Here is a 142,664-nt window from a genome sequence, read left to right as displayed (position 1 = left end):
CACACACACACACACACACACACACACACACACACACACACACACACACACACACACACACACACACACGGAGTAAGAAGCTGAACGAGCATGTTGGGATTTTAAGCGAGGTCAGTCAGGTTTGTCTTTGGGTGAAATTGACCAATCTGGAGGCACACGAGCTTGAAATGTGTGAAACTCTGAGGGCAGGTTTCCCAACCGGCTGAAATAAGACACAGTCCAGTGGTTTGACTGCGCGCACACACACTCCCTCACACACACACTCCCTCACACACACACACACACACACACACACACTCATACACTCACACTGGCTCCAAAATATCCCAGAGGCGCTCCACAAAGAAACCAAACAAGCAGCCAACAGAGCAAACTGCCTTATTAGCCTTCCTGCTCCTGGCAGCTCGAGCGCCTTTAAAGGAGCAGCGGGGACTCGGAGTGACGAGGCCGGCTGGATGTGACACACACACACACATACACACACACACACACACACACACACACATGCACACACACACACACACATGCACATGCACACACAAGGAAACCTTCAGCTCCAATCGGAATCGGAGAGACAAGAAGGAATTACAAGTGCAGGACCTCGCTCAAACTAAACGAGCTGAAACACTAAAGAGAGAGAGAGAGAGAGAGAGAGAGAGAGAGAGAGAGAGAGAGAGAGAGAGAGCTGCTGCGTGTTCGTGCGTCCGCAGCGACGGTTACTTTACAATCTATTGTCGGATTTGCTCTCGAGCTCATTTTGGAAAAAGCTTTTTACTGCCTGAAATCCAAGGCTCAGTATTTCATTCGACAGACGGCACCGCTGTCAGAAAGCATCTTAAATAACTTGATGCTCTAATGCGAGCTTTATGCGACGCCGGCAGTGATTTTGTCAGATTAGTTTCTCCTTTTTACCCAAACGCTGGATATTTCATTTCACTTCAGAGTTGAAGTTTCTGAAGGATTCACTGACATCAGGGGATTTGGAGCAATTAGTAAACATCATATGAGGACAGGATTCAGCCCAAGTCACCCGTCTCTGCTGGAGCACTGGGCTGAAGCTGTGCTACCTGTTTCCTAATCCTGGAAACACAAATCCTGGAAACACTCGGCACCTCATGATATTTTATCAATCTTAATCACCATTAATAAAAACTCCTTCTGCTTTAGAAAGTGTCCCCTCCTTTTGGGGGGGGGGGGGGGGGGGGGGGGGGGCGTGTCCAGAGAGACCTGACATGTGACACATTTAAATCTCTTTATGGCACTCATTTATGGACCTTTCCCATGTAAACTGACAGCCAATCAGAAGCCTGCATTTTTTTCCATCTCTAAGCGTACAAAACAAGATGTTTTAACCGCAACCAATTACAAGAACATTTACAAATTGTAGTTTTTTGCAGACGCGTGTGCACATTTTCACGATCTTTTGCTGTGATGAAATCGCCACACGACACAGTTTGACTGTTAGATATGTACTAATGTACTCATTGTTACGACTGGCTCAGTGCTGAAGAACACAAACTGAACTCTGAGCATGAGAGCAGAAGAAGAACCTTCGAACACACTGCGAGCAGATTCAAAGTGTGTGTGGTGTAAACACAGTAGCTGCAGGCTCACGGCCCTGGACTCCGGGTCTCTGCAGGTCTGCTCGCTCTCCGCTGCTCTTCACAACAGATGGAGCTCGCTGCTGAGTCACACCGAGTATGAGAAGTCAAAATCGAGTCACGGAGAGTTTCACACTCTCTGTGTGCCGTTACTCACGGCGGCTCAAAGATGGGTTTTTTCTGCAGGATGAATTATTTAAATACGTTGTTTTTTTGTTCACACACTGAAAGTTTGTTTTCTGTGGTGTGTGTGTGTGAGTTAAAGCCACTGTGTGTTACTACTGCTCCCCCCCCCCCCCTTATTCCTCCTGTGTCACTTTTACAAGAGGTCACGACCCCATGAGTCCTGGAACAGAGGTGAGAGTTTACATTGGGAGGCCAGACAGGATTCCCAGGCCGGCGAAACATGCCTGAAGCAGGGAGACGAAGGTCCTCTTTAAGACAACAATGGCTCTGCCTTGTGTGTGTGTGTGTGTGTGTGTGTGTGTGTGTGTGTGTGTGTGTGTGTGTGTGTGTGTGTGTGTGTGTGTGTGTGTGTGTGCGATTGCTCAAAAGGGAGATAGGGGCTTATGAAGAAAGTGCTGACGTCATTTCATTTCAAAAGAAGGTAAACAGATTGAGAAGCAGATAGGAAAACGGCTTTCAGAGGAAATCACACACACACACACACACACACACACACACACACACACACACTTCTTATGAACATACATCTCAGCCATGTTATCCTGCATGAACACACTCAGCTCCTGCACAAACACGCAGCTTCAGATATCGGTTCAATCAGAGACTCCTGTTGCACCCTGTCATCTCCTCGACTAAATAAAACATGCACTGTGTGTGTGTGTGTGTGTGTGTGTGTGTGGGTGAGTGTGTGTGTGTGTGTGTGTGTGTGTGTGTGTGTGTGTGTGTGTGTGTGGGTGAGTGTGTGGGTGTCGAGCAGCAGAAGTTGATGCATCGCCTGCAGGGATGGACAGGACTGTGAGATCAGGATCCAGGGGTCCTTCGGAGGGATTTCAAGCTTCAGTTTCTCACAAGCGATCCCTCGTACAAAGCTGGTTTAACGATGACGAGGAGAGAGGAGGTCTCACTCTGAGTCTGAACGTCTCTCATAGACATTTTGTAATGTTGAATTTTAATATATCCAACCCTCTCCTCCTTGTTTGTAAAGGATTATAAGATATCGAGCGTGTTTAAATGAAGCTGTCGCGAGTTCAGCTCGCTTTAACACTGAAGACATTTAAATCTGCTGCAGTCTCTCCGGTGACCAGCAGAGGGAGGATGCATTTGATTTATTCCCTCAGTAAACGTCGTCTTTATTGTCTTAATCTCAGCTTCAGGTCTTCTTCACTACAGCCTGATGTTCATTTATTACATGACGCTCACATTCAGGGTCAAACACATGAAGCAGAGTGTGATTCAAGCTACAATCAAACTTCCAGAGTCCATGTGCGGTCGACTTTAGAACCAGTCTCTCTCAACAAAAACCAACCACACTGAGATCAAGACCAAGACAGGGTAAGATAGGACCAAGACTAAGACCAAGACCAAGACCAAGACAGGGTAAGATAGGACCAAGACTAAGACCAAGACCAAGACCAAGACAGGGTAAGATAGGACCAAGACTAAGACTAAGACCAAGACCAAGACGTACCACAGACCTGAGTGATCCAAGACCAAGACCTGGACATTTAGGGATCGAGGCAGAGTCAAGACTAGGACCGAGGCAGGGTGAGACAGAGACCACAAATATCTCTGAGAAATCATCAGAGATATACATGTTCAGCACATCGCAGTGACCCACTCCACTTTCTTATAAACACAGAGAATTTTAAACTACTCTTTAACAAATCTCCGAGCTACACACACACACACACACTCTCTCTCTCTCTCTCTCTCTCTCTCTCTCTCTCTCTCTCTCTCTCTCTCTCTCTCTCTCTCTCTGATTTAACTGGGTTACAATCTGAGATCTCTCACACTGATATATTTTATCTCCACACTCAGCAGATGGCTGAGGATAAATGGGATGTTTGGTCTCTTAGTGTCTCTGCTGCTCGGTCCACATGGGGGTCTGATATTAAACGGACACATGTATATGTAAAGTTTAGTTTAGTCAGGGAAGACATGACGCATTTCTTTCATCATGTCTAACAGTGTCTGTTTGCTCATGCTTGGATTTGTTAAATGAATTTTAAGAGTTACACCTTCTCTGTTTGTCCACATGCCTGTGATTCTAATAACGTTTAATTCCAAACACAAACACAAACAGGTGGAGTCTGCAGCAAAGCCAATGTCGACCAGTACAGACGGGCTGAGCGTGCTCCGGAGCAGCTGCTCAAAGAGCTCTGAAACCTCTTCCAAATATTAATGAGTGATCAGAACGGAGGAGCAGAAAACAAAGTTTCCGCGTGGTGTGAATTAACTCATCAGTTGGTGCAGCATCACATTGGATTGCGTTAAGAACATCTGTGTGTTCATGGAGGCCATGCAGAAACAGTGTTGACTCACGGAGAGAAATGTCTCCTGATCTGAGAGGTGACAGAATGAGTGCTGAGATGTCATAGTGGCGCACACAGCTCCAGTATCTCATGTTTCATCTCTGTTGTCCCTGCAGCCGCATCAATCACTCTGTTTTATCTTTAAGGCTTCTGTGTCTATACATGTGTCTAACAGCCCCGGATGTCCTCTGTTAAAACATCTATGCAAGCTGCGAGATATCAAATGACTGGAACCTGCTGTATCATAAACCCATTAAAGATGTTACATGTCTATAGGATCCTCCTCTGAGCCGTCAGACTCTCTGTCTCCAGCTGCAGCATTATGGGATTATCATCTCTGCTCGGGAATGATTCAGTTTCTGTTCATGGAAAGCAAACACCCAGAGACATTTTTTCCCCTTTTTGCACCGTACAGTAAACCTGTTGTACTGTAGTTCAGCAGCACTGAGTCAACACCGCTGCGCTCCTCCTCTGCGCGTCCGAACGCACAGAAACGCTGCTGTACGCCGCGCGGCTCTCACGTCCAGGGGGGCGGTGATTCATTTAAACCAGGGGAGGGGGTTTGGCAAAGCAACATATCAGATCTACTTCTTCAACATAATGTGATGCAAATTCTCCCCCGGGACCCCCTGCTGGCATGAAGAGGATTTTCTTTATTGTGTGATGAATTATTTAACGCGTCTCTTAACGCGCGCGGATAAGAGAGGACATCGATCCTAAACGCTCCCTAAAGAGGATTTATTTTTAGATAAGGACTACAAATTGATTTCCCCATTACAGCTCTGTCTTTGTCTCGGAACCTCTGTGTGGATCGCTTCAGCCTGCGAGTGCCCACGTTGCCAAACCCCACTCTCCACCCGATCCCATCGCCAGAAAGCTACGAGACACAAAAAAGCCTCCCTCGCCTTCTCCATGCCACTTGTCAGCTGAGAGTAAGACGCGAGCGAGCGCGTGGAGCTGGCTTGCTCACATCCAAACACACCCAAATGCTCAAGAAACACTCTTCTATACAGACACAGGACCACGCGACAAAGACCGGACAAAAGCGCAACAAGACAATCAACCCAAAGACGCGTGAACGCGCCTCCGAACAGATCGATTAAAGACCGTGTACTCCTTCACAGCACCACTATTCATTATTCATCAGCTGCGATACTGTACAGAGAGGAGATCGATGTGTCCACATGCCAGGAGGCAAGATGCCACACACACACACACACACACACACACACACACACACACCCGAGTGAAAAGAAAGGAGCGGATCCTACCTGGTTGGAACATACTTTGGAAATAAAAGATGACCAGAATAAAGGATCCCAAACAGGTGGCAAAAACCATCCGGCATATCCTGCTCATCCTCATGAGTTCGCTCAGAGTCTGTTTCATGTCGGGGAGGACGGACAGGCTGCAGGCTGCAGGGCGCTCGCGCTGTGGGGGGAACGAAGGGCCGGTTTGTTGGAGGGTCCGTGCGCTCTGCTGGTACTGATGAGGATTGTCTGCCCGGTCAATGAGCTGAACGCATCCAACACGGAGCGTACCACTGCTGGGAAGCAGGAGGGGGGGAGGAGAGAGACGGCGTGTTGGCACCCGCGTTTGGAGGAAATGAGCGCGTCCAGATGTGCGCTTCTGCTCAAGCTTTGCGAACAGCTGCAAATGAAAGTTTCAGTTGCTTTAATAGCTGCTTTATCACTTTAGGTTGATGCACGTAGCTTCCGGTTTTCTGTGCTTTTGCTTCAGCTTCAAGTTTAACATCCTGTAGAACTCCAAATATGAACAAAAAATGCTAATCTGAATTCAGACAGTGAACTGAAAACGTCCCGAGTTTAAAAATGCATACAGCCAATAAGAGGAGAGGTTTGACTCGTGGACAATCATTTAGAAGCAAACAACTCCAAGCACCGAAAATCAAAAACAGACTCTCATATTCGAGCTTCAGAAGCCTCACAAGTCTTCATATCAGGAGCCAGCTCCAGCCTGTCCAGATCAGCAGAGGGGGTCACTGTCACAGGTGTGGCTGAGAGGGTGGGCGTGTCCATCATCAGGTGAATGACATCAAGCGATCCGTGCACGTGGTCAGGATAAACACAATCAAAGACAGCCTGAATTCAAACGCATGTCCTACTATTCAATGACATTTTACTTCAATTACAGATCGGAGTGTTTTTTCATGTATCACTTCTTTTTAAAAAATCAAAACAGATTTTCACACCTCTTGAATCAGCAGATTGGAGATTTATTTCTTCAAATTAAAAAAAACCAAACGACGGCATCAAGTACAAAACACATTAGAAGAACAAGTCAACATGAACAGCTGTTTTATTTAAATGTTCACAAATTAGCATAAAAAAAGTGGGAATAATTCTGAAAGCTTTTAAATGACTGGGGTTACTTTTTACATGAACATTTATTCAAACACTGAGATTTTGTTTATTTGGAGCAGACAGGTAGATACATCAACAACACAGCAATATTAGTCAGATTAAAAAATAAATGTCCTTCCAGTTCTGTTTGTTTTGAGTCTGGAACAAACATCCAGAAATAAGAGTTAGTTAGTTTATTAGTTGTCTCCTTAGAGAAACTGGTGTATCTCCACTTTGAGTCACAAACATTATCTGGGACACTGATGATAGAAGGAACAGTGGCAGCGACGGTGGTAAATAAATACATCTGTATAAGCTGCTCTCTCTCTCTCTCTCTCTCTCTCTCTCTGAGCACCAACACTCTCAGCTGATGTCTCATCAGCAGCAGTCTGGTTTTGCATGAACTTTCTGTCTTTTAAAAATGAAGATTTTTTGCAGAGTGCTGTGCCCTTGTTTGGCTCTCTGAAGATGATGAAACACAGAGGAGAGTGTCGAGCTGCTCGTGTTTCTAACCTGATGTAAATCGTTCACTTGTCGCCATTATGGTAGCAGAAGAAAAGAGCCAACACATCTTTGTTTCTTTTGCAATACGAAGTGCATTCCCCTCCTCCACGTACAGCTGCAGTGCCATCTAGTGGTAGCCGCTCGTACTGCACAGAGGTCAGCTGAGATCAGCAGGAAGTGACAGATGGACCTCTCTGCAGCATCTTAACCTCTCTGTGAAACTTGCGCAAAGTCACAGAAGCTCGTCTGCTTTGATCGAATGATGCTCTCATGGCGTTCCCAGGCACACGCCAGAGGAGACACGGTCCTGTGCACTTGTTCTAATCAAGGGATGTGTCTTCCTTACACACGCCGCTCTGCGGGGGGAGCCAATCAGAAGGCGGTCTGGAGGCTACATTTGCATGTGGTAGCTGCAGTGTCCGTCGGGAAGCGACACAGAAAGCACAACATTAACATGGAACGGATGGAGGCGTGCGCACTCGTGAAAAAGCTCGAAGTCACCCAGAGAATGAGAATGATGCCCTTTGTGTGTGTGTGTGTGTGTGTGTGTGTGTGGGGGGGGGGGGGGGGGGGGGGGGGGGGCGGGGGCACCCATGTCACTCTCTCGCAGATGAACATTTTCTGATTTAAATGCAGGATGCAGAGCGGAGGGTCAGCTGCATGCTATTTTAAATACCCGCACTCCTGTCCTTGCATTCATTTGTACGAGACACTTCACTTAATGACTCCGCATGAATATTCAACAGTTGTTTGAAGGGCGCTGCTTCGCTTGGCGGCGCCGAATCAGAGAGAGAATATAAAAGAGAGAAAGCAAACAAGAGGCGGCGTCAGGAACTCTGGCCTAATGTCGCAACACGCGCACCATGTGCATCATTAAAGCCAGAATTCACAGATAAACACTATTAATTTGGGTAATTCCATAATCCCCGTCGAGTTCATTACATGAAATTAAAGCTGTAAAACCCCCCGAGGCTCAACCGGAGCAATAAAAACACAGCGTAGAAGTCTGAGCTTCCACTGCATGCAAATGCATCAAACCCCAGAGTCTTATCGTTCTCCTGCAGCCTTTAAAAACTCAGCCAGAGCTTACCGGGCCAGAACCTCAGGGAGCCTCTTCTCTGCTTTATAGTTAAGAACCATTAAAATGCATTAAAAGTACTGTATATTTCAAAGTAATCCTCCAAGCACACCATTCATACAAAATGCACACAAAGCTGAAAAAGCAGCACGCACACACGGCAGCAGATCATCGGTCCTCGCCCGCCTGTGGCTCAGGCTTCAGACGAGGACGTCATCAGACGGTCCGGGTGTCCATCCTGCTGCCGTCGCGCTGCAGGCTGAGGGGGGGGCGGGGGGGGCCTAACCTCAGCAGTTGCCCCTGATCAACAAGGCCTCAGACATGCGCTGGGTTTGGCTCAGCGAGGTCAGCACCTGAGCAGAGAGGAGGAGGACGGACACGTGAGGAGACTCTCCTGCTAACGTTGAGAAGGTTAGGAACATGTGTACAGGTTGAACAAAGTTCTGAAAGTGGGGGCGCCGTCTAAGCCTCGGGGTTTGAGCGTTGACCCCCCCACGTACAGAGACTGAAGTCCTGGAAAGTGGGCGGCACGGCTTTGAATCCGGTGCTATCTAACTTGGTAATCATTCAGTCGACAGACGGTTTCATAATCACAGGATCGTTTCCCTGCAGGACGATCAATCCGTCCGACAGGCAGCCACTGATCAATATCTCCAGCCCCGCCCCCTCTCATCGCCGGGACCAGCGACCTTTACTTAACACATCATTGAATGCTGGATTGATTAAGTTAGAAGATGTGGAGCATTAACCTGCTCGTGTTCTGCGAGGTCAGACTCCACACATGAGCGTTGTTATGAATTATTCAGACGGAGGAAACTCATTTGAATGTGCTGCTCCTGCGTTGACCTCAGACTGCTGAGCTCTTTCAACGACCATCGCTCAAAACTGAGCTCTCAGCGCGGAGACTGAAAACAGCCCGGGACAGCAAATCAAGCCGGCGAGCACCAACTGATATCATTAGTGAGAAGGGGGAATCAATAAGTGTCCGAAGCAGCATTAATAGCCCTTAAATGAAACACCAACCTGCGCCGACCCGGGCTGGATGCCCACTGTGGCGTCCAGCTGCTCCTTAGTGAGACCACATTTCATCGCAGCAGCGAAGCCTTGGAGGATGTCGCCAGCGTTCGGGCCCAAGACGTGGAGACCGACCACTCGCTCCTGTGGACACCGAGCACTACAATCAGAATCAGGCTGTTTTTAAGGACATTTACACAGACGAGGAAACTGCATGGAGCTACATCATGTTATTGAATGTTTGATTGACCTGCAGCAGGATCAGAAGGATTTCTCCCTCTGGATGGGGAGGGAGTCTTTGCCTCCAGTGAAGGAGTCGAATAATCAGTGTTTTATTTTTTCTTCGAGACGAGAGAGTGACAAACGGATGATATCGATAATCAAGTCCTGTCGGTCCCACTCACCTGTAGGACCTTCGGCTCTTTCTAAACCTCTAATCTGTCCAGGACACTCGTGAAAAAGACGTTTTTTTAAATCTCAATGAGTTTTTCTTTCCTGGTTAAATAAAAAAATAAATAATCAGCTACAAAAAAAAATGTTTCACAGAAACCTTTCACACTACGTCATGAGTAGCTCTGTAGTCTGAAACTACCATGGACAAATTACTTGTATTTGTTTGTTATTTTATTTCTTTCTATTTTAATTGTTTTATCCTTTCAAAACACACACACACACACACACACACACACACACACACTCACACACACACACACACACACACAGGGCAGAATGCAAAGTTCTAGACTCAGCGAGCAAACGATGAGCGAGTTTGAATCCGACCTTCCAGACTGACTTTTAGCCTCCACACTAAAACAAAGAGGTATTAAAAGTCTGCCTTCATGTTCCCGCCGTGCATCTCGATCAGGACGGTGAGTAAAGAGCCCATAAAACATCTGAGGGTTCACGTTAACGCTCATTTACACACTGACCCTTAGTGCTGATGAGCTGAGAACGCTGAACACGCTCATCAGCAGCTCGGCAGGGACGGAGCTAAAAATGAACTCAGAGGTCGGAGGATGAATACTCTGCCGCATTATGACTAAATATGTCCAGGTAGTAAACCTGCAGGTTTCAGCTGAGGTCTGCATGTCTGTGTGAGATTCAGTGAGATCGAATCATCAGCTCTGCAGCAATGTGCAATAAACAGTTGATCCAGATTAAATAAAATCCCTGTCCTTCATCGATTCTCACGCTGGAAACGTGAAGGCCAAATATGCACGATATCGGCATTTATCGTAAAGTTTGAGACTGCGTTTGGAGGAGACATATTTGACTCTTCACATTTGTGATGTCAGTCTGGGACACCAACAGTGTTGAGTTACTTTGTGAGATCTGCAGCTCAAAAACCTGATTATTGATCGGATTCTGGCGTCACTAAAATCCCTCCTTTCATCCTCCGCCTGGAACGCTTCGTTTCTTTAAAGCCCCGCCTCCCCACAAGCCCGACTTCCTCTGATTGGCCAGCTCTGTTTGCACTCGCACGGGAAATTTGAGCAAGCTTCTGAGTGGGCGTGTCCTTGAAAGAGCTGCCCCTGGTGGGCGTGTCCTACAACTGTGCTCCATGCTTTGCTCCGATACGTCTCGCCCTCCCGCTCAGAACAGCAGGAAACCACATCCGGGGCATTATGCCGACAACTGTGTGTGTTGTGTCATCAACAGATGTACAAAAGTCCATTACAGTCAATCAACACAAGAGACACGTGTCACATCATCCGACATTTAAAAACATGAAGAAGAGAAGTGGAGAAAGACGGGCCTTGTCAGGGATGTGGCAGACGACCTTGACGTAGCAGGAGTTTTTATTCCGGGCAGGAAGCTCCCACTCCAGAGGCCAGTAGTAGCTGTGATACACCTGCAAACAGGGCAGACATGTTGGACCATGAATCCTCTTTAAGTAACACACATGGTCATGGAGGTGAGAGCGCGGCTGAGTGGCGATACTCGATATATATCGATGTCTTATATCAACAGTCAGTTGCACACGTTAAACGTTTATGAACATGAAAATAAACTACGTGTTTGTGAAATTAATTATTTCTCTGCAACACAAACACAGCTGTGTGTTTTGTTAGAGAGAGAGAGAGAGAGAGAGAGAGAGAGAGAGAGACAGAGAGAGAGAGAGAGAGAGAGAGAGAGAGGGGGGGGGGAGCAGGGTGAAGAGAGAGAGAGAGAGGGGGGGAGCAGGGTGAAGAGAGAGAGAGAGGGGGGGGAGCAGGGTGAAGAGAGAGAGAGGGGGGGGCAGGGTGAAGAGAGAGAGAGAGGGGGGGGAGCAGGGTGAAGAGAGAGAGAGAGGGGGGGAGCAGGGTGAAGAGAGAGAGAGAGGGGGGAGCAGGGTGAAGAGAGAGAGAGAGTGAGAGAGAGAGGGGTGAGCAGGGTGAAGAGAGAGAGAGAGAGGGAGTGAGCAGGGTGAAGAGAGAGAGAGAGAGGGGGGGGAGCAGGGTGAAGAGAGAGAGAGAGGGGGTGAGCAGGGTGAAGAGAGAGAGAGAGTGAGAGGGGTGAGCAGGGTGAAGAGAGAGAGAGAGTGAGAGAGAGAGGGGTGAGCAGGGTGAAGAGAGAGAGAGAGGGGGGGAGCAGGGTGAAGAGAGAGAGAGGGGGGGGGAGCAGGGTGAAGAGAGAGAGAGAGTGGGGGGGGAGCAGGGTGAAGAGAGAGAGAGAGGGGGGGAGCAGGGTGAAGAGAGAGAGAGAGAGGGGGTGAGCAGGGTGAAGAGAGAGAGAGAGGGGGGAGCAGGGTGAAGAGAGAGAGAGAGTGAGAGAGAGAGGGGTGAGCAGGGTGAAGAGAGAGAGAGAGAGGGGGTGAGCAGGGTGAAGAGAGAGAGAGAGAGAGGGGGGGAGCAGGGTGAAGAGAGAGAGAGAGGGGGTGAGCAGGGTGAAGAGAGAGAGAGGGGGGGGGAGCAGGGTGAAGAGAGAGAGAGAGTGGGGGGGGAGCAGGGTGAAGAGAGAGAGAGAGAGAGGGGTGAGCAGGGTGAAGAGAGAGAGAGAGTGAGAGAGAGAGGGGTGAGCAGAGTGAAGAGAGAGAGAGAGGGGGGGAGCAGGGTGAAGAGAGAGAGAGGGGGGGGGAGCAGGGTGAAGAGAGAGAGAGAGTGGGGGGGGAGCAGGGTGAAGAGAGAGAGAGGGGGGGGGAGCAGGGTGAAGAGAGAGAGAGAGAGGGGGTGAGCAGGGTGAAGAGAGAGAGAGAGGGGGGGAGCAGGGTGAAGAGAGAGAGAGGGGGGGGAGGAGCAGACAGCTCCACAGAGGACGTGTATAATGTTAGCTTCATACAACATAAACTATATCCATGTTAATGATATTTTAGTTTGAAAACATGGATATGTCGCCCAGGTGAGCGTTTGTGTGCTGCGAGTTTACCTCGACGCTGTCTGCTCCAAACGTCAGATTGGCGCTCTCCTCTGAGAGACCACATGCGGCGAACTCCAGAGGAGTGAGCACAGCCGTGGGCACGTTGGTGTAATCACACTGTGCGAAAAAAGAGAAATCACACAAAGCTGAATGCTTTTCATAACTTCAAACCTGGGCTCTCTTTAGTTTGGACTCTGAAGCTGTTTTCACATCTTCACTCCAGAGAGGAAGGAGGACGACTCTGACCTGGATGTTCACGTGTGCAGCTCACAGCCGGAGACATCCAGTTCGACTTTGCACATATATTGTGTCAGATCTAAACTAACAATAAGAAACACAACTGTTAATAAACGGTGTACCAGGATGTTGTCTCCTCTGTAGAGTCGACGGGCCAGCAGCGTCCCAGCATGCACCGAGAGGCCTGTGGTGGAGGGGCGTCCATGCTGCACCGATCCGATGGCATAAATATGATCAACACTGGTCTGATCCCTCTCATTCACCAGGATCCGACCAGTGCTATACACACACACACACACACACACACACCTTTAATCAAAACCTGCCCAGGATAAGATGAAGACAAAATCAAAGTGGACACATGAAACTCACTCCTGTCTGCACTGAACCCCGACTCTCTCCAGCCCGACGTCGCTGGTCGAGGCGCTCTTTCCCACAGCGAGCAGCACCTGCAGGCACACAGACGTGTGAGCAGAGTTCACTCTCAGAGTGCAGGCTGCTCTCATTCAGAGCACAGAGGACCTACTGTATCAAAGTCTTCTTGTTCCCTTTGACCGTCCTTAGTGATGAAGGTCACTCGGAGTGTCTTCCTGGAAACCGGCTGCAGAGTTTCTGAGGAATCGGAAAAGAAAGGGACGAGATATTTCAGCTTTGAAACAGCAGCATGTCATCGAAGGGATGCTGGTTTAAATCACAGACAAGGACCTGGGTCCTCTAAGCTGAAGAAGTTTAACATTTAATATCAACTATAAACACAAAGAAAGGTAAGGGGGGGGGGGGGGGACGTAAAAGAAGAAGGACTGAGTGAATGTTCTTATCTGGGAGGACGTACCTGACGAGGAGTCATCACTGCTGCCTTCAGTCTGCTCCACCTGAGACCAACACAAAGCCGTGTGACTTCAAAACACGCCAGCACGTCGTTTTCATAAAGTCTAAATCTCCCTCGGTACCTTGAGGAGCGAGCGGTGAGACAGGAAGTGCACTCCGCTCACGAGCATGTGGTTTTCTATCTTCTGAGCCGTTTTCTGATCGAAGCCCTGCAGCAGGTCGGGCCGCAGCAAGACGCTGACCGGCACGCCGAGGCCGAGCAGGAAGCCGGCGCACTCCAGCCCCTCTGCTGAACGGCCCACCACCAGGGTCCGACCTGGGGGGCGGGGCATGGAGAGCAGGTCGTCACTGGGATGCGAGAGGAGAGAGGGATTGTAACTCAGACTTCTGCTGCTGCTGCTGCTGCAGAGGAGGAGGAGGAGGAGGAGGAGGAGGCGCAGCTGGACTCAGACTCACCTGGTGATGCAGAACTCTGCAGCTCCAGGAACATCCGGGTACTGAGGTCTGTCTCCGGTAGAGACCACCAGCGTCTCTGCGGTCAGACGCCTCGTCCTCCCGCTCACCTCTGTGGCCTGATCGAACAAAGACAATAACGCTTACAAACCTGCCGTCCTTTGGTCCGTGAACAACAGACATCAGAGAAACCCGAGACATGCACTTATTTATGAAAAGGAAAGGCACAGATGCTGTGGGGTCTGAAGACTTCCGGGTGCTCCTGTTCCAGGCCGATGAGGACTGAGCCTGGAAGTCGTGCGGGGTGTGAAACGGTTTATTTACCTGCACTGTGTGAGGAGCTACGATCTCTCCTCGAGCATTCAGGTAGAAGACTCCACACATCTTCAGCTCCCTCCTCAGCTCCTCGCTGCTCCTCCTCCTCTGCTCCTCCACCGCCTCCACCAGCGCCGTCCAGCTGTGAGACCCTGCAGGACGTCCATCCTTTAGACATTAATATTTCTACAGCTGCAATGACTCAAGCTGTCCCTCTTGGTACCTTTTGTTTTCATTTGATCATTAATCAGGGAGGTTATTCGTCTTCATGACTTTATTTATTTACCATGCTCTTCACACTTCCAGCCAAACTTCTCAGAGTCTTGGACGGCTTTTCCCAGAAGAGACGAATGCTGCAGAAACTTCCTGACACTGTCGACATTGAGACTGGAACCTCCGAGTACTGAAGGATGGAAAAGGGAAATAATGGTTAGGTAGGTTATGTAAGGTAAAAAAAAAAAAGGAAGGGGAATTATTGAAGGAGAGGGAAAGGAAAGGAATAAAAAATGGTAAGGAAAGAGAACGAGAGGGAAAGTCCAGTGAGAAAAGGAAAGAAAGGAAATGAGTTTAAGAAAAGGAAAGGTAAGATGTGGTAAGAAAAGGGAAGAAGAGGGGAGGAGAGAAAGAATCAGAAAGGGAAGGATTAGGTTAGGAGAGGAGGGTCAAGGAAAGGTCTTAAGAATGAAGATGTTTAAAGTGAATTGCAAACGACAGGAAAGGCAAAATAAGAAAGTGGAAGATAAGAGAGCCCAGGATTTAAATCAGTCAATTTATTCTTTTTTATTTTAGGAACACAGAGTTTAAAGCCCGACACGTCTATAAAGCTGCAGAAGAAGAAGACGACTCCGAGTATTAAACTCTCACCTCTCTCGGTGCCTCTCTGAGAGGGAGCGGCGAGGTCAAGGATCAGCACCTTCCTCCTCAAGCCTGCAGCTTCCTGACAGAGACAGAATAAATGAGAGCCACGAGTCAGACAGCACGCCAGCAGGAGACAGATTAAATATTGAAACAGGTTGAGTGTCTCTCCTCCTCAACAATCGCAGCTCCTGCCCCCCTTCAGCTCACTCTAAAGCTGCTCACAGATCAGCCTATCAGCATTCAGCTCATTAATATGGTAATGACCTCATTTATTAGTGAGCAGATAAATAAGTGGTCTCGGAGCAGCAGCAGCAGCAGTCACAGCTGGACGCCTCGAGGAACACCTTATGATTGTTTGATTCCCTCCTTCTCCTCAGATATCAAACACTTTACAGCACTTTACACTTTACATGCATTTCACAACTTGGAGAGTCGTTTTTCCGATGTGTCTGTCAGCACATGAATGCACCATTAGACTTAACAAAGGAAGCTAAGAACGCTGAAACAGCCGCACAATCAGGAGTCAAATCCACAGACTGTGAGGTAAGAACTGAACTGACCTTGGCTGCAGCCAGGCCTCCGGACCCCCCGCCAATGACCAGCAGGTCGTAGTCATAAGGCCCCAGTGAGGGCCCCGCAGGTGGCTCCATGTTTCACTGCTGCAGGTCCAGACGTGGGGTGAATTCTCCAGGCCTGAAAACGAGAGACATAAACACCCTGGGTGAGGAGGGACTTTGGACCTGAGCGGCTGACTGCAGGCTGAATGACGTCAGCTCGGCCAGTGTTTACTGACAACATGCAATCTAAAGAATGATTATAACAGGACTTCATTTATGTGCGAGCAGCAATGGGATGTGTTCAGACGTAAGGACACAGATTGTATATTAAAAAAAGAGAGGAATGCAATAAAATAAGTGAAAGAACTCTGAGTGCTTTAGTGAAAAACTAATGCTGTATTAATAATCTTGTGATCTTCTGCTCGTCCAGCTGTTGAAGAAAAGTAACATCACACTGGAGGTTGGAGGTGTTGTGCTGAATATCAGCACAATTACCTTCAGACACTCGCGAGATTTTACTTAATTAAAGAAACGTTTCCATCGTGCTTGCAGGTAAAACAGCGACATCTTGTGGTGACACCCTAAAACTACCGTGTTTATTTCAATCAGCTGCTGCATTCTTACCATGTGAGGAAAGTAAAATAAACCTTATAAAAGCATTCACACCTACAAAGTGGACACAGTTATCAATGAGTGTTTGCCTGTGCGAACAGGAGAGTGTGTGCATGTCTTTAGAATAACACGGCTTACCTTATTTTGGTCAAAAAAAATAAATATATATATTTTGCAGCTGCACGAATATTTTTTTTAAAAACACGACTCGCCTCGGTTAGTTAAAACAGCTCGATGTAGCACTTCGCGTGACTTCAGGAGTCACAATATGAAGAAACAAGTTGACAGATAAGTTTTCTGTAAAATAGCAAAATGTAGGCTAGAAGAGATGCGTTCAGGAGCTACGGTCAACATAGGAATTCGCAATTATTCGTAACGATTTTAATCAGAGACTCCAACATTTGATTTTTTTAGCAACTAATAACACATAATTACACTTAACTGAACACACACAATCCGTGTTATTCATTCATCAGTGGATGGAAACGTTGCTTTTTTCGGTGTTTTTACACTGAAGTTGTGATGTCGGAGCTCGAAAGGGGCACCTGAACGCGGCATCTCACTCCTAGCGGTCGTTGGGGGTACTGCAGTCGTGGCTTCGCGCTGGGACTGGTCCTTTCGCAGCCATTTTCTGTCCAACCAAACAGCCGTCTGAGGAAGGTAACCAACCAGGGCTTCATTGCAGGTTTGTGCCGGGCTCCGGCCAATGATTGCTAACCGATTCGTCGTTAGCTCGAATGGAAATGTCCGTCTCCGTCTGATTGTTTTTATTTGTTGTCTGGGTGAATGAGGGCTGCTCATCAGGAAGTATCCGGCGGGTGAAACTTTACAGATCTTTATTTCACATTTCGGCCCCGCGTCTCTCTCTCTCTTTCTCTATCTCTTCCCCTCTCTCTCTCTCTCTCTCTGTGGACAAAGACCGGGCCTCCGCGGGCTCCACACACTTTGGATTCACAATGAAAAGGTGTTCAGGGGTCACTAAGGGGTCTGAGTAGTTTATCTCCAGGAGGTAGACCCCGCTGACCCGCTTCAGTCCAGTTCGGCACCCTGAACCAGTCACCCAGCATGCTAGCTCCCTTTGTGGCGTTAGCCTCCGTTAGCATGTTTAGCTCGGGTAAACGGAGCTCACCGCGGCTAACTCGCACGGGTGTATATATCATGTGTTATTGTTGTCGTCGACCTCTCATAATAAACATTAAGTTAATATTTTAATATGGCGCGTTCACGTGAAAAGACACGTCGGGGGGCGCGTGGGTAAAGAGGTCAACTGTGGTTGCCAGTTTGGTACCAGAAAAAAGCAAAACACTTATTTTTTTAATTTATTTTCTATTTCTGAGCAGATTAAACTCTTTATCAGTGTAAACAATATATATGTAACTATCCAGCTTCAACATGATATACTCCTTTATTCATCTCACAGACATCTACAGAAAAATAACAGTTCAAAATTAAATTAGATAAAAATATAAACAAAAATATGCATTAAAAAAAGCCAGTAACTACAAGATGTAAGTCTGTTTAGACTGTATGAACATGTTATTGCACAATTAGCTTCTCTTGCAATGTTTCCTCTATTTTCTACATGTTTTTTGTACAGCTTTTAAAACCTTAAATGCATTTTAACTTCTCTTTGTCTTTACATAAATCCATGTCTCACTTCTCATTTAAGCTGTATTAATTCTTCATGCTTTATTTGAGCTCTTATTTTAAAGGCCAAACTAATGTAATCTTTCTTACTTACAATCCTTCACCAACCAAGATAATACCATAATCATCTCAGTTTACACAGTTTGAGCGTGAAATCAGGATTATATAACATGTACACATTTATATCCCAAGACACAACTATTATTTATATATATATATGTATATGCATAAATGCAATGACATACTTTTAAGTTCTTTAAAATATGCGTTTCTCATCAAATTGTTTCACCTTCCAGATTTTAATATTTCAACATTTGCCGCCGTGCGCGTCGGCCGTCTCCTACGTTTTCACCACAGCCGTTTAATGTGTTGTGTTTACATTTCAGGATTGAAAGCGTTGACCTGCGTGACCTGCGTTGGTCAGTAGCTAACTTCACCTGCGTCACTTTTACTCTTCTGCAGCAGCATCACACACACACACACACACACACACACACACACACACACACACACTCACTCTCACACACACACACACACACACACACACACTCACACACACACGGGACCCCACGTGACAAGTGGGGACATTTCATTGGCGCACAAACCTTAAAGTCTAAAGTACATTCTTGTTTTTATTGCTCAGTGCTACCGATTTCTCTGACACACACACGCACACACACACACACACACACACACACACACACACTCTGACTCACTGTCACAGTCCCTCTCCTCACTTGCTCGACCGCCCACTTAATTTCACCCCTGTATAAGAACAGGATGGCCTGCGGTATGTACAGAGCAAGCCTCGCTTGTAATCAGAGCTCGTCTGTTATGTGAGCATTGGAAACGTCGACGTCTCTCCTTTAGAAAAAAATCACACCTGACATCTTCACAATCCAAACAATCGACTCATCGACCAATCAGAGTAGTCGTTAGTTGCAGGTCGAGTGACTGTCGGCTAATTTTATCTCTAAAATGCGCCAACGATTGTTACCTTAAGTTGTAGTTCATCGTGTTTAAATATCGTGCGCTGCGTTTGAAGTTCAGTGAAAGCGTTTGTCTCGTTCCTCGGCGAGCTGAGTTTGGCGTGCGTCCATTTCCTGTCTGTAAAATAATCGTTCAGGCTCGGCAGGCTCGCTGCTCGAGCTTCAAGTAAATAAAGCGCTGGTTTGTGTTACAGATGGACGGAGACAACTCAACCACCGACCCCTCCCAGCTGGGCATCGCTGGAGAGTACATGGCCTCGGGTCATTACGTCCTTCAGTCTCAAGACGGTGGGGAGCAGCTCCAGTGTTGATCGTGGTCACACGCTCGCCATCAGAGCGGCGTTGGACTGAATCTGTGTGTTTGTTTGTTCTGTGTAGATGACGCAGACGAGAGTCTGAACGACCCCGACGATGGAGGAATAAAGGAGAACTTCAGGGAGCAGGACATCTACCTTCCTATCGCCAACGTGGCTCGCATCATGAAGAACGCCGTCCCGCAGACCGGAAAGGTTGGCGAGCATTGTTTTAAAAAAGGGCCGCTCAGTCGTTCAGAATCTGAAGTCATTTTTTTCCCCCGCTCCGTCGTTTGCGTCCCTCAGATCGCCAAAGACGCCAAGGAGTGCGTGCAGGAGTGCGTGAGCGAGTTCATCAGCTTCATCACGTCGGAGGCGAGCGAGCGCTGCCACCAGGAGAAGAGGAAGACCATCAACGGCGAGGACATCCTGTTCGCCATGTCCACGCTGGGCTTCGACATGTACGTGGAGCCGCTGAAGCTTTACCTGCAGAAGTTCAGAGAGGTGAGTCGGACGCTTCTACCAGCCTGCGGTCTCGTTGTGTTCGTTGTGCTTAAACGTGCCCCCCCCCTCTCCCCCCCCCCCCTCTCCGTGTGGTGTTTCTTTCTTCAGGCCATGAAGGGGGAGAAGGGGATCCCGGGGGTTTCCGTGGGAGACGGTCTCGGGGAGGATCTGACCGAGGACAGCTTCAGTAAGTAGAACGGGCTGAATGTGTTTGTCGTCGACGTGCAGGTTCTGATCTGGTTTCTGTTGTTTGCTCAGCGACTCCTCTGCCCGCCGGGATCATCACGGCGGACGGTCAGCAGCAGAACGTCATGGTGTACACCACGTCATATCAACAGGTAAAACGCACGCCGTGTTCCCCGTTTAAATCTCCTTTTTACTTTGACTTTGAACAACCTGAGACTTTCTTCTTTCTACAACTCAAAGCCGAGACCTCCATCTTTGTAGTCTTTACACTGCTGATGAACACAGATTAGGATGGGAGGCATTTAAAGGTTCTCAGAAAAGACATCACGGTAAACAGAAACGTGGAGCTCGGGTTATTTAAAGTTGACCTTTGACCCCCCCCCCTTTTTTTTAAAGCTCTCAGATAGTGTTACAGGGCTGCATGCACAAACTAAACGTGGGTTGGTGTTGTCACAAGATGAGTCTGCAGAGGGCGCTAAACGTCTGCTGCTGCTCACCCGACGTGAAACCAAGAAGTTCACGAGTCGCCCCCCCCCCGAAGGCCTCCAGAGAGCCGACCAATCAGCTTCAGGCAGACTGACACCGCTCTGACAGAAGAATGTAACCATGATAAACGCTGTGATATCCAACCTGTGTGTGTGTGTGTGTGTGTGTGTGTGTGTGTGTGTGTGTGTGTGTGTGTGTGTGTGTGTGTGTGTGTGTGTGTGTGTGTGTGTGTGTGTGTGTGTGTGTGTGTGTGTGTGTGTGTTTCAGATTCCCACCGTACAGCAGATCCAGTTCTCATGACGAGGCCTGAACGCAGCGGCTCCTGGCCCCGCCCATTCTCCGCCGCTCGCCGCGGGGTATCTGTGATCAGACGGAGGGGAGGGACAGGCGTGTACAGAGAAATCACTACCTGTTGAGTAGAAGGTGTAGTTTCTAGCTGTGAGGTACCAAATGTTCTGGAGTGAATCCAAAGCAGCTGGGAAATTGAGGCTTTATTTTAAAGGCTAGTCGTATTATTACATTATTTAGTGGTTGGATCCTTTTTCGTGCGCGCGTGTTAAATGTGTTTGCTTTTAAGCATTTTCCTCTTTTCGGGTCGGGACAGGACGGGGTGGGGTGGGGTCCGGGGTGGGCGGGGTTTGAGGATATGTGTTATTGTACGCTTATTTTTGAACGGCTTCTCTGTTTGAACCGAGGGAAGCCATGTTGATATTTCTCATCAGATCATGCAGCTCTTTTTGTAAGTTCTCAACATGTACCATGTGCTTTAATGTTATGTAAATCCTTTGAATAAAAATTCAAAAGTGATCTTCGAGTTTCATGACTTCGTGTTTTTAGCTTTTCTTCACCGGTACGATTTCTCTACCAGCAGGGGGCGACGCAGCTGGTTGGTAAGTCGCTGGTTCAGACCAAGCGGTGAAGCCGATGCTGAAGTGTAACATCCTGCAGTACCTGGAGTGTCCACTAGAGGCTGGCTGCAGCAGCACAGGAAGTCACATACACACCCATTGAAAAAGCAGGTGTGAAGCTCATGTCTCCATCCTCACATGGAGACAGGAAGATCAAACAGCCAGGCTGGATACTCCATACAGAGAAGCACCTTCACTGAGAAACACTGCCCCCTTGTGGTCAAGCATTCACATTCAGCCAAAGAAAAAAAAAAACAGACCTTGAACAAATCAGTGAGGACAAAGAAGCTTTAGAGATCAAACAGAACAGATACAGAACAATGTGAGCTGTGATTTTAGATTAAAGAGGTTCTTATGTTTTTACCCCTGAATTTAAATTAGTCTGCACAGTGCAGTGGTTTAGCCCTCACAGCGAGGAGGTTGCTGGTTTGAATCCCTGTCTGACCGGTGGATGGATGATGTGTCTGTTTGGGCCCTCTGCAAAAATCCCCATCATGTCCGCCAGTGACCCGATTCCCCTTTGTTCCTGTTCTTTTTTTTTTTTTCTCCCACAGAGAGCTCATCCCTCGCTTTACGCCTTAAAATCAGAACGTTTGGGTAAACCCAAAAATGTCTTCTAAAAGGTGGTAAATGTTTGTAATCCTGCGGTAAATTTGAAATGATGATATTTGGCCTGATGAGGATCGTCTCACTTTTAGAGCAAGCCTCAAGTGGCCACTCGAGGAGCTGCAGTCTCTTTTTCAGCCCTAGTTTGAAGTGTTCAGTATTTCAGCCTGTTAAGAGAGTCTGCGTCTGGCTCCTCCCTCAGAACATCTGTATCTGTGACATCTGTAAGAAGCCTTTCAGCTCCCGTTAAAACACATTTTTGGCTCACAGGAAAGAAAAAAAACCCAGTTTAATCTGTGGCCCATCCCTTCCCTCCCATTCTTTGTGGTTATCTTGTTCGATCTCTGACTTTATTGTCCCGAGTCCCTCTTGGTAAGCTAAATACCTCAACGTACATGTAATGTAAATGTAAAAATGTCATATTTCCTGTGAGTGGCCCCACCTCTGTGCTGGAAGTGGTCTACGCCCACCTGGCTCATTTCCTCCTATAGAACAGACGGGATCGCCCCTCGCCTTGTTCCCCGGGAAGCTCCTGTTGGCCGTTTCCTGAGCGCCCCCCCCTCCCCCCCCCCCCCACCTCGACTCTGTGAATAATACGCTGCGGTGTCGTACATCCCTTTGACAGACAGACGGATAGACACACAGTCTCGGAAGAAAAGAAAAACACATCGATCTTCTGTTTGAGGAGCAGCTTCCAACAAAGACAGCAGACCTCCACCCTTTTCCTTTTCCTCCCGTCACATCCACCCCGACATCTGCTCCATTTACACCGCTCCATGAATAGCAGCTACACGGCTCAGACTGCAACTTTAACTCTGGTTATTTGAGTCCCAAAATAAAAGTTTAACAAGTCGGTGATAAGCCGAGGAAAAAAACACACATGGAGTTTTTTATGCTTTAAAGGAAAACAGCCATTCACCCTGTAGTACAGGATCAGCACTCATCCCAGTTACCAACCTATGACCAGCTGATACGTCACATTACCCCCCCCCCCCCCCCCCCCCCCCCCCCGTGTGGCCTGAAGCATCGCCACCTTCAACCAACCGAGCGCCAGGCAGAGACAACGCTCACTCTAACTTCCCTTAAACATGGCGCCTTGTCGCTATTTAATACAGTAGACTTATTCATCATGAAGTGGACGAAGCCTTTTAAACACTTCAATCAGTCAAGATGACAAACCGCCATCTTCCATGTTTTATATTGTAAACGAGACTGTTGTTGTTGTTGTCAGCGAGGTCTGTTGTTGGCTTCAAACACAGAGAGAGAAACAACATGCATCTCTGCAGAGATCCTACTGGACGAACTTCGCTCTCCCTTCGACACGGCGGACGACAGTGACGTGTGTCGTGGTTCTGGTGTCGCTCGGAGATGTAGCCGTGTTAGCGGCAGCCTGAGATAAACCGGCGTGCTCTATCTGACAGCGAGATAGACGTGTCCGTCTGGCAGCTCGACCTCCTGCGGTCTCTGATTCCTCCGAGGCTCCTCGGCCCCGATAGCTTCCTCTCAGGCTGCGCATCTGGAGACGGCTCCTCCACCCTTCCATTCCTTATCTTACGTCAGCTCCTTAACCTTTGACCCCTCGTTCTACCCGGTCGACTCTGAGAGGGTAAAGACGATTGCACACACACACACACACACACACACTGTACTTAAAGGCTCCAGAGGCAGCTCCACTTGGTACCAGGCTTCTGATAACAAGGTGTGGAGTGCTCTGCGTCCTCTCATTACTCTCGTGACAGGCCGACTCCCACACACAGGCTCCACGGGGCGAACACCGAAAACACCTGACGCCCATCGTCCCGTCTCTGCAGCTAATAAGAATAAATGTGAGTGTCAGAGAAACGACGGCGTTCTTCGGCACACAACACGCTTGACATATTGTGTTTACGCGTATTTTGACAGATGGGTTTGTTGTTTTCACCAGAGAGTCTCGTAATCAGCTCGAGTCTGATCCCTGATCTGTCCGGAGCACACGGGATGAAAGTGGGAATTTAAGTCTGGAATTTACACAAATAACCGAATCAGGATAAAAACACACGTTTTTAGAGTCAGAGCAACCTTCACTTCAAAGGGTTAGATCTTCCATCAGTGTCCATCCAACAGCCCCCGGTCTGCAGGAAAGCCCACACCACCCTCACAGCTGCAGATTTCCCTGCTGGACTCGGGCAGAGGTTTGGGAAAGGTGACGTCAGGAAAAAGAAATCAAAACCAAGGATGGAAAAAGAAGGTGCTGGCGAGCAGTCGGTGTACAACGCACAGATATTAAATGTGTGCTAACATCAGCTCATCCACACGTTCACCTTCTGACCCAAAACCTGACGTTCAAGTTGTCGTACTTGAAATCTGTGTTTTTGTCCCTTTTTGAAGGACTCGGTGTCGTTTCTCAATCGAAAGCAGAAAAGCACTTTTCCACTTGTTCCTGCCCGCTCTCAGACTGGGTGGACTGGTTTTAAATCAACACCAATCAAAAACACTGATTGGATATTTGTTCCTTCTTTCACTGCGATTAGAAGAACGAATGACTTTAATTCATTTGATGTTCATCCCCTCGATGTTATAATGACAGCAGAGGAGGATTCTTCTGGGATGTTTTTGGTCTTTGGACTCGACATGTCTTGGTCTTGTCATGGTCTCTCGTGGTTTTGACTTCGTTTATCTCGTTGAAATGTTTTCCTTCAAATCCGCCCAGAGCTCTAAAGACGACCGTCTGTGAACTGCATCCTGAACGAGAGATTGAGAGTTCACAACGATCAGTCAAATCGATTGATTCACAGCCGGAGAATAAATCTGCGCTGAGCGGATGGAAAAAATGCAGCGCAGGGCGGGAGGATTACACTCTTATCTTTGTGCGATTGGTACCACGCCACGGGAGAATTTGTGAACGCTATGATGAACGGGAGAAGAAGCAGCGAGGTGGGAGGCGGGTGAGGAGGAGACGTGAGAGTGAAGGAGTCTGTGTGAGGAGAGAGGGGAGGCACGGGGGGGGCAGAGGGGGGGGGGGGGGCAGAGGGGGGGGGAGATGGAGGAGATGCTGAGGAGGTTCCTGGTGGGGAGTTTTCGGGGGTACGAGGAAGAATGCACTCTCACATTCCTGGCATGCCCGCCTCATTGGGGGGGGGGGGGGGGGGGGGGGTACAGTGCATGGCTCGATGCCGGGAGGACACACACTAACACACACGTCTCGTCTCGGATCATTAAAATCTGTGGAAGCTTCTTTGGTTTTGGAGAATTCAAATAAAAGAAAGTCAACAAACACAGTGAGAACAAAAACTTTGGACCAAGACGTCCAAGGGCTCCGAAACATCTTCATGTTAGTTTGATGAATGAAAAAGGTTTTAATACTTGACGTAGGGTTTTTACATTTTCTGGCTCTCTTGAATCCGTATCATCAGGTGTGACATCCAGTATTCTGTGTTAAAGGTCTGCACGCCTCACTTCAGTCATTCAGTTCGCAGCAGGCTGACGGTCCTCAGATTGTGGAAAAGGCCAGAAGGAATCAAATAAATCAACCTTCCTCCTGACGAGGTGCTAAACTGGAAGTATGCATGTCGCTAAAATCATTCAGGGTAAAGTGTATGAGCTGTTATTACTCCGAGTGCAGAACACTTCAAAGCTTTCTTCTCAGTACAAAGATCATCTGCACAACTTGCAGAGGACACAAAGAAGTCTGTGATCAGCAGTCAAAGAGGATGAAGAACATCCTTCCTCCTCGTGAGCCTCGGCTGACAGGCCGACCAGCGACAGCAGAAACACATCCTCCCCCCTCCAGCTGTCATCTTCTCACTGATCTCAGCTCAGTGAAGCGCTGATGTGGCTGCAGTCCGTCTGTGCTGGATCCAGCTGGCTGTGCGAGGAGCGGCGCCCCGGCCACACGGAGCTAATGGAGGGTGAAATGTGTGAGGAGCTCCGGGATCAAACCCGCTCTCCCAACGCTAAAACCAACATGACATTCCTCCAACCAGCTGCAGGAATCAAGACGGCTGCTGGCAGTCGTGCATGCAGGGACACATTAATGGGCTTCTGGACCCTGATACTGCGTCTGGACAACTAACTATTCAGACCAACAACCGGGCCGGTGCTGGTCCAATCAGGCCTCAAGTTTCAGTCTGATATGGACCAGAATTATTCTAAAAGCAGCTGGTCCAATAAGAGGCGACTTTAAGTAACAAGAGGACGTCTTAAAGTCAAGCTTATCACATTTTATTTGGCGATTTCTCTGACTGACTTTATGCAGCCCAGGAAATAAATCAGAACCCCCCCCCCCCAAAAAAAAAAAAAATTAATCAGTTATAGTTGATGCCGGATCACAGACGAGACGAGACGTGTGAGGATGCTTTGACATGTTAAACACACACAGACTGAAGCAGAGCAGGTTAAATAGTGTGTGTTGGGGAGGCTAATCAGACACAGGTGACACCAATCAGGTGAGTACAACAAATAAAGCAGCTGGAGTTAAATGATGCCTTCAGGTGCTCCTCGGAGATCTCAGTTTCTGAGACGTTCACTTGCTTTCACTCTGGGAAGAGCGTGGACGCTACGTCTCTGTTTCAGGTTTTATTTCAGCCAAACATCGATGTTTGATACGTGAATGAATAAAAAGTATCACATGATTTCATGTCTCCGTGAGCGTGACGTCAGGTCGGCCAGTTGGGCATCGAACCTTTCCACAGCGTCTGAGTCGAGCAGGCGCTCGTGCATTTTCCAAATCAGAAACTCTTTTTTTATTCTGGATGCATCCAACACTTGATGAGTGCAGGGTTAGAAGTGCTCTGAACATTCACAATCATTTTCTCCCTCTGAGTTCATCGATACAAAATGGAGTCATGCTGTATTAGAGAAGACTTGAAACTAGAGATTGAGATCATCAGCTGATCAGGAGAATATTAACTGAGGGGAAAAAAATCAATTTACAAGTTGTCTTATTTTTTCCCTTTAAACCTCTGCGTCTTTTTTAAAATCAGTTCGATCGCGCCCTGCTGGCCGTTTGAAGAAATGCAGGTTTATGGCACTTCTTTAAAGATTTATTTTGGGGCTTTTTGTAGAGACAGCACAGAGAGAGAGAGCGTGATGTAATGACATGTGGGAAAGGACTCAAACCCGAGCCGCCCACCCGCAGGACCACAGCCTCCGCACAACATGGCTTCACTCTTACAACTCAGACGCTTTTTAAAATCCAGCCTGTGTTTGAATCCAGACGCTAACAGTGTCTTTAGGTGTCATTTAAAAACTGAACCATTCAACAAGAGTAAATACAGACAGTGTGATCAGACCTTCAGGCCTCAAGGATCCTAATCCTCACGCACACACACACACACACACACACACACACACACAATTACACGACAATCTGCACGCCTGACGTCTCATCTTTGAAGCTGCGTCTCTAAACTTTTTATTAATGACTCCTAACTGTTCCAGTGGAAGGAAACACCCCGGAAAACCTCCACACCCCTGATCTTATCGCGCCTGTTGTGGGTTTTTTTTTTTTTTTTTTACCCAGACTTCCTCACAACAGCCAGTGGAGCTCGCAAACGCACAATAGCGGCATGAGGGTAACAAAGTCTTTGAAAAAAAAAGTGGACGTGCTTCTTGTTGTTGTTTCATTTTGCATTCAGAGAAGAATCTGTCAGTCAGGAGAGATTTGGAGCGCGCTGAATGGAGGCACGGTGAAAAGTGGCCTGAAAGCAATTCCTGGGACGTTTGTGAATATGCGTCGTCATGGCCACAAGTGACTGAGTCAACCTCGGTGGCTCCTGCAGGGCGACAATCCGGCCAAACTCCCCGACTTTAATCCAAAAGCCAAACACGACGCCAGCTGGAGCAGTGTGAGCCTCCATAGAGTAAATTAAAGCGCCATTACAGACGGATGGAGAGAGGAACACATGAATATGCCTCATTTAAAAAAACAAGGAGGAAGGGTTCATTTAAGGTTCTGATTCATCTGTAGGAATGTTGGCTGAGTAAATAAAATAGCTCTGTTTGACTTTTCTCATCTGGTGACTAATTCTTATCAAGAGTTGGACATGAGGTCAATGTTTATGTTATCTGATAAGAACATAAATAAACTGGACTTTAAATGTATTTTCTTTCATGCAGCCTTTGTACATTTTGTGTTTTTATTACATTTTATTTTTTTATTATTCTTTATATTTGACATATTTTAAATTCTATTGTATATATTAGTAATTGCTTCTCTTATTTTATTTTATTTAAGTACTTTTATTTTAGCCTTGTTTTTTGTATGTGTAAACGTACTTAAAAACGATTCTGATTCTGAACCAGGAGGTTGAAATATGTCGTGTTATAAATTTAAAGGAAGAACGTGCTCATTTTTGATCCAGTAGGTGTCGCCCTTGAGCTCCAGTGGAAACCAAAACAAACTGCTGTTTTGGCCACGCCCCCTCCCCCCTCCTCCGGAAACACACCGCCAATCCCGCTATATACACGCGACCTCACGAAGGAGTACGGCGGACAAAATCAACCTTAGCTTACGCATTTCGGCGTACGCCACTTTCAAATAAGCACAAGAAGCTGGAGTCCTGCTGGCTGTGTTGTTGTCAGAGCCGTGTTTACATGGACGGGACGGCCGGCTCCTCCCCTCGTGGACTCGAGAGAAGAAGAAGAACACAGACACAGAACTGCAGCTCGAGCAAAAGACAATTTTGATAATCGATTGCGCGACACTCCTTTGTGCGAAGCGAGTGGCGGGGGGGAGGGACATATTCTTCCTTTCAATAAAAATAAATTTGGTGGTTTTTTTTGAAACCAGTTGAGGTACAGACTCTCGCTCTTAGGTCTTCAGGGTCAAACTGCACGTAATAAAAAAAAGCTTTGGGGGAAAGTTTGGCAGCAGTTAAGTCTTTCTTCGTGTCCCCTGTTAAACATGTCCGATCCGTCAGCTCTGCAGACGTGCTGAACTTCAGCCTGGGTTTAGATGACATGTTGGTGGATGGAGGCGCTGACAGCGTGGATCCAAACAGGCCTTTCCCGACATCAAACAGCATCGGGGTCGATGTGACTTCACCCTGCGGCCTTGAGTCATGGACCAGTTTAGCAAAGAATCCAAACCAGAGGAGGGAACACATTGTCTCACAACTTCCTTTGTTATTCAAAATGTCCCGGCTGCACAGAGTCTGCAGCTCGGGGATTGGACCGGACTGGGTCTGCCCCTGGTTCCTCATGATAAGGGAGGCAGGGACAGACCGGGTGACTGGGCAGAGCTGCTGGTGTGCTGCTTACTTACACACTCACTCTGAGCTGAACACTTAGCAGGAGAGAGAGGACAATACAGAGAGAGAGAGAGAGAGAGAGAGAGAGAGAGAGAGAGAGAGGTGGAGAGACACTGAGTAACAACGGCACACCAAGGAGACCACAGAAACACTCTCTCCCCCCAAATCCCCTACTCCGCTGCACAGAGAGACACACAAAAGCATTCTTGGCTTTCAGTTTAAAAGGAGAAGAAAAAAAAAAGTGAACAATACGTTGGGCGAGATCATTTACTCCTGATACAGATTCAAGCAGAAAGGCGTGACAGGACGGACGGCGTCAAACTTTCCAAACGTCTCCGAGGAGCGAAGGAGTGAAGGAGTGAGGGCTCTGTGCATGCAGGATACTAACATCTGGGAGAAGAAGGAACAGGATGAGCGCGACTCTGAGGATCACATGGCTGCTGCTGCTGCTTTCCACCAGTGAGTACACATTCAATCCAACAAACGTCCTGCACACCTGGGATCGTCCTCGCGCTTCTGCCACGTTTTCTCTGTCAGCTTCTCATCAGAGGCCTTTTAAATATCCGCTTTAATGTTTGTGCAAAGCTGCAGGGCATTCCTGGTGCTTTAAAGACAGAAATAAAAAAACGAGTCTCTGCAGAGCTGCAGCAACAGGTGCGCAGAACAAGACTCGAGATCATCTCAGTGCAGTAAGCTGGTTCCAGGTCTGACTCAGTGCAGCTTCACAAGAGGTTCAAGTTAAGAATTTAAAGTTCACTTCTGCACAACGTTGACAGCAGGATGTTTTAAATATCCATAAAAAGCTGATTAATTATGTTGTGTCGTAAGTTTTATCACTCAGATCATTTTCTTTAGTTCGGGTACTGATGAAATATTAAAAAAAAAAAAAATTAAATAGCTCGTAAATGAGTCAAATAAGTTGTAAAAATTCCAAACGTTTATCAAAGAGAATATTTGCTTGAAGAGTGAGTGTTGCTGTTCTGCCCTGAAAGCTGAAGATGCTGAGGTACGTGAGAGGAATTTAAAAGCAGGTCGACCTTAAAAATACAGAGTTGTACTTTTTAAATAAGAACTGGAATATATGCATTATATTCATTAAGTGATAGCATCAAGTACAATTTGAAGTTTCAGTTCTATTCCATGTAAAAGTCCCATTAAAGTCCTCGTTCATGCGTTTTACTTCTTCAATTCAGAGTTTGATGCACTCAGTTAAAGCTGCTCCCCGCGGCGTCTCGCTCCCTCGCTTCAGGCTGAAAGTCAAACTTCAGCTTTTATGTGGATGAGGAGGAAGGAAACAGTTCATCAGTTTATTTTATGAGTCCAACATCTCAATGTCTTCATGAAACAAGTTAGAAATAAATTTGATTTTATATTCCTGATCGATCCTTGAGGGAAATTCTGCTTTGTTATTTGTTAGAGACACACACACACACACACACACACACACAGGACCTGACATGCATCAGTGGAGAGATGTCAGAGTGAAGCTGCAGTTAGGGGTTCGGTGCCTTGCTTAAGGGCACCTCTGCGGTGCTCGTAATGTACTCTGGCACCTCTCCAGGTACCAGAACCACTTCCATATTTTGGTCTGCACCGGGACTTGAACCCTCCACTTTCCAACCTTAAAGAAGCAGGCTATCGTACTCCGAGCTAGCGGGTAGGCGGGCGGGCAACAAGGGTTCGAGTCCCACCTGTGTATCCACACGTCCTTCCTCCCTCTCTCCTGTGTTTCGTACTCTGGACTGTCGTGCGTCACAACAATGTGAGATGACGTGGAGTCGTGAGATTAAAGAAAATGTGACGCTGTGAGAAAGAAGCTCAGACTCACGTGGAGGTGAAGTAGAAGTGGCTCCCCTCGGCTGTCACGATGTGACTTTGAGAGCTCCGGCTGTGAGGCTTTATTGTGTCAGCGTGCTTCAAAGTGTGAGCAGCAGCTTCACGTCAGCTGAACTTTCATCCAGCACTCTCTGCTCCTGCTCCTCTCCTCGAGGACTGTGGTGAACAGCTGGAGCTTTAAGATGCATACTTTCTCCATGGTGACGAACGAGTGACATGGTGACCCTGAACACTGGCTTCTACTTCATGATATTATATGGTTTTTTTTACAGGCCTGATCTATGGTAACAAACCAGGTCAAACACACTGTCTGCATATTACAGAATTAATGAACTCAAATATGATGCAATTAAAGGAAACAAGCTGCAGAAATGTGGAGGCAGTCTCTCTCATTAAACACACACACACATGGCTTGTTGTTTTAAAGTTGATTACTTTGATTGATTGATTGATTGATTGAGTCGAGCTCGTTGTTGAATTGTGCACAGAAGGGGAGCTGATGTGCATCAACGTGAAGCGGCAGCTCTGAAGGCGAGGATGATTGCGTCATGTGATCAAATCAGAAACGATGCCTGCGTCTGAGTCTGTGGAGTTTTCACTGTGACGCACCGCTGACTGATAAAGCAGGCATTCAGTCGCAGACATAAACTTCATTATAACGCGTGAATTTAAAGTTTACAGTGTTGGACACATGTAGGAGCTGTTTCCATGTCGGCCCTCGACCTTTGTGTCGTCTTTGTGAGATACGTCTTTGTAAGTTCACTGCTGCGCTCTTTTTTCTGAAGCGAATTTTCCCGTCCGTTTCAAAATGTTCCAGACATGTGCAGAAGCAAATGTAAAAAGTAGTCAGAGTTTTCTGTCTCTACGAAGCAAAAACAACGGCAGAGAAAATCTGTGGACGCTTCCTGAAGACGAGAGAGGAACTTGAAAGTGGCAGCTCGTCAGCACTCTCGCCTCTTTGTGTTTGGTTCTTCTTGGAGCTTTAATTTGAGCACTAATGAAGGAGAGTGAAGTCCTCTCTGCCTCTCGTCTTCACTGCTGACAACTCAAGAAATGTTTGGAATAAAATCTGTACTAAAGTGGGGATAAGGAACATCTGCCACCTGAACCCCCCCCCCCCCCCCCCCCCCCCCCCCAAACATCCCACAGTGAAGGGCTGCCCAGTAAACCCCCATCTCTCTCCACACACACACACACACACACACACACACACACACACACACACACACACACACACACACACAGAGGCTGTATAATGAAGTGCACTCTGACCCCCCTCCCTGGCTGAGACGCAGTCTAAGTGTTTTTCTTTAATTATGCACCTGCCGCTCTCTCTCGCTCTGTGGATTCAGACTTTTTCAGGGTTTTTTTTTTATTTTATTTTGTGAGCGTGTGAAAAAACAGAACGTGTCCCAAAAAAAGCGCCTGAGAGTCTGAAGGCTGTCGGCGCTTCGTTCTCTTCGTGCTTGTGAACGTGCATCTGTTTCTGTTTGTTGAACAGTTATCACGAGTCGTCAGCATGTGCCGCCTGATCGGCACGTTTTCAGTCACATGACGCTTCTGATGGATTTTAGTTATAGTTCATGTAACTTTTGAAGACCTTTAAATAACCTATTTTGCAGCCTTTTTTTTTTTTTTTAATTTTTTTATTTAAGTAATAGAATTTTTTTAAGAAGTAGTAAAACATTGCACATAAATACAGGAAGAGTTTGACAGAACTCAGAAAAAAAATGAAAATGTCCTTTTCATGCAAAAGCAGAAATTTGTAATTTGCAAATGTAAATTTAAAAAAAAAAAAAAACGCTTTAAGGTCACATGATGTATAGCTGTTTGTGGATGGTCAAAAAAGCTAGCATCCTGTTGCCATGGTGATTTCCAGGCGCTGTTTGTGCGAGGGAGTCGTCCCGTGGATCTGCTCACTCTGTGCGAACAAAACATCAAACATGTCAGAACATCGTTCATCGTGCTTCAGTGTGAACGAACGCGTCGGACACCCGGCTCACATTGCACACTTTGATCAAATCACAGATTCAAATTTTGAATTTTCTTTTTTGTATCAATGTTCGGTTGATGTTATTGTATCGTGTGTACGGTGACCTGGGCTGCTTTCCGACGACCTCTTCACAGACTCGTTGAACGGCTCGCAGACTTCTCCGTCTCCACGATGTAAAAAAAAAAAAGCATCTGGATTTGAGTGAACAGGCGTCGTGACTGAGTGCAGCCCCTGTCGCCTGAAGGACGAGTGCACAGGTGATGTGTCTGCGTCGCTTTTACTCGAAGGTGATCCGGTCTTAAAGGAATCTGTCGGATCAGGGTGCAGGACTTATCAGCTCCCTGCAGGACTTCCTAACCCCCACGCTGAGCATCTCTGCGCCGCGTACACGGCTTCGTGACTTGTCCGTTTCCTACAAGATAACAGCAAAGAGATCAGCGGTGCGCTCGGCTCATCGGCCCGCCGTCTGCTGAAGAACATGGGAGAGAAGCGAGAACAATAGATGGGAAGAAAAAAAAAAGGTTATCAACAGAGCAGTTGTGAAGTCGGGCGTGGCGGCAGCAGAGGCTCTGAACGAGAAACAGAAAGCAGAGATGTGAGGAAACGGAATATTCCGGGCTTCCTGGAAACGGAGGGTTGTTTTAAGCCGCAGACTTTCAGACGTTATTGTTCTCAGGAACACTCAGGCTACACGATCGTACGGCGACCTGCGACGCCGTCACAGAGATGTGGAGTCTGATGCTGACGTCTCCCCGCACGCCGTGTCCTACACCTCCATCGCGTGCGCTGATACGTCAGCTCTCGTAACCTCGGGGGATCACGCCATCGACTCACCTACGTTTAGTTAAACATGCCAACATGGTAACATGATTTATTTAAATATGGACCAACAGAACCGATCTGAAGACGTTTGGATCCGTCTATTTTCAGGAGATCGTTCCTGAGATTTGGAGACTTTATGACTTTTTCACTGATAATCTTTTTTTAAAGATTTATTTTTGGCCTTTTTGCCTTTATTGATAGGAAAGTGGATAGAGTCGGAAAGGGGGAGAGAGTGGGGAGAGACATGCGGGAAAGTGGCCACAGGCCGGACGCGAACCCGGGCCGCCCGCGCGAGGACCGAATCCTCGCAACATGGTACGCGCGCAGTCGCTGCCGCTGAGCTATCGGCGCCCCCCACTGATAATCTTTTAATGGTCTTTTTCTGATGCCAGTCGAGTTTGAACAGTCCGATCTTTAGCATTCATTTGAAGAGTGGAGGTCGAGAACAGGACGAAGCTTCAAGCACACTTTATAAATATAAGGTTACAGAGTCTTTGTGGACTTTTCTTTTCTGTGTGAAAATCAGACAAACAGTCGAACATGAAGAAACTATGAATCACATGTTCCTGGTGTCCGCTCCGTTAGACAAACAAAACCCTTATCTGTTATTGATCCCGTCAATGATCCTGCTCACGCAGAACCTTTGATTTACAGCTGAATGAAAACAAGAAGACCTAAGACTCCCTAACAGGTCTGGTGCAGACCCCTAACAGGTCTGGTGTAGACCCCTGAAAAGCATGGTGCAGGCCACTAACAGGTCTGGTGTAGACCCCTGAAAAGCATGGTGCAGGCCACTAACAGGTCTGGTGCAGACCCCTGAAAAGTCTGGTGCAGACCCCTGAAAGGACTCGTGCAGACCCCTGAAAGGACTCGTGCAGACCCCTGAAAGGACTCGTGCAGACCCCTGAAAGGACTTGTACAGACCCCTGAAAGGACTTGTACAGACCCTTGAAAGGACTCGTACAGACCCCTGAAAGGACTCGTACAGACCCCTGAAAGGACTCGTGCAGACCCCTGAAAGGACTCGTGCAGACCCCTGAAAGGACTCGTGCAGACCCCTGAAAGGACTCGTACAGACCCCTGAAAGGACTCGTACAGACCCCTGAAGGTCCTTATAAGGTGTGCTGGATGTAGTTGTTTGAGGTCGTGTGGCCTCAGCTCTGCTTCAGGGGAGTAAATCTGTTCCCTGTTTCATCTCTGTCTCACACTCTCCTTCACCTCCACTGTAACCCCACACTCCCCCCCCCCTTTACCCAGCATGCCACACTGCACAGCCAGGTGTCCATTAATCAAAGCGGAGGCTGGTACGGCCGCGGACCTTCTCTCTCCTCCTCCTCATTCCTCTCCTCCCTTCATCTCTCCCTCCTCGCTGTCTCAGCACTTTTTGATGGGCATCATCACTTTGAGTGTAAACTCCCCTCGCTGCTGACACTCAAAGTAAACACTGCGAGGGAGAGTGTGTGAAGTGAAACATGTCTACACATCGCTCCCCACGCTTATCCAAGTGAACAACATGGACATCCAGGGTGCATGAAGGCCGAGTGAAGCCGACTCTGGATCTCTGAGAGTTTCAGCTCGCCAGAGGGGAGAACACGACCCAGACCCAAGAAGGGAAGTGAACCACAAGCAGTGCATTGTGGGTCGACTTGGTCTGTCATAGAGGCGTGCTGAGCGTGGCTAACGCTAGCACCAGCCTTCAGTCCCATCTCCCTTCATCTCCAAATCATCGGTCAGTGACACAGCGTGCCGCCCAACCGGGCGCCATTCAAGAAACAATCCACACGATGGTTTAATAATCACACTAAACTACTTCTATACACGTGTGTGTGTGTGTGTGTGTGTGTGTGTGTGTGTGTGTGTGTGTAAAAAGGGAGCTCACGTCGCCCTAACGTTGAACTTTTATCACACACAACTTTTAAACACACATACCAGTCCGGTTTCCAAGGACAGGGAGTGCGAAGTGAAATTCAGTGTGTGTGTGTGTGTGTGTGTGTGTGTGTGACAGAGCTGTGTGTGTGTGTGTGTGTGTGTGTGTGTGTGTGTGTGTGTGTGTGTGTGTGTGTGTGTGTGTGTGTGTGTGTGTGTGTGTGTGTGTGTGGTCATTTCTCTGTGGCGGTTAGATTTACAGCATCTCTTCACTTTCTCCCCCTCCTCCTCCCTCGCTCCTCCCTTTCACTTGTCGCTCTTTTATTCCTGCAGAGTGTTCTAACATTCACAGCTTCTTACACCCCCCCCCCCCCGCACACACACACACACCACAAAGTTCAGACCCTTCCCTCCCTCCTTTCTTCCCGCCCCTAAAAGCTCCTCTGAGTCCCACGAAGCTTTGAATGATCCCTCTGATTGGGTGGAGGATGGGGGGGCAGCTGGGGGCCTCAGAGGGCCCGGGCTGCAGCAGGGGTCTGCAGTGAGGGAGTGTCCCGGGCTTGCATGGCTGCACGTGGGGGCCGGAGGGGTCTTTGTTTGTCCTGTCAGCAAGCTAACGGTGCCGCTTTGTCCCGTGGGGCCTCTGAGCCGACAGCTACATTTATTTATTTACTCTGTGCAGTGCATGTTCACACATCTCAGCGTGGTTACAGTCACACACACACACACACACACACACGTACACAAGCTGAAGGACTTCACACACACACGTCCCCCACAGCTTAAAGTTTCCCCGTTGAATGAGAGGGGGCGGAGTCTCAGGATGACCCTCCTCTCACATTATTAACAAAAAACAACAACAACTTGTTTGTGAAAAGTAAACATCATTTAAACGCCACCGTACCTCTCCGACACGCTCGCTATGAAAGAATATAATCAGCTGTTTTTTGCAGAAAAATTTCCGCGGGGGTGCTCGCAGGAAAAAGTCTGGAATATTCCGGCAACTTCCAGGAGTCTGACGCATGTGTGGAACGCTTATCTCACTTTCTATTCTGCATCAGATTTGTCTCGTGTTTCTGGCCTTTAAACAGAAACAGCTCTGTGGTTTGGTGTCAAAGAACTTGACCTCATCACACAGTCAGGATTCAGGAGGAAGACAAACATTTCCTCAAATTAGCGTTGGACATCCCTAATGGTCCTGGGACCGAAGGGGAACAAATGATAGTAACAGTCTTTGCTGAGGCAGGGAGCAATAAAGCTGTCTGCTCTGCTTCTCGAGTGTGTGTGTGTGTGTGTGTGTGTTCATTGGGCATTTATTTACAACATTTCAGCCAGGAAGGGAGGACAGTTTAGCACGTCTCCACCCACAGACCACACCGTCAGTCTCCTTTAATGAGAGCGGACGGAGGTTCTCACACTGGACAGGATGGGGGTGACGCCCTCAGAGACCAAACACTTGGACCCCCTGCAGGGAGAGCAGGGAGACAGAGATCGCCCTGTGACCTCCGGACTTCCACTCAGTCGGAGTGAATTCAGGATAAACGGCCGTCGCGCTCTGAAGGAGCCGATCGGCGGCTGCAGCTGCACAAAATGAGCCAAATCAGCCACAAAGAGCCGCAGTTTGATAAACAGGTCACATGTTTTTATGAGATAAAACTACAAATAAAAAGTCGAGATCTGGACGAACAACCGGGATTATAAAAGATCCAAGAGCACATCTTTCACCACTTATCATAGGCTAGCTTACAGCTAGCTTTAGCTTCATCTGACTGCATCCAAACAGAGTCAGACGCAGAGTTAAAGGAAATTAAAGGTCCAGGCAAACGTATGAAAACAGCGTAAGGAGGAAACGTTAATCACAGACGTGATGATAATCAGGCTCAGGTTGGTTTCAGTTCGCAGCGTTGGGGGGGGGGGGGGGGGGCGCGGGGGGGAGCTCGAGAACTGAAGCTGAATCGTCCCACAACGTAAAAACAAATCTGTCATCGTAAAAAAGAAAGACATCTGATGATTGTCACTGAAAAACAAAATAATCAAAAGCTATCAAAATAAAATATATTTTTTAAGCATTTTCTTTGTTCTTCATTGAACCTGTTTTAATGCCAATCTTTCTTTTTGTTAGTTCAGGTGTGTTTTCAATGCCACTGTTCTGGCTCCATAAAAAGGCAGGTAGAAGGTAAATCATGTGCAGTATATATGTGTGTGTGTGTGTGTGTGTGTGTGTGTGTGTGTGTGTGTGTGTATGTTTACGTCGACGTCGGTGGGAACAATAGAAATCGTTGGCACTAAAACAGCTTTCATCATTTGGACGTTTGACAGAATTAGAAGTCAGGATTCAATCAACAGAAGAAGTTTCCTGACTCTGTCCAGAGCCAAGACGGCGAGAGGAGAAGAGCCAGGGAAAGGACAGCAGGTCGGTTCTCACACACAGTCGGCCGGAGAGGACACGCCCCGACACAAACAGAATAACACCAATACAATATCACACCGTCTACACTCTGAAACGAGATCATACGCCGAGGTCAGAGAGGTCGGAGAGCGCTGGAAAAAGTCCCTGCAGGTGTTTATCAAAAAATGAAACTCCTGCAAAACTGTAGTTCCTTGAGTCTCCACTAGAGGCTGGTTCCAAAAGCCAAAGAATCCCCAACAGGTCCCAGAAATGAACGTCCATTTTGACAGCAGGAATCAACAAATGTTCATGTGTGTGTTTGTGCACACAGCACAGTTTCATAACTCTTCCATTTTTATTTTTATCAAGGTCGAGTTTTTTCACACATTTGCATAATTAGGGGTGTGGCTACGTTGATTGACAGGTGGACGTGTTGCCTTGGCTTGAGAGTCGCACAGGAAGCTGCTTTTTAAATCTAGATCAGATGCTTGAGGTCGCACGGAGTTTTGTATTTCTTGATCAGTCAGAACTATTTTGTATGTATTATTCCTGAAGGTGGAGGGGGGGGGGTCTCGATGGAGAAGCCCCCCCCCTCCCCAGGACTGATGGTTGGTCCTGGGAGCAGGAGTGTGCCGGTGGAGGGGGACAGGTAAAGAGGAGCCAGGTTCTGGTTCTGTGGAGTGAAAGTGGACTCTCTGTGTCTCCTGTTTTGCACCGCAGAGGAAGTTTGTCGTCTTTTTGTTTCTCCGCAGAGATTTGTTCTGCTGATGGAAACCGAGAAGTCAGCAGGACGCTGAAACGAGCAGTGAGAGTACCACACGAAAATATATAAGCTGCAGTCAAACCTTGAAGACTGCTGAGGGCCTCTGCAGAGTTAAGATAATATAAATTCTTCAAATACTATTTTGAACTTCAGCAGCAGCTTTAAGAGATTCTACTCGAATAAGTTCAGACTGTATGTTTCTAATGAGAGTGATTTTATACTGAACGTGTTTGAAGCCCTTAGAAATAAATAAAGCAGGAAAAGGGAGTTTGTTGTGTTTAAATGAGAGGATGACAGAGCTGTGTGTGTGTGTGTGTGTGTGTGTGTGTGCTGAGGAATGTGAGGTCGAGGTAAAAACAACCCTCGGCTCTGATAGCAGCGGATCGGTCGGTGCTGTCGAACACTAAGAAACAGACGCGTCAGTGACAGCTGGGATCAGCGGGGGTCACCGAAAACATGATGCTACTCCTGAGAGAGAGGGCGAGAGAGAGAGAGAGAGGGCGAGAGAGAGAGTAGATTTGGTGGAATTTTCTGGCAGTTGAGCACTTTCAACAGGAAAGGTTTGGTCTCTGTGTCCTCTCTGGAAAATGATACTGAACACCAGCTTAAATGTCGTCTCACATGATGTAATGCTGGAAATTCTCACAGTTTTGTGCAAGATGGCCTCCCTGCGGTCCGACTCGTCACCCAGTGAAACCGTTATGAACTATATAAAAACGTAAAATAAGACGAAGGAGACCGACGCTGCACTTTAAAATGACAGAAATTCGTCTTAGTCCCCGAGAGAAGACATGAAGACACTCTGTCCCTCACGATGAGATATGACACGACATAGTTCAGCCTGGCACGATGCAAGGCGACATGGAGCGATACTACACAAAATGATGCAACACAATACAACACACCGTGGCAGGTATGAAAACGAAAGCAATCCTTTTAGCCAATATTTACGTTTCTACCAATAACTTGCACAAACCCAGTAAATGGAGCACGCTGTCACACTCAGTTAAAGGACGAGCACACGCGTGTTTCAGTCCTCCTGTGAGTGTGGACTCTGACAGCGTGTCTCTCTTTGTCCCGTCAGGCTGTCGGCTGATAACTTCAGTCTCCATGTGTCACAGAGAGAGCACAGACTCGGCTCCACATCTCCTTATCTGATGCCTCCTGACGTGAACCTCACGCTGCGTTCAAGTGTTGTGGGAAATACGGATGGAGACAAGTTTATTATGAGACGATTTAGTTCTTTACTCGTTGAACAAATTAACTGAACAAAACAGAAATGTACTTATGGGAGTTTGTAAAAGGAGCCCAGCTTACCTAAAGGTGAAATTAAAAAGTGTGAAAGAGGGACGAACAAAACTACGATCAACAGCTGTCATACGTAGTGAACAAAGACCACAACATACATATTTTAACACCACTGTTATCAGGTGAGCGTGTGCCTCCGTGGAGTGGCGTAATCTATGATGAATTAGCTGAAACATGCTAAAAGTGGCTACATGTTAGTCTGTGTGTGTGGATGCTGTGGAGGTGGGTGGAGGTCAGAAAACATGGGGGAGGGTGGGAGATGCGTGCCATTGTTTTTCAGACTTGGAGTCAGCCGAGGATTGTTGGAGGGGCCGCGGCCGCAGGGTGTGTCGCTTCCAAGTTTATTGTGTGCAGCATCCTGTCCTGGCGGCTAAAAATAAAGAAACAAGAAGAAGATGGAGCGCCGAGGGTGAAGCTCACAGCTGTCCCACCTGCAGGAAGTCTGGGAGTAGAGGTCGCCGGGATCACACTTCAGAGGACCTCCACTTCAAAGAAACTCTTTCACTTAGCGTTAGCGGTGTGCTAGTCAATATTTACAGGTCAACAAAAGAAGGAATCACAACGTGTTGTGTATTAATAAGTGTCTGTTATGGTAGACTGTGTATGAGAAATGGGCATAGCCTCTTGGCTGTAAGAGTGAAGCCAATGAGCAAGTCCTTTCAACCTGCATTCTTCCTAATGTCCAGCGGGGGGCGACTCCCCACTGGTTCCAATCAATACCCACATCGCTCAAGCTGGATGGACGATTTCAGGCTGTTTTTGACCCCATTTTGAGTCACTCTGTAACGTAATGCGTCTTTTTATTTCTTTGGCGGGACACCAACAATAAGCTTTTTGTCTGATTGGACGGTCGTCGTCCTCCGTGTTGTGAGGTTATTATCCACTTTTGGTGCGCAGTCTTAATTTGAAGTTAGCGTGTACAAATGAGTTTGTTGTACAACTTTCCAGTCAGACAGAAAACAGACTGTTGTTCTGGTTGTACTGCTGCCCCCTAGAGGCCAAAAGAGGGTAAGAGTAGGTGAATCTCTCCCTCTTGTTGACGTCTTTTCATTATTAGTTTGCTGTTTGTAATAATTGTGTTTTTTTCCTCCCTCCACAGGCTTCCTGTTTCACATCGTCTCTGCAAACGATCAGAATACAACTTCTGTGACAACCAAAGACAACTCTTTGGTAACTGTGTCTAAGGCTCCTGCAAGCGTAGATGAAACTACACGTGCTGCTCAAACCACTAAACCAACACTGTTGACCCCAAATCCACCTTCTGTGAACTTAACTGCATCCACTGCAAAGCCGACCGATACAACAGCCAAGACCCAATCAGCAGCAGCCCCGACCCAATCAGCAGCAGCCACAATAAAACCATCAGCAACCAGTCAGCAACCATCAGCAACCACAATAAAACCATCAGCAACCAGTCAGCAACCATCAGCAACCACAATAAAACCATCAGCAACCACTCAGCAACCATCAGCAACCACTCAGCAACCATCAGCAACCACTCAGCAACCATCAGCAAACCCCGTCCCAAACAACCAGGCAACAAATTCCATCATCTCTGCTGCTCCTACGACTCAGCCGAATAAAATCACCACTCACAGTGTGACAGGGAGCCCCAGCCTGTCCAAGACCCTGAACCCAGCTGCAACCACCGACAGCAGCAGCGGTGGTTTAGTGGTTTCCTCCGTTGCTCTCACAATACAGACGACAAAACTCCCTGTACCCGGCGTGGTGTTAGCTAGCACTGGATCGCCTGTAACACCGCTAGGAGGTCCAGGTAATGTCGGGACTACAAAGCCCACAAAGACCTCGACAGATGCATCGGACCCAGGGCAGAAGTCCAAGAGTCACACAACCGTCATATCCAAGACAAGCCAGCAGGGGGACCAAGGAGGTGAGACCCCGACACGGAAATAAGACACCTGACACACGGCAACAACGACAAAAAAAAAAAAAAGAAGAAACTTACCGGTTAAAATTAGTTTTGTTATTTCTGTCATCATACTTTGTCCTGATTGGCTCAGAGGAGCGAGCCTCTTATCTGTGATCTTGTCTTGTTGTTGAAGGCTCGGGGAAAACGACCGTGACGATGACAAACCAACAGACGACGGCATCGAAGGCCCCGGGGCCTGCTGGGAACACTGGGACCACCAACTTCCCCTCCACCCTGACCAAATCAGGACCTCCAGCAGGGGGGACGTCTGGGACCCGCACTGGAACCACGGCCCCCCAGATACCAGCCACCTCCGCAACAACCTCAGGAGCCCAGCTAAAGACGTTTGTTGTACGTTTTTAAACTTTTTAAAACACATGAACATATTAAAGAGACTCTGATTTGTTGAACTTGTATCTGTTTATTCTCTGCAGTATTCTCTGAACACGGGACAAGAGGTAAGATTTGACTTCTTTTTAAGTTTTGATTCTTTGAATCTGCATCCGATTCTTTTGATTCCTGAACAGTCCGTCCGATAATAAACACAGTCCCTCCACGGCCTCTCCTCAAACCTCGGCCATTGTCCCGTCCACGGGAGGCAGACCCGCACCCTTCCACCCCTTTCTTCTCTGACATTTACTTCCAAACGTGCGGTCTAATTAATGATGCCGACTTATTGTGAAACATCCTGCAGGGAGGACGAGAACAATAAGTCGTGTTTAATAATCTACCTTCATGTTTTCGTCGCGGCAGCTGCTCGCACATTTAATGATGCACAAAAATCTCGTGATTGTGTTTTCAACTCAGACACAATAATGTGTGTTGTTGTCAGAGCTGCGTTTACATGGACGGGACGGCCGGCTCCGCCCCTTGTGTATAAAAGCTGTTTGAGTCAAGAAGAAGAAGAACATACTCACTGATCAACACAAGGATTCATCTGGAGTGATGTGTATTTATTTTCAACACTCGACCTCATGCATGTGACTCAATCACATCAGTGCCTCCAACTGTAAAAACATCAGTATCCCCCCCCCTCCTCCAGAGGAGTCTCTGGGTGTTTCATCCAGACTCTGAGTCTTCAGCAACCTGACAGGAAGCAGTGAAGCTCACTGTTGGAAAAAGTCTCGGACTTGGAACGCTTCCTGTCTTTCACTTGTTTCCGACATTCCCACAAATCATGTATACATACTCGTACTGTCTGTGTGACGCCGTAGACAGCCGTAATCCTCCACCATCATCACCCACCAGAAATAATCCACCCGTCACCGCACAGGAAGCGCCGATCTCTGACCTTCCTGTGACAAACACTGAGACTCACTCACGGGCGTGGCGACGGTCGAGCTGAAATACGTTATGTGTCACAGTTTGTTTGAAAGTGTCGTTTTTACCTTCAGAAAGATGAAAAGCATGAAATGGTGGAGGTGTGCAAGCGGCTGATGGTGAATCTGCAGGATGGAAACTGCACCCTGACGTGGAGGCATCAAAACGACAAAGTCCACTTTGACTATGTGGCGATCAACGGAAAAGGTAAAGCAGCTTCGTCCCTCTGGAAGTAAACGTTTTTACAAACTCTCTGCTATCAAACTAATTCAAACTGATCTTACAGTAAAAACCAACCTGGCAACGCAGATCTATGAAGAAATCAACAAGGTACGAGTTTTTGACTTCTTTGAACATATTTGGCCTTTAAAGTGACAAATCGGTCCGTAAAGTTTTGGAGTTGCTCACGTGGATCGTATGAAACAGGTCGTAAGGTCAACATATAAACCCCTCTATTTCAGCCCTGCTCAGAACAGGCTGTTTCTGTGTCTGTAGCTTTAAATATGTAAATGAGCTGTGTCTGACCACGCCCCCTCTCTGGAAGGGCTCGGGTGTACTCGCTGCTTTCTGGCTCCATGTCCTATTGTTTACGGTGAGAAGGCAGACTCAGAGGGCAGAACAAACACCTAGCTGTGGGAGTGTCACCCACCTGGGGGAGGGGCTACTGCCCTTTGTGATGTCATGAAGGGAACATCTCCAAACGGCCTGTTTGAGCAGGCAGAAGACGGAGAGGATGGACTTGTCTCCTCATTGGGGGGTTTGGAGACGGACTCGTGACACGTTAGAGGAAGCTGGAGGAGAGTTTGTGACCTTGAACAAGTTCTGATGTAAAACGTCTTTCGTTTGTTGTTTTCTCCACTTGAAGAAACCGATGGATAGTCAGACCCTGATCGCCATCCTGGCGTCGTGCGGCGCTCTGCTCATCATGATCGTCATTCTCGCCGTCTGTGCCTCACACCACCGCAAACCTTACAACGAGAACCAGGTATGATCACACGTCCGTGTCGACTCCTTTATGAGTCGTGGTGTAACATCACAAGTTCTAAATGATTTCATGCAACATTCCTGCAAACTAAAAGATCATTTGAATCGTGCACGCCGCAGAAGTTATCGAGACACCGACTTTAAAAAGGTTGGATCTGCAACGTTGTGATCAAACCGTCTCACGATATCATAAATAAATGACACGTTGACGCAAAGTTTTTAGAGCCTTCTGTCTTTAAATCTCTGCAGCAACACCTGACGGAGGAGCTGCACACGGTGGAGAACGGTTACCACGACAACCCCACGCTGGAGGTGATGGAGGTGCAGCCGGAGATGCAGGAGAAGAAGATGGCGATGAACGGCGAGTTCAACGACAGCTGGATCGTCCCGATCGACAACCTGCTGAAGGACGACGTACCTGACGAGGAGGACACGCACCTGTAGAGACGACCGGAGCGAACGCAGAAGAGGAAGAATTAGACGAAGAAGAAGAGGAGGAGGAGGAGGAGGAGGACCTGGCTCCTGGAGATTCTTCTTCATGAATCAAGAAAATGCTTTTTATTTTACAAACAGAACAAACATGCCCCCCTCACACCCGTCACGTTCTATCACGTTTTAACGATGAAGAACCAAATCAGAGTTGTGCATGCAGTTACTTACAGTTTCTTAAATTCAAACGTAATCTCCGGAAAGTTCCCAAAACACAAAGCGGATTGTGCGTTTCCCCCCCAACTCGTTCTCACACTGTGTCGATTTGAACACAAACATTTGTAAACGCAGGATTTGAATGTTATTCCTGCAAAGAGTCAGGTGGTGATGAAAACGGATCCCTCGGCTCTGAAAACTCGAGACAGAGCGGTCGAACCGACGCCAGCTGCCTCGGCGGTTCTAGCGTTACTAACGTAGATAAGATGACCTCAGGATACGTCCCAGCATCCTGGTGATTTTTCACAAGCGCACGTCGGAGCTGCCAGTGGCTCAAACTGGTGAAACTGAATATTACAACTTTAAACTCAACAGGCGACTTTTCTAAGTTGTTCCTCATTTATTCCACAAATTAAACAAACATTAAACACCAACAAAATTAATAATGAGCGACAGAAACCTTCAAGTCTGAAGAAGCCAAAAGCATATTAAATATTTATACAGAATCGTTTTTCAGGGTTTAAACCTGAGAGACGCACTTCACGTTCATCTCCTTCACTGTAGCTTCAGTGTTTAGCCAGCTCTGCATGTAGAGACACTGTAGCTTCAGTGTTTAGCCAGCTCTGCATGTGGTGGACACTGTAGCTTCAGTGTTTAGCCAGCTCTGCATGTGGTGGACACTGTAGCTTCAGTGTTTAGCCAGCTCTGCATGTGGTGGACACTGTAGCTTCAGTGTTTAGCCAGCTCAGCATGTGGTGGACACTGTAGCTTCAGTGTTTAGCCAGCTCTGCATGTGGTGGACACTGTAGCTTCAGTGTTTAGCCAGCTCTGCATGGGTCTGTAAAGCTTTCTGCGTTCTAACCTCTCTCCATGTTTCATCTCCAACATTGATCCTAGTTTGAGCAGCTTTCTGCTGCTGGAGCTTATTAGAAACATGCAGAGGCTTTTTAGCTCGGGTACAATCACTTCTATCTGAAGCAGTTCCACTGCCCGCTTCCATCGCTGCAACACCTGTTCACCTGATAACTGCTCTCATATCTGGCAAACCCAGGGGCGTCCAAAACGGCCTTCAGAGCCCCGCCTACCTTCTCTGGTCCAATCAGATCCAGAGCATTCAGGAGCAGAATCTAAAGTTAGAAGGAGGACATACTGGCTGCTGCATTGTTGTCAGAGAAGCTTCAACACAGCAGGTTTCCTTCATGATCACAGAGGAAGAGAGCAGCTCTCTGATTGGCTGTCTGATCACACAGGAAGAGAGCGTCATCAGCTCAGCTCTGGGGTCTTTTTACATACAGAGTCAAGAACGTGCAGAGATTTTCACTGTATAGCAATAATCCTCTGAACATGATCATGATTTAATACCAGACTGATGAAGCTCCTTATGTACAAACATGTGACCTAAACACTGTAAATATTTGTATTTTTCACGGTTGCTGAAGCTGGAGGTGACGGAGTGAGCGTTTGTCTTCCCTTTAAGAAGTTAATATATATTTTCTTATGAAACAAGTGAATCCATCAGCTCGAGCCCTCCAGTCACTACTTCACTGTCTATTACATGTGTGTGTTTATATTTTTCTTTTATACACTATAGCTGTGCTGTTCGTCACCAGTATTTGTATGTATTTATGGTCTGCTCGCTGCTGAAGGCGAGCGACAGGGGTCTGACACACTGGAAGCTGTAAATTGTCGATCGCCGCGGCGGTCTTGTTATTCTACATTTTCAGATTTGCAAATAAAGGAAGCTTTTTTTTCCCCCTCGCTTTTGTTCTGTCTTGTTCCGCCTGTGATACCTCAACTTCACCACTAGATGGCAGAATCACCACAGAGACAAAGAATTAGGAAAACCTGAACAAAATACAATCTTTATTCGTTATATACATTACATACAATGCAATACTACAAGGCTTTCTACACATTCACTGTATCCACAGAGTAGTGCTCACTGATCGGAGAGTACCAGCCTTTAGACTCTCCAGGGCCCGCCCGCCCAGGGGCGTCCGGAGAGGGGCGAGATGGGAAAAACAAAACATCACACTAGAACAACATTTCATCCAGCAATCATCGGTTCATGGAGCAAAAACAAGAGTAGTATTTGGCATTGTGTTTGTCTTCTTTACAAAGGTGCTTTCATGTTGTTTTTTTTAAACACATTTTTCATCTGGCACAAGAAAGAGAGCGAGAAAATGAGAAATGCTACGGCAAGCGAGATGCAATGTCAAAGTATAAATAATCCCTCGCTTGGTTATTCCACTTTCGGAGCTTTTTTTTTTTTTTGCCCCCTCCTGGATCAGAGAGGCGTGGAGGAACTCCTCCTCCTGCTCCTCCGACTAAACAAACAAAAACAACAACAACAGGCGGGAGATCCCTTCTCCTTTCATTTTGCAGCTTTACTCGACAGGCTCCTTTTCTGAAACTTTTTTTTTTTTTTTTTTTTTAAACACGATTGAGGTTGAGATTATTAGAAGTGACGATCGGTACAGCAGCCGGTTATTGCACTTCTTGAAAATAAAAAAAAAAAGGACACTGCTGCGGTTGTAGATATGAATGTTTGACGAAGCCAGAGAGGACGAGAGATTATCGATGTCGTGCGTCTGAAGGAGACGAGGCGACGTTTGAAACGTCGCCTCCATCGGTAGAAAACTGATCCTGCACGTCAGCGCGAGGCAAAGACTCCTCCCACCAGCCTGACTTCAGATTATATGACACATCGATTTCTTATAATTAATAATTAAATAATGATCTCCTTCATAAAGCGGCTGGGTGGCGTCCGCCCTCTGACATTAGAGTATTTCCCGGTTTATAAAGAACTCACTGAACCACTCGACACATCCAGATGTTTCACTCTGCGGCGTCGAGGTCGTCGTCCAGAAGGCGGGCGGGTGTAAGTGGCTCCTTTTACCCGTGTCATGTTTCTCCTCTCCTGATTCACTACTCTGTCCTCTGACATAAAAAAAAAAAAAAAAAAAAAAACGTCTGGAGGCTGAAAGCGCTGACACACGGCGGTGCATTTTAAATGTTTCGAGCCCGGCGTGTCTGGACCTGGATCATTTACACCGCTGTCCGTCTTTGTCACGTCTTCATCTTCTTCCATTTTTTTTAATGGCGTGTCGTGGTGACGCTGCCGCGGCGTGAATGAGATGACGACGGCGAGTCTCGACTCGACGCGGGTTTCTACTTCACACGTCCACTCGGGGACACGTGGAGGACGATGAATAATAAAAATAATTTTCACACGTCACGACAAATAGAGCCAAAGAAAAACTTTTCCTCACTCCTCTCTTCAAACCTCACTCACACACGTTTTAATTTATTCCCAATAAGTTATAATAGTTAAGTTATTATATAGAGTTTCTTTATATGGACCCTGATTGCTTTTTTTTTTTTTTTTTTTTTTTTTATGATGAGGGATGAGAATCTGTTCTCTGAATCTGTTCAATCCAGAGAGTTCATATATGTATATTTACATTTTCTGTACACCTGTTACAATCTAATGTTTCTCTGAAATCCAACCGTCAGAGGACATTTAGGCGGGGAAAACCAATAAAGACATATATAACTAAGATATATATTAAACTCTATCTCGTAGAATTATTCCTCCATAATTACATGTTGGACTTTTTTTTTTTTCCAGGAAAAAGCTAAAACTTACCAAATCAAATGTTGCACGACAGACGCTGACAGGTTACCAAATAAACAGATTTGTGTTTTTTTTTTGTTTTTTTTTTTAAGTCGTGCATGACTGAAATGTTCCTGTATGTGGTGATCACACTTTCCTTTCCTCGAATGAATTAACGACTTGATTCTGTAGAAAAAATAAAAAAAAGTTGTGCAACATTTGGCCAGAACAGACGCCATCCGTTTGCCTGATGTGCTCCAGATGCCTGTGGTCGACTCGAGTGGGCGTTTGTGTGGGCACAAAGCACAAATCCCAAAAAAAAAAAAAGGCAGCAAACAAATTCTCTTTTTTTTTTTGGCCTTTTGCTTCTCTAATGCGGGGAAAAAAACAAAGTGAAGATGAGAAACAGAAGCGATGTTTGGCAGAGTTTAGAGCGGCTCGGTGTGCTCCAGGAAAAAAAAAAACCAGGAGGGATGTTACGGGGAAGGTAAAAACACACGTCGGGCTGATTTGGCGCTCGGCTCACATCCAAATAGCGTACGTGTTGTTTGTGTGTGTTTACCTGAGCGCCGGGGAACAGCAGGACGCTCCAGGGTTCAGGATTAGAAAAATAACTGGTCTCTTTCCTCCGTCCAATCAGCTGCAGTGACAGGAAGGTGTTCAGTAATTCCAGCAGGTGAGGAGAGAGGAGGAGGAGGAGGAGGAGGTGGTGGTTGGTGTGTCCGGAGTGGGAGGGGCTAAAGCGTGATGAGGTCGACGAGGTTTCCCTTCGGAGGGGTCATGCTGTCTGGGAAGAAGTTAACGAGCGTGTCGAAGAGCTGCGTCCGCTGAGCGTACGTCTGATCCACGTCGGAGAAACCTGAGAGGATAAGGAGTGAAGGAAAGGGAAGAGGAGAGGAGACGAGGAAACAAGGAGAGGAGAACAGAGGAGAAGAGGAGAGGAGACAAGGAGAGGAGACAAGAGAAGAGAGGAGAAGAGACCAGAGGAAAAGAGGAGAGGAAACAAGGAGAGGAGAACAGAGGAGAAGAGGAGAGGAAACAAGGAGGAGAGGAGACAAGGAGAGGAGACCAGAGGGGACAAGGAGAGGAGAGAAGGGAAGGAAACAAGGAGAGGAGACAAGAGAAGAGAGGAGAAGAGACCAGAGGAGATGAGAGGAGGAAACAAGGAGAGGAGACAAGGAGAGGAGACCAGAGGGGACAAGGAGAGGAGAACAGAGGAGAAGAGGAGAGGAGACAAGGAGAGGAGACAAGAGAAGAGAGGAGAAGAGACCAGAGGAGATGAGAGGAGGAAACAAGGAGAGGAGACAAGGAGAGGAGACCAGAGGGGACAAGGAGAGGAGAAAAGAGGAGAAGAGGAGAGGAGACAAGGAGAGGTCTTTACATTTTTTGCAGACGTTGGAAGGTCTGGATGTAAAAGTGTCGTTCAAACGAACAGAGACTCTTCTTACCCAGAGGGATGAAGTCCGAGCTGGACTTGAACAGAGCCGAGGGCAGAAGCTGAAACTGAAGCAACAACATGAGAAAGGTAAATCAAACTGAACACACACTGAACACACACACACACACACGTCTGACGACAGCAGGTACAACATCTGAATCAAGACAAGTTACACCTCACCGACTTCCAGGACGGCTTTTCTGTGAAGCTAAAAAATCATTGAGCTTCCCTCCGACTCTCATTATTCGTTCCTCACATGCAGCTCTTTTTCTTTCCTCTAGCTTTAAACAGAACCAACTCAGATGCAGTACCTCTTTGGTCTCATCCGGGTCTGTGTGGTCCACCGTGAGCGAGAGGTCGTTCTGCAGATACTTCAGTGCACTCAGTGGCTCAGACTGGGCTTTCTCCTCAAACCTGCAAAATCAAAACACACCCATGCTTTAAGCAGTACACACACACACACATGCATGCATGTGCACACAGCATGGCTGCAGTTACATCTGACAGACACTAGGGGGCAACAGTCGCACAGCAGAGATGATTCCTCTGCTGTGTAGTCAGGTGCTTTGTTAGCACACAGAGTGAAGACTTGATGTTTAATTAAAAGTCTCTCATATCATAAATGTGACTTTTTCATTACACCGAAAGATAAGTCATCGTCTCTATGAGTCAAGTTGAGGATTATAAAACTGACTGGGACGGCTTGGCAACAACTCATCAGCGCCAAGGTCGACGCTGACGCAGGAAACATCACATCTGATTAGACGCATCGATAAAACACGCAGCACAGGAGGAAATGATGCAACACACCTGTACTTCCTGATCAGGTATCTGCAGTGTCGCAGCAGGTACTCTTTGGAGGGCCGGCACAGCTTGAGGGACCAGAAGTCGTCCAGACGCATCTTAGGAGAGCACGACTTCCCGGGGTTTCCACCGAACAGGTAATGCACCTGGAAACACACGACGATGATGATGACGTTTACTGCGTTACTCCGTCTCTTTGTGCAAACACAACAAAAAGCCCAGAAACAATCAAAATGACCCGTGTTCAGTTAAATCGGAGGGCAGAGCGCGGGACGATGTAAAACAGCTCGTTAGGTGAGACGTTAACCACGACAGGTTCACCTCGGCGTCACGCCCCGGCTTTTCTGACCGACCAGACAAAGACCGGTGACCTTTCCTTTTCTATTTTTAAAGCCTTCATATCAGATCGGACAGCTGAGGAGGAGAGAGAGAGGGGGGGGGCTCTACACTGCCCCCTACTGCTCAAGTCAGTACTGCACCTTGCTACCACGTAGCGTTACTGTTTCAGGACGCTCCCAGCTGACACACAGTTGTGATCACTTTTTGGGTCCACCTCTGTAGACTGATCGTTTCAGCGCGGATATTTAAGTCCAACATTGGTTTGGATGCATCCTTTCAGGAAATGCGTAAAACGTCACTTCACCCGTTATCTCTAAATTTTTAAAAAAGGAGGCGGCCGGTTGGCGTATCGCACCTTTTAAATTTTAAGATGTTAAATTCTCTAGGTGCAGTGTGTCATTTAATGGAGAAATACTGCTAAAACTGAAGACAAAAAGTGTCGACTCTACACGTTTATGTGAAGAAGAAGAAGAAGGAGGAGGAGGAGGAGGAGCCAGATGAGTGAGCGCTAACATCATGCAGCATGAATCAAACAGAAGCTGAAAGTCGTTTCTGAAGAGTTGTTGGAGTGTCACTATCTGAGTGTTTGTCAGAAAATCTGTGTGATGGTGTGTCGAGTGTGCGAGATTGTGTGTGTGTGTGTGTGTGTGTGTGTGTGTGTGTGTGTGTGTGTGTGTGTGTGTGTGTGTATTACCTTGTGCATCTCATCGTAGACCAGCTGGTGTGCGAAGCGTGGACACGGCTCCTCCTCCTGCAGAGCTTTACTCGGGTTTTCTTTCACCGCCTGATCGTTCTTGTACACACACGACCTGGAAGAGTAAACAGCAAAAACATCGAGGAAAAGCTGTTCAACTAATTCAAAAAGCCTGGTTTTACAAACACACACACACACTTAAAGGCCTAGCAGAGAGGAACGTCATCATAACGCTGCAAGTGTCTCGCTGACTGATTTCACTGGACAGCGAGTACAAGAACAGCTACTGGAGTCAATGTACCAGAACAGTGAAGGCTGCAGCCTGTTCCCTCACAATCACTCATCTGAACCTGACATGTACACACACACACACACACACACACACACACACACACACACACACACACACACACACACACACACACACACACACACACACACACACACACACACACACACACACACACACACACACACACACACACACACACACACACACACACACACACACACACACACACACACACACACACACACACACACACACACACACACACACACACACACACACACACACACACACACACACACACACACACACACACACACACACACACACACACACACACACACACACACACACAGAGAACATGCTGTTCACTGGTGTGGAGGGCTGAGAGGTCAGGAAATGTGACACATGTTGAGAAGCGTGTGTGTGTTTGTTGTGGTGAAGATGTGTGTTACAGAGAGCGGCTGCAGATGGGGGGGGGGGGGGGGGGGGGTTTCCTGCAGGCGTGTGCGTGCTCTCTTCTTGTCGTCACGTGTGTCGTTTGTCCCCGTTTTTCCTACCAGTTGTTGCGGGCGATGTCGTAGATCCAGAAGGAGTTGCGCACGTTCTCCTCCCGTTTGTCCTTGTCCTTGCTGAGGCCCGACAGGACGTGGATCTCGTTGAGCTCGGGGTCGATGGTGGCTCTCTGTGTGAAGCCCGTCATCGGCACTGCGGAGGGGAAACAGGTGGATGAAGAAATGAAACCATCGACTCCTGCAGCAGCAGCAGCTTCGACTGCGCAGGCGTCGGATCAGTCTGAGCTAAACATGCAGGAAAACAACACTTGTAAAAAAAACAAAAGCAAATACAAATCCTTAATATCACAGCAACTCGCTGCCATGGCAACAAGGCCCTGCAAGGACAGAGTGAGCAGAATGCAAACTCAGCTCGATGTGAGGGAGACGCCGACACACACACTGTTGTTCAGAGGCCTGCTGTGGGCGGGGCACGGCGCCAGAACTTATAACCTGCGTCGGTTATCAATTAGAGCAAGTTGAGGATGAAAAGACAGAGTCGATGTAAAGGGGTGTGTGTGTGTGTGTGTGTGTGTGTGTGTGTGTGTGTTACAGTCCAGCTGGTTCCATGTTAAGCCGTCTAACTGAACAACAACACATGCGTGCTCTGCTGCATGTGTGACGTGCAGCCCGAGGAGTTTCCAGAAAGCCCTGAACTTTAAGTTATTTAGCTACATCTTAAATGTGTGTTGGATTGTGTAAACTCTGAGCAGACTGGTTCTTAGGAACAGAAAAATAAAGTGTGCAAAGGACGGCCACGTCGCATCTGATCGCTTTTAAAAAGAAGAAGATTGTGAAGAAGATTCTCATCAAGACAAAACAAGAACAAGACGCTAACCGACAATCATCACAGAACCACAAACAGACCGTGATTCATTCCCAGGAAATCTGACTTCACTTTAACTGGTTTGAATGTGGAGGCAGAGCAGAGACAACATCTACATCATTCTAGTGATCACCTCAGCGTGACTCAAACGAGCACGGACAGGCCGGCAGCAGCCTGGGCGCCACGTCTGGTGTCAAAGTCAGAGTGTGACGACAAACAGGACGAAGAGGCTTCTGCAGAACTCATCGACATCTGACTCTGATTATGAGAAAAGAAAGAAGAGTTCGGCCTTCCTGCTTCCTTCCTGCCAAAACACTCTGTTCTTTTCTTTCCTGCTCTGATTCACTCAATTTCAATTTTTCACTTTCCGTCTCCCTTCGTCCAGATTCTCTCTCTCTCTCTCTCTCTCTCTCTCTCTTTGCTCGCCCCGGCCATCAGAGGGTTATTTAAACCTGCGTCTGCTGGTCGAGCTTTTAAAGGAAAGGGTCGGTCACATGTCCTCTGAGAGGAGCAGAGGAGAGAACCCGTGTAATGTTCTCAGGGTGTTTCGATCATCACATGGAAAATCAGGTTTGTGTTAAATAATCCCAAAAAAACACAAAAACACTCGAGCTCCAGCGGATGGAAAATAAAGATGGAGAACTTAAAAAGTTTTTAAAAAAACGAGCCTTCAGTCAAGAAGGCCCGAGGGCCACCTCGCATCTCTTTATCCAAGTGTGTGTGTGTGTGAGATGGGATTCCAACCAGCAACCTCCTCGCTTGCGAGGTGACCGCGCTGACAACTGCAGCACCGGTGCAGCATCAAAACAACACACAGCATACAAGCGGAGCCGTTGTCATAGCAACAGGCATCCTCTCTGCACAAACGCTTCACGCAAGCCGAGCGCAGAGCCGGCGCTTTTCTGCCCGAAGAAAAACGCCGACTGGACACCGAGGATGAAGATTTGTGCTAAATTATCCAACCGTTATATTTAAATGTAAAGAAACAATTAAAACGACGCCGCGTTCCCCCGTCCTGACCTCAGAGACCCGTCTTACCCATGCCCGAGTCCTTCTTGGTGCCGTCAGAGATGATCTCGACGTGGTCTCCGTCCACGTCGTAGCTGAAGAAGTCGTTCAGATACGTCTTTGACCTCTGACCCCCGAACACGTAGAGGCAGCGGTTTCTCTGAAAACACACAAAACGCTCGTCAACACTCGGGCTCAAAAATCAAACGACGGGAGAACGGCGCTGAAACGGGACGCGTTCCATACCGTGTGGAAGAGCATGCAGTGTCCGATGCGTGACTGGACGTCCTCCGGCCCGGCGTTACACGAGTCTTCCCGTAAGAGGCTCCAGGTCGCCGCCTGGCAGTGGAAGGCGTACAGGCCGCTGAACTGCGGCTCCGACGTCCGACTCTCCTCCACGCTGCCGTTACACGTCAGGATGCGGCCGCCGAACGTGTAGATCATGTGCTTCTCCGAGTCCATGCACATCTGCAGGAAGGGAGGGGGGGCAGAGGACGAGGAGCGACGGGAAGAGGAGGGGAGGAAGTGTGAGAGGTCAAAAAGGCGGATACAGGAAGTAAAGCAGGATGTGGAAGGATTCAAACGAGGCTGATTTTTTATCCTTATTTCACCTTTTTATTCTCGTTTACTTTTCTCTGTCCTGCCTTTGAACCAAAACAAAAAACAAAAATGAAAGTTCAAGGTTGCAGCTACCTGGTGGTCGAACACGAGCTTCGGCCCCCCGTCGGCCGACGTGTCCTCGCTGAGCAGCGTCCACGTGTTGGCGTCGATGTCGTAGCGGTAGAAGTCGCTCTTCAGAGACTTGCTGTTCCGGACGCTGGAGTCCAGGTATCGACCCAGCGTGTAGATCTGCCGCCGCTGAGAGTCGATGCACATCTTGTGACAGGAGCGAGCGCTCGGGCCGCTCTGGTTAAAACAGGAAGACAGACGCGCACGCCGTCAGCGGCTCAACCTCTTAAAACGAAAACAGCGAGCAGGCGTTTCACGGCAGAGGAGACTTCTCTCACAAGCTTTTTAACATAGGATATATCCCCTTACACCTTAAACTGGTTGCCATGGTTACAAGGTAGCGTCTCATTTTAAGAGACTTTTAACCTCCTTCCTGCGTGATGGCTTCTCTTATGTTCAGCCGGCGTCCACAGCGTGGCGTTTATGCTGCTTATCTGTCGCTCTTTGAGGAGCATCGTCCCCGACCCGCCTCACCTCTTTCTCCGTGTCTCTGGAGAGACACGCCCACTGGTTCTCCTGAACGCTGTAGGCCCAGAAGTCGGCCAGGTCCTGTGTGCCGTCCCAGCCTCCGAACAGGTACACGGTCTCTGCGAGGGAACAAACGCTGAGGATCAACAACGACACAAACACCAAACACCTTCTCTTCACGTGGATTCTGCTCCCGTGAAAAACCGACTAATCACACGATTGAAGCTCCGCTGTTATTAAGAAACTAAAGCTCCACCAACCCGTGTTTTTGTACACAGTGCCAAATAACACAGCCCCCCCCCCCCACAAAAACAGTTTTGAAGCCGTTAAAGAGATCTCCATCGCTGATGGGGAATCACACGTCTTCGGAGATGTGCATTTATGCGTTTGACATTTCTTCCCCTGACCGCAGGACAGCGTCTGCGTCACAAACCAGCCCGTCCACGCCCTCATGTGGTTCAAGGATCCGGACCTGCCAGATCTCTGTCGGGGTCAGACGCAGGCCGCTGCAGCGCGGGCAGATGGGAGTTGTGGGAAGTTGTGATTGTGTCAGAGTGTTTGTGTAGGAGGAACAAAGTTGTGCCATTACTGCTACAATTCCAAAAACAAGAATCGAGGCCAGAGCATGAGCTGTGTGCTGAATGAGTCACTGCTGAAGACCAACGATGGGTTAGTTTGGTGCTGAGGAAAAGCTCTGCTCTGCAGTCACTCTCACACGGGCGCACAACGCAGGCAGCGTTATCTGACTGACATGTTCTGACTCTCCGTGTTCGTCTACGGTGTGCACACGCAGATCCGGCTGTTCATCCACCAGACGGGCTCAGGTTAAAGGTTAAAGACTCTGCTTGATTGTGTAGACGGGTTGTTTAGGTAAACGCCTCATGGTGAGCTGACGCTTGATGCCTCTGGACAGGCTAAAAACGTAACGTGTATACGACCCTCTGCTGTCTGAGGCATGGAGGCAAATAAACCAGGATGATGGACGAGACCACACCAAGTATTTATCAGTCATTTCCACAAGCCTTAATGTTTAGACTTTGAAAGAAATGCCTCTAATATCGACACACACACACACACACACACACACCCGATACCAGTGAAAATGGAAAATAATTAGAGAAAGCAAAATGAGATCAGGATCATGACGGGACGGGACCGGAGACAAAGACATCATTTAGGATCCTCTGTATCAACTTCTACTATCAACTCCTGCTCAGCAAACACAGCAGGCAGTGTGTGTGTGTGTGTGTGTGTGTGTGTGTGTGTGTGTGTGTGTGTGTGTGTGTGGAGACACACAGAGCAGAGGGAGGCAAGGCCATCACTCCTCTCAGCAGACGCAGCATCATGCTCACACACAATCAGGGCTTTTGTGTTTCAGATGGCCATCATGGACGCTGGACACTGAACAAAAAAACAAACAATAGCGGCGTGTCTGCGTCCAAACAAAAGTCGTGATACATGCACGGCTGAGAGGCGAAATACCCTCAGGGCTTTTTATCGACGGAGGAGGTGGAGCAGACGAGCAGGAAGGGGTTAATTTGATTAAACAGTAACGGAGCTTTGAGTCAGTGTAGGAGGCGATGAGTCATTACACCGGCTGCATGGCTCTCACCGGTCTGCACGTCAATGACCATTTGATGTCCACCCCTCATCCCGGGCCTGTTGTCGTCACCGTCACCTGCGAGGAGAGGGAGGGGCCGGGGGGGAGGGAGAGAGAGAGAGAGAGAGAGAGAGAGGGGAACAGATTGAGCTACACGCCACAAAGCAGACCGGGCGATGTTTGATTGAGAATAGATGCTCTCACTGTTCATGTCGTCTCGGCTGGTTTCTTGGGCGCTTGTACCTTTGTTGCACTTCGGGATGATCTGACTCCACCGGGGCTTGTACTCCTGCTGGCTGATGTACTGGTTAAACAAACCGTCTAGCCGGGAGAGAAGGGGGGGGGAGAAACAGGAAGCAAAAATCAAACAATTGCTTCATCAAAGATTTAAAAAAAGTCTTTTGATCTATCTGTCGCTTCGGTCCCATACCTCTGACGGCTTTGTCGATGAGCTCCTCGCACGCGTCGAAGTCTCCTTGCAGCACCAGCCGGTCGTGCAGGTGTGTGAGCATCGGGTGCTCCAGTGCTATCCGGGTCTTCTTCTGCAGGGACTCGAAGGCCTCTGTGTAGTTATGCTGTCTGAAGTGCTTGAGGCAGAGCCGGATGGCTTCCTGTTCCCTGTACTGCAACGGATCAAGTCCAGTTTACAAAGAACCGTGAGCCTCACATGTTCAGAGCGGGACACAGACTTTCATACTGCTGTTATTCACCAAACTCAGCTCAAAAGTCTCATGTTTGACCTTTAACCTTTCCTTGGCCCTGACACGTGCTGACCCCGAGACGCTTCATATCACAGCGTGATGATGTCATCAACAAGATGTAACGGAGCTGCGGAGCGATGTGAGCGCAGGTCGGCCGGAGACGAGGGAGGATGGGTGTTTTTACACAAAAACTAAAGATCCATCTTTTTAATCTCTTTAGTTAATCGTGATTTTCCTGCCTGTATTTTATTGATTTTTTTAAATTTGTTTTCCTTTCATGGTTGTTTTTACATTTCCTTTATCTCGTCACATTTTATTTAACCTTCTTTTAGGGTGTGAAGCACTTTGGGCTGCATGTTTTATGCATGAAAGGTGTTATATAAATAAAGCTGAGTTGAGTTGAGGGGGGGGACGATCGTGCTGCATCTCTCTCTCAGCTGCTGCTCTTCAGAGACTGACGACGTCCAGAGTCTGCGGCTGTGCAGATCTGATAGATTTGGATCTGTGCAGATATTCATGAGCAGCCGTCGCATTGTAGGAGACGTGACGACAGCATCGAACTTAGCACGACTTAGCATCAAAAGCAGTGTGAAAAGAGCTGCTGTTGACGCGACACAGAATCCCGTCCTGAGTCTTTTGGATTAGAGCGTTTGTCCCATGTGGCGCTGAAACTCCAGCTCACAACAAAACAATAAATCTTGCCGGGAGTACAGGCGTTCATCTCTCTCTGATATTACGTAACGCTTTGAAAGTGTAGAAAAACACGAGCCGTGGTCAGGCTGTGATTGGACGACACGGGAGAGTTCAGATTAAGTTCATCTTGATCAGCTGCATTATAAAAGGGAAGCGAGACTTGGAACGCGTGACGACAAGTTAATGAAACCGTTCAGATTTATGTGCGACTGCTACAGATGTGGCTTTCATGTGCAATCCGCTGGTTTTTCACAAGTTTGATAAAAACAAAGCAGCAGCAGGTGTGGCTGAAGTACCTCTGGGAGCTGATTAATCCAGCTAATGACAGTCTCAGGCCTCCTTATTTAAATTAAACTAAATAAGCCCGGCTGACTTTATAATCCAGCACCTCAGGCGCTCACCTTACTGTACCAGTTAAGGCATGGCTGCACCACGTCGGGATCTTCAATACCGTGCAGCTCGATGTACCAGATGCTGAAGTTAAAACTGGGACCCCACGACATCAGAGGCACTGAGACGACACACAGCAGGAGGAAAAAGGTTATAAAAAAAAGGCAGACATCTTGAAGGCGCACCTGTACTTTCAGACCACAGCTGCTCTCTCACCTATTTTGACAAATCTGCATGGAAACATCTGCTCGTCGATCTTGTGCTTTAAGGTGAATGTTTCCTTGTTGTAGTCGTTTTTAAGGCCACTGAAAGAGAAGGAGGAAAAAAAGCTGTTTTTTTTTTTTGTTTTACAAAATGAATGACTTGGTTGAGATGCCAACTGCGTCCATATGCTGCTGAATTTTGGATCTTCGTCCCAATCTGGCATTTATCAAAAACCTCATGTGTGAGTTTGCCAATTCAGTTGTCTTCTCTTACAAACTGGCAGACTGGGGATGAAGTGAAACAGATGGTGAGATCCAGCAATTCCACATATCTTTCAATGCACAGTGTAGAACATGTACGACATTTACAAAGTTATATTCTATAACGCCAGCAGCTACAGTGTTTCCTGCGGCGCCCTGTAAGGACCAACAACAGCTTCGGATGCTGACGATTCGGGCTTCACGTGATCCGCAGAAACAAGACTTTTCACCGTTCCATCTCTTCGTGTCTCTATGCAGGTATCAGCCGCTGCTTCCACGTGACAACAACCAGAAATGTATTGATTTTTTTAATCCACTCTGATCCTGTATTTGATCATGTCTATAAACCCCTCTATTTCAGCCCTGCTCAGAACAGGCTGTTTCTGTGTCTGTAGCTTTAAATATGTAAATGAGCTGTGTCTGACCACGCCCCCTCTCTGGAAGGGCTCGGGTGTACTCGCTGCTTTCTGGCTCCATGTCCTATTGTTCACGGTGAGAAGGCAGACTCAGAGGGCAGAACAAACACCTAGCTGTGGGAGTGTCACCCACCTGGGGGAGGGGCTACTGCCCTTTGTGATGTCATGAGGGGAAAATCTCCAAACAGCCTGTTTGAGCACACATTTTCTGAAAAGTGGAGCAGGCAGAAGACGGAGAGGATGGACTTTTCTCATCATTGGGGGGTTTGTAGACAGACTACAGACATGTTAGAGGATCATGGTAGCATGAGTGTACTTTGTATAATATTTGACCTTTAACTTCAGACGGTTTTTTGGCTACCGGGGGTTCCTACTTTTAAGTTTGGAACGAGCCCTAGTTTCATGGAGAAGTCCTTGCTGCACCTCTGAAGTCTGTTGTCCTTGTGCAGTTCTTGCACCCCCCTTCTGCAGGCAAGGTCCTTTTAGTACATCATTTAAATCAATTAAAGTCACACAAGCTAAACCCCGCTCACCTCCCCAACCGTGCACTTGAACTGACACATTTATTTAGTCTGTTAGTTTGCACTGGAACCACAAAGCTAATCCGAGAACCAGTAAGTCGCTGTGCAGGAAAATTGCCTTTTGCAAAAGTGTTGACACAAATCACAATCCAGTGGATTCAGAAGAAATGCTATGAGAAGAGGTCGAGGAAAATCGATGGCAGACATCAATAATCGAGCTCCCTTGTAGATATTTTATTGCCTCTGAGACATTCTTCCTCCTTTAGCTATCTTCTGATGCAGACCTCTCTCTTTGACTGTGAATCCAGCCCCGGCAAGATTGAGATCAATCTCTGTTTTTTTCTCTCACAGCTGAACTGAGCCATATTGCATTTCACATAGAAGCTGCTGAAAACTCTGCGTTTGCAGAGTGTGGTAATAAAACAACATCTCACCTGGACAAAAGCTCCGTCATGTTCTCTTCACTCATCCCTCCGAACACTTTAAACTTCTTCAGGTTGCAGACGTGAGTCTTCTCGTACTTTCCAAATGTGATGCTCTGAACGATTGCAGGCCGTTCCAATTTCAAGATTAAAAACTGGAGAGGAAACAGAGAGCAGACATGAAACAGACCGAGGGTGAAGGGCAGGGTCGATGTGTGCGGGCGAGGACTGCAGGAAGCCCGTGGCAGACCAGCCACTCATTATCCAAACAGCTACAGCAGGGTCAATTTACTCTACCAGGTAAGAGGCATTACATCTAATCTATGAGCTGCATCATCCACGTGTCAGGGTTGCTCTAACAAGCGGGGACGTCGACTGACAAATCACCAGCAGCCACGAGCCGAGAACGAGACGAGACCACAGGAGGGAACATTGATCCAATGTGCCACAGGAAAGCAGGAAGTTAACAAACCCCAGACATCGACGTTTTTACATCCACTCATGAAAGACACTTCAATGGTTCCGTCTGTTAAGGACATCGACCAAAACCAGCACAGGAACATGTACAAACACCTTTACTAAAAAAACAAAATCCCTTTTTTTACAGTGTTGCTCAAAACATTTCACAGAAAGTATCCTTCGGTTTTATGGGATGTGACAAGTCTCCCTGCAGACATCCTGAAATACAAGCAGTATGTGTCACTCGAGGGCAGCACACACAGTCTGCAGATTCACTTTATTAGCCATTAAACTGAGCTGCATCCAAAACCAACATTTAAACCTCTCACAAAGTCGACCGTTTCTTTAAAGGCAGAGCTGGTCGTTTTCTTCCAGACAGACTTTTTAAGATTCTGCTCGATACTGACTTTAGGTAAATCTAAGAAAGTCACGTGTAGCAGTTTGTAAAAACTTCGACCAATGTCTGCCACGAGGTACCAATCTTTGAACCAATCACACGCCTCCCTGTCTCCCGGCTTGCTCTCTATATCCCATGCAAGCACGAGCCCACACTGGCCTCCGTCTGTGGGGCGCGTGCACCCACCGCCACACTACGGGTCGCCGTGTGCGGGTCGAATTCTGATTCTTTCAGCATTAACCGAGCGTTGACCTTTTCTTTTCTGCTCGTGAATCAACACGTGTGAAAACATCCTGATCGTCCCATCACGCGCCTGCCGTGACTCATATTTCCGAGGTCATATTTTACACCCCGCTGCGTGTTTTGGCTCACACTCCTTTGTAATCAGTTAATGAGAGAGGGACGACGGAGGAGCGAGCGGGTTGACTCTGGTGTCTCGGTTAGTGACGGTGTTTGTGTCTCTTATTACTGGGATGGTTGGATATGAATAACACTTGAGAACATTGGGAGTTTCCCTCCGAGCGATGAGACACACAAGCTGTTTTTATGGATTCTGACATTCGTGTGAACGTGCTCTTCAGCAGAGATCGATAATGTACAGCTCCTTCTTTCCAAGTAACTCGCCCTCAGCTTTATTTCGGCTCAAACTATTTCACATCAAAGACTTCTAAAGTGAAAAGAAAAAGGCCACAGATCATATTTAATATGACTTTTTTCCGCCCTTTTGGATGAAATACAAGAAGAGGAGGATAAATCTTCATAATGAGGGGAAATTCAAATCTGCACTCACGTTGGCGAACGGGCACAAACACGTCTCGACAGACTAAACTAAACGACTGCCGTCCCAGTGATGGGGCTAATAAACGTTCGTGTTCGTTCAATTATCAAAAAAAATCATAAAAGAAACCTTCAGAGGTCACACTGACAGGAAGTGGAGCCGATCCCAGCTGTCATTAGACGGGAGGCCGGGTTACACCCTGGACTGGTTGCCAGCCAATCACAGGGCTGAAACCCGCTACATTTACACCTCCTGGGATTCAAACCAGCACCTTCACACTAAACATGCACAAATAAAATACAAAGACATTAGCTGTATTTAATTTGGCTTAATGATGACTCAATTTCAACCACCAGAAACCATCCTTGATCGAGGACTCACACTGTCGGGGGGGGGGGGGGGGGGGGGGGTTCTTACCAGTGTTGTTTTTGAGTAACAGAAGAAACAACACCGCTTCTTTCCTAGAAACTCGAGTGAGTGGTTAAACCTTTGTTATGTAAAGTTTTACTTCCTCTCGCCGCCACAAAACACAAACCTTCAGATAAAAACCTCAAACGGAGCTCCTGCATGCAGCAGGTCGACGGGTTCGGAGGAGAAAAAGATTTCAGGTGGTGTGAAGATGAAACACTTCAGAGCCATCGGCTGCTGCACAGACAGATCATAACAACATATGTTTCAGGATAAATCCTGATCTAAAAACTGCAGATACTTTTCTTTAAGGAGCTGCACCGTTACGTTCTCTGCAGCAGACTCTGAACACATCAAATCACATCAAGTCAAAACTCTCCGTCCCTCTAACACGGGTGTAACAGACTGTTTTCTCTCTCTCACTACAACCTTTGGACATCCTGTGATGGAAAAGTTTCTGTACATTTTGAACCTGCAGCGCGCCCTCTATTAAAACAAACAATAAGTAAATTCCTGTGCAAATAAATCAGCACGAAGCCTCGAGTGTGTGACCTCGAGTGTTGCTGACTTGCAAACACGGCAGCTCAAAAACAGCCGACAAAAAAAAGAAGAAGAAAATCTTAAAAGACGACATTGTTCAAAACTGAGCTGACAGAACAGCAGAAGTTATAAATCACATATAATTCCCCTCAGGCACTGAGCTCGCCAACGCCGCTGTCGCCAACCAATCAGAGATGAGCAAAGGACGAAAAGGCAGGAAAAACACGCCCCCTTCGTTATAACGACGCAGCGAAACCGAGAGAGCAGACTGACGTTCACATTCAACACGAGACGTCGAAACCACAATATTTGTATCCGAGGAGGAAAGTAAAGTCTCTCCCTCTGATGATGCACAGTTTTTCCTTTTTCCCGCAGAACATCCAGGAGAGCTGAAGTGACAACCTGGCACCTCCAGTGAGTGAGAGGGAGGCGATGATTGGTGCACGACCACGTGCAGTCTCTTTGCATTTTTATTATGACTCTGTCAAACAACCTGCAGCAATAAAACAAATACAAATATTCTCTTATATTGTGGTTTAGCAGACTCTGCTGCTTCTGCATCATTCTTCTTAGGTCTTGTCTGGCCTCAGGGGGACCTCCTAGCCTCCTGCCCCCCTGGCAGTGTCCAGCTGTGAAGGACTTCCTCTACAAATGTTCATTAGTGCTACAGCTGCAGACTCACCTGTGGAGGGTAGTTGCTCTCTGAAGACCACCTTGAAGACTGATCGTTAGGTTTGTCTACCAAGATATTCCTAAAAAACACACACACACACACAGATAAGGGTTTAGCTCGTTTACCTGAGGGAGGTGTCAGCAGCAGTGCAGGGAGCAAACTCTACAAGGTGTAAAGAGTCAAGACAACAAATGCAGAAGTTGATATTGTTGATTAATTATCAATAAACAGCTAACTACAGCTAACCTGGTTACTGAACCTGCAACAGGCGAAAACTCCGTTTATCTATTTAAACATTATATTTTCAGTGTTAAGTTTCGTATGCAAACACACATCAATGCCATGATATCAGTTTCATATCCAAGGGGAGCAAGCAGGTTAGCTTTCGATGCTAACGCGGAGGTATTCGGTTAGATAACAGAAGCTATCGCGCTGCTTTAGCTGCAGTTAGCTCGTGTGTGCGTTCGATTTCTACAAACGGACACACCGGACTGAACTTCGGCGAATATAATATCGACACTTCATCGCACTGACAGTAATGAACATGTGTCATTAATTAGTAATGTGAAATAATGATGCAAAACTACCGTTTTCACCAAGAGAGGAAAATGTAGCCTTAAGGTTAAGAATGATTAAAACGGAAGGGTGGTGCATAAAAGTCAAATTATGTCGTATAAGACCAAAATGAAAACGTTAATGAACAATAAATATCTCCACAATATATAGACATTGTCTATGATTTTTTTTACTTTAAAATAAATTGTACAGTTTACATCAAACGCTCCCAGAGACTTGTAGCCGCTTCAGTACCGGGCGACTGAGTGTTAAAACCAAACGCATCTACCGCCGCTGACAAGGCTAAAGCTAAGCTAACAGCAGGCCGGCTGGGACAAACACAGGTGCGCTGAGGCGATTAAAGAACACCTGTACATACAACAGCCAATGAAAACGGAGGTACAGCTGACGCCTTCATTACTCACTCTGGTAAATACGTAGAGGAGTAAGAGCTCCATTTAAAAACGCTGAAAGTGAGGACTCTGCTCTCAGGGACGACAGCCATCTTGTTGCAGAAAATAACAAGCAGCGGGAGGCTAGCCAGGCGCGAGCAGAGACGGGCCTTAAAGAGACAGTACACCCTTTTTTTCGTTAACGCGCTATCATAGACTGTGTGCTGTTTAATGCAATAACTTAAGGGAAAGGATCAGAGCCGATTATTGACAAATACTTATCGAGAAGTTGTCGAAATTTGCTTTTCGAGAAAAAAAGTCGAAATGTTGGGGGAAAAGTTGAACTGTTGAGATGAGAATTAAAATTTCTATTTCAAGAGTGAAGTCGAAATCGAAATTTTACAAAATTGTTTTCCAACTCTGCATTTTGATTTATTTTTTTATGTTTCAACTGTATTGTCAAAAATGTTTCAGCTTGCTAAATTGTCTATTCTCAGTATTGCATGATTATCTCGCGATTATCTATCTAATGCATACTTTTTTTCTCAAAGTGAGTCATGAAAAAAAATAATCCTCCTTTCATGTATTTCTCCTGTCCCTAATCCTCTTCCTTAAATAACGGTGTCAGAGGTTATCAGATGCAAAGTCAGTTTGTTTGTAACACTACAGTTGAGTCATTGGCCAACAGTTGCCCTGTGGGCTGAATAAATTTAGGCCAAATAATCAGCAAATAAAGGGGTCGTGACCGTGCCACCTGTCAATCATTTACACAATAGAAATGAATGGAAGGGAATGCTACAGCATTTGGGATGTAATGACGGCTGAGTTTAGGCACGTGCCGATGCAATGCGTGTCATGACAAATCCAAACATTGCAATATGAAGCTCAGTCAGTTCATTCAGGAAGACAATAATGGTGAACGTGCTGAACGGGTCATTCTCATTCATCCCTTTTTGCATGCTCACTCATTTTTCATGAGTCATTCTCAAGCTGTCAGTGGGTAATCAGCTGTCTCATTAGCTGTATTCATCTAACCAATCGCACAGTGTTCCTCCCTCATTTTCTACCCATCATCGCTCTGCTCCCCTTTGAAATATGATTCTTTCTCTGCCTTTATGCTGATGTTTCATGCGCCCCTCCATCTCCCCATCGCCGCAGATTCATCATCTCATCAAGTCATCAGCTTCACCGCCACCAGGGTCTGAACGGGTCTGGACTCCACGGGGGAATTTATCGTCCACGCTCAGATTTATCATTCTCTGACAACATCAACCATCCAATAGAGTCCAAGCACCAAAGTATTTCTATCAAGTCACACCTCCATGTTATTAATGTATAAATTCACTTGTCTCTCCTGAATAAAACATTTGTTATTTGCTGAAAGCTGCTCATGAGCTCAAGTGAAATCGGTTGAGATGCAATCCCATCAGAGCCATCAGTTCCTGCCTGCTGTTATTAAGCTAATAAATCTTTATAAACGTGCACAAGGATGTGGATAAAGGCCCTCGATATTGTCAGACTTAGGAAGTCTCTTATGTCCAGATGTCTACTATCAGTTATCTTAAGGCAGTAATCATATTGATTAGAGATACTTAATGGTACTTAAGTGCATGGGTATTTTCTTACACCTTCACTAAACAGTAATGTCTCTTACCAGAAACATGTCTAGCTATTTAGTACAATCCACAGACCCAACTGAAGACCTTGGGCAGGGGCGTGTTCAGACTTGTTGGACAAGGCTGGCCTGACTGGGGCACTTCCTTTCGAAGGGGATGATTTTGTGAGCTTACGCAGGAATAAAGAGCATTTATTGCTTTGGTGCTCCTGGTTACACAAACACAGGAATAATTTTGTGACTTGATGAGGAAAGTACTGACGGGTTTTTTTTTACCTCAGGACTGTAAAGTGTCGTTGAAAATCCAGAGTGAAAAAAATCGTGTTAATGTGGCAAAGTAAATCTGCAAGAACATTGTTTAAATCTGTGAGTTTTGGGGCGTTTGTGTTTAGTGTGTGCGTCACTGGAGGCTACAGTCCTCAACACGGGCAGCTCAGGCTCCAATCCAACCTTAGAATCACAATCGGTTTCTTTATTGCCATGTACATTTACAATTTGTCTCGGTGTATTGGTGTTAAAAACAGTTAAGAAGGGAGATAAGGCTGAAAATAACAGGTACTTAAATAAAATATAAGAAGCAACGTGTAAACCTCTCCTGCATGTCGATTCCTTGTCTCTCTTGCTGATTTCTATCTCCATCAACTGTCCTGTCTCTCCAATAAAGACACCCTCCCCCCCAAAAAAAGAGAAAAAAAAACTCTAAATAAGTGAATTAAGATGCATGTTTATGCTCTTTATTTCAAAAAAAGAAAATTTGCACAGCCAAAATAGAGAAAACCAGGTTATTATCTTGTTATTGTGTCTTTTAATGGACCTGCGTGCTTCAGCTCCTCTCATAATTTCTCCTCATATATTAAAGACGCATCCTATCATGTCCTGTCTTGTCTTGTTTTCCTTTTTTCCTGCCTGGGCATGTCCCATTGAGTTCCTCCAACAAGCCCACTCTTGTTTTGCCCCGTCCAGCCTTCCATTGTCTTGTCTTCAAGATGATTAATAGATTACTGTACTGCCATCGTTGGTCGTCATCGATAGCTCCTCGTAGAGACAAAGACGGCAGAACTGATGTTGTCTTGGTTTTTAAAAGCAGATATCTGGATGATCTCAGTGTTTTTTTACTTCATGTCGAGTCACTGAGCGCTCATCGGGACGATGAATCACCCGATGAGTAATATCAAAGAAGCTTCCAGTTAACTGGAGCTCTTTTCCTGAAACTTCGTGTGCACTCATCCTCAGTCCCCTAAACCCTCTGACCGCTCCTCCGTCACTGCACCGTCTGCCTGGAGGGTCAGGCTGTACCTCTTAATCTGCAATAAATTAATTTACAGTTCTTGTTCCATTAAATTCCCAGACATTTTAATTTAATTAAATGTGCCTTAGAGCCCAACGCTACGGGAACCGTGAATAATCAAAATGCAAATTGTTTCATTTAATTTAACTTTTAAGTTTTTCTGTGATAACAAATCATTTCGGGTCTTCTTCTGGTTTTCTGTAATAATGAGTTAATTTCTCAATGTGTCAAGAAAAAGACTGAAATTAACTTATCACAGAAAACCAGACTGTTTCACTGCAGATTGAGATAAAGAAGTCGAGATCTTCAGAAAACAACCAAAAACAGGAAAACAGAGGTACATAAAATGTATGTCCTTTCAGGGCCTCCATACCTTATATCATAAATAAAATAAACATTTAGGCTTTATAAAAACTGTCTCTTCACATGAGCTTTTCATTGGATTGTAACTTAGTCATATTTCACCAAACAAACCGTTTTATTGTGAAAGGTCTCCATCGTCTGTCTGCAAAGGCTGAAACTTTCTCTGTGTTCTCCATTGTTACATCTGTTTGCTAATCTATGTGTCATGATTGATGTCGAACCAGAACCTGATCCTGATCCTGATCCTGAACCTGAACCTGAACCTGAACCTACGGTGGCCGACAGGTGCAAGCTCTCTGCAAAAGCTGAAACAAATGTGACGACTTAAACGCGCTTCATCGTTGAATGAACGTCAACATAACAGCAACGAGGAGATTTAAAGAGTCTCATTGTGACACACTATGGATGAGACCCCTAATCGGCGTTCAGTGGCTCGCAGCCTGGAGCTATAGTGCTAGTTCTGGGGCTAATGAGCTTAGTCTCCATCACGTCCCTCTACCCTCGCAGTCACAGCCTGACCCACCGTGCTTTCACCATCCCTGCTGTCAGAGCGTTGCAGAAGCTGGAGCTCCACATAGACACACACAGTCAGACATGCACAAACAAACACAGCACTGAGTCCCACCTGCTGCAGCTGATGAAACCCTCTCTCCTCTGCAACTTCTCTGTTACTCCCTCCAAAGACGGTCAACAGGCGGGGTCACTTGGTCCCCACATTACACCGCCACGATATTCAGATAAAACGCTGTCATGGGGGCGTGAATATTACAACTTACAACAGCAGTCTATAGGGCTTTAATGTCTGTTTGTTTTGCACCTGTCAATAACCTTATACTCATATCAAGCATTTTGTAGACAAGATTGAAATCAAAACAAAATAAAGTTAATCAGTGTATATCATCGTAATCAGTGTTTGACGTGCAGTGGAAGTCTGTTTTATCTCCTTTAATGGGTACAAATGGGTTTGCAGCACAAAAGGAGCCTCTTTAGTTCACAGTGTCACTTGTGTCTGAGGAGCAGATATGTAGGAGGGGGTGAGTTGGTGTCTTTTGTTGGTGAGAGTTGTAATCCGCTCTATTTCAAACCACAGGGGGTCCGCGAGCCTTACAGACCCACGGACCGCTGGTATTTTCACACGGTCCGGACTGCCAGCGAGAGCCTCCGTCAAACTGAGGAGAAGACAAGTTAATTAGAGTCCATGAAAGACTTTATTGATGTTATTCTGTTGTTATGGATTCATTTTTGTCCTGATGATGGTAAACAATAGAAAGTTTGTATCATATGTGATATTTTTCTTAAAATAATTGTTCAGCATTTAGACAGCTTGCAATATAAGTAAAATTAAATGTCACATATTCTTCTCCTCTTCAGTTTAATTAAGTCTCAAAGCTCCCCAAACCATGTGTGAAGTGTGTTGTTGTAAATCCACTCTGATCCTGTATTTGATCATGTCTATAAACCCCTCTATTTCAGCCCTGCTCAGAACAGGCTGTTTCTGTGTCTGTAGCTTTAAATATGTAAATGAGCTGTGTCTGACCACGCCCCCTCTCTGGAAGGGCTCGGGTGTACTCGCTGCTTTCTGGCTCCATGTCCTATTGTTTACGGTGAGAAGGCAGACTCAGAGGGCAGAACAAACACCTAGCTGTGGGAGTGTCACCCACCTGGGGGAGGGGCTACTGCCCTTTGTGATGTCATGAGGGGAAATCTCTAAATGGCCTGTTTGAGCACACATTTTCTGAAAAGTGGAGCAGGCAGAAGACGGAGAGGATGGACTTTTCTCCTGATTGGGGGGTTTGTAGACAGACTAGAGACGTGTTTAAATTAAAAATATAAATTAGAAAATAAATAGAGCAAATTTAATAAAAGTGTTTCTTCTAATTGTATCTGACGCTTGTTAAGAGGCTGGCTTCATTCACTGCTAACAGAAGGATACTGGCCAGGCTTCATTTCTTTAAAGTTCTTTATTAAAGTGGATCTCTGTTTTGGAGCGTTGAATTGACAACTTTATTTTACAGGGAAAGTGACCATATTCAGGCGAGGGGGAGGAGCTTCAGAGGAGAAAATGTATTCAAACTCTCTGTTTTCATTGATAGTTCCAGCTTTATTAGCAAAAAAAACCCCTTATTCATGATGGTAATATTTCAAACTGAACAAACTTATTTTTGAAAGGTTGTAATTTACACTGCTCTCTGTAGGAGCTAAACACTCAGGTATCATGGTGGTTTTTCTTTTTATGTTTACATCGACTTACAGAGTCCCGAGTGCGCGCTACCCTGGTTTAGTATCACCTATGGCGGTGAGTAAAGGTTCTTTACGAGGCGCGCCGTGTTATCGTCACGCCGAAGAGACCCCGTGGACTCACAGGACAACTCCTGGAGGAGAAAGTGTGAATGTAAACAAGAGGAAACGGTCAACGAGGGAAACTCCACTGACACTTAAATACAGAACAGAACACACACACACACACACACCTACACACACACACACACACACACACACACACAGGAGAGACTGCAGCAGATTTAGCTGCAGGACTTCTGAAGGTGGGGAAGGCTCTTTCTGTTTGTCCGTCTCTCACATGACATCAGCTGCTTCCCCACAATGTTAGTCACCTTGTGATGATGTCACTCACAGCATGACTTCATTTTGAAAGAAAGAAACAGGCTAGTAAACAAAGAGACACTTCTTCAGTCCTTATCACAAACAACACCAGAAACAACACCACTAATATAATCAGCACCATCACTGTGAACGTCATTAACACCTATTTTAATTTTAAATCACTATCACAACAACCCTCCTCATGATCATCCTTCATCCAGTCTGAGGTGTGTACGGACCGCTGCAGGGGCGTCTGCGGCCCCATGAACACATGTCACATCAGGCCCCCACGTCTCCGCCTTAACCTCGTGAGACACATCAATATAATGATTAATGTCATTGGAAAGTACTGAAGATTTTACGAAACAATGTCTATTTTTGTTAGACAAGTGTGAAGGAGAGGAATGAAAAAACTGCAGGTAAACTTCTGCAAATTGTCTAAATTGTGCAAACAGCTGCAATGTTTTCTGAACTTAAATTCTGTTTGTACATTTTGTGTCTTTTGGTATTTAAAAATAACTTAATGTTGAGTTGACTTCTATTTCTGTTGCTGAGGTTTCAAAACAGGTATCAATAAAGTTAATTTTTTTTCTCGCATCTTCTTTATAGATTTGAAATGTTGACATCGTGAATAATTTAAGTAAGTAAAACTTTTCACTCTGTGACTTTCTGAGCAGATTTTTGGATCAAAACTGCTATATAAGTTTTAAGTCTAATTGCTAATGCTAACTGCACAGGTTTAACATATAATTATGTTTACTCTTAGTCACATAGGGGCTGCTAAATCTTGTTTGGGGGATTATTGTATACAGAGGGGAGGGGGGACAGCAGGTGTGTATTGTAACTAATGTCTTGTGTCCTGCCTGTCTGTATACTGCTACTGGATGCCCTGAATTTCCCTCGGGATCAATAAAGTATCTATCTATCTATCTATCTATCTATCTATCTATCTATCTATCTATCTATCTAAAACAATACTCCGCCTCCCCTCCTGTCTCGACAACTGCCCCGCCCCTGTTGTCCTCATCTCGACCGCAGGTACAGAGACATCAGGATAGGAGACTTATAAAAAAGCATCGGACAACGATATTCTGCCATCAATTCCATGTAACAATATGCATCTCAAAGTGGATTCGGTCTTTATATGTTTGGCTCTCTTTGCCCGCCTGGTATAGCAGGGCTAACGGTTAAAGAGCGGGTGTTCCCATAAAGACAAACATGTATGAAACATATTTTAACCCCTGAGTGAAAAATAAACAAGCTGAAAGAAGCTCCTTCCTGTCCGTGTTAACAAAGGGCTCAAAACAACAAACTACAAGGGAGTTTGACTTCACTCTCATTTTAGGAGGTCATTACTCCACAACTTTTGATGAAAGGGTGCGTTTCAGTTTGCTTTATACATTTTTTAGAGTTTTGCAAATGATACCTTTGAGAATCATGTTGACATATGTGACTAATTGGACCTTGACTATGACAGTAAACAGAGAGAATCAAATATCAGCACATATATTTACATGTCCTCCATGGAGGACGTGGGTCCCTCTCCCCCTCACTTCAATACACATGCTGATGTCACACTCAGTCTGACCTCATTTTAAAAGAAAAAAAAAAGTCACTGTTAGCCTCAACATAAACTCACCATAAAAACACCAAGGATTTAAACCTCATCACTTTTAATATAATTAACAGCTGTTTTAATGAAACGTCATCATTCAATCTAAAGCCTTATTATTATTATAACCATCCCTAACATCCTCATTCCGGGTAAAAGCCGGACAGTCTTAGGTGTTTACGGCCTGCTGTTTGACTTTTATCGAGAGCGCAGCATCTTGTTTCCCCGGGACGCGCGCACTGGCCGCCGCGAGCGCGCACGGAGCGCCATCACGTGGGAGGTCCCTTTAAGTTTCCACTGTCAGAGGCCCGAGCGTGTCACATGGACATGAGATAATGAAAAGGCAGGAACAGAGAGGCAGAGTGCGCGGAGCTCCAGGCCGATGTGGAAAGAGCCGAAATGTACGCAGTCATCTCCCGACGGCCTCCAGAGACACACGGACTCCGACAGCTGGCTGGAGCCGAGCCGAGCCGAGCCCGGCCGATGCTGTCCGGGGCGGGCCGAGCCGGACTCACTGCGCCTCATCGGACGGGACCTCTCTATTTGCAGTTGCACCTGCCAGCTATGACACACTTTTAAAAAGGAGGAGAATGCGCTCGGTGATGGAGCAGGAGAGGAGCGTCTTTCTGCGTAAGTGAAGTTATTTCTGTTCGCTCAGCTGATGTGAGATCAGCTCTGTGTGTGCGTGAGTGTGCCGCTGCCGCAGGTGCGTTTACGCGCAAGGTTTTTTTTTTGTTGCCCTGTAGTGCGCTGGTGTATTCTAGTGTTTATAAGTGAGGAGGACATGCATCTCTCAGCTTTGTGGGAAAAGTGTTTTTCCGAGGGGGGGGGGGGAGGCGCAACATTCCTGCAGCGGAGCCTCTTGATCAAGAGCCATGTGCGCTTTGTAGAAGTCAGTGTGTTCGCCAGTGTCCGCATTCCAGGTGGTGTTGCGCACATAGAAATTGGAGTTGAAGTAAACAAGTGGGAATAATGCGGCCTCGCTCCGGAGCATTGAAGGTTGAGCTCGGCGCTGCAGGCTGGAAACATCCCGCCCGTCTTTTACGAGACCGACCCTCAGGCTACACATGCAGGCAGGGAACTTAATGATGACTTTATGACAAACGCTGCAGGTTCAACCATTAATCATTGTTAGGAAGTATCTTACAGTGTCTGTACAAGAAGTTTATTGATTGAGTATTGTTCTAGTCGTTGATCCATTCCACCGTATGTGGCCAGTGGTGCCGCAAAGTCTGATGAAATGTTTATGAACTGTGATAGTGTTGCATATGAGGAGGCCTGTGGCACTTTTATGGAAGTGAAAATAATTTACGAGTGTGTGGCTTGAAAACAGCGGCCCTATTAGTTTGATAAAGCCTTCCAATTGTGCTGCGGGATGTTTGGAAACGTGCTTGTGAGGTGCCGTCAATGTTTCAGAGGGGGGAAAACAACAAAACCACCTGCCTGCTGCTCCAGCGATTGCGCAAACACACACACACACACATACTCACCCTCTCTCTTTCTATGCCCACACACACACACACACACACACACACACACACACACACACACACACACACAGGCAGTCAACATTTTCTTTTGGTGATTCTCACATCTGTGTGTTTATATTACATACAGAGAGAGTGCAAATAGCCTCTGATCTTGGCCGCAGTTTCAGTCTCAAGCAGAGAGAAGGAATCATTCAGTGTGTTCATGTGAAAGGTTTCTTCCGGAGATGCTTCCCAGCAGCAGAGAGGCTGCCTCAGACTGGGGGCCAACTGGACCGGCACCAGTTGATCCGGCACAAATATCTAAATACCAATCTGACTGATCAGGAAGCGGGTAAACAAGAAAAGAAGTTAACGAGTTAGTTACATAAATATGATGAGATGAGGAAGCACTCTTTCCTGCTTGTTGTTACCTTGTTGACTCACGCTGACGTTACAAAACCTTTTATCTGACCTCGTATCAACGTTACAAAACCAGCCATGTTTTTGTTGTTTTGCTGTATCATTGAATTACACACTGTCTGCACTATTCTTCATCTTCTCTCAGCTGATCTTTCGGCAGCATTAAAGCAGTTCTTTGAATGTTCCTGAAGGTCAAAAGTTGACCAGCTGTTCTTGTTTTGCTTTAAGGGAAATGTGTGTATTAAAACGAGTCCTCGTCTGTGCAGTTAAACATGTGCTATGAGCATTATAATCCAGGACAGACATTATGTAAGAGCCAAACAGGGACTCTGTTATGCATTATGCCACCTCGGATTCTCAGTATGTTTCATAAAAAGAACGACGTGAAGTTCAGGGAACTCACAGCAAACACATCATGTCGTCCCTGCTGCTGGAGAAACTCGCAGGTTTGCCACCTGTGACTTCACACTTCCGCCTCTGCTTCCTTGTTTTTTTTTATTGTATCTTGAAAATCTGTGGTAAACAAATTAACAGCATTGCACTGACAAGTACAAACAGTGTGAAGCATGTGCTTTGACGTCCTCCCAGCTCTTGCATGATAATGACATTTGCAATAATCCTGCAGCATTAACCATTAACAAGCTTTAATCCTGCAGTGTTTGGCCTTCTTAGCCCAGAACAAATCCATCAGGCTTTTGAAGCGAACTTTCACAGCTCTGAGCTCTTATTTCCGCCCTTCAGTGTTTCTTGGCAATCGTGTGTGTGTGTGTGTGTGCAGAATCTCAGCAATGAGCCTGAGCCTCCGATTAGTGACATGCTTGAAATGGCTGGAGTGTGTCAGAGGAGTCGAGCGGCGATAAAACGGCCTGCCTGTACGCATGTTTGTGTGTTCCTGTCTCTCTGCGTGTGTCTTTGTGGGGGCATGCGTGTGCTCACCAACGACAGAGCATCTGCGTCACACACTAAGCATGACGTCTGTCAGATGTTTACGCTCGCCCTGTCTCAACAAATAGACGGGTTTCATTTGGATGTTATTTAACGTGTTGTTTTCATCATTTGCTCTGCTGCCTTGTTTAAATGCTCCGTTTTCTCCCTCTTCTCACAGAATCTCCGTCCCTGACTCTCTTTTCTATTTGTAGCCTCGACATCAGAGCCTTATCTGAGAAATGAACCCATTACTTCGTTTCTCCGGTGAGCCTTTCCCTGAATTATTGAAGTAAACGTTTTTTTTTTTTAACGCCGTGCCTCAGTGTGCTCAAACAGCCAGCTGTGAAAGTTGTATTTCCGCTGGGTTTATGTGGTCGTAATTAGCATCTCCCATGTGACTGGGTGGTTGTGTGTGTGAGAGAGTGTTGCCTGTGAGTGAGCACGCCTGTGAGCTGGGGTGTGCTTGTGTTTACATGACAGGACCAGGAGGGGAAGTGACGCAGAAGGCAGCGGAGGGGCGAGAGCTGCAGACATTACCAGCTGCAGTGAGCAAGAGAGAGAAGAAGAAGAAGATGGAGGGACGGGGCAGGAAAACCACAAACAGATGAAAGAGAGACACACAACAAAGTCATCAGCGATCACTTTCTTTTCTTGACTGCAGGATCGACGCCCCGCCTCTGCAGCCGGAGCCACCGTAAACAAAGCACGCAGTAAAAAATGAGTCAGTGTCCGTGTAGGTTGGGCAAGTGCGCAGTTGATTATGAAATGTGTTTACCTTCTCCGCTCTCAATAAAACTAGTGGCTCAGGCTTTTGTTTGTCCAGAGCTCTGCCTGCTCCAGATCTGAGCACGCCGCCCCGGTTACTATGATCCGCTGTCATCATCTCTCTGGCCGGAGCAGACTCCAACTTTCTTGGATGTTAGACGACTTTCACAAGAGCTTCGGTAATGGACACTCCTCAAATATTTCCTCAGCAAACGTTGCGTTTCCTTAGGGACGGGAAAAAGGACGTGGGAAGATGGTTCTCAAAGCAGGTCATTAAAGGCCCGATGAGCGAGGGAAGTGGTGATGGGGAGAATCCGCCCAGAGTGATTTAACGATTAGATCCAGCGTGTACTCACCTTCTCCGGCTAATGTTAATATAACTGAAACAAGACTCTTCTGTGGCTACTTGTAATCGGACTGTTGATCTCTGCTGGTCTTTCTAAGTGGCTCCAAGTCCACTTGATCGCACATCTGTCGTTCCCCTCTGATGTTAGCTTGGAGTGGGAAGCTAATGCTATGCTACTTTATCCCAATATGCAAAGAAAATCTAAGAAATGTTTTTACTTTCATCGCTTCCTGATAGATCGGGTTGTGCGAAAGAACCTGAGTTCTCAGTTTCAAAAAACACGTTCCTGCAAACGGCCGACAGCTCAGTACATGAGCTGGTTGTGCACGGCGTTCCCTGTTGGCTGTTTATATTAGAATACACTTCCCACCCTCAAATCAAATCATGGAAGTAGGCGAAATGGTGGCGTCAACCAGCTGGTTCTGAAGCGGCTTTTTGAAGCCCCACATTATAAATGTTGACTCTTCCAAACTTTTAATCAAACTAGAAATAGGCAGAGAGGTGGAGGTGAGCCTTTAGCATCCTCGCTAACAGCTCAATGCACCCACCTGTCCGTAGCTCTTCTTACCTTTAGCTGAAGGCTGTCATGTTACACTTTAAGTCGTAATGTTAGCTAGGACTGGTTGATTGTTGGAAGAAAACTTGATGTTATTTGTCAAGAAACGAGATGATTGTTGCCAACTCTTAACATGACTGTTATCGCTAAATTAAACATGACAGCACAAATGGCAGGTGTGACAAGAGTAAAATCTCAGCTAATGCTAACGATACTAGCTTGCTAATAGCAAAATAATCTTGATTCCTAACCATCCTTAGCCCCTGTCGCTCAACAAAGTTGATTTTTTTTTTTACTTTAATAAACTGCCACCAGGGAGGAGCTCGGAGTCGAGGCGCTACTCCTTCACATCGAGACGAGTCAGCTGAGGTGGTTCGGGCATCTGATCCGGATGCCCCCTGGATGCCTCCCTGGGGAGGTGTTCCGGGCATGTCCCCCTGGGAGGAGGCCTCGGGGTAGACCCAGGACACGCTGGTGAGACGATGTCTCTCGGCTGGCTTAGGAGTCTGAGTCTGAGGCGAGCGAAGTCTGGACATCTCTGCTTAGACTGCTTCCCCCGCACCCGGCTGGATAAGCGGCGGAAAATGGATGGATGGAAACTGCCCAAATATTTCTTCAGATTTTTATTATCCATCAGTTTTTTTTCCGTTGTGAGTCAATCAAAGCACAGTGATTTGATTACTGTTAAGATTATTCTCCAAATTTGAACCACCTGATAAAATCGTACACAGCAGCCTTTGTTTCAGAAGATATTGAAGCCTTATTTTTTATGCTGAAGGGATGTTTTCTTCTCCTCTTGAGAACAGACCTGACAAAGCGTTAACGTTTTACAAATCTGCTTCATGATGTTGTTATTAAGATCCATTAATACGAGTGCACTACAAGAAAATCTGTTTCCTTTTAGGTTCTTACCGCTGAAGTAATCCCGGGCAAAGCGGCAGTGTAACTTACTATTCAGTTAAATCGAGACTCCTCAGAAACGTATGAACGATCGCTCCTCCAGGAAATGTAATCAACCAAGAAATGAGGTTTATTTTGCAGAAATATCTGGAAGGTGGGATTTTTGGCCTCTAAAATTGCTAATTGCACTGTAAACAATGAAATGCATGAGAAAAGGAAGCGTGAGCTGAATGTGGTTCACAGCTGGTCACTGCATGTAGCTGAATCACAGATTAGACGAATGTGTTTCGCACCATTTGTAATCATTGACTCGATATATAGATCATATGCTGTGTTTTGGCCGGAGGTGATGAACTATATTTCTTCTAAAGATATGTACTTCCTCAGTCGGGGACTGCATTGCGTGCCTGCTTGGATGAGCTGTGCTAAAACTGTGAATGGAGTCGGCCCGGTCAGAGGTGAGCGGCAGATTGCATCGTTAAGCAGCCTGCAGGATGGAGGCTGAGTTGGCAGGGAGTGTCTGGTCTGGCACTGATCTGCCTGGCATTCAACCACGGCCTGGGGAGGACGTGAAATGAAACCTCAGCAGGGTGCGAGTAACGGAGGAGAAAGCCTCCCACGTCTTTATTAGAGAGGAGATGAAGAAGGAACCAAAGAGAAAGAGAGACTGAGGGTGTCGACATAATGAGATCTAGGAAGAAATAAGTTAGCATTGCAGTATTTCTCCTTAACTTCCTTTGCTAGTTTTCTTTATTTGCTCTCATTTGGCAGACTTTTTTGATCGCAGGAACATCAGGTTCTTGCTTTAACAGAGACGTAACATTTCCTGGCTGCAGCGCGCTGCCCATATGTCCGCTGGTCACGGCAATTAAACTGTAAGATTGGGAAGGAAAATAGACTGCGTGGGCGAGATGCAGACAGAAATGTAAAGAGAAAGAGAGAAGTAAGCGGTCAGGCTTTGTAACTGTGGTTTAGACCGAAGAGAGTACAAGTGAGTTGTCTCCTTTTCCTGCTTCATGCGCACACACTTACCTTGTTTTCTTTGATTCAGAGCGAGAGCCTATAGAGAGAGATCTGCTACCAGGAAGTGCACACAGGAGGCCGAGGAGAGAGTGCCACCAGTTTGGAGGAGGATGGTGTATTTTGAGAGCTTGTTTAAGGAGAACTGTTTGTGAAAGAGAGTCAAAAGTATTTCAGTCAGTCGAGTCTGGATGGAAATATGTTAGCAGGACGTTGCTATTAATACACTCAATGTTAACAGCTTACATTATCCTGGTTGACATTGTTTAGAAAAATGTTCCTCTTTAAAGTCGCCGGCTGTGTTTCTAATGCAGAGTAAGTGTTTCCCATTCTGTATGGTAGAAAACATTGGTGTGATCGAAAGCTGCCACATTAAGTCACAACATATTAAGATTCATCAACACACATCGAACATGAACACGTGTCTCTAGTCTGTCTCCAAACCCTCCAATGATGAGAAAAGTCCGTCCTCTCCGACTTCTGCCTGCTCCACTTTTCAGAAAATGTGTGCTCAAACAGGCCATTTAGAGATTTCCCCTCATGACATCACAAAGGGCAGTAGCCCCTCCCCCAGGTGGGTGACACTCCCACAGCTAGGTGTTTGTTCTGCCCTCTGAGTCTGCCTTCTCACCGTAAACAATAGGACATGGAGCCAGAAAGCAGCGAGTACACCCGAGCCCTTCCAGAGAGGGGGCGTGGTCAGACCCAGCTCATTTACATATTTAAAGCTACAGACACAGAAACAGCCTGTTCTGAGCAGGGCTGAAATAGAGGGGTTTATAGACATGATCAAATACAGGATCAGAGTGGATTTACAACAACACACTTCACACACATGATGAAGAGGAGCTCTGACACTCTGACTGGGAGCAGATAGGATACATATGAACCCTAACCTGAAAGAATATGAAGACTTAAACCATTTTTCAACATTTTATTCATAAAAAACAAAGATATAAAAAATATAATCTTCCTCTTTGGATTTATGTTCTCAAACCTGATAATGAAATTATGCACGAGGAAAAACTGACCTCCCTCCCTTTTTTGTTGTTTCTCTTTAAGCCGTGATTCCACACCTTTTTTTTTTTCTTCAGATTGACAGTCAAACAAAGTGAACGATTCTCTGCATGTTTTGTTCTCTTTTTGAGAGGAGAAAGTTTGTAAAGCGGAGTAATTCAAACCGAGTTTCCGAGGAGGTGCAGAGTGCTCCAGCTGTGCTAAGTAGGCCAAAGGCACAGGGGAGTGTCACATGAACCGAAGCTGCTATGTTAGCCATCCTCCAGTGTCTTGTTCAGCCGCAGATGGGAAAAGAGACAGAGAGAGAGAGAGAGAGAGAGAGAGAGAGGGGAAAGAGTGAGCGAGGGAGCGTGCTCAGTGTGCGTCATGTATCCCATGCTGCCTGACGTCGGCGCATGATATCCAAAAGCTCTCCACTGAGGAGGGGAAGTTCTCCTTTCCATGGCCTTCTCCTTAACCACCTCCACCAGCGCTGAAGGTCGGCAAAGTCTGGGAATTTCCTCTAACGGGTGCCAAGAACATGGTTTTCATCGGGGGTGATGAGGGTCACACGAAGTTCAGCGAGCGACAACAAACCCTGAGCAGACTCTTCCTCTGTTTACCCCATGGCCCACTCTGACTGCCTCCTCTTCTCAGCACCAGGAAGCTGCGATGATGGGAGCTATGGGCTAACTGGGTTGTTACTAATTTTTGATGCGACAAAATGACGAATATTACCCATCTGATTTTGTAAACAAATATGAAACATTAAAAAAGGTTGGAATCCAAATCAAACTCAGCATAAAAAACATGAAGTGATCGAGAAAATATTTTTGAAAACTATAAAAACATCAACAAACAACTTCTCCTAGCTAGCAGCTAGCGTAACAGCGGCTGCGTCGGTGGAGGTCACGACCTCGCTAGGCCCTCCCTTTCACCGCAGCAATCTCTTGACAGTCTCTCACAGCCCCCCCCCCCCCCCCCCCCCCCCCCTGCACCTCACTCGAGCTGAGACCTGTCCCCACAGCAACAGAGGATAGCTACACCGGCCCGGAGCGGAGCGAGGGAGATGGAGGGGAAAACATTTGACAAGGCGGGGAGGGTCGGAGGAACAAGTTGTGAGGTCAGAGCGATGAAAAGAAAAGAGGACAAACCAGTCGACTCCGCTGCTGCTGCTTCTGACACGTCTTGTGGATTTATTCCTGTGTTTGTACATCCGAGTCTGGGAGAGTTTCTGTGGTTTGTTCTTTGTCCACATGAGGAGGAGTAGGAAGAGGAGCTGGCTCTGCACGATCACCAGTTTCCCCATGACTGAAACCAAATAGACCAGTTGCACCAGTTCACTCTGCAGGAGGAAGTGCCGGGGCTACGTGGGGATAATGAAAAAATCCCTCATTCCTTTCGGGTCACAAAAGTAGCTCACAGAAGCTTCTAGTGTCTCTGAAAGTTAATCAGTGATGGTGCTGACACGTGTTTTTTTTTTTTTTTTATTGCATCTTTGCAAACACGCATGTTTGCTGATCCCTTGTCAACCACATCCCTTCTGACACGCTGGTGAGCGGTGCACCAGCTCCTCTCTCTCCGCCCGGGTTTTGCGTCACAGTGGCTGGCCTAGATTGTAGAAAATGGACCTGGAACACTTGCCGTTTATAGCCTTTCCTCTGCCTCTCCCTGATGTAACAGCAGAGCACGACTTTCCCAAAAAAAAAAAAAAAAAAAAAAAAAAAAAAGTTCTGCTGCTCTTTTCAAACAAGCAGGAACAAAAAAAAAAAACATCAGGCGGCCACTTTTACAGGCCAGAACCTCTTTTCTCAGATTTAAAACGTCTGCAGATGCACAAACATTTTGTAATGAAACACTTCCAGTTTGGCTCCAACCTCTCACAAAATGACAGACTCAGACACCGCTGTAGTGCAAAAGAAGCACAAACACATGAACAGAGGACAGCACTGTTCTGCTTTTCTAAATGTTGCTCCACTTCTCTGCATTTGAGACACATCCAAGAACACTTTCAGAATAAAGACAGAATCCCAAAAACCTCTGCTAGAGTGCCAACTGAGACCAACCGGAGCACGAACATGACGCTGAGGAGTTTTAAATGTTGATCATCGCTGCTACAGATTTGTCTTCATATTTATTTTGTACTCTTTTATCGTTTGCAGCAGCCATGAGTTCACCTTTATCGTTTCCATCTTCGTCTGCCAGGACGGCCGGCTGACACTGTCGATTGTCCTCCATTGTTGTTTGTCTTCTGAAGTCTCGTGTTGCCGCTTTGATGTCCTCACATCGAATCGAATATTTAAGCTGAGGAGCGAAAAAACCCTATTAATGGAAAAGTGTATGAATATCATTATGAGCAGCTTTAAATGGCCATGTTGGATCAGGCGTTATGAGTCCTGTGTTTCTTCTGTTTGATGACATGAAGCAGACAGAAAACACTTGTTTGATGTTACTCATGGGCCCTTTGCATGAACCCCTTATCAGATCATTAGGCGTGTTCACGTGCACGCGGCTGTGTGTGTGTGTGTGTGTGTGTGTGCATGGCTGTGTGTGTGTGTTCAGACGGTGCAGGTTGGCGTGGGTGGGCTCGCGATGTTACCAAACTTTTGCTGTGTCATCGTATTGATTTGATTCTCTCTCTCTCTCTCTCTCTCTCTCTCTCTCTCTCTCTCTTGCTGTCTGGTCTCTGTCTCCCCTCCCCTCCACTCCCCCTCCCTGTACGCCTCCTCCGTTCCCACGGCAACACGTGGCTACTGGTTACATAACAGCGGCTGCTCGCGGTGCTTGTGTGTGTTTGCGTGTTTCTGTTGCTGCCCTTGGGCTTGGGAAGTCAAACAAACAAACACACACACACACACACACACACACACACACACACACACACAAATAAAGAGAAACATCTAAGTGCACTACTGATGGTGTTAACACTGATTGCACACGCGACTAAATGCGCCCTGCTGAGTGTGTGTGTGTGTGTGTGTGTGTGTGTGTGTGTGTGTGTGTGTGTGTGTGTGTGTGTGTGTGTGTGTGTGTGTGTGAGAGAGAGAGAGAGGGTGAGAGCAGGCTGGCCGTGCTGCAGTCTGTGTGATTTCCACTAGATGGGAACAGTGTGTAAGTATCACACAACCTGTTATTAATATTGTTTATGTCTGCAAAATGACAAGTCAGAGTGATGCATGATGGGAAAGGTTCTGCTCTTTTCTTCCTATATAAAGAACCTATTTCAAATATGATGTTGTCTAAGTGAGTGTTTGTGTGTAAGAGTCGTCGTTTGGTTTTGTTTTTGTTTTTTCAACATTAATGACGTCACTCATTTGTAGTAAAAGATTAATCATGTTTGTTTTTTTGTATCACTGTAGCTGAAGAGAGCATTCGGCCCTCGTTTGCACGACAACTGTGTTTTACGTGCCTGAAAACGTCACGTTGTGAAAACGGCACCTCCCTTTGAAAACAGAACGTTTTTGAGCGTGTGCATTAGTATTCAGTATTTATTTATTCGCACACTAAGGGACAACCAAAAATGTAAACAATTAGCAAAATACACAACATTTATTGCAGGAAGATTCAACAATGGCGGACTTCTGAGTTGTGTGTGTGGAAATCATCTTTGAACACTTTACTGCTCTGTAGTTGGAAGTACGGTGGAGGATGAGGGTCAAGTCACCACCAACTACTCGTCTGGCCCGAGTCGACTACTTCAGCTTTTTTAGTCGTGTTTGACGACCGGTGATATCTAAACTTTGCCTTCTAAAATTCTACATGTTTTGGAAACAGAAACTCTGATTTTGTAAAGGTGGTTGACAGTAAAGGGAGTATTGACGTCTGCAGGCTGTCGACAGGTTTCCCGCAGAGCATCGTTTGCATCGTTTCCAAACCACGTTCTGTCGACTTGCAGATTTTAGTGGATGCTTCACGAGACCTTTAATTTCATTTCTATCAAAAATGCATTTTTATAATTCCAACCCAAACCTTCACAGTTTTAACTTCTACTGGAGTTTACTTTCAAACAGCGTGCCATTCGTGCCATTCCATTGTGTCCTCATTAGACGTGTGAATGGGGATTAGTGTTTGATTAAATAGCGAGGTGTGTGTGTGTGGATGTACCACACACACACACACACGCTGACACAGGAGTCTTGCCCTCAGATCCCCTCTAATGGCATCGGGCAGGCCTCTCCTCAGGAGGCCGAGCTGCTGCTCATTTCAATTACGGCCACTAAGAGGAGCGATCCCACGCAGAGCGCTCGACCCTAACAACGCTAATTTCATATTTATGAGGAAGAAATGCAAGCTGTACATAAACACTGCAATCTGCTGCTCCCTGGGGGGGCGGAGACCTTTCCACTGAAGACAGTCAGACAGCATGGACGTCAGGTCGGAGTTTGAAATGTGACGATGAGACGTGGTCAGATGATGAGAGATTAGATTTTATACTTTTACTGCTGATGTGTTTACTCAGGAAAAGTAGGGAGTGTATTTGCACAAGTGGATGTTGCCTCTGCACGTGTGTGTGTGTGTGTGTGTGTGTGTGTGTGCAGCACCTGCAGTATGTGAGCTCTTTTCCTCTTATAGCTGTCAGTATGGGACTGTGCTGCGATGCAGTAAAACCTTAACGCTTTCTTATCTTTACGACCTCGCGCGGCTTCCGTTCTGCTTACGCCGCCCAGGCGACCTCGATAAATCCCGGAGAGAGAAGTGCACATCACGTCCTCGTAGATTTGTCTTTTTTTTTTCTTTCCTCACAAAGAAGGCCTGTTGTATCCTCAGATTGTTCCTCTCTCGTTCCTGATGTTTGCAGGAATCGTGAGCTCGTTTGTGATCACGCGTAATCGCGGCTGATCGTAGGAGAGGGCTCCTCGTACAGACAGTTACTGGATTCAGAAACAAACCTGAGTGTTTGAGGTGATCAGGCCTGAAACATGACAATCAGCAAACTGAATGGATCTTATCTGCTCATGAGCAGCTGAAACAGAGCTGCAGCAGCATTGATCTCGCCTTCCTGCTTTAATTGAATCTTTCATTTTTTGTCAGTTTCCCTCCGCAATTACACTCTGAGAAATGACTGCAGTAATGAAGAGAAAATCATGAAATCATTGTATGGAAATGTATTTAAACGATCCAGAGGAACCTATGAGACTCGACTCATCGCTCTTTAAAGTTAAGGTGCTTTGTGGCCCCAGTCCCAGATCTCTACTTGGGGCCTCCTCAATAAAATAAATGCATTAATCTAAAGTGGCTCCTGTGTTTAAAATTAATCAGGTATGACATACAAATCCCCCCAAAAAACATTGATTATGAATTATCTGTTTGCAGGTAAAAATAGATCCAGGCCTGTATGAGCGACACGTCATACATTTCCCCCCGAGGATTAAAGACGTGTTTCTGAAATAAATGTTCTCACAGTCAAAGAGTCAAATATGCAAAGATAGTTAATGTGTAGACGTGGCCCCCGCCAGCGTGTGACTTTGTGCTATTTATTTTTGTCTCACTTCCTCATTGCAGAGAACCAGAGGTGGCGGTGACCTGTGAGCTGTAATAACCTGCCGCCAGGACCCGTTAACCGAGTCACGGTGACCCAGAGTCGAGGTGGCGCGATGAGGGGAGAATCTCACTCAAATTAAGACTTCAAACCAGACACAAAAATGACAAGAGCATGTCCACACATCCCGAGAGCGTATTACTGAAAGGGAAAAGAAAAGTCGCGACGTGTTCATTTCTGTTTTCCTGATTGGCTCGCTGATTCGGCCTTCGGTTCCTCCTGGCAGCCTCTGATTGGCCGAGATCCACAGGTTTACTCGGTGACTCACTCAGCTCTGAAAGGCAAATACTCGTCCTCTTATGGTGTGTTTCCATGACAACCTCTCGTGGGGGGGGGGGGCGGGGGCGGCGGGGGGGGTCAGGCGCCAGTGAAGCACACAAGAGCCATTTCCTAATAAAGGGAGTTTTTATTGTCTCTCTGTCTGTTTTCTCCGGTGCGAAATGTAAACACGCCTGAAACTCGGAGAGAAGAGAGACGGAGGGAGCAGAGCGGCGAGGCCGATGATTGGAGGGAGAAAAAAGTGAACGCTCTGCTTTCTCTTTGACAGGCGTTGTTATCCGGTTAAAGTCGCTCCATCCTTGACCTTCTCCTTTCAAAGAGGGGAACAGATTCTACGTAACAAAAATAAACACGGCAGCTGAAACTACAAGCAGAACAAGGTCTTAATCCAATCATGTAAGAAAAGCTATGTTCTTAAAACTTGCAAGATCTGAGTTTTTGGCCACCAGGGGGCAGCAAGTTTTTAAGGTCACATGTTAAGCAAAAATACACTTTAATATGTAGTTCTAACACTAATCTGCGTCTCTGTCCTCTTAAGCCCGGGGTGGGCGGAGCCTCTGAACATCGGGCGTGCAACATTACCAGTGACTCACAGCTGATTCGAGCCGTTTTCACACACGCACCTCACAGCTGCTGACTGGAGGCACAGCTGGACACTTTGTCCTCAATTTTCACGCTAAGCATCAGTGAAGGGTCATCTCATGTCGGCTCACCCCGACCTCCAGGGAATCTGTTCTCAGGGGTGGGAAGGAAACATTCCTGGTATAGGGGAGAATAATGTGGCGATTTACTTTCACACATTTCCTCAACCCCAAGAGTCTTTTGCAGTTTTGTACATTTGTAAATGGGGCTTATGAAAACTAAGGCTGAACTTTTCGATTGGTGTTTGTGGCCTCCTGGTGCAGCAGAGTCCATCATTCGTCCTCTTTTTGCTTTGTTTTTGGTCTCCACCAACTCCCTATTTTGCTGCTAAGGGCGTTGCTATGTTTGGTTTCCTGCTAAATGCAAACTGCTTTTCTGTCTGCCCTAAAGTGATGAAGACACTGATAGACGGTGGTTTCTGATAGATGATGTTCTGCTGAACCACAGAGTGACAGAGCAGAACAACTCGTCTTTGTTTTTTTGGTACAAGAAACAAACAGCAATAGCACAATAACTTAGAGAGGAGGACATTTGCAAGAAGCTGTATTAGCTAATGTGCTAGCTGGCCCACAGACATCAGAAGTAGCAGTTTTCATGTTGTAGTTCTTAAATCTTAAATCATCCAGAATGAGCTCAAAAACTAAAGTGGGTTGTGGCAGGTTGAAAGTTCCTCTCCGAACACATATTTCAGTTTTTGCTTTGTTTGTTTTTGGGTGTCATTGTTCAGTGTCATCATCTGATGTGAATACAGCGACATCTCTCTCATATGTTTTTATAAAAAATTTAAATGTGCAACTTCTTGGGGTTTCATGGGAACTTTAAAAGGCCAGTCTGCTTCTGTCCTTCCATGGGTTTGTCATATTGAACAACTTTTTGTTCCACTGCACAATCGAATGACCTTTTTCTCAAAGACAGAATAACAGCTTTTTGTTTCTTTTAGAAATGTGCAAAGAAGTCCTCCGGAGAATAGTTTACAGGAACAAAATGTCATTTTCTGTTCGACCTGAAGCAATATTTGATCTTAGTTCAAACGTTCTGCATATCCAAAATTAAATTCTTGTACTATACCCTGGAGCAGAGTGTGTGTCAGCTGATTGACAGGAAACAGAGCGTAACGTAATGCAGCTCTGATATGAAAACACTGAACCGAGGCGCGATGAAATAATGAGAAAACACCGACGTGCCTGATGGACCGTCTCACTCCCACGTCTTTAGAATGTATTGGAAATAGTTATTTTCTGACGTGATCCACATGAAGCCTCGATTCTTTTTTTTTTTTTTTTTTTTCCCATTTGAGAGCAAAGTGAAGATGGAGCCGGTCCGCACGGAGGAGGGATTAAAGAAACGCTGGAGGCTTAGAGATGATAGGTTCAGGGAGTTGTGAAGGATCAGGACGCTCAGACTGATGTGCAAACGGTTCAATGAAGAAGATTTGTGGAGTTATTAGACTTCTGCACCTTGGGATGGTTCGGTTCCCTAATCAATCAAAAAACTAATAAATCTTAATTTGACCTCCATGTTAGAGATGGAGCCGATTTGATATTTAAAGGGGCGATATGTAAGTTTAACAAATGCAATGTTTCTAGTGACACCAGCAGCCTGTTGCTCGCTCTCGCTGCTGTGATCATCTTCATCATCATCTTCATCAGTAGATGGAAAGCCATCTCTGGGTCGTTTTTTATCCACCAAACCAAATCAAAAGTTCCCTCCATGAATGAAAAGTTCTCCCGTGTGGGGACTCTGGACTTCACCCGACGCCGCTCAGCTTCTAGTTTGGCTCGACGGGCTCCTATAAATAAAAGTGGCGATTAAAAAAAACCCGTCTTTGTTACGTGAGAAAGTTACGTATTGCCCCTTTAAGTAATTTACGTATTTACGATTTCGGACTGACGGCGCCGATCCATTCCCCTGATATAAGAAATATGGTTGGGTGCTTTAAACGTTCTCCGCTCGCTCTGCAGCGTAAGAAGTGACCACAAGTCGTCTCCATGACGACGTTCAGACGGGACGTAACAGCTCCTTCCTTCATGATCAAAAATACAATTCTTACTCTTCAGTTTCACAGACTTAACTTGAAACCAGTAACGTTATCGGCTCTGATGAAAAACATCAGAATCAGTATCGGACCTAAAAAACAAAAAGTGGATCTCTTATATCTTCGGAGCTCAGTGGGCGTCATGTAAAAGCAGCGTTATGTGAATCCTCTGACAGTACAGAGGAACTCAGAGACCTTCGCCGTCGCCAAAGCACGCACCGTTACATCAGCACTTCAACTGCCTCCATGTTTTTAAAGGGTGGAATTTTTTTCTTTGCATGTTCATTTCTTTACATAACGACAAAAGCGTGAATAGAAGCTGCTTCTCAAAGAGGAAAAAGAACTTCATGTCTTACTGCAACAAAACGCCGCCGAAGGCTGAAAGCTCGTTGACAAAGAGTTTACAGGTGAGCCGAGTGTCAAGGCAACCGTCTCCGTGCATGTAAAGTAACACGATGTGCATTCAGTCCTGAGTTCTTCTGTCTCTGCTTCATTCAGAGTGAAGCCATCAAAACAACCAAACTCGTACGTTTCCCTTCAAACTTCAAACTCTACAGTTGGCTTCTTGACGCCTCATCACAAGTCATGATGAAATATCAGCAAAGTTTCGCACGTCGCTCAGTGGGTGCTGAAACCGAAAACACAAACAGGTAAACAGTCAAACGCCTGGAAGGTGTGAAGGACGAGCGTGTTGGCTCGAAACGTCACCGATCAATAAATCCTTCAGACCGCAGCTTCTTGGTCTGTGGTGTTTTTTTTATCTTTACCTCGTCACAAGTCTAACCCCCCGTTTCCCACATGCTCTGTGGAGCTGCCACTCAAGTCAATCATCGTGTTCACACGGCGAGTACGGCGAGTACGCTGCAGGCGCACGTGAACCACGTGAACCACGGACAGGAAGTCGCTCTGTCTGGTCAATTTCAAAATAAAACTCAATATACGGACTCACCATCGTATTGTGACATTACGTCAACATGCAACAGAAGTGTGTAGAGCTGCTCATTGACCCGGGTGCACGCCATCCGACGGCGGTGGCTAATAATAATACATGTGTCAGAATATTATCACCACCATATTCACCCTGGAGTGAGTATAAAGAGCCAGGATGGACGTTTGTGTTTGACCTCAAGGTTCCTGCCTCTGCATTAATAACGTTCACTTTCAGAATTAGCAAAGGGTCATCGTGGTTTAGAGGAAGTGGACTGAATTTTCTGCTTATGAATGTGCAGTTTCTATTTCAGCTGTGTTGACCGGCAGTGAGTGATGAGTGGTGAGAAAACTTGTGTTCAGTGAAATGATTGTTGTGTGTCGTCCTCTGCTCTGTGTTAGTTGTGTTAGAGCAGCAGACCCTCTCCAATCACAAAGTCTTAGATTTATTATCTATGCAAGGAAGTATCTGTATCTATCTACAAATTAATTAATGGTTAATATGAACGTGTTTTTTTATATTTCACTGAAACTTTGTTTTCCTCATTTCCACCAAGCTGTCTGATTTGGTTCAGGACAGTTTGGTACAACAAACCCTGATTTTGTTCAGTTTCCGCGGCGAGCCGAACCCTTACACCGCGCTAAATCACTCAGCACGCTTTTTGGAAGTGAAGATTCTTTCGATCAACCAACGAACTGCAGTGTGTCTAGCTCCGCCCTTTAGGGCCGGATCAGTACGCTTGGCAACCCAACAGAAGGGTACCTGTTGTGACTTGATTTCATTTAAACTAAAAAGAAAAGAAACCTAAGCCACAGTGAGGGGCTGCTACCGGGAAATTCGTAGTCGACACGTCGTCCTTCGGCTGCTTCTCGTTTTAAATCACACATCTGCGGACTTGTTTTAGATGTATTTATTTACCACTTTAATAAAGCCACTGTTTACACGCACTTTAAGTATTAACGAAAGGAAACGAACAAAAGAAAAGGTTCAATTATTAGCCTCTAAACGGCGGTCAAAAACTGTGTGCTTCTCCCCGGTAAGCAGCACACCTGAGGAACAATTACTTCTTCTTCTATTTATCCTATTTCCACCTTACTGCTGTCCAATACGCCACCTACTGTGGCAATCAGGTAATGACATGAACACACAGTACAGAATGGCTCTAACACACCGGCCCCTAATTGAATGACCACAGACATTACAATTACTTTCATGTGTAAACAAATAGAGCCATAACTTAAGTCACATGCACATAGAGAACCAAACCATAAATGATAATAAAATAAAAAAAACCCTCAACCATTTGTAAACATAACCCGTTTTTGTTTATGTATTTTTATATTTTTCAGGTCACTATCTCATCCATGATTGCTTGTGACTTATGGTAGCAGTGCTCGCTGCTGACATAACAAAGCGGTGTCTCTCCTCCCCTTCTTCTTCTTCTTCTTGAGTTTGACTCTCAGGAAGTTCTTCCTGTCCAGCTCCCTCCCTCCTTCCTTCTTCACTTCTGTTCCCATGGTGCTGTGCTCCCTGTCGTCATGGTGACAGATACTGTCCTGGTCCTCAGTCCCCCTGTCTAGCATCACGTCGCCCCCTTTAGACAAGGACTTCCTCCTCCTGAGCAGCTCCTGCTCTCCGCCTCGCTCGTCCAGCTTCTGCTCAGAGTGGTAGTACTTGATGTGGTAGTGGAGCAGACTGGCCTTCCTAAAAGACTTGGCGCAGCTGGCCACGGGACACTTGAAGGGGTTATGGTTAAGCTTGATGGAGAGGATGGGAGAAGGCTGATTCTTTATGACCCTGTCCAGTGGTTCTCTGCTGAACTTGTGAGTTGTTGGGAGGTGAGTCTGACGCTCCAGCAGGACATCTTTGTCAAGGTGGGCGGGGTTAGGAGGAGCTGACTGGGAGGAGTCGGCTATGATTGGCTCGTTGGGAGCTCCACCGCTGTCACTTTCATTGGTTTTGTTCTTTGTTGGTGGATGGGAGGATAAAGGTTCTGCCTTCCTCTTCTTCTCCTCCTCCACTCCTTCCTTCTCCTCTGTTTCCTCCTTCCTCGCCTCCTCGCTGCTCTCCCCTTTTCGAAGTGGACCATTAACTACCCAGCCAAGTAAAGTTCGTATTGCATATGGGCCATTGTCTCTGCTGTTGATGACCTCCCATGGTTCCAATACCTTAGGGGTGTTCGTGCCAATCAACAGTTCAACATCAGCATCAATGCATGGGATCTGTACACCAGAGAGATATGGCCATTTCTGAAGTTCTCCCTGTGTGATAATGTTGCTGGTGGTCACAGGCATTTTATTTTGTGTGAGCACTTCTGGGAGACTGTAGAAGCGGTTACTGCCAAGACCAGCCACCTCCAACCCATTCAGGGTGCTTGCTGAAACGACCCTTTCCTGTCCCATAGTGCGCAGAAGGAAACTAGTTCTCCTACCAGTAATATTCAGCCTTTGCATAAGTTGCTCTGAGCAGAAAGTAGCTGTACTCCCAGGATCCAGGAATGCATACGTTTGTATTATCCGACTTCCCATGATGGTTTTAACTTGAACTGGCACAATAGACAAAATGCTATTCTCCTTTCCGGCCCCTGTATGACCACACGTTTCTGATGAAGGTTGTTTAACATGTGCAGTACCCTCAGTGTGTTCACTTCCTGTGCTGGCTCTTGTCTTTCCAGAGATATGAAGCACCGTAGGATGGCTCTGACCACAATCTTTGCAAGTTAAGCGCCTGTCGCAGTACTTGCTCCTGTGTCCACTACACAGGCAGCCAAAACACACTTCCCCTTTTCCATCAAAAAGTCAATTTTGTCCCGATGCTTCTTCTCCTTTAGTTTTGGACACTCCTCCAGTCTGTGCCACTGAGAGCAGCAAACACATGGTTCTTGAATGCTTCCCTTTAAATCCGGCTTTTGCGTGACTGAGCTTCAAGTTTCACATTCCTGAGCTGCATCACTTACAGTAACTGTGGCGAAGCTGTTACCTCTGATGTTGCTGAATTTTGAGTGTAGTTTGAACTTGTCAACACTTTTTACTGCAGGTCCCCCACATACCATGTCTTGGATGTTCCCAAAAAGTGGATCAGAAATGATCTTGACCTGGCGTTCAATAAATGAGACCATATCTTTAAAGCAAGCTCTGCGATTAGACCTTTCTAGTATTTCATGTGCCCGTATCCTCCATTTTTCTCTGTACTTATATGGCAACTTTGTCATGATTGCTCTCATGTTTGTTGGCATGTCCAGCTCTTGCACATATTGAAGTTCCTCCATTACGTTGCAACAACTTCGCAGAAATAGTGAAAAGGCTTGAAGGGCTACCACATCCTCTGTCTTCACTGCAGGCCAAGCCAAAGCCTTTTCTATATAGGCTGCACCAATCCTATATTGGTTTCCAAAGTGTTCTTGGAGAAGCTCTTTAGCCTGTTGGTAACCTCTGTCAGGACTCATGTGCTGACAACTCCTGACCAATTCTCTGGGCTGCCCTCTTGTAAATTGTTCTAAAAAATAAAGGCAGTCAGCTTTGCTAGCCTTTGATTCCACAGTATGTTCAAATGCTCTTATGAAGGTTTTATACTGAAGAGGATCACCATCGAATGCTGGAATGTCCCGAGAAGGCAAGGACATTAGGTTCTGTTGTTGAACCAGAGCCGCTGTGATTTCATTTTGTCGGTGCATTATGGTGCACAGGTCTCCTTGTACTGGTACAGAATATAGATGCTGTTGTTCCACTGATGCAGGCTGTATATTGTGGACTGGCAGAGAGGGGCTTTGTTCTGTGTTTCCATACTGCTTCATTCCAAATGTTTCCGGTTTCCATTTTGTTTCATATTTGGATCCAAGGGTTTGCTGTGGGTTTCCCTCTGCAGAGTGTGTGTTACATCCAATTGAATCCTTTTGGGCTACTGTGAAGCTGTCCTTTGGCATTGCATTCCATGTGTGTGGTACAAATGAGTTTGCTGCAGGATTAAATCCTTTTGAGTTTGGGTTTTGTTCTTTATTCCTTTGCAAGTAAGAATTCATTCCATCAGAAGGTGCTTGTGATTTACTGGAACATTCTGTGGCAGCTTGAAAAACTGCTAACTTTGCAGTGGATGCAGCTATTTCAGCATCAATCTCGAGGTGCTCTCTTTGTCTTCTCAGCTCCTCTTCCTGGGCCTCTAAAGCATGCTTTCCTTTTAAAGCTGCAGCTCTAGCGAGAAGTGCAGCCCTTTCTGCTTCCACTTTAAGGCGGGATGAAGCTGTAGATTTGCCACTTTTATTACTGTTTTTACCACTTTTGTTACTTTCTTTACCACTACCTATGCTTTTCCAATGAGAATGTCTACTGGCAACATTTGATATGCTGTCATCAGGGTTAACATCATCTTCACCACCATGATCATGTACCAACCATTTTTCAACCTCAGAAATGAAACCACTTTCAACAATCATTTTTGCAGCAAACCAAGTGTCTTGTTTGTCCCTTTCTTCAATGGACATTAAAGGCAAAAGAGCCACATGAGCATCTTTAGCTTCCCCACACAAAAGCCCAATTTTTTCCAATGTGTGTTTTATCTCATTTGTATTGCCACTCTGCATAAGCTCTTGAGTTACATTTCTTAGGTTTTTAATCTTACTTAATTTATCTTTTCTTACATTTTGTAACTTTTCCACCTTTGCAACAAGAGCTTTGTGTGTTAATGTAATAGACCGTTTACCTTTTACAGTTTCTATCTCATTAACATCTCTCTCTTCCACAGAGGCTGCATCAGCAGCCGCGTCTGTTTTACCGTCCATAATGTCCTTTAATTCACACCGCAACGCACCTCCGAGATGAAAGCAACGAGTTACAGTTCAGTTTACCAGTGTTAGTTTAGCGACCAATGCATTGGATTTACACTCGCAAAGTTGTGTGCACACATTTAGTATGGCCATACAGTTGGTAGCGCTACCTTTTACCTTAGAGACGGTGGGCGCCGTGATGTCGCAATCCGGATGAATGAATCAGCTGATGATCGTTGCGTCGCCAGGCAACGGTTGTAAACATCCTCCGAGCTACAGCAAACACAGGAAATCCAGCGTCGCGTCTTCCTCCATGAACGATAGCAAACTAATCGAACTAGCTGAAGCGTAGTTTTTGACTTGTGTTGTGACTTGATTTCATTTAAACTAAAAAGAAAAGAAACCTAAGCCACAGTGAGGGGCTGCTACCGGGAAATTCGTAGTTGACACGTCGTCCTTCGGCTGCTTCTCGTTTTAAATCACACATCTGCGGACTTGTTTTAGATGTATTTATTTACCACTTTAATAAAGCCACTGTTTACACGCACTTTAAGTATTAACGAAAGGAAACGAACAAAAGAAAAGGTTCAATTAATTGCCTCTAAACGGCGGTCAAAAACTGTGTGCTTCTCCCCGGTAAGCAGCACACCTGAGGAACAATCACTTCTTCTATTTATCCTATTTCCACCTTACTGCTGTCCAATACGCCACCTACTGTGGCAATCAGGTAATGACATGAACACACAGTACAGAATGGCTCTAACAGTACCAAACAAGCGGTGTTGCTAACTCGCCGAGTTTCTCGCCAAATCTGGCGACTTTCCATTTCCTCTTTGTGATTTTTTTTTTTTTTTTTGATCAAAAGCTGTGACGGCCTATTTCAATGGCAAAAAAGCCCTAAAAACCTAAAAATCAACAGAAGAGAGTTCATTTCTAGTTCTAAACATATTTAGCACTTCCTCCATAACGGTTGCATTTTGCTTTTATTTTCCAAACGAGGTGATGACGTCATATCGGACAGCCAATGGCTGCTGTTCTTAAAGAGGAGTTGGCAACACAAGCAGGACAGTATGGATCAGTTATTTAAGAGGACACGTTATCAAGAATCCACTTTTACATTTTAGCATAACAATCAAAAAATGGTACCGTCATCGCATTTAAAGAGACACACACACCAAAACAGAGCGTTCAGAGAGAGCTGGTTTCTACAGGGTCACAAACCTCCTCTGCTGCTTGATCCATGTTAGATGTTGAGCACAGGGGGACTAATTGATCAGATGAATAAAGGGGGAGCATACATGTATGTCCTCTTTAGGTACCCGTCCCCCCTGAATGTACACTGTACCAAACTGAACCCGACCGGACATGTTGAGCTTCTGTGACTGTATGAACAGTGTGATGAGAGATGACTGAAAGCTCAGTAAGCTTTGTCTTAGTGATGCTCATTGTGTTGATTCTCACTGTAGTCAGGATGAAACCTGTCCTCAGATCATCTCTAACGGCTGACCGAGCTCACACTCACCTCAGCACTTCAGTAATGACCGGTTAAACCACAGCAGCAGAGCGTACGTCTGACTCTCTGCAGAAAAAGAAAAGTACCTGATGTTTGATGTCAGGGGGAAAAAAAATCATTATAATCTCTCAATTTTACTTTCAGGCATTTCTTATTAATGTGTCGTCTTCTATTTTAGAAAAAGGAACTCTGGTTTTTGTTCTCTGTGGTTTCAGACCGGCTCTTAGCACTCGGGGAGGGTTAAGATTTAAGGCGTTAATAAAAACTGAAAGATCATACGAGATGTGTCAGTTTGAGTCACACTGAATCAACCACGCTGCAACTTTTTACGCGGTTGAAAAAAGAAAGAACCCTGAGGTGATTTACATAAAGCTGCAGTTCCTCAAGTGTCCACTGGAGGCAGGCTGTAAAAGCCCCAAAAAAACTTCCATTATGTCCCATTTCAATATTCAGAAACAAACATGTTCACAGCCTGGTGCAAGAAACAGCTTTGTTCTTTAAAGCTATGTTTTGTATTCAGAAGAAAAATAATCTCTGCATTATAAATGCACTCCAGTTGTTGCCATGACTCCTCAAACTGATCTGCTTTTGAATATCCTACTCAGCTCGGGGCTCGGTTGTGTTCATGTCCGCCGCCGTGTTTGTGAGCTGGGAGAGTACGCAGCGTCTGGATGGTGACGCTCGCCGGTCTGCTCGCTATCAATGGCGGTGGCAGGTGTTCCGTCAGATACAGTCCGATCTGGACTCTGTGTCCTTCACTTCAGAATAAAGCAACCAAATACACGGCCTCTTGACCACAAATACTGCATTTTTATTTTTTGCTTCTCAAAGAAATTTGGCCCCTTAAAAACATCTTTCCGCACAAAAGCATGCAGGATGAAAAAATGATAAAGTATCTGTTTAATGATTAACAGGACCAGATGCTCAGACTCGATTCATTATCATGATAATTAGCTATTTGGTCAGCGCTCGCGTGGCGTGTTTGGTCAGCCAACACAAAGCAGTCCAGATGTTTTTGGATTTCTCTGACAGAGATGATGGTGAGTCGCAGAGACCGGTGTATTTTAAATCATGTGTTACGTGTCAGTTTGCTCCTTTTTTTATGAGCTCATTTGGTCTGATAAATAATCAGCTGATCTGATGTTCAGTCACTCTGAAGTCAGAGCACTTGAAAGACGCAGAGATGCAGCTGCATGTTTTATCATGAGAGAAGAATGGTGTCCAGTTGGAGATGTGAAGAACAGAAAAAAAGTCAGATTTCCTGTCAGCTCGTCGTTCTTTCTCACTCTCTGTTTGTGCTATCGATCCGACCATTCGTGAGTCATAAAGAGATCAAGATATGACCGCTGCTTCGACGTGAGCCGTTATGTCGGTCGGTTATGACTCTGAACACGCCCTGGGATGTTACAATCAGAATAATTGTGGAACCAAAAGCACGAGACAAGAAACTGAAAATATACCAAAATAACAATTTATTAGAAACACGAGTGATAATAATGCAAGTAATAAGTGACTCTAAAGTGTAGCATGAATCTAACGTGACAATAAATAATGTGAACAAGTAATTAACGTGACACTAAATGTGATACAATAATATAAGTGACTCTAGATGTACAATGAAACGCGTGTAAGCCAGATGAGGACGAAGACAGACGACGAGGAACACGGGGTGAGGACGACAGGACTGGGAACAAACTGGGAAGGAGAGAGAGAACACGAAGGGGTCAAAAACACAACAGGGAATCACAAGATATATCACAGAGAATTGAATAATTTCGAGAAACACGGAGAGTACCAACCACTGGGGATGAACAATAACCTGGCGCTGGCTTCCTGGCAGAAGCCAGCTTAAATACCCGGATGACGAGATGAACCACACCTGTGGTCCACACCTGAAAACACTTAATTGAATGATTAGTAGACACAGAGGGAGTGACAGACAGGAAAACAAACAGACACACGTGGGAGGAGAAACAAACAGACCCAAAACATGACAGTACCCCCCCTCAACGACCGCCACCTGGCGGTCTACCAGGCTTGTCAGGAAACCGTCTGTAAAAATCTCGGATCACAGAGTGATCCAATATCAGCCCCCTCGAGATCCAGCTCCGCTCCTCCGGACCGTAACCCACCCAGTCCACAAGGAACTGGAACCCCCTTCCTCTGTGTCGAACGTCCAGAACCTTATTAACCGTAAAGGCCGGATGGCCATCGATGAGCCGGGTGGGTGGAGGGGCGACGGCCGGAGGGCTCAGGACACTGGTGACCACTGGTTTAATCTGGGAAACGTGAAAGGTAGGGTGAATCTTCAGAGCCGGGGGAAGTCTGAGACGAACTGAGGAAGGGTTAATGATCCTGTCAATCTTGTAAGGCCCAATGAACCGAGGGGCCAGTTTTCTAGACTCCACACTGAGCGGTATGTCCTTCGCGTTAAGCCAAACCCTTTGTCCAGGCACATAATCTGGCGCTTGAACTCTGCGACGATCAGCCAAACTCCGGTTCCGCTCCTTGGTCCTTAGCAACGCCGACCGGGCCTCCCTCCAGGTCTTGCGAATCCGTCGCAGGTGAACCTGAACGGAGGGAACAGCGATCTCCTCCTCCTGATTGGGGAACAAAGGAGGTAAATATCCCAACGAGCACAAGAAAGGTGCCATACCTGTCGCTGAGGATGTGAGCGAATTGTGTGCGTATTCCACCCATGCCAGATGTTGACTCCAACTGCGAGGTCTTTGTGCACAAACACAGCGAAGCATGGCCTCCAAATCCTGGTTGGCCCGCTCCGTCTGTCCATTAGACTGCGGGTGGTATCCGGACGATAAGCTGACAGTGGCTCCCAAGGCACGAACAAACGCTCTCCACACCCGAGACGTGAATTGTGGCCCTCTGTCGGAGACAATATCCAAGGGAATGCCATGCAGCCGAAATACGTGGACTGTCATTAAGTCCGCGGTCTCAGCAGCAGAGGGCAATTTAGGCAACGCCACGAAATGAGCAGCCTTAGAAAAGCGATCTACAATCGTCATTACAACAGTGTTACCTCCCGAGTCAGGAAGACCTGTGACAAAATCCAATGCTATGTGCGACCAGGGACGTCCAGGCACAGGAAGAGGATGCAGCAGCCCCGCTGGTGGCCGATGAGACGCCTTGCCCCTCGCACATACCGAACACGCCAACACGAACTCCTTAACGTCCACACCCATCGTAGGCCACCAGAAATGTCTTTTGATGAAGTCTGTTGTGCGAGCCACTCCGGGGTGGCACACCAGTTTTGAAGAATGTCCCCACTGGAGAACCTGGGAACGCACATGGTTAGGCACAAATAAACAATTAGCCGGACCTCCACCCGGATCCGGATGATCCCTCTGAGCTTCCCTCACGAGAGACTCCACCTCCCATGTAACTGAAGCTACCAAGCATGAAGGAGGTAAAATAGTGTCTGGAGCACTAGGAGTCTCACTTTCCTTGTGAGACTTTCTAGAAAGTGCGTCTGGCTTTATATTTTTATTTCGTGGTCGGTAAGTCACTGTAAAATTGAACCTGGTGAAGAACAACGCCCACCGGGCCTGCCTAGAATTCAGTCTCTTGGCAGTCTGGATATACGAAAGGTTCTTATGGTCAGACCAGACCACAAATGGCATCTCCGCTCCCTCCAGCCAATGCCGCCACTCCTCCAATGCCAATTTCACAGCCAGCAATTCCTTGTTGCCGACGTCATAGTTTCTCTCGGCTGGAGAGAGCTTACGGGAGTAGAATGCACAGGGATGCATCTTATTGTCATTAGAACCTCTCTGAGAAAGAACAGCTCCTACCCCAAAATCCGATGCATCCACCTCAACAATGAATTGTTTAGTGGGATCCGGCTGCACCAGGATAGGTGCCGACGAGAACCTCTCCTTGAGGTCCACAAACGCTTTCTCCGCCGCTGGTGACCAAGAAAAAGGTACAATGAGCGAAGTCAATCTTGTAAGAGGTGCAACCACCTGACTGTAGTTACGGATAAACCGGCGGTAGAAATTGGCAAAGCCCAGGAATCTCTGCAGTTGTTTTCTGGTAGTTGGTGTTTCCCACTGCAGCACGGCTTCCACTTTCGCCGGGTCCGTCCTAACTTGTCCGCCCTCCAAGATGTAGCCTAGGAAAGAGACTGACTCGGCATGAAACACACACTTCTCAGCCTTTACGAAGAGTCTATTCTCTAACAGTCTTTTGAGCACTTTCTGAACCACGATGACATGCTCATGGGAGGTCGTCAGGTTTCCCTCTGCATCGGGCTGCACGCCTGGAGTCAAACTTGACGAATCAGTGATTATGCAATTAACGGAAGAAGAATCCTCACTTCATCTTCTCAGCCTTTTTTAAACCCTTTTTTATTTTTTTGGCTTGTCACATGAATCACCACTGTTGTGGGGACTTCCCTCTCCTATGAAGGCACACGTGATGTAAATCATTACATCTGAAGCAGAGGACTTGATTTTTATTGTAGGTCGACTAAGTTATAAAACAAATATAAGTCACTGCGCTGTCCTCGGAAATAATCCGAAAACACTTTTAAACAACTTTTAATCAGATCTCTGAAACTGTGGGGAAATAAAAATCCCTCCTCTGAAGTTTGAGAGTGCAAAATGTCCGACTCCACGAATTCACTAAAAACAGAAACGTGCTGCTGCAGCTTATTCAACACTCAGTTCAATCCACCAATAACAATTCTTCTAAGTAGTTACATCCGTTGTTATTTGGAGATGCTGTCTGTCCCTGTGATGATGTCAGAATGATGTCATGAGTGTCATCTCAGCGGGCGCTTGGAGAAAATCAGCCAGATAAAAAAAAGAAAGAGGAGTGAAGTTTAAAAGAAGATGGACTCTTAAAAAGAAAGTGTGCATTTAGTGATTCTGGAGCTGTGGCCGCTCTGGAGTCTCTCGAGGGTTTATCGACTTTATGGAAGTGGGATAAGCGCTCATGTCGCCCTCTTATGGGATAGTTATCCAAGATATGTATGTGATATAATAATGGTCAAAAGTAAATGTAGATTTGATGTCATTATGTTGAACGCTAACATCAACATCTTCTTAAGATATCCCTAAACTCTTCCTTCCTGCAAAATAGCACACTCAGCAGAAATGATTCCTTTAATGGTGTCCAAACGGGCTCATTGCTTTTTGGGATTTTTTCCAAACATGGTTTGATGTTCATTAAAGTCAGTTTCCCTTCAGCTCACAGTGTTTCTGCTTGTAGCACTCGGGGCCAAACTGCGGAAGAAAAGCGCGGCTGAGTCGCTCTCTGTAAAAGATTTGTTGTCTGCAGGAAGTTTCTGTTTCTGCAGAAATGATTCAGCATCATCAAAACACAACTCGCACACATTGCAGTTGCTTGTTTCAAGATCCGTCACGCACCTGAGCGCACACACAATGCACTCAGATCTGATGGACTGAGGTGTCCTCGCTCCTCTTCATCATGTGTGTGAAGTGTGTTGTTGTAAATCCACTCTGATCCTGTGTTTGATCATGTCTATAAACCCCTCTATTTCAGCCCTGCTCAGAACAGGCTGTTTCTGTGTGTGTAGCTTTAAATATGTAAATGAGCTGTGTCTGACCACGCCCCCTCTCTGGAAGGGCTCGGGTGTACTCGCTGCTTTCTGGCTCCATGTCCTATTGTTTACGGTGAGAAGGCAGACTCAGAGGGCAGAACAAACACCTAGCTGTGGGAGTGTCACCCACCTGGGGGAGGGGCTACTGCCCTTTGTGATGTCATGAAGGGAAAATCTCCAAACGGCCTGTTTGAGCACACATTTTCTGACAAGTGGAGCAGGCAGAAGACGAAGAGGATGGACTTTCCTCCTGATTGGGGGGTTTGGAGACAGACTAGAGACATCAACACGGTGAAGAGGATTTTGCACAATATGTGACCTTTAAAAGGTATTTTGGCAGCCACCATCTTGTTTTTCCTGACTTCATTTGGCAGCGCGCTTGGATTACTACATCTCTATCTTAAATGACAGGTCTCTTTAGTTGGACCTGGAAGAAGGTACCCTGATCCCCCTCTCTGTGATTTATTGATGATTGTTAGTCTCACGGTGCTCTGACGATTGACGGGTTCAGGAGCCGACCATGAACTGGAACTTCTGTCCTTCCAGCTGCCCGCTACCTGTCATGTCTCGTTTCTGTCTCCTCAGAGTCAGTCTCCTGTCAGAGCAGTACTGTAGCAGCAACACGAGATTGAGATTGAGATTTTTGGCCACTTTATGCCCAAATGAACTGGCGGATGACCCAGCAGTATTTTTCTGTATTTCACCTCCTGAACCTTTAGCTCCTCGCTGTAATAAAACCAGATTGCACCATCCTCCTGCACGAATAACAAGTTGAGTAATAAGATTGACAGCTCGCTCAGACTCCACCCTGCCTGCTGCTCATTGGTCCTCCAGGGCCCCAACAAGTCAGTGTGAACCAGATCAGGTCTGCTTATGTGACATTTGTGAGGATGCTGGAATGACTGTGACTGCGTGTCGGACTTTCCTCCAGCTCAGACTCAGATAGAGTCCATCAGGTTGGCTTTTTTTATGTTGTCTTTTAGCGTTATCTCTCTCCTCCTCTGCCTCTGTCATCTCTCTGTAAACCTTTAGATATGTACTGTGTGTTTTGAAGTGTATTTATTTGAAGAGTCGCGGGTCAGACCCTGACCTCGGATCAGCCTCGTTGCTATGATTCATGCAGTCAGACAGGTGAACGCGTCTAAGGAAAAACCACAAACCACACGCAGATGCATCCTTACATACGTAAGCATGCCGGGTTACTAAGAACTCTGCGTGTGCGTTTGTGCTCTTTGCGTGGGACCGCCGCCTGTGAGTCATGTTCCTGTTTTCATTCATAATCACACCAGGCGCATCGAGCACCGCTGTGATGTTTAGCAGAGACGAGCGGAGAGTAAAACAGACGAGGAGATGTTCATGAAACCAGTCAGAACATCACAGCGAGCTGACGGGAGAGTTCACCGCCGTCTGCAGAAAGGCACGCTGGGTAAAAAAACGCCGCTGTGAGTATGCTCTGAGAGATCACGCTGCTGGCTGTCTGTCCTCGTGCAGATCAAAGTGTGTTGGAGGGTTTGTGACCCGTGTGGCTGTTTGAAGGATGAATCCTCTTAGACCTGTTTGCTGAAGCTGCAGTTTGGTTCTCTTTCCTGCGTCGAGACCAACCGAAAGGATCAAGCTGCTGCGTATGAGTCAGCGGGTTAATTCTGAATATATATTTTATTACACATTCTGCACTTGGAGCCTTTTCACACCCAGGAGACAAACTTGAGTTAGAGCGGTTTGTTTGCTGTCAGCTGAACCCTGGTGTGGACCAAACAGCTTGGACAGGTGGGTCGTGGCTGTTTGTTTCATATGACGGGTGTTGAGAAGTGTTTCTTGCAGCTTGCAGAACAAAGTTTGAGTTTGTTTGGCGCCGAGAAGTAAAGCAGTGGAATAGTCAATGGGATGATATCTTCCAGCTCCAGTTGAAGCCTTCAGGTCTGTGCTGGGGAGCTGCTGGATCTGATGCAGAGCATGTTGGAATAACCGAGCGGAAACCTTGCAGCATAAATCGACGGCTGTGGGACGACGTGTTTCAGGTGATTTGTTGAGAACGATGCGTGATGAGAGCGCCGCTCGAGTTGTCTGGATCCGACAACAAAAACAAATCAAGGCAGCGGTGTCACTCAGTACATCGTTACCTGTATCGCAGCCATTCATAACACGCGTTACCACGAGATGCTTTACAATCAATCAGTCTTCATTTTTACAGCACATTTAAAACAACCTTGGTTTAAAAAAAAGCACAATAAAAAACAATAAAAGTGAAACACATACAATAAGAGTAAAGCTCAGCTTGTATTGACAGGCCGAGCAGAGAGGTGGGGTTTTAGCAGTGATTTGAAGTTGGAGCTGTTCTTATATTAACTCTGAGCCTGGACAGTCAACAGCTCGGACACCAGTGCATCAAGGGATTTAAAAACTAGTACTAAAAAACCAACTGGAAGCCAGAACAAGTGTGAGACCAGTCGAGAAGTGACTCCACTATGTGCATGGTTAAATAACAGTTCTTACATATTGAGTCTCTTTCACATGAATTCACTCTTCAGATATTTCCTCCCTGACATGAGCGGTTGCATGCAGTGTGAGTTTAGCAGTCAGGATCTTCCACGACATCGTCTGCAAACACAGTGAGTCAGGCTCTGCAGTTTGGTTCCTTTCAGCTCACAAGCAGTCACACAGCGAGTGTCACATCTCAGTGTTTTATTTGTATGACTCATCTGAATGTGTGATAGGTTCATTGTTACTGTCTTTCACACTTTGACCCGGGGGGGGGGGGACGCATTCATCCAGAGCAAAAACCTTCTTCTGATGTCATTATGGAAATGTCAGGGCGTCTGGTGTTGAGACAGAGATGACCAACACGGTCCTCATCTTTATTTAGATCTTCATTCTTTCAGCATTTAGACGATAAAATCCCCTCTGAGCGGGGTTTTTATTCGTCTGATCTGAATCTTATTCTTCAGGGAAAGCATGAAAGTGTTATCGCTCACTAAACTCTTCATTCAGTCATTCTGAAATCAGTGTTCAAGCGTTTCACTACCTCTTAGATTCATGAGCCAGGTTGTATCTGAAACATCACGACTGCTCGCCGTTTCTTCTCCCATTCAGTCGTTTGTTTACTAGTGAAAAGACACTTAGAGACGTCGTCATGGTTACAGTGCTCTACAGCGCCTTAAAAACAACCTCCGACCCCGAGTCCACCGACGGTGCACTCAGGTTTGTGGGTGAAGCATTTCTGTCCCGTCTCCATGGCAACCGTCTGTTGACAACACCTCTTGTATGACCGACACTGCTGCCTTACTTTTTTACATTTGAGATTGTTTATTTCTTGATCAGTCACGGAGCTAAGACGAGGACGTGGGTTCAAGACATTTATCTGTAAAGCGGCGAAGCTACGGCGAATATCAGACATTTGGAAAAGAGCGCCGTTAGCATCAGCGGCGCCTTTCTGAAAAAGTTAAAACGATTTTCAAGCCGAGCTCTCGGAGCGGCCGCTCAATAAAGGCTGAGCGCTCGGAAGAAGAGAGGCTTCCTGCTGCGAACGCTCTCTCCTCACTTTAGCGCTCTGAACGAAGACGCTAGGTGGACGCGTTGCCCGACGTATTTAATTAAATCAAAGACTTCAGATGTTTACATGCAGCATGTACGCGCACTTATTATAAGTGACTTTTTTTGGCACGCTTACCAAACCATCCTTTAAAAATGCATCTTGACTGCCGGCTTCTAGTGACTGGCAGAGTTGCGGTTAATGTATGAACACTGTGTTTAACAGCCTCTGTCAATCCTTTAATGGAAATGCATGCTGGGAAATGTAGGAAAACCAATGTGGCAAGAGAAGGTGCAGCTGCAGGTTCAACGAAAAAAATCAAACGTAAAAAACATCATCAATGGAATTTTCCAAATCAGGGAAGTTTCTGAGGAGGGTTGTTTATGCTTATGCTTTGTCTGTGTGTGCATGTGAATTAATGTGTGTGTGTGTGTGTGTGTGTGTGTGTGTGTGTGTGTGTGTGTACACCATACACTATTTATCTCCTGCCAAAACAAATGATCACAAAGGTGAAGCTGCAGGAACACCAGGAAGGTGTCAGTGTGTTTTCTATGTTTTCAATAAAAGAATAAAGAGACCCGTGTAATTGTGTGTGTATGTGTGTGTGTGTGTGTGTGTGTGTGTGTGTGTGTGTGTGTGTGTGTGTGTTTTGGGGTTGGGAGGGGGTCAGTCGGAGGTGTGGTCCACTGCCAGGAAGCACATTCTTTGGCAGCATGCAGAGCTGCTGTCAGAAAGCTCAGGAACAAGATGTACGGCGCTCTTGGTGCAGCGAAAGCAGCAGCCTGAGATTAAACCACGCACACACACATTTATACACACACATTTATATACATTAAATACACACACACACACACTGCTGAGGTGGCTGGCAGAAAAGGAGCTGTGTCATCGTGCTGCGGTTACATCATTAAGGAAGCTGTGTTTCCTTATTTGGCGTTGCTGCTGATTGACGTTTCCCTGCAGCCAATAGGAATCCGACACAGATCAGCCACATTAAGGCTGCAGCCACATTATTTTAATACTCCACTGTGACTCGAGGTTTTTTACGTTTGCCTCAGCCAATCAGATTCCCTCCTCCCGGCCGTGGTCCTTGTGTGTCAAACTCGGAGGATGAATGTCTCTGAGTCCAAGGGCAACAGGAACAACGCTCCCACTGTGCCACTATGTCTGTCCGTCACTCTGCAGGTCCGCAGCCTCAGTGTGGGCAGAGATCGGTGACTTTACAGTCTTTAGATTAAAATTCATTCCTTCAATACCCTGCAGAGTGATTAATGCTGGTTACACTCTGAAGTGCATGAAGCTCCTTGGAGTTTAAAAGAACTTTTTTTTTTTAGCTGTTTCAGTGATTTTGGAAGGAGAGTAAATATCTACCTCTACATAAACGCACCTATCTTGAATCAGTGGCCAACGTGACCATGCTAAATCGACTCTCTGCATTAGAGGCGATAAGCCCCATGTCCAACATGGTTTAAGGTCATGATTGACAGCTCTGTTGACAAATGAGGCTCCTGCGTTGCTGTGTGCGCTGGAGGAGGAAACAAAAACACAAACCCAGGAGTCATACAGCTTTTTATAATCGTGATTGTCTGCTTGAAAGGTTTATTTTAGAAACAGGACGATGGATAAAGTCTGATAAAGATTGATATGCAGGAAAGGAGCAGCAGGTTATTCAAGCCCCGGGCCGCCCACTAAGAGGTCGAGGCTCCGTACGTGGGGCGTACCCACTAACCACTGGGCTACCAGCGCCACCTGTCTGCTGCCACGTCATTCGATTGGTTAAGAGTTGTGGTTGGGTGAAGGGGTGGGACGTCAATGCGATGCGAGCGTGATCCTGCTAATGTGTCCACAAGGGGGCGACGTGTCTGCAGCAGCGCTGAGAGTTAGACAGAAAAGACCGTTTGTCACGTACGATGTAATCTGAGCAGAGATGAATGTGTTCTGAGTGTGACGGACATACGAGACAGCTTTGATCGTACTGCACACACACACACACACACACACACACACACACACACACACACACACACACACACCAATTAGGATCATTACAGGTCTATGAACCAGGCTGCAGCAGTGTCATGTCTTGTGTTTCAGTCTTGAGAAGCACAGCAGCTGTCAGCGATACAGTGTGTGTGTGTGTGTGTGTGTGTGTGTGTGTGTGTGTGTGTGTGTGTGTGTGTGTGTGACACATTAGACAGGTTTGTGATGCAGATGTTGAGGCAGAGTGGACGGATGTGATGAAGAGGACATGTTTGTTGTCACACAGAAAGACTGTAATCCTTCTGATGAGCCTTCTGCTGCTCCTCAAACAGACAAACAGACGTGATCAGGAGGACGTTATCTCCGCACGGATCCAGGAACAGATGTTCACCTTTCTGACAGGATGCGGCACAATGAGGGGTTTGTTTTGCCCTCAGAGAGGTTTTAGCTGCAGAGTGGAATTCGGCCCTATCATCATGGTAATGTTGCTGCGAGTTGACCTTCTTTTAGGGATTTTTTTATGAAAGTTTTGCAAAACCCAAATAGTTTCATCCCCCTGTGGATGTGATATGTTGTTGTGTGCATAGCTGACATTTCTTAGACTCTCCTAAAAACACACTTTTGTCTCCGGCCGGCTTTAAATGTGGCAAATGAAAGTGATGACTATCTCTCCAATGAGCTTCAGGATATTGCAAAAATGCATCATTTCAGCTCAGTTTGTGTTGTTGTGCTTTTTCGTACTCGTGTGTTCAGAAGTAGCCAGGTGTGGGGTGAAGCTCAGAGCTTGTGGGGATTTGCTAAGGTCGTACGTGTCTGCTGATCTAGTTGCCTGAATGTTATTTTTACTGCACTGAACAAATGTTCCAGTTTATTTAAAATGTAACTTCTGAAAATGTGAAAAGAAATCAGCAGGGCGACAGAGAGCGCTCAAATGATCCACGCAAACCGTCCAAGCTGCGTCTGATGACCTCTGCTCCTCTGAGCGAGCATCAAACAGGGTTTTTTCTGTTATTAGCCTTTGAATCAAGCATTTGTGCATGCAGTTAATAAACTCCACTTACTCTGGGAACCAAGGACATGCACTGTGACACGGACGAACACAGGAAGAAGATCCCCTCCCTGCGAGTCTTTACGCTCACGCTCAGGCTGCGGCGACTTGGAGAGATGTTTGGGAGTTAAATCATTAACATCTCCTTCGTTTAAAGCTGCAGACGCACGATGCTGACGTCGCAGAAGGCCTGAAGGTCGTGAGGAGAGCACGCTGCCAAATATCAAGTCAGTCTGCCTGGTAGCTGCTGTCAATATTTTGCTCAGGACCGAAACACTGGCAGGACATCCCGATCTCTAACACTGCAAAAAGAGCCCAACACCAAATACATAGGAAGGGTTGGAAATATTCTTTGATTTCTTCAGATTAATAGCTGCTAATCCAAACTGTCCTCACATAACAACGTGAGTTATTGTCTCATCAGGACGCAGTCCGGAGGTAAGGGTTGCGTCCGTATAGACGGAGTTCTGTCGGGTAAGAGAGAAGCGTAATGAGGATGAAGGTCTGAGTCAGAGATGCACATATTAGTCTGTTAATCAGTGCACAGTGTGTGTGTGTGTGTGTGTGTGTGTTTCATGGCTTCATTTCTCGCCTTGAGCGTGTTTATGGGTGTAGAGTGGCATTTATGTAACGTCTCTCTCTCTCTCTCTCTTTCGATGTGTTTTTTCATTTCTTCCTCTCGGACTGCGAGGCTGCATGACTGGCTGGCTGCTGGTCTCCAGGGGCCGGCGGTACAGAGATGCTGTCCGTCTCTCTGGGACTTCTTATGTAACCGTTCTCTCTCTCTCTCTCTCTCTCTCTGTGTCTTTCAGGATTCGGTGGAGTTAATGTATGCAGCAGATGCCCATGAGCTTCAAATTAGCGAGCAGGACTGACACGGCATCGAAAAGGTCGGACTCTCTCTTCTTGTTTTGGTGTGTGTCCTGCTCTTAATACCCCTTTTGTGCGCCACATTGTTTACCTGACTCCAGCACGAGAAGAATGTGTGTGTGTGGGCGTGCAGCGTGATCCTACCTGTCATAAAAGGTTGTGTGTGTGTTTGTCTCTTTTTGCCCTTACACACTTTGCCACTCCCTCTCTCTGTGAACTTTGTCTCCTCGCAGTGCGGCCTCTACAGCTTCATCAGGGTGTGTGTGTGTGTGTGTGTGTGTGTGTGTGTGTGAGTGTGTGTGTGTGTGTGTGTGTGTGTGTGTGTGTGTGTGTGTTTTGTCCCTGACAGTGAAGTAAGGAGGAGCGATGAATAACCGAGAGGAAATGAGGCGACGTGTTTGATCTGAGCTGATAAAAAGAGAGAGAGGACGTGTGGAGGAAGTGACACAGGACCAGAAGCCTTTCTGTTCACACTGTATGAGATGTGTGTGTGTGTGTGTGTGTGTGTGTGTGAGTGTGTGTGTGAGTGTGTGTGTGAGTGTGTGTTCTAGTGCTGTAATATTCATCACATTTCAGTCGTAAGGTCAAGAAATTAAAAAAACAGTTGTCATACATTGAGCGACTTTCTCGATCAGCAGGTGAACTTTGTACCTGTTAAATGTTCACGCTGGAACATTGATGGAAGCTTTCAGGAACGCCCAGATCAATCAGACCATTAAATTTTAACAATCATCAAAATAATCGGTACAAAAACAAAGCAGATAAAAGATGCAGGAAGGACTCAAAGAAGATACACCAGACAAAAAGTCATTCAAAATAAAACAGGTATATATATATAGGGCCAATTATTTGATTATTTATCTGGGATTCCTGAGGGACGTTTTGCAAACACGTGAATTATTTGAGTCACGAAGAACAAACAGAAAGACGTGCGTGAAACTGTGCTTCATCACGAATATCCACTCTGTCTTCATATCTTGACGTGATGCAGCACATTGCATTTTTTTCTCATTTCGTGCAGGTGATTTGGTGGTATGAGTGTGTGTGTGTGTGTGTGTGTGTGTGTGTGTGTGTGCGTTGTTTAACCGTGCACAGACTTTCCTGGTAAAGTGCGAGCTCACAACTCACCACGATTTGTATACAAACTATAAAACACGCCGGGTTTAAGATCGGCAGATTTGAAATGTAACATCAGGAAGTCGTCGACATGAGGTCTCAAACATGAAGCACGTGCAGGAAGTAGAAAAACACAGTGTGTGTGTGTGTGTGTGTGTGTGTGTGTGTGTGTGTGTGTGTGTGTGTGTGTGTGTGCTGTAAGGTGACCTGGAAACAGGATGTATTCATGCATAAGTAGGTGAAGGTTCAGGGGGACAGTAGGACACACACACTTACATACAAACACACACACATACACAGAGGGTGAGTGTCGTATGTCGAGGCTTAATGATTCATATGTTCTGTGTGTGTGTGTGTGTGTTTGTGTGTGTGTGTGTGTGTGTGTGTGTGTGTGTGTTTATGTGTTTGCACATTCATTCAAAATCCCCCTGGGTGTTTTTTTCTTCCGAAACTGAAAGGTACTATATTTCTAGAATTCCTGAACAGAAACTCACTTCCTGTTTTTGATCTCCCCCTGTGACACACACACACACACACACACACACACACACACACACTTACACGCAAACATGCAGCTGTGTGTGAGTGTTAACCACAGGCATGAGTTTGATGTCTTGTGTGTGTTTTCATGTCGTGTTTCGTGGTTTCGAGGGGGACTCGGGGGATGGGGGGGGGGGGGGGGGGGGGTTCTGCTAGTTTTCGCCTGTTGAGTCAGCTGGTATGATGAAACTTTAAATTTGGTTGCAGCATGAATGGCGGTGCAAACACACACACACACACACACACACACACACTAGTGTCCAGTAGCTTTGTGACACACTTATAAAGGTTCATAAGAAGAATGAGGACAGACTGTTGAAGCCATGACTTTGAGTGGCGGGCAGACGCATCCTTCTGACAAAGTGTTGACGTGTTTCTGGGATTTATTTCTCCGTTTGGTTGCTTGATTAATTTTTTCGAGGTTCACAGCAGGACTTTTCAATTCAAAGTCGATTAATTTGCATGCACGTAAAGCGCTGTAACAAACACAGATGCATGAACTCACAGAGGAGTAGAAAGAAAACGTTTAGGAAGGATTGTATTAATGCGTCGCTGTTTCATTGAGAGCCTTCCAGTGCTGATTCTAACAGCTACAATATAATTGCAAACTGGCCAACGTAGAGATCTGAGGCCAGTTCAAGCTGTGCGAGACTTGGCCAGAACCTGACATCAGGTTCAAGGGCTTAAAGAGAGCTGGGAGGGCTTTTACCGACGCCAGTATCAGATAAATATGGAGGATTTTAAGCTACACATCGAGCAGCGCTAATCAATCCCGACACCACCACTGACATCATACATCTCCTTTAAGGAACACTTTCATTCCCGTCACTAGCAGATCTTCCTGTTTCCCGGTTTCCGACGAGTCTTTAGCGTCTCTTTTTCAAGGGAGACCTGGCCAAGACAGGAAGTGGCAAAAAACACAAAGCTGCAGACAAATACACAAAGTTCTTACTCCTTTGCCTTTGCTCGTTCTCACACACACACACACACACACACACACACACACACACACACACACATTGTTGACTCAGCACTTTCTGCCTCGTGTTTCTCTGCCGTTCCTGGAACCTGACCAGGTTGTGCTGGGTGTGGTTCTGCTGTACCTTTGCCCTGCTGCAACAACATCACAGTGATAAAAGAGTCCCTGCACACTCACACATCTTACACATTCATCCAGTAGGCTGACAGGTAGGAACTGTCGCATTCATGTAATTGTCTCTTTAGTGAGAGCTTGACCTTGTGTGTGTGTGTGTGTGTGTGTCTGTGTGTTCTGATTTAGCGTACTTTCGGGGACACAAGCGAAAGATCGCTTTAACGTGGACCACTTGTCCAACTGGGGACAAAACCAGTTTTAGGTTTTTGGTAAGTCTACAGAAAGTGTGTCTATGTGATGTGCATAAAAGTGACGTAAGGAGACGCGTGTTCAGTGTGTGAGTGTGTGTGTGTGTGTGTGTGTAAACAGGGCCCCCATTCTGTCAGAAGGTGAATCTCTGCGGGGGGTAAACGAGAGTTCGGCCTCATTAGCGAGAAACCTGCTCATCGCTCAGGTCACACGTGTGTATCTCTGTTTCTCTGTCTTAACACACACACACACACACTCACTCATTCACTCACACACACACACACACTCACTCACACACACACTTGTAAAGGTTGCACTAGCTGTGTGTGTGTTAGTGTGTTTTCGTGTGTTTGCGTCCATGTATCATGCTTTCTAATTGGTTCTCCATCTCTCACCTTCTCAAGAGCAGCTGTATTTATGTTTACTGCTGTGACCCAGATACGACTCCACAACACGAGATGGATCACCACGGATCGCCATTAAAGGGACAGTTCGCACAAAAATACAATGAGACTTCGTTTCCCTTGCAGGCTGATCTAGTTTCGCTGCATTGTTTTGTGGCCCAAAATATTCTGTTTAGATCTGGTGCTGGTTGGAACGGCAAAATATATTATCATAAAAATGTTATGCTTTAATGTTACTATTCAATTTGCACTTTTCCTGCTGAGACCTCAGAAATGGTTTGATTTAGTTTGACCAAAATCTGCAGATCGTCTTGCTGCCGTAATATTAAGTCTCTCATTGTTTCTTTTTTCTATCCTCTTAATTTGATATAAGAGCTGGAAAGACTCAAACAGGTAAACTGTCCTTGACTTCTGACATTAGCCGAGATGTTCAAAGTCAAGATGCTGAATTTCTCCTCATTATTGCGACACTCAGCAGTTGAGTGGGACTGTGATGAAGTCTGAGTCCACACAAGGAGGCCATGTGAACCGCGTTTGCTTTCCCACAATGCCTTTGAGTACACAGAGAGGAGGTAGGGGAGGAAGCTCTTTGCCGTGGAGACGGGGGGGCTCTTTTAATGGACACTCATTCTCCAGCTGTTTACTGTTCAGTTCATATGTAGGAGACAATTTAAAGTCTGAGGAAATGGGATTTTTTTTTTTGTATTTGACACAGGTGGTGGTTCATGTCTGAATTTGCTCTGGAGCTTAAAGGGCAAAGCACTAACACTGCTAGCTTTGTTAGCTAAATGCTAATCAAATCGTTAGTGTTATTCCTCTGTATCCTGATATTTCATCCTTGCAGGGATCATCACAGCTACACCCTTATTGACAATGGAGCAATTGGCATCTCATCCATGCAAACTGTGGTAATTCATTTTTAGATATATATAAAATATTCTTAGCCGAGAGTCTCCATATTTGGACAAAAGGGCGTTGAGCTAAAGGGAAGAAATGTGTTGGAGAATGCCAAAACTCACAATCCATTCCTAAATCTGGTCATCTTGGCTCAGTGTTAGAGAAAGTCACTTCTTTGAAAGGTTGGTGGTTCAATCCCAGGTCATGAGGTTTACATGACGAAGTGTCTTCTGGCAACACACTTTCGAAGGTAAAGCCACTAGCGTCTATGAATAAGATACGATTTTACTGTATTGATCCTCATGGGGAAATTCGGGAAGCAGTACAGAAATCAAAAAGTCAAAACAGAAGAAATGATGTGCAGTGAATGTGTGTGATGAAACATGAAACAGTGCTGTCTATTCACCACTCACAGTTTACTGTGGATAATTGATTAGCTGGCCACCGAGCTAGTTAACCATCATATTTCTAACAGAAAGATATCCTGTATGCTGGTAGCAGACTTGACAACCATATGACATACCTGCTAATTGTTGCTAATATATAGAAAAATCTTACGATATAATCAACATTTTACCAACCGGAAAAACAGAGTTCCTGGAGAGTCTGTTAATAAATGACACATTAATAAAGATTCGTCTGATATTTACTTGAAACTCCAAAAAGGACAAACAACGCAAAAATGCCAAACTCAAATATTTATTCTTAAAAGGTTTGTTAAGTGTAAATTCTGCCCCTATAAAGATGACCCGAGTTAGCCGCACAGACCAAAGCTGTTTTGAATCAGTGAAATAGTTTAAATTCTGCGGTGGAGTTTCACAGATGAACTTGGATTCACTTCATGTTGCCTTCAGCCGAGAAATTTCAATTTCTCTACTTTCTGTTTTTGTTTTTTATAAAAGTGCCTTGTTCATCCTGGTCTCAAGGAAACATACAGAAACAGAAAGAGAGAGCGCTGTGGAGAAAGCACACACACTGCCAGGATGACGCACACACACACACACACACGCGCGTACAGTCACACCTACTGTGTGCGCACATATGTAACAGATCCAGAGTCGGGCTCGCACGTGGGTGTGTGCCTCCTCCTCTTTACTCACATTTCTGGCTTGCATACGCAGAGACACACCCACCTTGTTTTGTTAGACAGGACACACACACAGACACACACACACGCAGAAGAGGTCTGTCACTGTCAGGACACACAAGAGGCAGGAACATGAAGCTGGGTGATGGAGGTTTTAAGACCGGAGAAAGTGACTACAGAGGAGGTTCTGAAGATGCTGTGACTCTGGACTGATTCTGGCTTTCCTCTCAACTGTTAGTGACGAGGGAAAACCGGGAAGAACAGGAGGACAAAAAAACACTTATCTTCACAAACATGGCACGGGAGACGGTGAGTGAAGAAGACATTAAAACTCTTTATGTTTACTTTTATATAAACCAGCTTCTGGCTTGTTTAGAGGGCTGTATATGTAAGTGTGTGTGTGTGTGTGTGTGTGTGTTTGGGTGTGTGTATCACAGCTACCCCGTGCAGCACCCGCCTTTGTTTACCTGCCTTTCATGCTTTCCCACATGAACCCACGTCAGTGGAAGGTTACTCAATCTATCGGGCTCGACTTGATCCTCCCCTCCTGCCAGGTTGAAAATTACCCAGCTATGGCTCTACAGCGCTCGGCTGGCGTCGGACAGACAGCAGACAGACAGGCAGATAGAGGGTGTCAGACAGGTGGAGGCGGTGTGTGCGAGTGTGTGTGGAGGTAGAGGGGAAAGGTGAAAGTCTTGGAGGTTTGACGAGATGCCAAACACAGCGAGTGAATCAAACATCTACTGTTTTGCTTTTCCACTCGGAGATAAAGCTGCAGGCAGGAGGCGGGCTGGTTGTTAAAATAGACTCTAATAGTCTGAAACTGCTTGTGATGTTTGATATTAGTGCCAAGATATAAACACTAGTGTATAGTTATTTTCCTCTGTCTGCTTTTCTGTTTAGCTGCCACTGTCTATTTTTATGGGACTATAATGTAGCACGAATCTACAACACTGGAAATATGTTATATTATTATTATTATTATATATATTAAATGATCGTACTGGTTGTTCTCTCATAAAAAGTTACTGTTTGATATTACTACAGTACTGTGGACACATTTAGTTCTTTTATTGTGTTGTTCTGATTCATTTGTTTTTGGGAAACTAAGAAAAGAAACAAAAACAAACAAACAGACTGCAGTTCCCTTCGAGGCCACTTGAGGCTTTTTTCAAAAGTGAGAACACCTCGTGAATTATTCGTGCACATATCAAATATAGAAGTTATATGATAATAACTTGTGGTGTCTGCGTCTGTCACAGTATTTGGTTTTGTTTTGGTATTTTCCGTGTCGTCTGTGTCGGGCTGTGATGTTAGTGTTCGCTCCTTTAACGACGTGTTTGTGTACTTGGTTGTTTTGAGTCCTCGCTGTTATTTGTGAGGTTTGAATTCGGTTGTGTTTTTGTTTTTTTTATTTCCTTGTTGTGTCGTATTTGGTTGGTGATTTGTTTCTGTCCAGTTTAGTTTTGTTGTGGTACGAGTTAAAAAAACAAAAAAAACTTCACTGACTTGCGGGCTCTCGAAAATGTTTCCTGATATTTATTTCCTTCCACTTTGACAGATATGTAACCTCTTTATTGCTACAGTTCTTCCACATTTCATGACCTTGCTTTTTCTTTTCCTTCAGTCACTCTGACGTACAAAGACTTAAGAAGATAAACGTTGGGCAATAACTTCCAGACAGAAGCGTTATGTCTCTAGACTGAAGCTTGGATCCGACTCCAATATTGGACTTTCATTTATTATCCAAAAAGGGAATTTCCACTGGCAATTGATTTAGCACATCGCTAATCCCTGATGCATTCGTGTAATCGCCCAACCCTAATTCCTTTCCTCTACCTGTTCAGTCTGAAACACGTTTCATACCTCCTCTGCAACATTTGACACCTGACCATTATTAGGCGTCAAAGGAGCGCCCTAAAAACCGGAGCCAGCTAGAGTTGGGACGCGAGCCAACCTGACATCATTTCCTGCCGGGGTTGGGAGCTCACAGGCAGTGACCACACCAAGCGCTGTTTGAGTTGGCTGTGGTGGCGAAGAGCCCGTGTCACAGCGGGGTGTGTTTATGTGCTGGAGTGGGCGGTAACGTGCCATTAGAGAGCCTCTGACTCCTGAGGTAAAAAAAAAAAAAAAGCCGATGGAGGAGCGTGAGCTGTGACCTCATCCTGCTGTTTGATGTGTTTCTCTGTGTGGTCCGGTCCCTGTGCTGGTTTGGATGAAAAAGGTCTTGATGAGGTTCATGGGATAACTCCACCACGATGATGTGAAAACAACCTGTTTGTCAGTCAGTGTTTCCAACGCTGAACCTCGCTCACAGATCTTATATAAGTTATGTTTCTGTAGACGGCATCACGTCACTCTTGGCTTTTCACGATTGGTTCCCATTAGATTTACCATTAATGTTATAATTTTATTAATGGCTATCATCAGCTCTCCTGCCTTGGATCCCAGAGTTGGTCAAAGGGGAAGTGTGGTTTTACCATCAGGCTTCTTTGAGTCACCTGCCTTCAGCATGAGGGCTCACAGAACCAGTGGACTCTTTCTTTATTCTTCGGTATGTTTCCATCTTTGCTTTAACTTCACTCCGACCGTTTGTTCATTTGGTCTTTCTTTGTTTCGCCGGGTCGTTTGGGTTTCTGATGTTGTTGCCGTTTGAGACTTTGTTAGTCAAAGCACTTTGTGAACTTGTTGTTTTTAAAAGTCCCGTGAGTTATATTCATAAATTTAAAAGGCCACTCAAACAATGAGTGAAGTAAAAGGAAAGCAAGTCTCTGAAGACTTCCCATTCACATCCAACAGGGCTGCATGTCTGTGCATTGGAAAGTGAAAGTCTTCTTCTTTTCTTGGGGACTGAACGTTGGCGTGTCCGTTTACATGCCAGCATACGTATCACTGTGATGAATATGTTTGAGGTGAGGCCATGTGTCTCGTCTCTCCACCCATCGAGAACAAAGACAGAGCAGTCAGAACGGATGAAGTCTGTCTGGAGTTGGAACTCGTCAGTCATGTTTCTGATGTCGTAGATTCAGGTGATTGGAAAAGGCAGTGACTGATTGAATGTCCGGGCTGGGAGGAGACCTCGTGTCCGCTCTGCTCGGGAACTTCCTCCAGAATGATTTGAAAAAAAATGGCCGACCTCGTTTTCACTTGAAGCCTTTGACTTGATCTTAAAGGACAAAAAACGCGAGACAATCGGGACTTCACGACTCTGGGCACTTTGTCTGTAAATCGATCTACACGTTGCAAATGTTGTTTTCTCTGAATCTATCATCCGTAAACTGTTTTTTAATCACGTGCTCTTTATCATGGCGTGTGCTGCGGCCCTGTTGGCCAGCTCACCCTTATATATATACTTTATTAATCCCTCGAGGGGAAATTCGGTTTTCACTCTGCATTAATGGAGAGGTCTCAGAGTGAGCTTGCTGCCCACAGCGGGCGCTCCAGAGCAGTTTTTGGGGTGCCTTGCTCAGGGGCACCTCGGCAGTGCTCAGGAAATGGACTGGCACCTCTCCAGCTACCAGACCAGTTTCCGGACTTGGTCTGTGCCGGGACTTGAACTGGCGACCCTCCGGTTCCCAACCCAAGTCCCTACAGACTGAGCTACTGCCGACCCTTATAAAAGAGATCTTGATCTCAAAGGGTTAATTACCTGGTTAAATAAAATAAATTTAAAAAAGTGATGTGCTTCGATTAATAAAGAACCCAGATGAGTCATCTTGGAGGTCTAACCTTGGGCTGTTTTTTTTTTAAGGGCACCAGAACTGAAGACTAAATGCTTAATTAGCTAAAAATGCAAACTAAGATTCATGTTGCTTTTCGTGCCCGGCAGAAAACAAGGACAAGGCCTCCTGGCATATTTCCACTTGGTAGATTAGCATTTTAGTAAGAGCTTGGATTTGACAGATTTTACAGATGATGTGACTGATATTGTCCTTTTTTTGTGTCCTTTGGATTCTGTCCAATTTTTAAGAGTATTGTGTCATTGTGTGTTTGCATATCGAGTCTCTCTTTCTATTCAAACACTGTCATGTTGCTGGATCATTCCCAGCTGATATTCTGTAATTTCACATTATAGATATTCTAGAAAGATTAAATACACCAACAAAATCTCAACCTGCATATTGCTGAAGAGTATTTCCTAAAGATGAACTCAGGTCATTTTCTTTATAAATGGAAGCTCTCAGTCCAGAAATGAGCCTCAAGACCTTCATGGTACCAAACTGAAGTCAGAGTCATCCTTGCTGTCAATTTTTCTACATAATTATAATAATAATAATAATGTGTACATGTGTTGGACATACAGAAAAATCATTTCGCTAAACTAACAGCAGAACGTTTGAAAAAAAAATATATATACAAATTATAAAGGATAAAAATAAAAGCACAGATTTACAAAAAAATTCAAGGCTCCTGAAATTTGAACAGAAAATAAAAAACTTAAACCAGGAAGTAGACGGATCTATTTTTTATTTTTTTTTGCAGTTAAAATGTAAATTTTCTAATTTTCAAAAATGTGTAATAAATGAAATGTTTTGAATTAGTCACAGCTTTGTCTGTCCAGGCGGTGCAGATTGAAGGATTACGTCCCTGCTGTCTGACACTACGTGACGTCCCTCCGGGTCTCGCCCTCTGTCATCACCCATTGTTGTCTCCAGTAGAGTCAGGGGGGGTCACGACGTAGCGTGGCTATGAAAAACCCACAGTTCCTGTTTCCATGCGACAAGAGAAAGCTTTCTGTGTGGTCACACACCCTCGGTTCTCAATTTAGAAACAGTTGTGACGTTCGATCCGAGTGCAGACTGACACTTCCTCCAATACAAGGCGAGTCATGAAAGGCTAGCGTGTCAGATTTCAGTGAGTGTGTGCTGCTTGGTTCAGCTTCAGTGACTCAGCAGTATTGAACTGTCATACGCAGATTATTCCTGATGTTTACGTCTAATCTGTCGTCTTCGTTGGAGAAACTAGATTCTTCCAAAGCAAAACCCTGAAATGTTTAAATTTTTTATTTTATTTTCTCTCTTTATTTTTAAAGGGCCAGTGCATATTAATAAACCTTTCTGTAAATATGCCAGAGTTAGCCAAAAGGCTAATTTTCATCTGTTGTCCCTGGCCAGATTTTTTTAAAGGGCTCCCTAAAAAAAAAAACACAATAAAATTCAAACATTGAAAAAAAGCCCAAATTCAGTCAAAAAAACAAAACAGGACCAGTTAATCCTCCCAGACCTCCTCTGGTTGGCTTGAAACATCCATCACACACGTGAGCGTCCTTGCACGCTTACAGAATATGTGTTAGGGCACGCACTCCACTGTTGATTGATGGTTCAAGTTCGCTTTTAATTATTTCGTCCTTAAGCAGAACGGCAAGGACTCACTTTTTTTCTTTTTTTTTCCTCAGCTGGTGAAAACTGAGCCGTGTTTGTCTTGGCTTTTTGAGCCCGACCGCAGAGAGACGCTCCGCTCATTCATAAATCCTGCGCTGGTTTGTGCTTCCCTTTGTAATGGTGCAACACGACAAATTGATCAACAACCACAAAAAATGTCAACAAACAGGTCGAGATCTAAATCGGATACAGGTGCTGACAGGCCACATCGTGCACATCGCCATCATCAACACTGACAGTCTCTCATGCATATTCTAATTCACACCATCATCATCATCTTCATCATCTTCAGTCCCATCAGTATCATCAGAGCTCCCTTGAAAGTGTCGAGCTGACTGGAATCTTCTCTTGTTTTACAACCTGCTCAGGTGGGACTGACACATTTTGACTTGTTGTTATTGTTTGTTTGTTTTTTACGGCTGGGTTCTGATTAACTCCGTCATGGCCGTGTGTAGTTCAGACAGAGAGAGTTGGCGTTGGCGCTCGTTGATGCTGTTCGATGTCAGTGAAGTAACAGTGATCAGTTTGACGCCTCAGGTGAAGAGATGTGTTGACGGTGTGCATTAATACTTACATGCTGGCTCTTTGCTTGACTCCATAACTAAGTGGCTCCTTCTCCCATGTGGGTTTGAAAGCTCTATATATTTAGAAAGGGGACAAATTAATGAGGGCATGCATTGTTATGGTCGAGTTGCCTCAGGTGCAAGTTTTGGGTTAGTCAACCAGACACAGAACTCGAAATGAAATGAATGAATGTTGAACCCACATGACTCACAAAGCAAAACAGAGTCCAACACACAGTGAAGAAAACACGACTTTAAAACCACACACGTTCATTAAGAAGTTTAATTACAAGGAAAGAAAAACAGAAGCAACGTGAAGTCCTGTAATATTAAGCATTAGAAGCATTGACTTTAAACATACAGTGGAAGTTACACACACACACACATACACACACACGCCTCCTTCACGACCTCTGATGTCACAGGACGCAGGTGAGGCGTGACAGGAGCATAAATATTCTGTCAGTCTGAGCTAGCTGTGGGTGATCGATTTGATGGCACATTACAACTAATTATTTCACTCATTTATTTTTTTTTATATTCTTCACATCTACGTCGACGTTTTTTAATCTCGTCTCTCTCCTTTTATCTCTAATATCTGTGTGTGTGTGTGTGTGTGTGTGTGTGTTATTTATCTATTGAGAGTTTCCTTTGACTACGAGGGTTGGAAGTCCCTCATTTCATCCTGAAGTTCGAAACAACATCTCGTTTTTAAGTTTGGTGATTTTTATGCTTTTATTGTTGGACTAATGATTTCATAATCCAAAGACTCCAAAAAATATGGAAGTTCATTTCTCCAGCACTGCCGAGGCGCCCTTGAGCAAGGCACGAACCCCCACCAGCTCAGGGAGTGCTTCCAGTGGGGGCTGCCGCCGCACTCTGACATCTCTCCCCTCGGGGATTTATAACGTATTTAAAATAAAATAAAAACTAAAGCCAACAGTGTCTGATGTGTGAAACATGTGGAATGACTTTAACAAAAGAAAGAAAGTCTCAGCAGTTCAGTGTATGATCATCACGTGTATGAACACACACACACACACACACACACACACACACACACAGTTTATTGTTATTTATTTAACAGTTTCAAAACAATCTCTCCACTTCAGCTTTTTTATTTATTTATTTATTTTTTTGGTCTTTGTGGAATACAAATAAAAACACATTGGCAGATATTAAAGGCTGAACTTGAGGACTCATTTACACACACACACACACACACACACACACACACACACACACACACACACACACACGCCTGATGTCCAATCAGAAGTGTGTTTGCTGTCAGATGAAGAGCTCTTCGTGTTGACAGACGGTCCACGAATGTGTCGCTCTTACTGTAACACGCTGCTCATTTTGGGAAGCTGTCGTGGCACCGAGCCAAGGGGGAAGCTGAAGATTTACAACTGGGGTTGTGGTTAGTGCTTTTGCTGACTAACTCTTAGTGTACGAGTGTGTGTGTGTGTGTGTGTGTGTGTGTGTGTGCGTGTGTGTGTGTGTGTGTGTGTGTGTGCATGCAGGATGAAAGCATCCATCATGAGGCTGCTGTGTCTGCCCGGCAGCAAGGCCAGAGTGTTTGAGTTACGTGACGAGTTGCTTCTGGCAGCACGTCGCCAGTAAAGGCGGCTCTTTGTGATTTAAGTGTGTGTGTCTGTGTGTGTGTGTGTGTGTCTGTGTGTGTGTGTGTGTGTGGTGAGTCATAGCTTAGTGGGCTTCAGGAGAAGTGTGTCAGACTAAAAAACAACTGCACTGTAATCCAGAAGGGTCTCAGGGGTGTTCTGATTGTGTGTGTGCGCGCGTGTGTGTGTTTGTGTGTGTGTGTGTATTATTTGAGCGGGTGGGGGGGTGGGGGGGGAAAAATGAGTAGGAGCTTTTATTGGCAAAGATATGACTAAATATCTCGCTTTACTGTAAGTGGGTGATGTGTCAAGATTAAGTCATGACCCTTTTCCCTCTCTCTCTCTCATGCACAAACACACACACACACACACACACACACACACACACACACACACACACACACATTGTGTATCTAAATCCCTCTCTCTTCTAGAAGTAGCACCTTCTAAACTCTGATATCAGCCTCTCCGGGTCGAGTGACTCACGTCCATGACCACGTCTATACGTCCACCTCTCTTATATAAGCCTCCACCATGAGCATCACTCTATTCATCTCCTCCTCCGCACTTCTTCGTCTTCCCGCGGCCTCTTTCCAGTTAACTTAAAGCGTCTCTATTTTTAGCCCTGTGTCATATTGGCTCGTGAGGCTTGTTTATCTGTGTCGTGAGGGGAAAGCCTCTCGGCCACAGAACTGTGAGTGGACCCGAGATCGTGATCTGTTCCCGGAACTGAAACCAAACAAGGCCAGATGTTTGAAATTCTCCAGAAGGGAAGTTTTCATGTTTTCTAGTTTTCCTAGAAGCTTATCCCATCATGTGGGCTTTCTTTCCGATCATCAACTGATTCCCTGTGGGCAGTTTAAAGTTTACTCAAAGGATCATATCAGTGTTTGCTTTTGCTCTATCAACTGGTGCCGATCATGCAGCCGCTCTGTCTCTTCTTCTTGCTGGTGCTTTCTTTCTGGCATGCTGTGGCTTTTATCTTTAAAGGAAATGAATCCGCCCTATGTTGTCCAAACTGCCCTAAACTTTCAATTAACATTTAAAACCAACGACTTTTTTTTGTGTTTTTATCAAAGCAGCAAACGCTGGAGTTGAAACATGTTCAGCCCACGCAGAGGTGCACAAACCGCAGTTCCTTGAATGTCCACTTGAGGCTGGTCCTGAAAACCAAAGAATCCCCATTCGGCCCCTTTAGTCACCAATGTTTTACAGATGAAATGAACACGTTTACAGCCTGTACGAGAAACCGCTTTGGTGTCAATATCTCTTTACTACACAGGGATGTCTTCTTGTGTCACCCATCTGTTTTAATATGATGAAGGCTGAGAGTTATGGATGTAAAATTGGGCGTGGCTGAGTTGACTGATAAGTGACATTCAGGTTCGCCTCAGCTCCGACTCTGTCTGTCTCTCGAGGGATGGAGAGAGTCCACGTCCATGTTTTATCTGAGCCTCCCCTCGCCCCAGCGAGTGACTCAGCTCTCACACCATTACCGTGTTTTTGTGTACGTGTAGTTCTTTATGCAAATGTTTGCCAGCCCGTGCTCTGTTAAGCTGACTCGCTTTCAAGCAGGCCAAGTGGAAGAAAACACCTGGAGGACCAGGTAGCTCACCTGGAGGGCCAGGTAGCTCACCAAACATGTCGGCCTCCATCTCCAACACCTCTATGTTATGTGTCTCTTAAGCTATCCTTTAACACGGGTTAAAAAAAACAGCATGGCTAATCGACGTAATCAGGAAGTGAATCATGATTAGCACACCTTTGGCTTTTACGAACAGGTTTGACATGGTGACGTAGTCTGACATCGTCATAAAGACCTGATGTGGCTGAGTCAGTGTGTGTGGTGATTTGCGTGTGTTTCATTGTACCTTTTGTTGTGTGGCGTGCTAACGCTCTTGTAGCTGTCACTCATCGGTTAGCCACAGAGAAGAACACAATGCGTGTCCTAGTTTTTATATCGCTTGACAAACATGCTGCCTTACACACTCAGCTGTCACATTAACGTCTTCTGGAGCGTCTTTGTTTTCCATGACAGCAGTTAATTATAAGCCAGAGTAAAACCATGGTGTGAAATGTGGGTTAAGAAATATGCTAATGGCGTGAATTGTAAAGGAAACGGTAAACTGAAACATACACTGTTATTCTAAATAAGCGTGTCTGCCTTGTGCTATATTTACGTGTGTGTGTGTGTGTGTGTGTGTGTGAGCTGCCACGCTGAGTTGAAGTACCGTCATGCTCCTCAGATGAGATTGATGCTCTCTCCGGCTGCCATCAGCAACGGCTTCATTAGCATAAGTCTGCACGCCGGGGCTTCGTGGTCGCCTCCCTCTGGGCTTTAACTCGACACGACCTCCATCTGAACCGCACCGCTGACGCACATTAACACACACACGCACACGCACACACACGCGTGGACCCCGAGGCTGCACACCACTTCAGAATGAGATGCTTCATGGTAATGTCGCCGATGAGCGAGGAACAGCAGTGCTATAAATGCACACGTTGCTTTACAGTAATAAAGGGTTGTTGGAGCTGAATAATTTATGTGTTGACAAACTGAGTCCACGAGAAAACATCTCCACTGACGAATCATCTCACCTGTCTGAGGACTGAGGATTGATTGGCACGAAGCGTTTTGATGTTTTAATGTGGAAAAAAAGAGAATATTAGAAAAGCCAATCAGAACGTTTCTGATGTCTCATTTCAAAAGGAGTTACAGTGTTGATGCGTCACATTATACTTGTGCCTCTCTAATTGGCCCAATGGGAGCTCTATAAGTATATAATTCAATTCTATTCAATTCAAAAAAACTTTATTAGTCCCTGGAGGGGAACTCAAAGGCTCACAGAGCAGCAAATGAACGACAGTACAGACATAATGAAATCAAATCAAAGTTAAATATTGTATGTCAGAAAAGAGTGGAGGTGTAAGTGGATCGTGATCGGACTAAAGATGTAAATAATTATCCGGTCTTGAAACAAAAAACGTGATTTTCAAGATGGAGTCAGGAGTTTTTTCCTCATAAAATCAAATTTCGACTTAAACTGAAGTAAATAATTCCCAAAGCCAATAACAGCGTGCAGCTCATATTAGGAGTAGATTCGATCCAGCGATAGGACACGACGCAGGCGTGTGAGGTGAAACACTAAGGGTGAACCGTGTGTTGACTTTCAGCAGCAGCTGTGGAGTTGATCTGCTTCCTGTTTGGACTCACTGTGAGTGTGTGTTTACGATCTGCAACCAACGATGGCACTGACTCTACCTGACTGAGGTTATTTCAGCATAAAATAACACAAACAATCGAAAACAAAATAATCTGTGTTCGTTTAGTTCTCTCTTTACTTACTGCGTTATAAAACTGACCAGAGGAGGATATTTTAATCTCCCTCCTCATGGGGATTAAAATCCTCGCACATCTCTTGCTCCACTGCCCGTTACGTGGCTCTCATAGATCGTACATACTGTCAGTGGATTTGCCCCCTAGTGGCCAACAGTAGAATGCAGGTTAAAGGCACCTGTCTCTTTGCTCCACGTCTCATATACACTGTACAGTGTTGCTGTTGCCCTGCAGCCTGCATCATTCCTGCTGTGTGTTATCATTCAGTAGCAGCTTAGCGATTAGAAGAACAAAACAGGCATTTGAGCTCCTACGATGATAAACGATTGTGCACCTCACACACACACACACACATACACACTCGTGTTAACCTGAGCATGCACACACACTCTCCCCCACATTGCAGACACCTGAACATCACACCTGGTGGTTTCCCAGTGATGAATGGTTGACTTTGTGCCAACTTTCACTCCCCGCTCCGAGAGGAAACGAAAGACAAAAATAATCTTAGAGGAAGTGATAGAGGTTAGTTTCATGAGTTAATCAATAAGGACAGCGAGACGGTGACTGCCCTGTGATTCAATGATATGTCTATCAAACGTCTGCTCTTGCTGCTGTCAGTGTCAAGTGGCTGTAGTTTTCCTGGAGCAGATACATATGAACAACAGGACGGCTCACGGGGAGGTTTCTTGACGGGAAGGATGGATCCGTATCAGGACAGCGACCCTGAGGTACGGGCTCTGTCTGACGTGACTGCCTGCAGGAGGAGCAGTCCGCCGGGAGCTTTCAGAGGAGTCACAAAGAGCAGAGGATGATTAATGGTTTTTATTACTGTACAAACAACCAAGGCTTTCTTCTGCCTTAAAGCAAGAAGAGATTCATCCCGGCAAACTGCAGCACATGAGATTCACTGGTAACAAAGACGACAGGGACACAAGCGCCTCAGGTTCTTGAAGAATAGTTTAATATTACTAAACGAAATTGGATAACTCAAATCTAATACCAGCGTTAAATTACAACAAAAACTTCATCTGGTTGATTCTGTTCGGGGTCATGTTGTAGTTTTTGGTCTTGGGTCGTGAAATCGTGACGCTAACTGGTTAATTTTTATGAGTGTTTCATTATAAATGCTGTTTGTCTCTGCATGCTAACGTTGCAGCTTGCTAACCAACAACCTCGCCGCCACACTGCCGTGTTATATCATGAACAGAGTAAATCCCAAGCAAATGCTATTTTAGGCTAACGAATGTGACGACTTTTAAATGCTAACATCAACTGTTGCGTTCAAATTATTCAATTTGATTCAAAATACTTTATTTGTCTCCAGGAGGAACATTCAGATTAGTGATTTAAAACATATCAGAGACTGTTATCCACCAATGTAACAGCCATTTATGCATTTTCTTTACGAGTTGTACTGACATGCAGAAATGTTTGCTCGGATGATGCAGAGTGACCACAAGTCCTCCAATTTACCGGGGCCGTCCCGTTTTCAAGCTCTGTTTCCGGGTTCCCCACAGATGAATAAATAACACGTCCCAGTTTAGAACAGTTCCAGTTCTAAACAATCGAGAACGATGCACCATGATGAAGATGGTCGATGATGTCAGCTGAGGCTGATGGGATGTAAGCTGATCTAACTGGGGGACGGGCTTGACGGGAAAGGCTGCAGTTGACCGGTCGATGGCTGATACTTGGACCTGAGGATGATGGGAGGGAAAATGTGATGAAACTGTGAAGGCTTGGTGGCGATGGGGAGGCGGAGGGTCGCTTGTAACGATGGCATGAATGGACTCGTGGAAGAGAGACATTTGTAAACAACACTGCAGCTGTATGATTGGCTAACGATGCGTTTCTAGGGTCTGTCGGGGGCCCTTGGCAAACATCCACTGGGGGCCCCTCCAACCAGCGTTCATTATTATTTTCACAGCAAAAATGCACGAAAATCTTAACAGGGCTTTGAGAGTAAGTGCAGTCAGATGGGGCCCCATGAGGGAGGATTCCGACTGTCATTGCAAAATTTGCACATTTTTAGGCGATGCTGTGGTATCAAGTTTGTCAGCCTTTGTGGGGGGGGGGGGGGGGGGCCCAAGCAGTGGCAGGGCTATTGGATAGATGTGAGCAGGTGATTTAAACAGCTGATTGAGGAGGGATCATGTGCGGAGAAACGATGTAACCACGTTGTGAGAATAAATATGAAAACAAGCGTGCAGAATATCGTCTTTCCTGACTGAACTTTTGCTGAAGTTATAAAAAGCACCTGAGCGTCGCAGCCTGAGTGAGACAGCAGAACAAAATGAATTTCGTGTAAATATGAATAATCCTGCAAACGTCCAGTGACGCAAATCAGTGCTCAGTTCAATTCACGATTTCTTTTATTTTTCCAGTTCCAGTGAAGGATGCTGCCCACATGTCATTTCATAAAGACAATGAAGATCGAATGTTTTCAAACCTCTCGATAGTGCGGCTTCTTGGAGGCGATGTGGCTTCAAAAACTGTGGTGAAAAAGTCGTCTTTGTCTTGTCTATCATTGAAACCCGTCACGCTTGGGCAACAAAACATCCAATTTATCGAGCTCTCCTCCCACACACACACACACACACACACGCTCCCTCTCTCCTACATTCAGATTCATTTCTCACCTGAAGGTGTGCGATGATGCCGTCTGTCACAGGTGCTTCAGACCGTGTGACTCATAGTTGTTTCTAAATGGCGTGAACATCCTGTGTATTTATTCGATTATTGTGGCTCCTACACTCCTCTTTTCATCGCTCCATCCCTGACGGTTTAATGCTCATAAATCTAAAGCTTTCGGATAACTCGATGATTCAGACACGGACACGTCTTTGACCCGAAAAAATGGCTCGTTATGAAAGGAACCCAATTATCAGCGCTGTTGGATTTTTTTTGTGTGTGCGCCATGACTCAGCAAAACTGGAGGCTAAGGGACAAAAAAAATAAATCTTATATAAACTCACAATCGTCATCTTTTAACGTCACTTCTACCTCTCTGCTTCCAGGCACAGAGGCAGCGCGGACGGACAGATGCAGCGACAGGGACGATGACATCACCGTCACCCGTGGGAGCCAGGGTCTGCCTTCAATGCCAGCGGTGTGTATCTGTGTGTGTGTGTGTGTGTGTGTGTGTGTGTGTGTGTGTGTGGGAGTCTCTGCGTGTCACTTCCTGGGAGAGAATAGAACAGGAAGCCGGAGTGAGAGCCGACAACAAGCGTTCGCCTCACCTCCACAAGGAAGCCTTTCTCCCCAGAGAGCAAAAAGGAGGGATGTGTGTGTGTGTGTGTGTGTGTGTGTGTGTGTGTGTGTCCCTCTCTCGATCCTGCATTCATACTGCAGAGGGGCTGCTGTTGTTTAAGCTCGTACTGTTTCTATTTTCCTTTCATTCACTCTGACTCTGTAAAGCCTTTAAGCAAACTGTGGTCACTTTCTCTTTCAGACGGGTGTAAACGGGGCTTTTAAGGACAGACGGACTCTGGCACGCACGGGGACATTTAGCTGGACAAGGACTGAGTTCCTGCGCTGGTCAGTCGGCATAAATGCTGAAAAAGAAACATGAACATGAAGCTTGAACATGGCGAGTGCTCGAGCAAGAATCACTTATTTGCAGGCAGATTAGGAGAGTATACATATATAATGTAAGGATGTTTAAAGTTGTAGCTTTTTTTTTGCTTGCTGATTGTTTGGTGACATAACAGCTCGACCGGAAGAAGCTCTAATAGCAACTAGTGGAAATGATGCATATTGTATTGACACGGAGTCACGGAGTCATTCTCCCCCCGGTGCTTGTGTTCTGTGACAAGGACAGAAGTCCAGTTAAAGGGGCTTAAATCAAGCTGTGGTCTCGACTCCACTTCACTGCACATGTAAACGTGTGAAGTGTTGAGGTGATGCAGGAGCAAAAAGAGGCCTAACGAGTAAACAAACACGCTCATACAACTGCTTTTGGGTTTTTTTGGCTAAAACTTTCAAATTGTCATATTGGTGTCCCAGTTTGTGAACTCATACTGTGCAGTGGGAACTTCACACACACACACACAAAGTGAAGTTTGCATGTTCTCATACGCGGGTTCTCTCCAGGTACTCCAACTTCCAAAGACATGCTAATTGGTGACTCTTAAATATTTCCAAGCATGTGAATTTATCTCTTTCAGCCCTGTGCTTGAAAGGGTTAACAGTCCATCCAGGGTATTAGTTTAGCATGTTGAGCTAACAGCTGCAGGACATTCAGCAGCGACAAGACGAGTGGTCAGATTGTGCAGTGTAGATGTTCAATAAGGGTTATGGTGAGCGTGCAATAAAAGTATGATTGATTAAAGACGAACATAAACGTGTTGATCACTTTCTGCTCTTTGCAGCAGGAGACCAGCTCTCTTCGCTGCTCGTTGATGAGTGTCGAAGGGCTCTGCAGAGTTTAATTTGCAGTCGGCGTAATTAAATGGGCTGTAAAAGTGCTTATTAAAATTAAATGTTCCGATAATTTGTGCTCCGTCTAAACTTCCTGTCCTCTCTCCTGTGTGCTGGGCTGTGGGGACTTGATATCTGCACCAGGTTGTTTCTGTCTGCTGTTGACCCTGACCTCTCTAAACCGAGAGATGAAAGCTTCCCCTTTGTGGCTACGCAGACAAAATCATCACCATAGTAACTGTGCTTTTTGTTTTTTTTTCTTTCACAAGGCAGCGTGAGAGCTTTTTTAAATGTCCCGTCGCCCTCTTGTGGCCGGGAGCAGAATCACAGGACTCCAGCCGTGTGCTAAACTACATGTGACAGCTTGGCAAAATATTATGTCATGACGTTAAGTGCATCTCAGTGTGGGGTGGTGTCTGCCTCAGAGGTTTGGATATGTGATGCTGTGCTGCTTCCCCACACCCAACTCATCATGCCAACACATGGGTGGGCGGGGCTTAAACAAAACCCAAAAACCCAAACACAGATTTTCCCAGCTGGTAGTGGGTAGTTGTTGCCCCCACTTAAACCTCATCATCACAGGTCATCTAACACTCCTCTAGCACTTGTTTTCCCCAAACACCTGTAAGAGCCACGGGGACAATGAAGCTTTTACTGTAAGCCTTGTTGTCATGACGACCTGCCCCCGGGGCCGGTTACATAATCGCCGGGCGCCGTTTTTTTTCCCCACAAACCACAGCGCACAGAGGTCTTTGTGCTGTGACACGAGACACCAAACACACAGTTTGTACATTCCTCCAGCTGGACGAGCTCACGGAGGAAACAGAGGCGCGAGGTCGCACAAACAACGTGGCCAATTTAATCACAGGTCCAATCCGGTGTTACGGTTAAAAAGCGGATTTAAAAAAAAAAAAAAAGGCCAGCTGGGTGTCTTACTTTGCAGATGTAACATTTCTCAGCTCCTGCTTGAGGAACCAGAAAATAACCTCCAACACTTCATCGCCATTCGTATCAAAAGCCTTCAGATTTATGTGACTTTTGATGCCGTGACTACGTGGCCACGTTGACCTGCAGTAACCTCCCCCACACCCTCCCCTGATGTTTTTTTAAAATTGAAATAAAGATTTTTATACCATTTTAAAAACAGAATATCAAACTGAATTTGTTCAGAACAAGCCGTCTGTTCTGCAGCAAGTTGGTACTCGATTCCTCATTATCATGTATCTGGGACGGAAACATGTCGAATATTGTCGAGTCATATTTGAAGTTCCTACATCACAGATCAGTTGATCGTTTATATCCTGCTGTGTAGTTTGGGGCTGGCCCACTCTAACCCGGGGGATGGCGGGGGGCTAATGCTAATGCGTTTGTGTGAATGTTAGCGTGTATGTTATTGTAGTTTTCAGGTGTCGTCCCATCCGTTGCGTTCAGTGTCACTTGTAAAATGATGCATTCCTTTGCAGGTGTTTAGCATGGGGGGGGGGGGGGGGGGGGGGGGCGGGCACATGTTGTTTTCCCTGCAGGATCAACGTCTGAAACTGAAGCTGTAAGAGGGGAAGAATAAAGTAAGTATCATCGTCCTCTGACACGTCTCTGTGTGTCTCTGACAGCTCGAACACAGGCGTCACTGTCATGTGCTGTTTGTCAGCCTGCTTCCTTTCTCATGCCTGTTCTGTTGAAAGTCCTCGATGCTGCTGGAGGCAGACTTTCATCGTACCAGCCGTCCACGTCGCCACGCTGCCATGACAACCGCATCCATGTTTGAGACAGAAAGCAAGAAGCCCTGGTGACACGTTCAGTGAAACGCTGCAGGGGAGAGATGTCAGAGAAGGAGTACAACTAAACTAACTTGAACAGCAGCGATGTGCGGTATGTGTCCAGAGACAGTGTTGATGTTATTTACACAGGAAATGTGATTGTGGTGGTTGCTAAGGGCAACCAGAGTGATGATCAGCTGTTTGGCTCCCAGTTTGGCAAAATAATAAATAAAAAAAACACTGACAGTGCTTCACAGGAACAAAAGAGCCATGTGTAAATGTGTGCTCTGGGTTTATTCATCACTGCAGGACGTCATGCCGACATTTTCAGCTTGAAGCTACACTGCAAGCTACCACACGCTAACTGTCGGCGTTTGTCACCTGCCTGTCCAACAGAACGCAGACCAACTCCGTGTCTGTAGGAGAAATCCAGCACAAGGTTCACCCTCGTCTTGGAACGAGCTTCATCCACTTGATGTTTTCTTACGAAGATTATTTTTTCTCCTCTTTGCTGCTACGTCCGCGTGCATCATATTCGCTCCCAAACTCATTGTGTGCTGTCATTGGTTAAAAGGAACCCACTCGCTCCCGGCCCAGAAACCTCAAGCTCGAGGGTCTCTGCAGACACGGACATCTCCACACGAGGATGGAGGCCAAGAAGAGAAGTTTGAGCAGCTTTAAAAAAAAGTTTGACTGATTCCCTGCTGCAGGTTCACCTCATGCTGCAGCTGTGATCCAACACCAAGCCCGTCTTTCCCTAGAAGCTGGTTTCACGTGGTGGTTTAGATGTGTCTTCCTGTTGTCTAGCACCATTTGAAATCAGTGTTCTTGGGGACAGGAGGACAGCTCCAGCAGTGAGTGAGCAGCTGGTACACGTTCTCCTCCTCCTCCTCCTCGTCCTCTTTCTCCACCAACAGATAACTGATTTCTCCTGGTGCTTAGAGCCAGCTGCTGCCTTCTAGCACCATTTGAAATCGGTTATAAAACTGTGGATCAATGCATTCAGGAGTCCTAAGCGGAGGAAGCAACAGATATCATCTGGACTCGTGCAAAAAGAGATCCATCAGGAGTTTGGACGGCGCTCGTAGACGTCTGTGTTACACTTGTACAAGTCTTTGATAAAAACTTGATCCGGTGTTCCTTTAATGTGTTTTGAGGATTCCCATCTGTATCTCATCTCTGATCTAAAGTAGGTGAGTATCTACAAACAGCCCCGTTATTCCTCATTATTCAACACCTGCACAGGGGTGCAATGTTTAGTCCTGTTGCTTTGCAGCGAAGAGGTTCCAGGTTCAAATTCCTGTTAGATTACCTGCTGACTCTGAATCGCCCGTAGGTGTGAATGTGAGTGTGTTGTCTGTTTCTATAAGTCAGCTCTGTGATTGGCTGGTGACCAAGGTGTTACCCACATCTTGCCTCAGTGACAGCAGCGACCCTGAATGGGACGAGCGGTAAAGATAAAGGATGGATAGATGGACTCAGCTCTCAGTGAATAAACAGGTGAGTCTTGTTAAATGTATTTTTACACGTTCTGTGGATGTCATTGCTTCCTTTTTCTTGCACAGTAAAAAAAAAAAGTCACCATTTAATTCTGCCTGCATGCAAGAAATCATGTCAGCAGTCACTTTTGTACAAACACTTTTAATAAGACGTATTTAATAGAAATTGATTGCGAACAAACGTGACCTTTTGAAAAAGAATATTGATCATTCGCTCTTCTGGCAGCTGCTCCTTGTTGCTGTAGTTCTCACTGGCAACCACTAGAGGCTGATAGAGGTCACTAGAGAGCGCTTAAACATTTTCTATCGGTGAATGATAAAAACCTTATAAAGACTGGAAACATGCATCTCTCACTTGTGAATGACTGAGTGCATTTAAAGTGTTTAACTTTGAGTGTCTTATTTTGAGGTTGCGTCATGAAGACCGGGTGAGAAAACTCAGCGATGAGTTCATGTGTTGTTGTCTGTTGTTGCCCGTGGTGTTAATCTTAAAGAGGGCCATGTCACTGTCACTATTAGGTAACATAAGTGGTTACATAAGAGTCGAGGACACTGACACTGAGGAGAAATGTGCAGCGACAGCTTGAACTATAACACAACAGCAACGACGGTCAAAAGGCTGAAAACACGTGGATGGGTTTTAACTGATTAGTCCTTTAGTCCAGCATAAAAAAAGAAAATGTGAATCTTAACTCTGCATAATGTTAAGCATATTAAAGCACACAAACTCACCTTGTATATTTGTGTCTTTCTTCTTTTTCTGTCTGATAAACGTTGAGTTGATTCCAAAGACATTTTTTTGTCTTTAAATTTAAAGCCAATTGTAACATTTTTATTTTTCCCTTTGATAAATTTGGACTCCCTAGTGTTACTTTATGTTGTTGTTTTTCTTTGAATAAAATGAATCTCTTCTGAGTCATCATTAAGTCAAGAAAACACCAGTCATTTGTACCCTTTAGTAAAGCTGCGGGGGTTCAATAACACCAGTGACAAAAAAAAATGCTAAATGCAATCTTTAAATAAATGAACATAAAAATCATGAAGCCAATTAGTTATAGTGTGAACTAATAAATACATTTTTAAGACATTCTTGAACAAACCTCGTGGTCTGAATGTTTTTATATTTCTCTGCTCTGGCCCCGCCCACTAAGCATGGTCCCAGAAACTACTTCCGCTTTCCCTCCCTCTCATTGGTCAATGTTTCCCATTTCCGCCATATTCAAAGTTGGTCATGAGCCCATGTAGTATTAGTGGTTTGTTATTTGTTTTTTTACGTTAGCTCATTTATAAATTGAGTTAAAATAAACACACCATTTACATTTTAAATGGGAGACCCGGCTCCTCTTTCAGAGGAAGCTTCAGATAAACAGCCGAGCTGCACAGACTTAAAGAGGAAGTTTTCCGCCGACGAGTCTCTCGGGAATAACAGGAGGAGTCTGAGAAGGTGAGTTCATCCTAAACATATAAAAACCCACCGCAGAAACATCTTTAAACACACATTTAAACCTTTAAACCTTTAAACCCGCCGGTGCCGAATTTCAACGACAAATACGAGCTAACAGTGAATAGCATCTTTTGACCGGTGACAGCTAGCACATAGTTTCTCAAAGGAAGGTTTTTAACTTAGGAAAACGTAAAGAGCACTAAGGCTGTTGTTTGCAACAGATTATCAAGTATTTTTTTAAATCAATATAATCTTTTTTATACCTTTTTTTAATGGATGTCGGTGTGTGCTGTTGCGTCAAAGCGCCGCTAGGTGTCAGCAGAGGACCGCCACTGGTTCTGCCCTGTTGAAACGAGATGTGGTTTATTTCCTGTTTATATCTGTGCTTCATACATTTACTTTAAATGTATTTAACTAAACATTTAATCTCTAATTAACTGGACACAGAAATGCCTTTGAATCGGTATCGAAAGATTCTTTAAGTTGTGCTTCGATCCGTTCTTTCAAAAATGACAATAATAATAATCAGACGTTTTTCAGTCCTACTCGTGTAATGCGCATGCGCAGCTGTCTGCAGAGTAAGATGCTTTAACCCCCTGCAGAGACAGCGGTGGTCCCTGTCTCTACCTGCGTGCAACTTCATGTCAAAGGAAATTTGATCTCAAGTGGAAGGATGTAATCTACAATTTCAACCCCATATTACATTAAATGTTACTCTAGTCATAATGCTATATGAAGAATAATGCATCAGAATAGATTTGAGATGAATTCAATAAAGGAGCCTGCAGGAGAAACTAGCGAGTAAAGGCGTGCTGGTCCTGAAGATATGCATGGATAATATCGGATCAGTAATCGATGGATGGATCGTAAACACAGAGCACATTGATGGGTTTGATTTCGACTTGATTTGTCTCCACTGTTATTCAGGTGTCAGTTGCTTTGCATTGTTGCATAGATCTATATTAAGGTCGCCTATTTTCTTATGATTGAGTTGTTGCAGAGAGGAAGATTTGTTGATCTGCAAACCGTGTCAGACTTTTCACAGACAGATCGAAGCGATCAAACATATTTGCTACAGTCGGATTTGATTGATGCGATGTTGTGTTAGAAACCTAAAACCATTGAAGAGGCATAAACAGACGAAGGCCACGCGCCCGAGCTCGACAGCCTGGCTGGTTAATAAAGTTGATTTTCATGCTGGAGCTTTTTGACCTCTTGAAACCTCGTACCAGCCAGTCTAATATTAGATGTGTATTTATGGGGTAAAACTCCCGTGGCAGCGCTCGTGATTGTAAACATGGCGTCCTTGCTTTTCCAACTTCAGAGATGAGCAGAAAACAGAACTGTTTACATTCATTTCTGGATGAAGAAAACACAAACGCTCGAGTGAACAGTGTCCTCCTAATTATCAATGCAATGAGCTTCATCCGGTCGTCAGACATGCAGCCAACCTCCAATAACACTAATCAGTCTGTTTAAAGACAATAAAGCCCTGAGAGCGATCGTATGGGAACGCTTTAAAAGGCTTTGGATGTCGTGTGCCAGTTTTGCCCTGTGTGAATCGTGCTCCGCAGACAAACACGGAAAAAACATCAGCCCAGCGTTTGACCTGCATCACGAGGTTTATGGAAGAAAAAACAAGAGCTCTGAGTGAAAGTACGGTTTGATTTCCCAAGTGAGATTGGCATTAAAAATACTTGACTGGCAGTGGAATTTTTCATCCTGCCAAACACGTGCAGAAATCAGCCAACAACAAAGCTGATCCGGAGCTGAACTCAGCATTGGAGGGTCATCGTCCATGTAAAGCACAGCGTGGTTAAAACAAGCTCACGTTGGATGGAGACTGGCTGATATGATTGTTCTCACGGTTGCGTTTGTGCCTCATTAAAAAAAAATTAAAAAATCAGCATGTTCTCAATAAACTTCTCTTCATGTAACACGTCATATAACAGCCCGCTTTATGATCTTTTATCCTCAGTTTCAGTTTTCATATGCAGTCTGGTCACAATGCTGTGTTGTCTATCTTTGATCTTGGATATATCGATGTGTTTCGATACCTCCGGATTTGAACCCGGGCCGCCCGCCTGCTCTGAGGGTTGTGAGGGGTCGGCGAACGAACCTGTCGGCCAGCGGCGTGCGCTTCACATTTTAAACAGGGTTTCTTTTTCTTTCATAAGTGAGCAGGACGAGCCCGTTAACTCATCCTGTTGTCTTCTGTTCCTCTGGGAGTCGAGTCAGTAACTCTGCTGCAGCCACTGATTATTAGTGTTTAATGACTTCCAGCTCAGAGCTTCTGCAGTGGAGCCTGTTTCCAGTGAGTCTCAGGTCAGCATGCTGCGTCACACTGATGGAAACGTTCATGAGGCTTCGTCAGGTCTGTCCTCAGGAGGAGCTCGCTGAATGGAGGCTGGCTCCATCGATTTCATGCAGTCAGGGAATCTAAACACTGATTGGCTGTCCGAACTCAGCCTGAAGCAGTTTGGAGTGTTTGACATCTCTGATCGTTAGCAGCAGTTTGCTCAGTCTGAAGGGTCTTGGATTTGGACCCAGAGGGGGGCCAGTTCAAGTCCAGGTGCGGCCCAAAGGGTGGAATTTTGGTCTTACAGCTGGAGAGAGGGGCCATTTCACTTCACGAGCACTGCCATGGTGCCCTTAAGCAAGGCACTGAACCCCTTTTTACCAGCTCAGGAACACTCGCAGCCCCCCCCCCTCACTCTGACATCTCTCCATCTGTGTGTGTGTGTGTGTGTGTGTGTGTGTGTGTGTGTGTGTGTGTGTGTGTGTGTGTGTGTGTGTGTGTGTGTGTGTGTGTGTGTGTGTGTGTGTGTGTGTGTGTGTGTGTGTGTGTGTGTGTGTGTGTGTGTGTGTGTGTGTGTGTGTGTGTGTGTGTGGCATAATCCTGACCGTGCGTGCAGATTCAACATTTTGAATAGAATCTAACTTGTGGATTTATGCACCTGCAACTCAGGATGTGTCTGCGCTGCATGTTGTTCTTCATATGGACTCCACGTCACGCGTTCCCTCAGTGATGTAAGTTGTTCTGTCGTATCGGTGGTAAAGATCAGGAGAGAGAGACGCTAACGTGGGAGGGGTCCGAGTCGGGATAGTTCAGTTATCCATCGACAGTAAAGATGTGTGTGTTCGTTCTCAGGTATCTACAGTCAATAAAGGCGGGGCTAGCTGGGATGCTAACGCACTGACTCATGAGCCACACTTCCCTCCGCACATGGCAGAAAGGACCTTTGTCCCCTCGCTGCAGGCCGGGATGAATGTGTGCTGACATCAATCAGGTGTTGGTGACAAAGTCACACACGCAGGGGGGGATCGACTTTCAGAACAGTGCCAGTGTGGGAAACGCCACGTTGGATATGTCGATTTTTAAAAGACTCGTTTTCTTCCAGCGAGACAGTAAACAGTGTACCTCGATTATTTTCACACCATTCAAACCTGCTCATTTGAGTCTAAGTTCTGCACACGGAGAAGATGATAACATGAAAAGGACATGCACGACGATGAAGGGTTTGGATGTATCGCGTGTTTACAGAAAGAATTAAAAGAGATTCAGTTTCTCTGTCTTTGAAAAGATGCTGAACTGTTCACGTGTTATGATCTCATTCAGTCTGTTTTCACCTTTTTCACAGGCTCAATAATAGGTGTGAGAAACGGTTGAATTTCCAGAAGTTAAGAAAGTCTAAGTCAGTCATTGTGCTGATGAGCTGCATCATCGTTTCAGACCCCCCCCCCCCCCCTCCCACCAGGCCTCACCGTGTTGACCCCCACATAAACATATGTCGTCATGGACTCATCACGCCGTTCCGTCTTTGCTCACGGTTTGATTTATTTCTGATCTCAAAGTGTTTGAGTTTGCAGAAAGTGGAGAAAATCAACTTCAGTGCAATTCAAGTTCGACTGCGTCATCAAAAGCTTCACAATGTTTAGGCTGCACTCATTCCTACTTCCTGCCATCGCCATCGTCTCCGTGACGCTTCTTCTCTGACCGTCAGCCCGTGAGCCCGACAGTCTTGGATCATTTTCATCGTCCAGCTTTTTTCGTCTTTCGTAACTCATGTGGAGAGGCGCCGCTGCTGCTCTCTCACGCAGACGGGATGTGGCGAAAGGAAGAGGAGTGGCTCAGGGCGAGACGTGACTTGTCATATTTATTCGGCTGCACGTTGGCTGTTGTGACGATGCTGCAGATTCTGTTTTCCTGGAATTCCACTCGTAAAATGATCCATCCTTTACCGGAAGTGTAAAACGCTGTGAGTTGTTTTTATGAAGCAAACAATTTAAAACGGATCTGTGGAGTTTGGACATCTTTGAACCTTCGGTTTCTAACCTGCTGTGCCTCACTTTGGCTTCTTCCAGCTGTACATTTAGGTCTTTTTTAGACTCACATTTCAGCGTCACGTACCTGACTAATGTTTGCCTTCAACATCTCTTTCCCTTATTTAGCGAGCGACCTTTTTTGCGAAGCTCCGTCTAACTTCCTCTGACCTCCGTGTCTTCTTGATAAACATCCACACGGTCTCTCTTGAGCTCATTTGTTTATTTTCAGCACAGAGATATTAGCTCAATGAGCGGAAGAGCGGTTCCGTTGAATCGCAGCCGGCCCTCGTCTCCTGTGAGATTCCCAGCATGCCTTTCTACAACGAGTGTGAGAAAGTGGCTCCACCTTCAGCTGAACCCTCCGATGATGTAACAGCCTGGATCGATCGTGTGTGTCCTCTCCTGGCTTCTGGTCTAATGCAACACTGACCGCCTGCTGGTCTCAGCTTCACAGTCAGACAGCTAACAGACCTGCTGCTCTCAGAAGTCTTGAGTCTACATGGCGCCTTGTTACACTGATGGGTCGACGCTCACCTCATCTCTGCACGGGCTGGGTCCCACCTCGGCGCCCACCGAAGGTGTCTGAGTGCCCGTTTCAAAAAGCAGTTTATTTCGTGTCTGACTTGCGTCTTTGTCTCTCCCCCAACGTAAAAAAAAAAAGCATGTCCAATATTTCCTCAAATCCCGTCTCTAACGTGGCGCCTTCTCTTCTCTCTTATTAGCTTCATCATCCGTCAGCGTCCTCTTCCTCTTCGCCTCAGACGTTCCAGGCGACAGCGTGGGAATCGTTTGTGTTCAGACTTCAGTTTTAGAAAAGAAACAAATCTTTCTGTCTTTTTAAAAGTTTATGGTTTGCGGGGATCACACCTGAACAAAGACTTAGACTTTACTGATCCCTTTGGGATGACTCCCTCCAGCAGCATATAAGACAAACATAAAATGGAGCAGGTAAGAAAAAGTAACAGTATAAAGAAAAAGATCAAATAAATAAATAATAGAACAGTCTCAGTTGGAAAAAAGAAAAATATAGTTAAACAATGATTTATTATTATAATTATTATTATTATTGTGATTATTGCACTTTGGGTGAGAGGTGTTTGTTGGACTTGAGTCCTTTTTGGGTGTTTTGGGAAATCTGGAGCTGAAGACTTAAAGATAAGAAGTTCAGAAGTTATGTTGCTCTTAGATTCTTCTTTTTTGATTGTTGGGAATCAGCCGACACACACACACACACACACACACACACACACACACACACACACACACACACACGCACCCACCCACACACACTGAGTTCTGTGGTTTCCTGCTGAAATGATAAGTCATTGTTGTTTTATGACTTTTATGTAGGGAGAGTCCAGATTACAACATGGTATATGTCCCTTCACGCCGGGTCGTCCATATTGCAAAATATCATTGACAGGAAGCATCGAAGCCACACTTCTCATATCTCCTGATATCAAGCAAAGATCACGTTGAGTCGGTGCGTTCCTCCTGGACCTGTAAATGTGTGTTTGACAGAACGAGATCGTTTAGTGATCAGGGTTTCCTTCCTCCGTCACACATGGAAGAAATGAACCTTTTATGCTAATTAGAAGCAAACTGTCTGCTAATAATAATTTATTATTAAGCGCTTCGTACCATATTCTACGTGACCACAGTTGATCGCTAACAGGTCATTTATTTAAGAGTTTGACCTGCTAAGTATTGATTATTGATAGTAAGTGAGGACGTTGTTGAACATGAATTATGGTGTTTGAATTAGAGACGCACAGATTTTTTTATTTTTTATTATCGTAACTAATGATGTCGTCGTTGGTGTTACGTGTGAGGTCTGCTTTGCATTGTTGCTGGTTTTGCACCTAAACAGGAAGCAGCTGTTAGGTTTTCAAAGTAAATCAGAGGTAAAGAAATTAGAGGCCTTCTGATCAGATCAGTGACGTGGATTTAGGCCTTCAGTGTGATATCCGATACGTAAAATAAGAAAACAATTGGACCGCTCCTCCTCCAGCAGAATGAACCCATGAAGTGAACCGTGGGTGGTTAAGGACAGTAGAGTCTGAACAACACCTGCAGTGACCTCTGACCCCTGACTCTCCTTCAGGACACCCACGGAGCTCCTCTTGTTCCCTCTCCTGAGCAAACACCTTACAGTAGCAGCGGTGCATACACGTCTGACCTGGGTGGTCTCAGCTTCCTGTGCGAGCAACCGAAAAATACATCATCAATTTTATTTTTTAACTTATTTACAGACGAGACGCTTGGATTTGTCCACCTTCAAAATAAAAGCACAAGATGTCGTATTGTTTGCAAGTGAGAACTTAAATTCCCAGAGCAAAGAATTATATATTTAACGGATGCATTGTGGAGAGTGATCCGACGGGCGATCATGTGACATCATGTGACCCGGCGTGTCTCTGTCCACTGTCCTGTCTCTCTAATAAGCACACAGGAAGCCCCCGATCATTTAAAAGGGGAAAACAGGTAAATTCTTGCAGTTTAGAAGTTTAGTTGGAACCTTTGAGTTTAGTTTCTGGGATATTTATTAAATCGTCAGTCACTGAGTCCTGTCTCGGGGTGACGTGGCGTGCGAGCAGATATCCGGGTGCTGCAGCTGCCTGTAGATGGACAGTTGCCGTGTCACTGGACAAACGCCAACTGGAGCAACAGGAGCAACGCGGCAGTATGACTGGAATGACTCGGCCTTCCCAGCAGCTCTGACCCGACACACAAACACAACAAGTGTTTCTGGGCAGCTCAGCATTCTCCGGATGCTGGGGCCTTTTTCAGTCAGCCCCCCCCCCCCCCCCCCCCCCCCCACCCTTAAGACATTAAATCTGTGAGATTATCCTCTGCTCTGACACCATGTATGATCATGCCTGAGTGTGTGTGATTGTGTTATGCAAGCTGAGCGATGCAGGAGGTCGGATTTACCGCGCTGAGCGTGATGCAACGAAAAAAAACTCCTCTGAATTGTCTCAACAGTTCAGCTTTTGTTTGCATTTTCCTCCGAGTTCAAACTTCCAACGAGCTGCGAGGAAATGAGGACAGAATCACGTCATCGTTTCACTGCAGTACGAGTCATTTCAACTTCTCGAATCTGAATATTAACTCGAAAAAAGAACAATTAACATCATTAATAAGTGACTTCTGTAGGGGTCTCTAACTCCCCCCCCCCCCCCCCCCCCCCCCCCCACACACACACACACACACACACACACACACACGTCAAATGTAAAATTTGACTGTTAAAAAGGAAAATAAAGAAAATAAACCCGTGGAGGAGGAGAGGTTTTCACTCGAGCTCAACGTGACAGATATGATCAGGGATGATTTTACGTCTGCAGACACTCTGCATGATGATCATGACTGGAGTCCACCAAACATCCATTCTTAAATGTTCCGTTAAAATAGTTTTATTAAGGAAATAAATGTCCTGAGGTTTTAGGGTTAGATAGCAAAGAGCCTGAACGCTGAGCTGCGTATCGTTCAGGCTGTTTTTTAACAGCGTCCCGTCTCTCGTGTGACTCTAATGACCTGATGACTCGGTTTCATAAGTGGACCAGTAACTTGTCCTTGTACGGCAGTTCTGCAGACACACTTTCACTCAAAGGATTTTATCGATTCTATCCGGGATGAATGTGTGCTGACATTTTTATCGCTTCGATAAAAAGTCGATTTAAGACGCTGCTTTTATGTTTGTTCACTGAGCCGCTGATGTGTTGGGTCATTTTTCCGGCCCCTTGATAATCACACAGGTTCAAGATAAGTTGTTTGACATGAGGGGGATTAACTGTGTGCATGGCTGGTGGGTTTTAGGGGGGGGGGGTGGGGTCAGTCCGGGCAATCCAAAAAAGGGCAAAGCTGCCACCTGAGAGAAAATCCCAACAAAAAGAGAATTTGGGGCGATGCCAAACGTCTGCGAGGAAGGAAGGAAGGAAGGTGTGAGGGGAAGAACTCCTCCTTCAAATATCTCCGGGGGGGGTCTGGTGTCTGTTTAGAGTTTCATGAGGTGTCTTTGAGGATCTTTCCTGGCTGATCCCGGAGGATCTGGATCAGGACTCTGAGGACCATGCTCCGGCTGTGGTAGGTGACTGGATGTTTTCTCAGGACAACTGTTCCCTGACTCACAGTGTGTCATCAATGAACGCTTCGTCACTCTCAGGCCAGCGTGGACTCCACGGGGGCCTGAAGTCAAATCTGGTCCC

The 142,664-nt window shown here is 45.9% G+C and overlaps 5 protein-coding genes and 1 long non-coding RNA gene across 16 annotated transcripts in view; 3 read left to right on the top strand and 3 right to left on the bottom strand.

Moving 5' to 3' along the window:
* The window catches only part of chst11 (carbohydrate (chondroitin 4) sulfotransferase 11), a 77,630-nt gene extending 71,669 nt beyond the window's left edge, over window positions 1-5,961 (bottom strand). Inside the window, exon 1 of one of the 2 annotated variants that reach the window (XM_079335408.1) lies at window positions 5,371-5,961. In XM_079335408.1, coding sequence (XP_079191534.1) covers window positions 5,371-5,488 — 118 coding nt within the window. In that variant the 5' untranslated portion in view covers window positions 5,489-5,961. The remainder of the gene's footprint in view (window positions 1-5,370) is intronic. The other variant, XM_079335409.1, reaches the window with a different exon arrangement.
* Window positions 5,962-6,319: 358 nt separating this feature from the next.
* Window positions 6,320-16,917, bottom strand: LOC306818036 (thioredoxin reductase 1, cytoplasmic-like). Of its 3 annotated transcripts, none has more exons than XM_079335394.1 (15): window positions 16,800-16,917; window positions 15,646-15,778; window positions 15,092-15,164; window positions 14,514-14,630; window positions 14,237-14,379; window positions 13,916-14,031; window positions 13,582-13,807; window positions 13,464-13,503; window positions 13,158-13,243; window positions 13,004-13,080; window positions 12,754-12,910; window positions 12,404-12,511; window positions 10,815-10,910; window positions 9,068-9,202; window positions 6,320-8,397 (listed from the first exon to the last, which is right to left on the bottom strand). In XM_079335394.1, the coding sequence occupies exons 2-15, from the start codon at window positions 15,733-15,735 to the stop codon at window positions 8,332-8,334; spliced, it is 1,530 nt and encodes a 509-aa protein (XP_079191520.1). In that variant the 5' UTR covers window positions 15,736-15,778; window positions 16,800-16,917; the 3' UTR covers window positions 6,320-8,331. The 3 variants fall into 3 exon arrangements, with proteins under 3 accessions (XP_079191520.1, XP_079191522.1, XP_079191521.1); XM_079335396.1 differs by having other exon boundaries at window positions 15,646-15,802; window positions 16,765-16,836; XM_079335395.1 differs by lacking the exon at window positions 16,800-16,917 and adding an exon at window positions 16,393-16,719.
* nfyba (nuclear transcription factor Y, beta a) lies at window positions 16,831-21,166 on the top strand. 4 transcript variants are annotated; one of them, XM_079335423.1, is made up of 7 exons: window positions 16,831-16,914; window positions 19,085-19,178; window positions 19,269-19,399; window positions 19,490-19,687; window positions 19,796-19,874; window positions 19,946-20,025; window positions 20,627-21,166. In XM_079335423.1, the coding sequence occupies exons 2-7, from the start codon at window positions 19,085-19,087 to the stop codon at window positions 20,657-20,659; spliced, it is 615 nt and encodes a 204-aa protein (XP_079191549.1). In that variant the 5' UTR covers window positions 16,831-16,914; the 3' UTR covers window positions 20,660-21,166. The 4 variants fall into 4 exon arrangements, with proteins under 4 accessions (XP_079191549.1, XP_079191546.1, XP_079191547.1 ...); XM_079335420.1 differs by having other exon boundaries at window positions 16,838-16,939; XM_079335421.1 differs by lacking the exon at window positions 16,831-16,914 and adding an exon at window positions 16,947-17,072.
* Window positions 21,167-29,080: 7,914 nt separating this feature from the next.
* podxl (podocalyxin-like) lies at window positions 29,081-47,281 on the top strand. Its single transcript, XM_079335393.1, has 8 exons — window positions 29,081-29,561; window positions 41,179-41,970; window positions 42,143-42,360; window positions 42,444-42,467; window positions 43,404-43,536; window positions 43,616-43,659; window positions 44,195-44,314; window positions 44,563-47,281. Exons 1-8 carry the CDS (start codon window positions 29,513-29,515, stop codon window positions 44,755-44,757), a joined length of 1,575 nt encoding a protein of 524 aa, XP_079191519.1. The 5' UTR covers window positions 29,081-29,512; the 3' UTR covers window positions 44,758-47,281.
* A 373-nt stretch (window positions 47,282-47,654) lies between these two features.
* On the bottom strand, window positions 47,655-65,340 carry mkln1 (muskelin 1, intracellular mediator containing kelch motifs). 5 transcript variants are annotated; one of them, XM_079335374.1, is made up of 18 exons: window positions 65,166-65,340; window positions 64,195-64,264; window positions 60,943-61,085; window positions 59,324-59,412; window positions 59,119-59,228; window positions 57,754-57,946; window positions 57,528-57,644; window positions 57,336-57,401; window positions 55,730-55,842; window positions 55,220-55,432; window positions 54,773-54,994; window positions 54,557-54,686; window positions 52,699-52,846; window positions 51,850-51,964; window positions 50,823-50,962; window positions 50,324-50,426; window positions 50,023-50,077; window positions 47,655-49,433 (listed from the first exon to the last, which is right to left on the bottom strand). In XM_079335374.1, exons 1-18 carry the CDS (start codon window positions 65,243-65,245, stop codon window positions 49,312-49,314), a joined length of 2,229 nt encoding a protein of 742 aa, XP_079191500.1. In that variant the 5' UTR covers window positions 65,246-65,340; the 3' UTR covers window positions 47,655-49,311. The 5 variants fall into 5 exon arrangements, with proteins under 5 accessions (XP_079191500.1, XP_079191496.1, XP_079191498.1 ...); XM_079335370.1 differs by having other exon boundaries at window positions 57,567-57,644; window positions 65,166-65,335; XM_079335372.1 differs by lacking the exon at window positions 65,166-65,340 and adding an exon at window positions 64,959-65,041.
* A 7,561-nt stretch (window positions 65,341-72,901) lies between these two features.
* LOC306818059 lies at window positions 72,902-128,641 on the top strand. Its single transcript, XR_013778125.1, has 3 exons — window positions 72,902-73,241; window positions 108,656-108,733; window positions 128,029-128,641. It is a non-coding gene; the product is annotated as an uncharacterized lncRNA (long non-coding RNA).
* Window positions 128,642-142,664: the final 14,023 nt, after the last annotated feature.

Source organism: Symphodus melops (assembly GCF_947650265.1).
Source record: "Symphodus melops genome assembly, chromosome: 22".
Classification (NCBI taxonomy): Eukaryota; Metazoa; Chordata; class Actinopteri; order Labriformes; family Labridae; genus Symphodus; species Symphodus melops.
Note: the sequence above shows the minus strand (reverse complement) of the source record. Positions and strands in the feature narration are given on the sequence as shown.

What these genes read in the sequence shown, in the direction of transcription:
- LOC306818036 (XM_079335394.1), bottom strand. Translation starts at nt 15,735, where the DNA reads ATGGAGCCACCTGCGGGGCCCTCACTGGGGCCTTATGACTACGACCTG. An exon ending in GAGGCCTGGCTGCAGCCAAG is followed by an intron (nt 15,165 to 15,645) that starts GTCAGTTCAGTT and finishes TGTCTCTGTCAG; the next exon opens with GAAGCTGCAGGCTTGAGGAG. An exon ending in CAGTGATGACTCCTCGTCAG is followed by an intron (nt 13,244 to 13,463) that starts GTACGTCCTCCC and finishes CCGATTCCTCAG; the next exon opens with AAACTCTGCAGCCGGTTTCC.
- nfyba (XM_079335423.1), top strand. Translation starts at nt 19,085, where the DNA reads ATGGACGGAGACAACTCAACCACCGACCCCTCCCAGCTGGGCATCGCT. An exon ending in TCTGACCGAGGACAGCTTCA is followed by an intron (nt 19,875 to 19,945) that starts GTAAGTAGAACG and finishes TTGTTTGCTCAG; the next exon opens with CGACTCCTCTGCCCGCCGGG. An exon ending in ACACCACGTCATATCAACAG is followed by an intron (nt 20,026 to 20,626) that starts GTAAAACGCACG and finishes TGTGTGTTTCAG; the next exon opens with ATTCCCACCGTACAGCAGAT.
- podxl (XM_079335393.1), top strand. Translation starts at nt 29,513, where the DNA reads ATGAGCGCGACTCTGAGGATCACATGGCTGCTGCTGCTGCTTTCCACC. An exon ending in CCAGCAGGGGGACCAAGGAG is followed by an intron (nt 41,971 to 42,142) that starts GTGAGACCCCGA and finishes TTGTTGTTGAAG; the next exon opens with GCTCGGGGAAAACGACCGTG. An exon ending in TGTGGCGATCAACGGAAAAG is followed by an intron (nt 43,537 to 43,615) that starts GTAAAGCAGCTT and finishes CTGATCTTACAG; the next exon opens with TAAAAACCAACCTGGCAACG.
- mkln1 (XM_079335374.1), bottom strand. Translation starts at nt 65,245, where the DNA reads ATGGCTGTCGTCCCTGAGAGCAGAGTCCTCACTTTCAGCGTTTTTAAA. An exon ending in ACTGCATGCTCTTCCACACG is followed by an intron (nt 54,687 to 54,772) that starts GTATGGAACGCG and finishes GTGTGTTTTCAG; the next exon opens with AGAAACCGCTGCCTCTACGT. An exon ending in CAAGAAGGACTCGGGCATGG is followed by an intron (nt 52,847 to 54,556) that starts GTAAGACGGGTC and finishes TCCCCTCCGCAG; the next exon opens with TGCCGATGACGGGCTTCACA.